The 144179-nt window shown below is 43.1% G+C and overlaps 3 protein-coding genes across 35 annotated transcripts; 2 read left to right on the top strand and 1 right to left on the bottom strand.

Annotated features, from left to right (window-relative positions):
• Positions 1–14557: 14557 nt before the first annotated feature.
• tbc1d4 (TBC1 domain family, member 4) lies at positions 14558–62020 on the bottom strand. 8 transcript variants are annotated; one of them, XM_054746744.2, is made up of 24 exons: positions 61824–62020; positions 61289–61738; positions 51323–51451; positions 51012–51243; positions 50615–50862; positions 49951–50040; positions 47271–47375; positions 47061–47193; positions 46888–46979; positions 46632–46742; positions 41860–41991; positions 41301–41360; positions 38699–38916; positions 38110–38262; positions 33936–34096; positions 32107–32319; positions 31226–31387; positions 29396–29554; positions 28868–28968; positions 28623–28766; positions 25482–25641; positions 25232–25401; positions 15924–16100; positions 14558–15450 (listed from the first exon to the last, which is right to left on the bottom strand). In XM_054746744.2, exons 2-24 carry the CDS (start codon positions 61673–61675, stop codon positions 15220–15222), a joined length of 3768 nt encoding a protein of 1255 aa, XP_054602719.1. In that variant the 5' UTR covers positions 61676–61738; positions 61824–62020; the 3' UTR covers positions 14558–15219. The 8 variants fall into 8 exon arrangements, with proteins under 8 accessions (XP_054602719.1, XP_070400152.1, XP_054602721.1 ...); XM_070544051.1 differs by having other exon boundaries at positions 61808–61939; XM_054746746.2 differs by having other exon boundaries at positions 32107–32271; positions 61289–61907.
• A 9085-nt stretch (positions 62021–71105) lies between these two features.
• uchl3 (ubiquitin carboxyl-terminal esterase L3 (ubiquitin thiolesterase)) lies at positions 71106–77107 on the top strand. Its single transcript, XM_015966014.3, has 9 exons — positions 71106–71275; positions 71448–71459; positions 72410–72538; positions 75597–75753; positions 75888–75973; positions 76139–76186; positions 76273–76348; positions 76439–76497; positions 76682–77107. Exons 1-9 carry the CDS (start codon positions 71234–71236, stop codon positions 76763–76765), a joined length of 693 nt encoding a protein of 230 aa, XP_015821500.1. The 5' UTR covers positions 71106–71233; the 3' UTR covers positions 76766–77107.
• An 854-nt stretch (positions 77108–77961) lies between these two features.
• On the top strand, positions 77962–141561 carry lmo7a (LIM domain 7a). 26 transcript variants are annotated; one of them, XM_070544028.1, is made up of 35 exons: positions 77962–78352; positions 78554–78651; positions 90399–90469; positions 95108–95177; positions 104220–104326; positions 115381–115411; positions 115815–115928; positions 116843–117059; positions 117516–117765; positions 117954–118226; positions 118602–118916; positions 119184–119333; positions 121538–121567; positions 122096–122210; positions 122922–123061; positions 123406–124072; positions 124251–124505; positions 124613–124727; positions 125401–125562; positions 126647–126831; positions 126918–126981; positions 127173–127229; positions 127755–127835; positions 128431–128456; positions 129508–129615; positions 130101–130187; positions 132823–133172; positions 133346–133402; positions 134307–134362; positions 134444–134572; positions 134884–135070; positions 135254–135577; positions 140362–140470; positions 140765–140867; positions 140939–141561. In XM_070544028.1, exons 2-35 carry the CDS (start codon positions 78583–78585, stop codon positions 140959–140961), a joined length of 5097 nt encoding a protein of 1698 aa, XP_070400129.1. In that variant the 5' UTR covers positions 77962–78352; positions 78554–78582; the 3' UTR covers positions 140962–141561. The 26 variants fall into 26 exon arrangements, with proteins under 26 accessions (XP_070400129.1, XP_070400131.1, XP_070400133.1 ...); XM_070544030.1 differs by having other exon boundaries at positions 77962–78651; positions 119187–119333; XM_070544032.1 differs by having other exon boundaries at positions 77962–78651; positions 124616–124727.
• Positions 141562–144179: the final 2618 nt, after the last annotated feature.

Here is a 144179-nt window from a genome sequence, read left to right as displayed (position 1 = left end):
TACATGATCGAAGAATCGTTGAGATATATTAAGGAAAGGAATTAATGCTGTCTTAAAAAAATGAAGAAAAAAAAGCAGATGAGTGACGAATAGCTCTGAAACACAGGGTGTTGATTGTCTCCCCATTCACATTAGAGCCCACACAGACCATTAGATGTGAGCCCAGCTTGAACGAATTTGGAAATTATCTATTCAAGACAAACCTTGATTGGCATTTTAGCTAGCACTCTACTTTTCGCCAACGCAGTGCAGGTTGTTTTCTGTTTAGTGGCAGGAAGAAGTGGGGAGGTGAAGATGTGCGGGAGAGAGAGAGAGAGAGAGTGTGCAGTGTCTTGTTAAGAAGGATGGACAGGTGGGAGGACTGGCAGGGAAAATGAGGTCAGAAAAATAATATAAGAAGGGAGTGGTGCTGTTTGGAGAAACAATGAAGGTGGGAGGGAACGAAGCAGAGACATCTGGAACAAGGGGATGGATGGAGGAAGAGTCGAGCAAGGCTGGCATTAATGATGGGTGCGCCCGGGGCCACACAAGTGCAGCTGTCTCCACTCCCAACTCCAGCAATGTCAGATTGGTATAATGAAACACAGGAACAGCTGGGTGGCTTGGATGGAATGACAATAAACAAGGGAGATGGGAACTCTGTAAGACCAAATCCCATCATTCCTGCGTCAAACCTGTTGAGCTTCCTGAAAAAAGCCATGCAATGCCTAGCAAGACTGCACAGGTTTAATTCCTAGCAGCCTCTGCCTAGAACAAATCGTTGTGCTTTCATGGAGTTTCCAGAGGCTGGCGTCAGCGTGTCCAGAGTGCACTGAGTCACACAAGTTCCTCCCCTTTGTGCTGGTGTCCTTCGCGGCCTTGCGAAAACGTAAAATTCGAAAAACATGATGTCATGCTCTCCATATTAACATCCCGCCCAGTCCCTTATCAATACACCATACGCCCTGATCCTAGAAGGCTTGGACACAAAGTCAACCCAAAGGCTGGATGATCTCTTTATGCAATCTGCACTTTTGTTTGATGGACCTACAAGTGGGAGGACATCAAAGTGTCTGACTCACTCCATGTCTGCCTGACCACCCCCTTCCTCTCACCCAGCCAGCCCTTTAGTTGTGTCTTTCTCCTCCTCGTTTGCCTGTGTTTTTCTTATTCACTGCTGAGACGATGTGGGCCAGGCATGTCGCCACTGGATAATGTGATTAGAAAGAGGGCTGAGCAGAAAAATCACCTCTCTGATCATTTCGTTCACCTGGGACGTCGGTCACGTTTGTTGAGGATCCCCAGGTGGAAGTAAGAAACAAAATAAAAGCCTTAATGAGATCCTGGGATGTGTTATTTATGGTTCTTTTAACCTTGTTTTTTAAATGTGTCAGGATGTGTTGGGTTGATTTGTGTGAGAGTGTGTTGGGGGTGGGGGGGGGGGCGCTGTTTCTATTACAGCTTAAAGTGTGAGGACAGTACAAGCACGCAAATCTGTGATTCCCTCGTGTCAAAGTGTGTTCTTCAGGCCTCCAGAGGCTCAACAGATGTACAAAGCATTTGATTAGGTAAGCCAGGCGTTATTCCCCAGCATGTGCTGCAGCTGACCCTGGGGAGCTTTTCTTTTGAGTGTGTGTCCCAGACTGCTGCGGAAGAAGTGAGGAAGAGTGGCTCTCGTCAGGAAGGATACAAGGAAGGTTTAGACATGACAGGCATTTCATTAATCTCACAAATCCCCAGGCAGTTTTTGTGGACCTACCTGCTCTCAGAGGAGGGAACCAAAGGACTGGACTGGATTGGCTCTGGGAATGGGAAGAGTGTTGGTTCAGAGCTGCGTTTCTACTGTGCCTTCATTATTGCTCAATTTCCTCTGTCATTCCTGGATGTGGTCGTGTACCGTCAGCCCCCCTCTGGCAGCTACATCCATGACAGGTACAGGCAGGGAAAAAAATACACTCTGTAGGAAGCAAATCTGTCACCGTGCTAACTAAAACATGTCAGTGTGGAAGTGGCGTGTGTTTAAGAGCGCCCGCGCCTGTGCTGTGTGGTTAGATGATTGGAATTCAGGCTGTTACGGTGAAGTGTTTATTTCAGAGCTTCAGAGGAGGAAGAAACAACGAGAGAGCTTTGAAGGCGCTGGAGCAGCAGGCGTTTGAGCACAGCGGAGGCAGAGAAGAAAAGATGGGGAGAGAAATCAAGGCACAGCTGAACTATCTGGCACGGTCTGGATGTTCGTGTGTGTGTGCGTGTGCGTGTGTGTGTGTGTGTGTGTGTGTGTGTGTGTTCGTTCCTGTCCTCAGGGAAGCCACCTTCTCTCTCTGGACTAGATTGAGCCCACCTGAGCCACCCCCACCCCCACCCCCACCCCCCTTCCAGCTGTTTCTCCTCACTAACTACTTCCAAATCTTCTCCCAGTCTCCATCCTTCACAGTCAGTAGCTCCCAGACTCCGTCTACAACCACAAGCCCAAGCCCGCTGACACGTATCTATACTTCAGTTTGATGTTTGCTCCTTTGGCATAGCACTGTTATTGATTTCAACTATGATTATCCTTGCAGGAAAGCTAAAGTTGAGCTGCTAGAGCCATTCAATGACCTGTAATATTTCTGTTCTGATGGCTGTGGTCGTGTGTTTTCAACTGAATTGAATCCAGCTTTTAGAGTGCGCAGGATAAATTCCCTTATAAGGTAGGGGGACCTTTTTTAACCTCCTCCTCCACCGTCTCTACTCTAGTCTTTCACTCTTTCACTGCAACAAGCTCACTCTCCCATTTTAGCTGAGACTGTGGTCTATTGCACTAACACACACACACACACTATATATATATATATATATATATATATATATATATATATATATATGTCTACAGTCTAGCATCCTGCAGTGAAAATCTTTTCAGTTTAGGCGCTAATACGGTGTATTTATCGTCAGGTCAAAACAAGGCTTGGGTCGTTCTTTCACTGGATGATTTGACATCCGTTTTCATAAATTTACATGGATGGATTTCATTGCTCCAGTTTAAGCCCACGGGGGTAATGGAAGCTCAGTTTAAGGACTTCAGTTCAGCATTCAGTTCTTAAAGTCTCCTCTTCAAAATTGCTTCTACCGCAGCAATTTCCTAATGTTGTGATTCTCACACATATGGCAATAAAACCCTTCTGATTCTTTTTCTAAACTTGTTCAGCTCAGAATGTCCCATCTGTGGATGGATCAGCAGATTTTGGACAGCAGATGAGGTTAGATGAAGTCACTTCTGAAACTTAGAGCATCAGCACTGGTGTTCCTCAGGGGTGTGTACTTTCTCTCCTGATCTTCTTTGTCTACACCACATGTGTCAGACACAAGGCCCGTGGGCCAGATGTGGCCCACCACATCATTATATGTGGCCCGCGAGAGCTTCAAGCATCTTAAAATAGGTCTATGCTGCTTCAAAGCGCACATTGACTACAAACTACATTTCCCATAATGCATGGTGATTGTGTTCACAGTGTAGTGACCCGCCACTAGGTCGCAGTGTATCCACTTCCGTGTTTAATTAACACAACAAGTGAAAATAACTGTCCACACTTATTATCCCAAAATGTCCAGGAAGAGAGATTGATGCAGAAGGAAATGTTTCAACAAAGATGAAACATGTTGATGGTTCAAGGAGAAAACCCGGTATGTCTTCACAGTCATTAGCATCCATGCTACTAGCATCAGCGTCTGCAACGTAACCTCCTCTGCCTCAGACAAACTGAAAACACTCCTCTTACTAAGCGCCACATTTACTCAGCAAATAGCCAACTTTGAAGCCCAGAAATGTATTTAACAGCTCAATAATCTGTTTGCTGCTGACATAGAAAGCACACCGACCAACTTCCAGACCGATATGATTTAACTCCAGTTTAGTGACACGCTCAAGTCAGTATGACTCTGTGGCTGCTGCTGCTTTTATCCCCCTCCCCGACACAACTGCGTGGTCCAGATGCTCTCCATGTCCAGCAGCACAAACCTGTGTGAGCAACGGTTTCTCACTGATGAACTCCTTCCTCAGCTCAGATCCCAACCCCACAGATGCAGGTCTGGCTGGAACAGGTAAGCATCACAGGAAATCAGAGTGGAGAAAACTGGGATTGAATTATTTTGGGTCTATTAACTTTTTCTGCTCCAAAGCATGAAAGTTAATAGGTGAGATATTGCATTTTCATTTAAGAGAATTACTATTTTTTATTTATGTTGTTGGCCTGTGAAAATAAATTAAACCTACTTTAAAACAGGAAAGATTACAGATAGAAGAATATAAATAGAAATAAAATAGAAAATACCTTTATTGTCGCTCAGTGAGGAAAGTCTGGTGTCACAGCAGCAATAACATTCATTACAGGAGCAACAAAGGAGAGTAAAAAATAAAGAATAAACGAGAAAACATTAAATAGAAACACTTCAAAGATTCAAAAGATGAATAAGAAGAAATGCTGAATATATGCAGATTTTAAGGAATAAAATGTTTTTTCTAATTGAGACATAAGTAACGAATACCACTATGTGTGCTTTACTTAAAATGGACTTGCTTGTGTGTCATTTGGTTATTCCACATTCAGTGTTTCTGCAAAAATAAGTTTGTTTCCAAATGAAAAGGTTCAACCGTTCATATCTGTAGATAAAGAGAAATGTGCACATTTACCGTCACTTTTAAAAAATATTGAGTTTGACCCACGACTTTGTCCCAGTTTTTCATTTTGGCCCAGTGTGAATTTGAGTTCGACACCCCTGCTCTACACCAACAGAGCCAGCAGTTAAACTCATAAACTTTGCAGATGAAATCGCTGTTATTGTGCACAAAAGAAAGGATGAGTCTGTTTGAGAAGTTTGTTCAGCAGTGTTGACAGAATAACCCACTGTGGAGATGATGATGGACTTTAGGGGACATCTTGCTGATCCTTACCTCATTCAGCTGCTCTGGTGCAGTGTTCCACAGCCAGGATGAAAACCACATTGTTCCTCCTGAATCTGAGGTTCGACAATCTGCCGTGCCCTCCTCTCCAGAACTCCCTGAATAGACCTTACCAGGGAGGCTCAGGAGTGTGATCCCCTGTAGTTGTAACACATCTTTTTAAATAGGGGGACCACGGGACACTAACATGTTAAACGTTAAATGTTCATTGGATGTTCTACAGGGATGTTGCAACATTTGGGGGTCAAAATAAAAAATGTTGAACTGGTATTTTAGAATAACCAATGCATTATCTTCTGCGATTTTCACAGATTCAGTAAAGAAACACGAGCAAAATGTGTCTTTGTGAAAAGCTGATGTCATCAAACTCATGAATTAAATTCTTTACCAATTATTTAATTTTGTGTGATTTAACATCAGTTCTTCGTTTGAGTTGAGGAGCATTTTTGTAAAGGAATGATTTATAGAATTGAGATGAATGGTATATGGTCTGTATTTTTATAGAACCTTCTTAGAGTTTCTACAACCCCCCAAGGCGCTTTACAACACAATCAGTCATACACCCATTTGCACACTGGTGGGGATGAGCTATAATGTAGCCACAGCTGCCCTGGGGCGCACTGACAGAGGCAAGGCTGCAGAGCACAGGCTCCACCGGTTCCTCTGACCCCTACCACCAGGCAAGGCGGGTTAAGTGTTCTACCTTCTCAGCTAAAGAAGTTTGATTTGTCAAGATAATGTTGGAAAAAAGAGAGCGGATTTGAGCCCTACATGCTGCATCACTCTAGCTTTTGTTTAAAGTACACATTATCTGATTTCCAACTCTATAGAGCTCCGGACCCCACGTGACTCTCAGTTAGTGGACGCCATTTTGGCATGCAAAAAAGGTAAACAAACACGGATGTAACCATGAACATGAACGGGATCCGCTTGGATTTTACTTCGTCGGAGTTTACTTCACACTTTAAAACAGAAGAAATCGTTTTATATAGTCAGAAATTAAATAGACTAAACATCTCCGACCCTTACCGTGCCCCTGGGATACTTTTTAAAAACGCCAGAAGCTGTCGGAGCGGACTTCTTACCGGCACAACACCGGACCTGGCCGGGGGAACCCCTTGGGATTCCCCCGGCCGGAGGAGCTGGGGAGAAGGTCTGGGACTCTCGACTCTACTGCCCGCTCCGACGCCAGAAGCTGTCGGAGCGGGCTTCTTACCGGCACAACACCGGACCTGACCGGGGGACCCCTTGGGATTTACCCGGAGTAGCTGGCTCCTGCGGCTGGGGAGAGGGAAGTCACGCTACTGCCCCCGCAACCCGACTCCGGATACGCGGATGAAAATGGATGGATGGACGGACAAATAACAGATTTACACGTAAGTAGTCTCGGTGAGACAGATAATAGCAATCCAAAGTGCTTTTTATGTGTGATCTGACAATTGATCAACCATTGCTTAAAAATTAAATACAGCTTAGCCGGTTAATTGCTGTCATCATAAAACACGGAAACGGCAGCTGGCAGATCTCACGAGGCAACATTTTACGTGATGTTTACTTGCTGCTATGAGTAATATGACAGAAAAAGCCACGCCAAAATACGTTTAGGAAGCCTACTAAGAATCATAATAAAAGCATTTAAAATAAATACCATACACAGTTGAGGAAACGTTGGTTTAAGTACCTGATATGAAGTGGTCGCTGCATAAGCAAAAACTTTTACTCGCGGGATCCCACAGCTTCATTTTCGCCCGGTCACCAGCGCGTTTTATTATAATGATCCAACGTTTGCGGCGCTCCGGATCTTGGGGAATCCTGTAGATGACTCATTCCTTATGTCGTCCGCGTCTGTTCTGCATCCTGGGGCACAACAGGAATCTACCATATTTCTCGTTTGATTGAGTTTTCTGACAATAACAAATAGTCCAGATGCCGACTTCTGCATGCCAAGATGGCGCAGTTTCGATTTGAACTGTTGCATGCCGGGAGAAGTGATGTCAACTCCCGGAGCTCTATACCAGCCATCCCTCCTTACTCATACAGGGTTGGGTCATGGGGTCAACAGGTCCAGGAGGTAACCCCGGACTTCCCTCTCCCCAGAAACACTCTGCAGCTCTTCCTTTAGGATCCCAGGATGTTCCCAAACCTTACATGGTTCTACATTCTGTCCAGCAGGATCTGGGTCAGTCCCGAGTTCCTTTTCTGGTTTGACATGCCTAGAAAATCCTTCAGAGGATGCCCAACCCACTTCAGTGAACTTGTTTAAATGAAGATTGGATTGCAAAGCTTCTCAATTTTGCTTGTATCTGGAAGCAGTTGGAGGAGCCACCACCACCCACAAAACAAGCCAGTTTCAGAACAGACTCTTTCAGCTTTAAGTCTTTCAGCTGAACTCTACAGTTGGAACTAGAAGTCTGTAATCCCTAGCATGTCATTAGATGAGTTACCTGTCTGACAATCGGGGAATTTTCCACTGGAAGTTGCCCAGAATCGCCATTAAAACCAAAGCAACCCTCACAAATCCAGTGAGAGTGATGATGGGAAACAGAGAGGGAGGCAGCGATGGGTTGAGGAATGAAGATAGTGGAGATAGAGTGAAAAAACACACACAACACAAACAGAGCTGATAAGCCTTCAGCAGAGGAAGTGTTGTTCTGGGCCAATTCCCTTTGGAGACCCAGAGCCCCACTGTTCCTCTGCTGCAGGATGTGTCCTCATCTGGGAATATACAAGGAATGTGGGCCCTTTTGTTTAGTGCGTGATGGGCTCCTCGTTGGCGGTCATTTGAGTGTCGTACGTGTGACAAGCTCCAGGCCTGGCAGAAGCTGATCAGAGCAGCATCCCTCTCAGGGTAAGACCCTCCTAGGAAAACAATGACAAGCCTTACAGCTGCTGTCACTCATAAACCCTCCACAGCTCGTGAAGAACTCAGCAGGTTTCCTCTGGTTTTGTTTAGAAACGACAGACTTTTCAGATAAACTCTAACCACTATGGTCCAAGTGTGTTGATTCAAACCTTTAGATTGATTTTATTTCATATTTAAAGGAAAAGATTTTCAAACTCATTCATGCAAATACAAGATTACACCTTAAGGTATGACTGCCTTCATTAAAAACAGCCATGTTGGATTTTTTTTCCTATTTTATCTAGAAATTTACACTCAAGTTGCTTCAAAAGAATCTAGATGGATCTTTTAGTCCAGAACTTCAGTAATTTATGATAAAAACATTGTTTCAGACAGTTTCCTCCTTGAGACTATACGTCCACCTTTTGAAAAAAATGCGCATAAGAGAGAACGCCCAGTTATCCTCGTGCACGCTCAGTTTACAAGTAACTTCTGACCTTGCAGCACTTCTTCTAGTAATAATCTGAAATGTATTTATCCAAATAACATGACAAACTTTTGCTTATCTGTCAGGAGGCATCCTTACTAAATGCCCGAGCATCATGAGATACAAATCTGTTGTTTTTGTTTTTATTTATTCAAACTGGTGAATCCACACATCTTATCTGAACATGGCTGCCAACACAGATATCATTTAAGTCTGTTTCCTGCAGGATTATATAAATACAACTTATAAAGACAACAAACATTCTTGGAGAGCTAATATTTAAGCTCATATGATGTAATTGAGTATTTCAAGAGAAAAATACAAAAAAAAAAAAAAGTTAGGTGCAGCCAGATGTTTGCCCTGTGTGTCGGTGTAGATTCTCCATCATCCGGGTTATGGCAATCCCAACAGAGGAAGATATTTCACCTTTCATCCAGAAGGTTAAGACACCTGTTAAAGTCACTGACCCGCCTCTCCAACAGGTCAGTCCTTTAGGTTTTAATCACTTTGAAAATGATCAGTCACTTTGAGTTTAACATGCAGGCTGAACATGAAAATAGTCCCCTAAGCCTATCTGCTGCATTAGCTTCTGATAGAAAATAGATGGAAAAAGCTCCGTTTTGAAAAGCCTGACAGATCTACGTCACACTGTCACTTAGCATTCATGGACTCACCCATCTTGACTCACGGCAAAGAAGGTTGTTGTTGGTTTAGGGTCCAGGAAACAGCAGAGAACATTTCAGCTAGTAGAAGCTAACCCTTTTTTTTTTCTTCATTTCATTCAAAATAAAAACAAATAAAACATATAAACAATAAGAAATACATAACAAAAAATCAAATTTGAACAAAAAGGAGCAGAATGAAGAAAAACATCATAATTTCTGCTCTCTTTTCCAGTAAAATAATCAATTTATATATAATTACTATTTGTCAGACACACATACAGATTCATTTTAAACTTTTTCCTGTTCTACATTCCAGTGCGATCATGATCATTGATTTAATTTACATTTTAATAATTATTTAGTACACTCAATTTGGTACATTTTTTGAATATATTAAATGACAGTTTTTTTAAGTTCCCTTTTAAGGTTATTCCATAATTTAACACCATTTACAGATATATTCCACTCCTTAATTTTAGTTCTAAATCTAGGTTTTGTAAACACATCAGTTTCTTTCCGCGTGTAATTATTAGTTCTCTTTTCAAATATCCCCTGAATGTTTGTTGGCAGAGTACCTAATTTGGCTTTATACATGGTTTGTATGATTTTCCAGTCTTTTAAATCAAGAAATTTCAGTAATTTATATTTTAAAAAAAAAATGGGTTTGATGGATCTCTACAGCCACTATAATTGATGATTCTCAGAGCTCTTTTCTGTAAAATAAATAAGGGTTGTGTATAGTTTTTGTATGTTGCTCCCCAGATTTCTACACAGTAAGTCAAGTATGGAACAATCAGTGAATTGTACAATGCCAACAAACCAGAATTAGTCCGTAAAAACTTGACTCTATGTAATACTCCTAAGGATTTGGCAATTTTACCTTTTATGTAACTAATATGGGATTTCCACCTTTAGCATTAGCAACTCCACTGCACAGCAGAACTCCTCCACGCTTGTGTTATTTGTGAAGATAAAACATCAACGTTGCAGTCAGTGATAGAACTGTGTTGCTGTTAGCCAAATTAAGGTTAGATGTCCAACTATCAGGAAATAAGACGCTAAATCCTGTCGTCTGAAGCTACGCTCTCCTCTAGCTGAATCCTACAACCTCAAACAGGCGCACCTAAGCATGTTTCAAAAAAACTACTTTCAAGACAGTCATCCCTACTAGAGATCACTACAAAGGTAATATAAATATGAGTAGCATTGACCTTTAACAATGCCACCAAGTGGCCGGCTTGGACCACATCTCACAGGGTGTTAAAACCGCACAGAGGGAAGGGTCAAAACAGAACTGTAGGTTTTATAATGAGTAAACCGAAGATAACCTCCATGGTGTTCACTCGTAGCTCTACGACTGGCTCACCCTAAAGGCAAAACAACCAAACACATACAGCTGCCTCATCAAGAGGTAACAGACACGAGATGAAAATCAAGCAGACTGAGAAACTCACAATGTCTAACAAAGGAAAAGAATATGGAGATTGTTGGACTGACCGTGGTTAGCCGTCCAGTGGGAAGAGGCCATGATGGTTCACAATGCCTTGGATACTGGGACGTAATTTTGGGGGGGGACGGGTGGGACAAGTCCCCCCCACTTTTTCAAAAGGCAGTTTTGGTCCCCTGCACTTTTTTCCGTCCAAAAACAATATTACGCTCCATTAAATGGATTTGGTTGAGCACTAGGACCGAAACGGAAACCGGTTTCCTATTAGACCCGCCCAAAAGCTAATCTATTGGCTCTGCTGATACTTGCTAACGTATTATTGGCTGTTGCTGCTGTCACTCAAGTTGTAAACAGAACGTGCTCACGTTGTTTTGCTAGTTTGGAGCCGCTAGGGAACACCGGTACTGAGTCACATCGTCAACTAGACGCTGTGTAATATCAGAGCTCAGCTCAGCTTCCATTACATAACATTTGAATAAGTGTTCATTTGTGAGTCTTTGGTAGTTAGGCACAGCCAGGAGGCAGCATGTCAAGAAAACGAAAAGTGGATATAAGAGACTTCTTTCAAAGTCAAAACTTAAGTTGGAACATGTGACAGACCTGCATTAAGCTCAGACTCACCTCCTCCTTCACAAACATACTCAAAACTAACTTTTACAAACTCATCTCCTCCACATAACTGACTCCTCAGACACAATTTATTCGTATTATTATAATTATTTTTTTATTATTATTACTATTATCATCATAATTATTATTACTAGTAGTAGTAGTAGTAGAAGTGTAACTTCAAAACTTTTATCATTTAACTTTATTGTAAACTTATCTATTGCAATGTATATGTTCACATTAAAAAGCTCTGAAAAATGAACAGTATCATCATTGTCAACAGATTTTTTTAAGCTTAATGTCAAAGATGTACACTTTTCATTAGATTTATCTTATTTTTTCCATTTATTTTTTGTGTGTTGAAATGCAACAACTGTTTAAACACTTTTAAGGGAAAAAACATTTAATATGTTTTTATACACTCAAATGTTAGGGTGATGATCATGTGTAAAACATTAGTTCAGCATGTCCTCTAACACAGCAAATGAACAAACGGCCAGATCTCAGGAGGGACCGTTTATGTATAAATAATTTTTATACTTTTGACTAGGCCTGGGAATGTAACAAATTTTGCTGGATGATATTTTGTCCAACAAATTGTTGATGATAAACGATATCATTGTCAACATTATCTAGACCAAAATAACCACTAATATAATGTTAATATATCATAATAATGCAAGTACACCCTTTAAAATGCAACAAATAAACCTTCATTTAACATTGAAATGTCCAGAACCAGAACTACTAAATGAATAAAAATAACAAACAAAAATTAAATAAAAAAGGAATCTCACTCCCTGTTAGAAAATGTTGCACCAAAAACAATAAAAAAGACCCAAAACAATAAATACAATGGCCTATCCATTGTCAACAGCCAAAACTGCACTTCAATAATGATAATAGATAAAAATAATAATAGAGTTGTACATTTTTTAACTTTGATATATATATATACATATATATATATATATATATATATATATTGAGGATGGAAAAATTATTGAGATGAGCACGTGACGTAAAAAAGGGGTCTTTACATAACACCCCCCACCCCAAATCCGCACAAGCCTGCTGTGTCCCCCCCACTTCTGAAATCAAAATTTCGTCCCTGCTTGGATAACTTTTGGGAGTATTATGAACAACAGGCGTTTGGGATGACCTTGTAAGAGAAATTCTTACAGCTAATTGTCATTTATTAAAAAAGTGAAAAAGACCTGAGCTGCCTGAAGTGTGTTAGACCCTGTACACATGTAGACAGGCACCTCACAAAACCAAGATATTTTTCTACGTGAACATAAAGCCGGCCGCGCACGTGAGCAATCGACTGAATCCTTCGAGGGGGTAGTGGAAACAGTGGGCCTATCGTTTCATTTATGTTTCTGACACGCAGACAGGGGGCTGCATCTGAATACATCTTGGAATCATGTGAGCAGAGCACACACTTTGATTGGCCACTAGAATATTTCAGCTCAGCCAGCAGCTCATGTAGTGTGCACACGGCGAGTTTTTACCCCATGTGAGGCGGAAAATATCAAAGCGGTCAGATGTTCACTTCAGCGTCTCGTGAGGCGGAAAACTCAGTGAAAATTAGGCGCACACAGCGAGATATCTGCTGAGCAAACGGTCATTTGAGGCCGTTTGCTCTCGTGTGCGGCAGGCTTATGCGGCACACAAATAACAAACATGTGCAGACATCAGGCATGTAATTAAGACTCGTAATCACAAGATCAATTACTGCTCATGTAGAAGCCCACAGGCAAAGGACAGCGTTAAGGATGGTTATTGCCCGCCACCTCGATATTCCACGTCCACGGAATGTTTTCGGTCAAAGTTGCAAAGATTTCTGGAACTAATGCCACCTACAGGCTTGGCATGACTATGAACGTGCTTCACAATGCACTAGATTTTATTTATTACTTTTTTTTTCTGAAAACGGGGTGGTGTGGACCCAAGCCTTCTTCCTAGATGGGCGGGGGAGGACATTTGGATTTTACACAAACCCGGCTACACGTGTAGATGACCTTAGAGCAACCAGTTTAAAGCAGCACAGTATTCGGGCAGCCATGATGGATCTACAAAGTCAAGCATTTGATTCAATTTTATTAGAATTACGCTGGAAAGATACAGGTTTGAACATTTATGTTCAAGACAACAATTTTTATTTTCTTTATTATGACCAGTGTAGTTCTCTTAAAACACATTTTCTTAATCTGTTTACCTTTAACACAATTTTATGTGTACAGATACAAAAATTAGGAGAAATAAAACAAAGGCTAAATCCTACAACTGAAGTGCTGATTAGAGCTTAGTGGGCAGGAGGGATGTTGGGCTTGAGAAGAGCAAGGCAACACGTTACTCCACCATTTCCTTGCTTTTATGTAGCCCTCAAGTCTGAAAACAGTGATAGAAGCACTACTTAGTAGTCAGGAATCTAAGCACCCGGTGTGAAATAAAGACCCTGCACTGACCACATAAATGCCTGTCGTTTAACTCAGATCTATTAAAGCCATCTATAACTTTTGGCAAAAAAAAAGAAAGGGGAAAAAAAGCCTATTTCTATAAATGTAAAGTTTTTTGCTACCAATACTTGGTAGCACTTCAAGTTTAAAAAAGAGAAGAAGAAGCAGATGCTGAAGCAAAAAAGGTTTAAAATCATCCTTAACACATGACTGCATTTTTTTTTATAAATCTATAAACTCATTCAGTTTATGAAACAAGCACCTTTGGTTCGATTGTTTAGTACTAAGATGCACAAAACCACAAAGGAATATTTAGTTTAATGCATCACATGCATCACAATCAGCAGTTGGATGTTTTCGAACAGAAAATTTTTAATTTTTTTTACATAGCAGCCTATAAATCTGATCGGAATTAGCTGCACCAGGTGTCAAACGATGACGGTCTCATTTGAAAATAAAAGATTGTCACCAGGAGCAGAAATCCTGATAAACATTCACCTGTTTCGTGGTTTAAAACCTCCCTGATCTGGTTTTTATGGACTGGTCTCCCTATAATGAAAGGTGATGATGAGTCAGGTACGGAGGTGGGATGGAACAAAACTGAAGAGGGAGTCAGGGGCACTTTTTGAAGTCTGACCACACTGTCAGCCACTTCACAACAGTGTGTGTGTGTGTGTGTTTTACCTAATTTTAAGATGGACGCATATGCACTAGAAGGGCCAACCAAGGGCTCTTAAGTTCTTGTTTTTCTTCTCTTTCCATCTCCCTCAGTCACCTAAACACTCAAGGTTTCCTACAAACTGGAGATGTGAAAAGCAGCGCTGCATCATCTGAACAAATTCGTTTTTTTTCTCTCTCACTTCCATGAAACTAAAGAATGAGATGTTGCTGCTTCTTTCAAACCTGACAAAAGCAAAACTGCCACTAGGACTTTCCATGGAGAAAGCACTCTGATCGCTCCTCCACCGCGGTTCGGGTTATTCTGCGCCTCCTGGGGAGTGCGAGCTCTGCCTCAGAGTCTGAAGGTGGTGCTAAAAAAAAAAAGGAAAAAAATACTGTGCAGCCGGTCGCACAGGAAACTGAAGAGGCAGACAACCTCACATCCTGCCTGAGCTTTGGAAGAAACACTTCCTCCTTTAAAACAAAAAAACAGCAAGTGCACACATAAGGCTGCGATGACGGAAGATCAAAGTAAATGCAAACATGGAATTTTTGTGATGAAACAATGATCTATTACATTCATAAGCATTTCGAGTGTCATAAAAAAATCTATTAAAGTTGCCTGAGGCTGATTTGCATCCCAGATATGATTGAAAGGCTCCCACACACCGGTGATGGCTATGTGGGCCAGGCATCTTTCATTCATAATGTCCGTTTGGTGCTACTCATGTAGTAAATACATCAAGGCAGTGTTGCAAATGATTTTCACAGGAAAGCTATCTAGAAACCCTCGTACGATTAGTAAAAAAGATCTAAAACCTGAAGGATGAGGCTGATTCTGCCTTCAAACTTCATATCTGCAGTGAAACACATTAAACAAACAGCAGTTTTTTTTTCCTCCTGCACGATGGAAACACTTTAACAGAAACAATCCACCCACCAACCAACTAACAAATGTTTCCCGTACAGTCTGTTTGTCTCGGGACATTACGCGTTTACAAAATGATCACATTCCAGCACAGAAGTGCAGAGGAGCTCGGCAGGCTTCCACTCAGCGGTCTCCATTTGTCAGTCTCACCTGTGTGTCTAGCCATGTCGGAGGCAGCTCCCCCTCACACACACACAATTACCATCAGGGCTTCTTGGCTGCAGTTTTGGCTTTCCCGTTGGGTCCTGTTTTGATTTGGGTCATCTCCACATCTGTCAGGGCATCAGGGGGAAGGCACGAGCGCATGCGTTCTATGGTCCTCTGGTAAGATGCCCTCTCTTGCTCCAGGGAGCGAATCATGTGCTTCATTTTGCTCTCCCGGGAGAGGAAGGTCTCTACGCTCATCTCCAGTGACTGGATCTTCTGCCGTGCGGCCTGGAGGAGGAAGACGTTACACTTCAGTCAACAAAGAAGCCAAACAAGGACTAACACTGGACCAGGAGGGAAAACAGAAAGTTTCACTAAAACTTCAGAATACAAAACATCATCTACCAAACATTTTATTATATTGAATCCAGAATAAATTTTCTATAAATTATAATCCCCAAAAGTGGAAGTTGTATAAGTTTCCTCCATCAGATAAATAAGGAGTTCTCCTGGTATGAAGCACACCATGTCCTCGTTTACAGGTCCGCACAGAAAACATTCAGCTCTTTTGTCCCTTTACACATTTTTCTTATATACAACTTGTGTTTTAGTGCCATCTATAGGCAGCCTGAGACACACATTAGTAGGAACTAGTTTCCTCTGGATTCCAGAAATAGGTATTGCTTTAACAAAATTATACTTATTCTTATAAACAGATACAAAAATAATTAAAATGTGACTCGGCTCTTTCTGTTCCTTACCTGAAGTTTTTCCAGCAGCTCCATGTTCTGTTTCTTCAACTGTACGTTTGTTTTTTCTAATCTGTCGAGACGGTCAGAGTCGTCGGGTGGTGGTCCAGATTCCAGCATCTCATCCTGCAGGACGTGGTACTCCACCTCGTACGCATGCAGCTGCTTGGAGATGTCCATCTCCATCACCTGGAAAATAATATTTGTGACACAGTGTGTTTAATTAGATCTAACCCTGTTCCTGCCTGCTTCCAAGGTGCCATGCTTGCACAAATGGGAATTTCCTCTGGATGCATCCATTTAAGGGTAAAATGTTAAAGTAACACTAAATAGATTTTTAAACTTTAAGCTAGATCTTTAACATTGATGTCAGTGATTGTTGGGTTAGAAACGTGACCAGTTTCATATTTGACACCACTCTGCAGCCCTTTGCTGACTAGATACTGCACGTAACAGTTTTGTGGAGCGGGTAGATGTTTTCGGGGGCGTTCTTATACCTGCATTACGGCTGTTAGCTATTTTCTGTGCAGTTAGCTTTTTCGGTTTGCTGATCATCAATAAAAAGTACAAAAAGAATAAAAAGAAGTTTGTTTGTCTGCCTGCTAGGGCTGCACAATATATCGCTAATGTATCGTTATCGCGATATCAGCATGCACAATATGCATACTGCATTGAACTGATAAATATCGCAATAAATGGTCAGCTCAAATGTTTGCTACACGTAATGCATTCTGTCAATCAAACGGAAGCATGATGTTTTTTTTAACAAATCAAATAGAGCTCTTCACCCATTTGCCCAATTGAGTGATAGGTTAGATGCCCGCCCTCGAGGCGGACGGCACTTAGTTTTGATGGTTAGCAAACACCTGAGTTAGCTTTGTTCTGCTCTTTGTGCTGATTTTGCTTTTCCCAGGATCCACTGATTACCTTTTCTTGTTCATTTTCTTTTTTCCTTTCCCAACATGTTTTGCTTTTCTCATTTTTATGATTTTTTTGTAAATTTCTTAGTTCTTTGTTTTTGATTATTTTTGTTCCTGAGTTAAGTTTTGATTTATCGCAAGTAACATCGTCATCGCATTATTAATCACTGTTATAGCATATTGTGGGTTTTCCTAATATCGTGCAGCCCTACTGCCTGCATTATGGCAGAGCCTGGGAGTAAAAGTAAGAGAGTCACGTCTTTGGAGGTGAAGCAAAGAAACCCGGAGTAAACACTGGAGTGGCCTACACTAGTTTGAGGAACCTGAAAAAGGCTATGAAATCACGGGCTGATTGTGATCTGGCTTTGTTGCTCCTGGACTTGTAAGTAATAATATTTGTTCAACATTGTGGATCTTTTTAATTTCTGGCTTATTTAGTAAGACTTGACTCATGTTAGTTTTAGCTCATTGGTAGCACTAGCTACAGCAGACTGCTGCAGGGTTTTTTACGGTAGTTGTAATTCCTCTTTTAGCCAGTAGCGAGGAGAGGCAGAAAACTGCTCTGTGTTTCTTTAAGAAGAAAAATATATCATTTCTATAGCGCCTCTCAAGATAAAAATCACGAGGCGCTTCACAAAAACAAAAAATGTAAAAATATAAAAATAATTTAGAAAATGGTTAAAATATATTAAAAATGAGCAAAAAATAGGCAATTGTGATAAAAAAAATGTTAGGGGAGAGAGTGAACAGGAAAGAGGGAAATCAGTGGATCCTGAGGAAGGTGGAATAGGTGGGGAGAGCAGAATAAAGAGAGAGTGGTGAAGAAGGTCATACAAAAGCCAGCTTGAACAAATGAGTTTTCAGCTGCTTTTTAAAGGAGACCACTGAGTCCACTGTTCTATTTCGTCTAGTCTTAGCCCTTAAGCTAGCTGCTATTGGAAGGATGATCTCCGCATCAGCCAATCATGAAGAGCTTAAATGTACGCCCACCAATAGTGGGCCCCCTCGTGGTATATAACCGCAGTGACCCCACTGCTCACCTCCTTTTTCTCTTCATGCCAAGCTTGAGAGCTTTATTAAAGAGCAAATATTATCTCAAAAGAGCAAATTATCCGAAGACGACTTACCAGCCATGTCCAGCGACACCAGACCCTGCCCGACCTGCCAGACGGGCTCCATTTCCAGCGGCGACCTGCACGCTAAGTGTGAGGTCTGTCTCGGGGCTCACCACGCTGGCCTGGCCTTGACCCTGCAGGCCTCGTGCCCGTTCTGTGCCGCTCTGCCCGTGGCGGAGAAGATTCGCCGGGTCGAGTACTTCACTCCCGCCGCCGACGAAGAATTTCCGGTGGCTGACTCCTACCCGCTGGACAAGGCTTTGGTTTTCTTCGACGCCGGTCAGGAGCCGGCTGGCTTCAACCGGCTGGATGACGTCACTGACAGCGAAAACTACGATGAGGCGGCGTCCCTCCTAGACATAACGGAGGTCGACGAGCTTCGCTCAGCGGGTCCTTCTGCCCCAGTGGCTTCTCGCTCCTCCCTGCCAGCAGTAAGAGCACTGCTCCAGGAGCTGCCCGCCATCATTTCTGCGTCAGTAGCCCGCAAGGGGCTAGCTGTGCCAGAACCGGCCCTGCCTGAAGCGGATGATTTGGCGGGAATTTTCGGGGCAACTCAGACACGCTGTCCAGACCCTGTCTGGCCGCGCTTCCCCGCTGCTATGAGCTGCTGGTCTGCCGCCTTCTCCGAGCCTGCCAAGCTCAAGGCGCCAGTCTCCACATATGCGCCCATCACCAAGGTCGAGGGGTTTTCCGACCAAGGCTGGCCGTCCGTTCCTCCACTAGAGCCGGATTTGGCCTCGCTGTTCGGCGCCAAGAACCACCTCGCTGGCCCGCGAGCTGTTCCCGCTTCAAAACATGACCAGCTGCTGACGCGGCTCACCGACCGCGCACATCAGTGTGCCTTTCAGACCGGCGCTGCAGGGAATAACATCGCCCTTCTTGCCTTCGGCGTCTCCAAGATGATGGAGGAGTTGGAAGCTCCCGAGGAGTCGAAAGCCGTCATAACTAAGACTGCTGATGCCATCCTCAATCTGTGTGCTGCTGTGCTCACCGGTTCTGCTCGCATCGCTGCCTGGCAGACCCTCATCCAGCGAGCGATCTGGCTGAAGGCCCTGCCCTCCATTCCGGAACATCTGCAAAGGGAGATGCTGGATGGCCCCATCACCACCGATGTTCTGTTTGGTCCCCATCTTAGGGGCGTCATTGAGAGGGCTCAGAAGACGGCCGAACTATCGGCTACGGTGCGAGACCTGGTCCACCCTCGGTCAGCCTCGCACTCCGGCCGTTCAGCCAGAGGATGGGACGAACGGCGCGGAAGCTTCAGACGTCCAGCTGCACCGCCCGCTCCACGAAGCCGGCCTCCCGCTTCGGCTCCACATCAGCGGGACCAGCGAGATGGCGGACAACGGTTCCGGCGGGGCCAGCAGACGCCGTCTTGGCAGTCCCAGGTGCAGGAGCCTCGCCGAAAGCAGCCACGGAAGTGACTCTTTGGGGAGAATGTGTGTGTTACTGATTGTTCTGATGTTGTTGGTTTTGAAATAAAACCCAAAAAACGTCACTCAAAGAGCTCAATCCTACAGTCCTCCGCAGAATCCTCTGCCGAGTTTTCACACATGTTCCCCACACCAAGCACTGCTTCACGCACACATGTTCCTGCAGGTAGTCATAATACACGGCCAGCCGTAAGGGTGCGCTCCATTTGCGCTCTGGCCCCAGCATCCGGCCAGGCCCAACTCGTCCCGCTCTCCCCACGCCGTTGGGTGGGGCGGGATGTCATGTCGCTGTCTCGACCACGCGCGGCGGCACAGTGCGCGGCTCCATCCGCTAGCACTCTGTCGCCCCCGTGCACAGGCCCGGCTCCCACTCGTCCTTCACTCTCGGACTCCACGCTCCGCGGTGTGGACCAGCCTGTTCCAGCTGTTTCGCACTTGCCCTTTCGAGCGCAGCCCTCCATGGGTCGCCCCCAGTTCTCTGGTACGGGCGACGGCGGTAAGGGCGCATGCACAACCCTCAGACGTTGTTCACGTGACCGCGCACACGCGTCCATTGTCGGAACGCGCGCACGAGTGGCGCCGCCTTTGCATCATGAGCAAATGGATTTCGGACACCATTCATTGCGGTCACACACTTCATTTTCAGGCCACTCCACCTCCCTTCAACGGGATCGTGGAGACGACGTTCACATCGCAAGTACAGTCTCAGGCGCTAGAGCTGGAGCTGCGGGAACTTCTGTCCAAAGACGCTATTTCCCGAGTCCCTCGCGGACAAGAACTCTCGGGTTTCTACTCCCGCTACTTCGTAGTACCGAAGAAGTCGGGAGGAATGAGGCCGATTCTCGACCTGTCCCTGTTCAACTGCTCCATAGCAGTAATGCATTTCCGCATGTTAACGATGAGACAAGTCCTGGAATATGTGCGCCCCGGGGATTGGTTCACGTCAATCGACCTGAAAGACGCATACTTCCACATACCAGTAGTTCCAAACCACCGGAAGTTTCTGCGTTTTTCGTTCAAGGGAGTTCAATATCAGTTCAATCGCCTCCCTTTCGGCTACTCGCTAGCCCCGCGCACTTTCTCCAAATGTCTGGAGACCGCGCTGCAGCCACTGCGCACGGAGGGAATGAGGGTCTTATTTTACCTGGACGATCTTCTCCTGTGCGCTCGGTCCGAGGACGAGGCGTCACAGCAAACCAGGAGGTTGACAGAGCATCTGTCAACCCTAGGGTTTTCTATAAACTGGGAAAAGAGCTCCATCCTTCCATCCCAGTCGATTGTGTATCTCGGGGTGGAGTTGGACGCCTCCCTAATGAGAGCACGTTTGTCGCCTGCAAGAGCGGCAGATCTCTCCACGGTGATCTCCCGTGTTCAACCCCGCAAGATCGTGAGAGCCCGGTTAGTCATGAAACTCCTGGGCATGATGTCCGCAGCCCATTCAGTAGTGCCGCTAGGTTTGCTGCGCACAAGGCGCTTGCAACGCTGGTTCGTCCGCCTCCGGGTACACCCAATACGTCAGAAGAGACGTATGTTGAGGATTCCCCCTTCAGTGGGCGGGGACCTCGCTCACTGGGGGAACCCCTGCATCCTCTCACGCGGGGTTCCCATCGGACGTCCTGCGTCACACGTATCTGTGTTTACGGATGCGTCACTGTCGGGGTGGGGGGGCACGTGCTTGTCCCACACGGTGGCAGATCGCTGGCCCTCCCACACGCACGAGCACATAAATGTGTTGGAGCTTATGACAGTGAGGAATGTGATCAGACACTTCGCTGCCCTTCTCGAGGGCCATCATGTCGAAGTTCACACAGACAACCGGGTAGCGGCAGCCTACATAAATCGCCAAGGGGGAGTTCGATCCCTCCCACTGTTGCGTGCCGCCACAGATTTACTGTGTTGGACACATGTCCACCTGCTGTCCATCAGAGCCATCTACATTCCGGGGGTACTGAATGTAGCGGCAGACATCCTGTCGAGAGGGGGACCCCGCGACTCCGACTGGCGTCTACATCCTGCACTGATATCACAGATCTGGATCAGGTTCGGGGAACTGTCTGTGGATCTGTTCGCGGCTCGCGAAAACGCTCAGTGTCGCCTGTGGTTTTCCCTGAGTCCCCGGGACGGACCCCCGCTCGGGGCGGACGCCTTCTCACACCAGCCCTGGCCTCAAACGCTCCTTTACGCGTTTCCACCAGTCCCTCTGATTCCCCGTCTCCTGGACCGAATTCGGTCGGAACAGCTCTCGGTGATTCTGGTGGCTCCCAGGCGCGTGTCCGCGTCATGGTTTCCGGACCTGCAAGCGCTAGTGTCCGGCTCCCCGTGGAGGGCGGACGCCCTTCTCCAGGCGGATGGGATAATCAAACATCCTCCGGAAATAGGCCAACGGCTGTGTGTCTGGCCGCTGAGCGGTCACGCTTAGAGGCTTCTGGGCTGCCGCATGATGTGGTGGCCACGATTCAGAGTGCGCGGGCGCCCTCTACCATTGCCTCTTACGCTGCTAAATGGGCAGCTTTCCAGAACTGGTGCGCAGAACGGAATGTTCAAGCGCTCTCCTGCCAGCTGGCGGATGTTCTATCGTTTTTGCAGATACTGATGGACAGGGGCCTCGCATTCAGCATTGTTAAGACATATGCTGCAGCTATCTCATCATGTCATCAGGGTTTTGGAGATAGATCTGTTTTCAATCATCCCCTCACAAAACGTTTTCTAAAAGGTGTCAGAAGGAACAGACCTGTGTCCCGCCCGCTTTTTCCCCAATGGGATCTAACGGTGGTTCTGCACGGCTTATCTGAAGCTCCATTTGAACCCTTGGACCAGGTCTCACTCAAGTTCCTGTCGCTTAAAACTGCATTGCTGCTGGCGCTAGCATCAGTTAAGAGAGTGAGTGACCTAACCGCCCTCTCAGTGGCTCCCGCATGCCTCAGGATCCGGGAGGATGGCGGGTCTGCTGTTTTATGCCCCAACCCAGCCTTTGTGCCCAAAAGCATTAATGCTTCCTTCAAATCCAGGTCAATTTCATTGGCTGGACTTTTTCCTCCTCCCCATAATTCTGAGGAGGAGGCGGCTTCTCACCTTCTCTGCCCGGTGCGCGCGCTTGCACGATATGTGTCACGCACTTCAGGGATTCGTCGCTCACAAAACCTGTTTGTGCACTACAGGGAGTCTTCCCTTGGTCAGGCGCTGTCGGCCCAGCGCCTTTCACGCTGGCTGTGTGACGCCATTTCCCTCGCTTACACATCATCAGGGCGGGATCCCCCTGAGGCACTCAGGGCTCACTCGGCCAGAGGAATTTCCTCTTCGATGGCGCTCCTCAGTGGTGTGTCAATGGAAGACATTTGTCAGGCTGCTTCATGGGCTTCACCCTGTTCCTTTACTCGTTATTATTTACGAGATGTGTCTTCAGGTTCCATCACTCGTTCAGTGCTTGGACCCCAGCAGGCTAAATGAATGCTTATGGCACCTCATTGGCCTTGCTGAGATGGATTTTATCCTCTTGTGGATGATGTTTTTTAGTGGGGGCCCCTCTCTTATCGTGCCTGCCTCAGTCTTTAGGCCTGGTCTGAGGCTGAACGTCCCCCACTAGAGGAGATTTGATTGGGTGTGTCCATTGGTTGTGTTAACCAGTGGGGCGTAAACCCATCCAGCTGCGCCTTATTCCAATAGCAGCTAGCTTAAGGGCTAAGACTAGACGAAATAGAACGTTGGTTACGTATTGTAACCCCAGATTCTATGAGTCTAGTCGCAGCCCTTAAGCCACTGGCCCCACTGGTTATGATGGGAATAAGAGCCATTGGAGGTGAGCAGTGGGGTCACTGCGGTTATATACCATGAGGGGGCCCACTATTGGTGGGCGTACATTTAAGCTCTTCATGATTGGCTGATGCGGAGATCATCCTTCCAATAGCAGCTAGCTTAAGGGCTGCGACTAGACTCATAGAATCTGGGGTTACAATACGTAACCAACGATCTCAGGCTCAGGGGGAGAGAGTTCCAGAGTCTGGGGGCCACAGCAGCAAATGATCTGTCACCTTTGGTCTTTAGCCTGGTGCTGCACAACCAGTAGGCTTTGATCACTGGACCTCAGGGACCTGCTGGGGGTGTAGGGACTAAGAAGATCACCAATGTAAGATGGTGCTTGTTCATGTAAGGCCCTATAGACCAGAACCAGGATCTTGAAATGAACCCTGAAGTTGACTGGCAGCCAATGAAGCTGGAGGAGAAGTGGAGTGATGTGGGTGTGTTTGGAGGACTTGGTCAGAAGCCGAGCACAGGCGTTCAGAACCACCTGTAGACGGTTCAGGGAGGTTTTACTCAGACACGTGAAAAGAGAGTTACAGTAGTCTAAACGTGAGGAGATGAAGGTGTGGATAACTGTCTCAAGTTCAGAGCGGGACAGAATGGGACTCAGCTTGGCAATGCTCCTGAGATGGAAGAAGGAAGAGCGAACAAGAGAACTGACATGAGAATCCAGGGTGAGAGCTGGGTCAAAGGTTACGCCAAGATTCCTGATGGAGGGTTTGGTGTGAGAGGCAAGCTGACCAAGAGAGTCTCTGACTTTGGGAACCAGCTTGTCTGGGGCACAGATGAGGATCTCAGTCTTCTCTTCATTCAGCTGTAGAAAGCTCCCAGCCATCCAGGTTTTGATAGAGTCTAAGCAGGTGTGTAACAGCTGCAGCTTAGACATCTCATGGGGCTTAAAGGAGAAGTACAGTTGGATGTCCTCTGCATAAAGATGGTAGGAGATTCCTTTGAAGGAGCTCAGGATGTGCTGAAGAGGAAGCAGATAGAGGAGGAAGAGTAGAGGCCCCAGCACAAAACCTTGTGGGACACCATGGGTAAGGGAGGTGGTGGAGGACCTAAACTTAAGACGGCTACAGAAAGGGAGCGCTCAGAAAGATAAGAGGAGAACCATTCCAGAGCAGTTCCTGATAGACCTACCCAGTCTCTCAGCCTCTCCAGTAGCAGGTGATGGTCAACAGTGTCAAAGGCTGCAGTCAGGTCCAGCAGGACCAGAACAGAACAGTCCCCTGCATCACTGTGAGCCAGAAGGTCATTAGAGACCCTAAGAAGAGCTGTTTCAGTAGAATGAGCTCTATGAAAACCTGACTGGAAGCAATCATAGATGTTATGTTCATCAAGAGCGGCTGTGAGTTGTTTAGCCACAAAGAGCAAACTAGTCACCCCATACCAGAGTATTACTCCACTCACACTTCCTGTTTAAAAAATGCAACAAATGCTGTTGCCTGGCAGACCGAGAAGGCGGAGCCACTAACAAATACACACACACAGGCTTACAACAACATTGTGACATCATATGGTACCAGCTAACGTCCTAGGGTACCTCTTAGCCAATAGCAATGGCAGATTTAAATTCAAATGCAGTGCAGTTTTTACCTGACAATGGCACTTCCCTTCCCTGACAGTTTTAGGCAGAAAATAAAATTTTTTTACAAAAATGCACTTAAGTGCTAAACTATTGACTACACGTGTCTGCAGCACGATTAGACACACATTTATATAGTTCATCAGAAGAAATAGATGATTTGGGGGTGACTTGCTCTTTAAGTTGCAATCTAGATTTTCGCTTTCCTTCAAAACAGTCCTATTGTTACCATTTTTGAGCAAACACATGGGGGCTTATCCGGGATCTAATCCTGGGACCAGTCACAATAATAAAATCTTGTTTTCTGCATTTTAGTATGTTTTGATGCACATGTAAACACTCCTACCTAGTCTGTGTAAAGGTACTTCTGTAGGAACCTGCTTCCAATGCAAAAAGAAAGTTACAGACTGTTGGTTTACTCATTAACTCTGCACACATCATCACACCTATTAACCTGCAGCAAATGTACCTTTGCAATAGTCTGCTCCATCTGTGCTTGTGTGAGAGTGGGAAGTGTTGTTTTCAAATAGTCCACAATACTCTCAAAGCCGTCACACTCCACTATCTCACCCTCATGACTGCTCAGCAGACAGAGAGCCACTTTAAAGATCACCTCAGTTCCCTGCACAAGCACGAAATCTGACAAAGGAAGAAAAAAAATTAGAAACATGCATTTAATTCATTCAGAGGAACAAACACATTTTGGTGAATATTCATACCAAAGATACGGGACACAAATCCGAGCGGGAACTGTGAGGCAAAGAGAGTGAGGAACCATGGCGCGGCGTAAAGGCTCGGGCAGATCTCGTGCTCTTCAAAGTGAGTGTATAAGTCACGGTGGTAGTCGTGCAGCAGCCTGGAGAGTTGGTACATCTGAATCTGGGACATTAAAGACAGATAACAAAAACTCAGGCTGAAACATGCCGAGCCAAAATAAACTGGAATATCTGGATCTGGGAAAAAAGGACATGATATCTAAAAACAATCTAAGAAGCTGACAAATGAAGATTTATCCAAAAACAGAGCTCCTAATGTACTAGGGGAGTGGTTTTAGACGCTTGTCCAGGCAAGCATCGAGGCACTTTACAAGCTGTGCTAACAACTCATGCAGCAAAGAGCGGAGAAGTCAGAAAGGAGAAGCAGAAGTTAGCTCGGGCTAAAATTAGACTGCCTGTTTTTACAATTTCCTTACTAAGAAGTCAGGTCATACCTGAGCCTCCTCCTGAAGAGCAACGAAAACACATGAAACCTCTGATGCTTAACCAGAAATGCCGAGAAGGGGAGAGAACCTGGAGGCTCGGCTAAACTCTTACCTGATGAAGATTAAACATTACCACCCTGCTGATGCTTGAACCCCGGTGAGGTCAGCTGATGTTTAACTGAAACTAACAGAGCAGGTGTGGTTTGACTGAGAGGTGGAGACACACATAAAACCCACTGAAGGAACCCTGTAGCAGGAAGAGAACTGCTCTAAAGGTTCATATGAACTCAGCTTCAAATGGACTAAAGTTATCTGCAGGTGGGGAAAAAACATGTAATGTCACTGACATTTTCTCTTTAGGTGTTCAAAGATAATAACAGTTATTTTACACAAATGAAGGTAGAAATAAGGAAAAAAAAACTCACCGACTCTAATGAAAACTATAACGTTTTAGGTGGTTTCACTATAAAAATAAGGAATATAATAATAATCTTTTCTTGTTTTTAACAATCTGATAAAATTTAAACCCAAACTGTGGGGAATTTTCATATTTGTGAACAAGTTTCTCATTTTAAAACAATTAATAATGATAAAGCATTCACGGGCATCAGTGAGCACCAGTTTGTTGATTAGTTGTGATTTACTAAACAACAGGCATCTTTATTATTTTCTAAAAGAAAGGATTATATTAATGTTTTTCATTATTATTATGATAACCTCCCATCTATTAACAGAAAGTCATAATTATATTATTATGTCAAATGTGTGCAAAATTGCATTTTATTTCCCCACAGCATAATGTGTATTTGTTTGGGATGTCCGATATTATCGATCTGCCATTAATATCAGTCAATATCGATATTAAAATGCAATATTGGAAAATATTGGTATTCGTTTTTCAACTTTTACATACCATACACATATTACACAAACTCTTCAGCTACTTCTCTTCTCTCTAAAATTCTCAAAATATGACAGATCTGAGGTAAAAATTTTGAGATATTTCAGTTTATTTGGCACATTTTGTGAAGTAGAAATGAGCCTTGTGTGGTGAGCGTACGCTGTCCTCACAGCACGTAGCTACGTGTAGCCAAACAGCTAACAAACGACTAAAACAAAAACAAGAATCTTCATTCAAGCTAGCTTTTCTTATCGGCAGTTTTTTTAATAAATATTTTATCACCTTAACTGCAATATATAAAATGAAATACATATCTAACTAATACACACACCTTAGTGTCACGTTTAGGGAGAATGAGATTCAGCTGAAACCAAATGCCTCTTGTCCTTTTACCAATTTAAATTGAGGTAGTTGTCATTTTGCACAGAAAATGTTTAAAATGTAGGCATGCATGATATGAGATATTAGTAATCTAAAATGTAGGGCTGCCACAAACAATTGTTTTAATAATCGACTAATAATCAATTTTTTTGGCGATTAATCGACTAATCCTGTCTTGAATAAAGTATAGCTTATTACAGCAGAACGCAGCTGCTCTAATAGACCCATCATTAGCTTCTAATTAGACGTGTGATCTGCTTGATTGTCTCTTTGAAACCTTGATCACCAACGATAGACAGGGGTCTCATGTCCGTCACTAACAAGTTCAAAACTGCCTCGGTCAGAACGTTTTCTTGTCAAAGTGTGTATGTTTTTGGTTTTGTAACAAACTCGTCCATTGAAGAGGAGTGCTTTTAGAACACTGTAACATAGCAGGATACAAGAAATAATTAGCGATTGTAACGTTAGAGCAAATATGCGACATACGTGTGCTAAAGGAAATCATCACTACTGTTGTTGCTCGCTATTGATATTAGTAACTCCCTGATGATGTTAGCTGCTAACGAGAGATAATTAGCTTCTAGAGGCGACTGTCCCCTTCGTTCTTCACCTTCACATGCTTTCCTTTAAGGCATTCATGCATCAGTGTTGTGCTCCCATGAAAGGAGAGTTCCACTTTGCAGATTTCATACTGTCCAAGCTTCTCTTTGACTGTAACTTTGTAAAATGCTCCCGAACGTTTGAGCTACGTTGCCGGTTCACCATCATGTTTTGTTTGTCCGGTTTTGCAATGGCTGACCCAGATGGTCACTTCTACAAATGTGCCTAAAGCAGCAGAAGGTGCCACAGCAGGCGTGACTGAAAAAAATATGTTTCATAGAATAAACAATGACATCGACAATTTGTTTGTCGACGTCATTGCAACTAATCGGCAGCACTATTAAAATGCTTTTGTTTTTCTGTTTTATGAGAGGAGGACAGCGTATGTCAGTATCAGTTTATACCGATAACAGAAATTAGGACTCAGACAATATCGGTGTATCGGATATTGGTAAAAAGCCAATATCAAGCATCCCTAGTTTTTGTTCTGGTGGATTTTAGAGAAAGATCACTCTGACTGGAAGCTGCAACTATGATCTGTTCCAATTACATATTTACTTGAAACTGGACACCTGAAATCTTGTTTTGCTTGCACCCAAACTAGCTGTTAGCTCTTTCTCTTTCACCAAACTGAGGCCATTCAGGAACAGGAGAGGTGGAAAAGAATTTAAATTTTACACAGAAACACACTTCAAAATGGCCAGAACATCAGTTTATCCACAGTGCCTAATTAAGAAACCTTCTGTGTGTTTCATTAAATTCCATTCATGCGCCGACCTGCAGAGAGACCATGTCGGGCCTGTACTGCCGCCTGATGCCGAGGTCGTACATCAGGAACTTCAACGTGTCAAAAGCCTGTTCTTCACTCATGTGGAGCAGCAGAATTCCAGCCACAAAGCTGACACCCTGGCAGTAGCCAACCTGAGAGAGGGGGAGAGAGAGTGAGTGCACATTATGTATTGATCAAAACAGAGAGGCCTTGCAGTAATCCACTGAGATTAAAGCAAAGAGGATTACAGTACCTCTGTATCCAGCAGAGAGTAGGCCTTCAGGAGGTTGTAGAGGGACAGCTGACCTGCTCCAAGCTGAGCTGAGAAGTACTGGTGGGTGGGGAAGGTCCGGCCTGAAGACGGAGACACGTTTAGATGCTTTCACCATGAAATAAAACAGATGCACTGGAAAAAAAAATGCACTAACTAAACTATTACAAGGATTTTACTCTTATCGTGTTTGTTATAAATCTGTAAATTAAATCCTGAAAGCAGGACAATAATAAGTGTTGGAAATGTTGCCCCATGCTCCACATTTCCTCATGTTTACAGTCTGTTCTGGAAACATTTACTACCAGAACACTCAAGAGACAAGAAAACCTACCCTGCTGATAAAAACATTGCTGGTCACCACATTAATCCTATAAATTTGTGAAAATATCTGGGAATTCAGCTTAAAAGGTAACTTTCATTCGCTGTTTAAATTTAGCTTCTGTTTAAATAATTAAAACCAGCCAAAGGAATCAGGACACTGTTTCTGTAAGAGTGAGACGTGAGAACCTAGATCCACTAGGATGGCATGCTGCTGCGCCGTGAGCTGCTTTAGCAGGTCTTGGTAGGGGGTGTCGGGGGCTTGCTGCCGTTGAGGAAGCCTGTGCTGCAGCCGGTGCTGGTGGGAAAGGAACAACCACACCTCCCCACGTCTGCTTTTGGGAACTCCTGCACACAAAGATCAACAGCTCATCAAAAAGACATCCAACATACACTTTTAAAAAAGATTTTCCATTTGTTGCATGCATGTTTTTTGAGGGGTTTGTGGCAGAAAATCCCCACATGCATGAGAAGAACGTGCAAACACTCTGCTTCCGGTCAGTAACAAGATGGCGCCTGTGCTTGGCTTAGCCTCAGTCACCGGCCACTTTTTCAAACTGTTCCCCACTAACCTCCTCTTTTCCACCTTGCTCCTGTCTGCGATCCTCTTCAGTAGTGTCCCTGCTACCATCTCCTATGATCGCCAGAGTCTTTTGTCCTTCCGTTCATTCACGATCGCCCAAGATGCATCGAGGACGTACCTCCCTGTTTGTTTATCTGAGTGGCGCACTGCCCCGGAGCCAAACAACGGTCCCAACCTGCGCGCCTCCAGCGATGCTTATCCGGTCCCGGGAACACGTCGGAGGAAAAGAGGTAAACGAGCAGGAATCCAGGTGAGAATAAGACTTCTCTTAAAGTGTGGTTTATCTACTAAACATCGGCGTGATCTTCTAGCTTCTTGTCCTTCGTTTGGCGACTTGAGCGCCACTTCCACATTCCCGCCAGGCCGCGTTGTGGCGAGGTTCATCCGTCCAAGTTTTTTAATGTCGGTTTATCCTCATTCCTCCGTGGTTTCTCCTCCTGTTCCCTCCATAAGTGGTTTTTATAAACACTGTGGATCTAACCCTGCTAATTTATGTCCACTAACTCCAGCTGTCTCTGTAGTTTCTGATTCCTCCTCCTCACTCAGCATGGCTCTATTAAATACCCGCTCTGTTAACAATAAGTCCTTCCTGCTCAATGATCTAATTCTGTCTAAAAACCTGGATTTTCTGTTTCTGACTGAAGTTTGGCAGCAAACATCTGATTATTCTGGTCTGATTGAACTCTGCCTGAGTGGTTTTTCTTTTCTTAGCCAGCCCCGGGGTTCTGGCCGTGGTGGAGGCCTAGCTGTTGTGTTCAGAGACCATCTTCCATGTAGCTCTACAACCTCTGGTCATGCAAATTCCCAGGCAGCCCAGTGCTGCTGCAAAATGCACATAAACTTATTTTGAACTAACATTTCTTATAATTTACCAGTTTTGAATATTTAATACTTGGTCAGTTTACTAATTTTGTGATTAACTTTAATTAGAGTTTTACACTGAGCAGTACACACAATTAGGATTTAACAGCTGGATTAAACTCGGTGTTCAAAAACTCATTCGGTTTCAGACGTTTTGTGCATTAACTGATGTTATGAGATTTTATCATGAAAACGAAGTGGAAAACGTTTAGATATCGACCATGAAAATCATCCCAAAATACTAGCAGCACAAGTCGGCCACCAGCTGACCATGCCGGTCAACCTCTACTAGCAATAGCAACATGAGATCTTTGGTAGCAGCATCTTCTAGTAGTGCCCTAAACATTTGTGCAGTCAGAAGAGATTCTTTCTTATTTACTTTTGGTACTTTTGCCAAAGATGATGCATTTCTCAATTTATGTTCTCCTTTCTTATCTGCATCTTTGCAATAAACCTTTGTTTACATGTGGAAAATGGGTGCAATGGGCCATGGAAGAGTACAAATATTATTTTTGATACTCCTATCAAGACCTAAGGTATGAGTGTGGGTCCTCGTTGGTGTGGACGAGTCTCACCTTGGCAGAGTGCACGGTAGATTTCCTCCTTGTCCTGTGGGTTTGTTGTCCTGCCCGGAGCCGTGAGTTTTTTCTCCCACAATGCCTGAGCTTCCTGGGAGCACTGGCACACTTCCTGATAGTTGAGTTTCACTTTGCGGATGTGGAGCTCATCCCGACTTGCTTCATGGCAATCATACGAAAAGCAGAAGAAAACAGCACGGTGAAAATCTTTGCTGTCCTCGTTTCCACTTTCATAAATCAAAGTGTACATTTGTAAAAGACCTCATTTGATCCCCGTGAACCTTTAATCTGGACTCACTAATCAGAAACCTGCCATGTAAACACGCAACACAAATAATCCCACCTTACTGCGCCAAAGTTATGAAGAGGCTACATGGACATGAGGAGGAGACACGGAAGGATAAAAGAAAGACAAACGCCATGAAGGACGATCATCCCTGAACATGCAAACCAAAAGGAAGCTGAGTGAACGACTAACAACCAGCCACCAGAAGTCATGCAAAACCTCCATCTTGATCCCAAAGGCTACGTTTGACTTGGCTTACCTTCTTTAGAAAACAGTTATTCACAGTAAAGTCCTCAGACCAGCAGTGCGGTCACAGTTTCAAACAAAAGAAGAGAGACGTGTTGGTTTTTAAGTTGGAATAAAAGTAAAAGACACTTCCCAAAGCAGTTTTTCTACATTTCGGTTGTTTTTACTATATAATAAACATTGTTTCTGTTTTACTGGTCTGAGTTGTAAAAATTTTCATTATTAAGTTGAACATTTTTTAATCTACACACAATTTTCTAAGATAGAGTAACACTCTCAACCTGAAAAAAAAACTCTGTTATAGACACGAGGGAAGAGAAGTGCCCGTAACCTGATTTAAACTCACCTTCTAGTCTCTGATTCTCCTTTTCCATGCGCAGCAGAAGAATCTGCTGGTGGATGGCGGTCTTCCACAGAGCCCGGTAGTCCGCCGCTGTCCTATTAGGCCTCTTATCGGACGGTTGGTCGTGCATTGGGGACAGAAGACGCCTTAAATGGTCCAAACCTGGTTCTGAGGGATGGGGAGACAGAGGCAGCAGCTCTGTGGTGTCAGAGTGGTCTGCAACAAGAGCATGCACAAATAATAATTGGAAGAATAATGTTAAACAACACAACAGAGTGTGCAGCTTTTCCTTTAAATTATGGCATTTTTATTCTGCACTCTGCTCCCAGCGGTAATTAGCACCTGTTTTAGGAAAGAAAAGCACAAATACACCAAATTGCCTATAACAGTACATGACATTAGGAACTCTCTGCCAGCAAAACACACGTCATTACTGGGAGCATGAAACTTAATCAGAGCTGGATGGTTTAGTAAAAAATTTGTAATAATTAAAAAAAAAAATTCTTTCTCTTTATTTTCTCGCCATCTTTAAAGTAGCATTGTGAAAGGGGCGGGTGGAGCGGAGTGGAGTGGAGCTGATGCTAGTGTGTAAGTGGCATAAGTCTCTGGGTGACCCCATATTAGACGCCGTTGGCGCTAACACATTAGCGTCAGTTTGGTCTCTTATGGTGCCTTCCGGGACCGGAATTTGGTTTCACACACAGGTCAGATTTGCGTTTTCGGTGCCAAGACGACACTTTTTCTCAGACCTTCTCCCCAGCGGTCAGACTGGGACCGAGGCGACACCACGGACTGATTGGCTGGCTGAAATTATGCCTACCGCCTCCGATCTGCGAGAATAATGAGCCAGCGGGGGGGTTCCCACATGCGCGATTCATTTTCCTGCTGGATACTTTTGCATAAACATCAGTCTGTAGCACGGAGCAGCTGTTCCAGAGCAGCTGATCAGTGTGGGAATGGGAGAAGGAAATAGCTGTGTGTGTGTGTGTGTGTGTGTGTGTGTGTGTGTGTGTGTGTGTGCGTGTGTGTGTGTGTGTGTGTGTGTGTGTGTGTGTGTGTGTGTGTGTGTGTGTGTGTGTGTGTGTGTGTGTGTGTGTGTGTGTGTGTGTGTGTGTGTTCTCTGCATCGGTGCTTGCCCCGGCGAGCAGACAGCTGCTCAGGGCAGAAATCAGTGTGTGTGCGTGGCACAAGATTATGAGGACACACACAGTAAATTAATAAAATAATGTGGTTCCGAGTCTCCAAAAGAAACACAGCTCATGCCCGCCTTTGTTAAAAACACCCAGAAAGCTCCTAAAGGCCAAAGGTCACTTTGATACATCTAAGTCAGGGGTGTCCACAACTTTTCAAGACAGGGGACAAAATCATTAAGATAAAATGTGATTTTATTTTACTAAAAAATTGTTTTATTTGTGCTGTTCAAAAAAAGGCCTAATATATATATTTGTAAAAATCTGAACATAAATATTTTTAAAAGTGTTGATCTACATCAGCAGCCTGCTGGAGTGAGAAAATCCCACCAATAGAAATGCCAATGGGCCAGACAAAATGTCTCAGAATTTGGACATGTCTTGCTGGGAAGACGGGGGAATCCTTTGGTCAAGTTGACCTTTTCGGTGCCGCTCATCTGTATGAACAATATATCAACACGTGTAAAACAGTTCGAGGTTTTTTAAATAAAATTAAATTCCATGACAGTGTCTTCAGATAAGTTAAACAGACTTGTTTCCAAAACAAGCATGGAAAATTAGCTCCAGCTAAGCTGTTTGCTTATAAAAAACTCCACATAGCGCATAATTTCCAGAAGTATTAGAAGAGAAGTGTTGCCACACCTGTGTGCTGCATGGATGTAGATGGCTTGTTCATGGGTGACGCCACCCTCAGGAAGATCTTCTGTCTCCAGGAGACCCTGCGCGGGGTCTGAGGAAGACCTCCACTCAGCGAGTCATTGCTGCAGCTAGACAGGGTCCGTTTCCTGCCTTCTCCATTATTGCTACAAGAGAAGACAGCTGAATCAGAGACACCCGATGAACGAGTCAGGTATCCTGTTACACCAAGCCTCTTTGAGCAGCCATTTGTAAAGGCAGCCACCCCTTCAACACACACAGCAGAGGAAACCTCACACAACTGAAGGATTTACGACAAAGGGTGAATTCATGGGGACAAAAAAAGCTGATTTCCAGCATTTGTGTTAATAAAGCAGAAGTTAGTGGTAGAGTAACCATCAGCTGAGGGATGGCTGTCACTTCTGGCAAGGAGGTTTGCTGTTTGTGTACAAAAAAATCCAGAAAAGTAACTGGTTCATAAAACATTTAATACCTTAATTATTTAACATGTCAGAAAATCCATAAGCTAAAATTTTATCTACATTAGTTTTCAACAAATTCATTCTAAAGAAAACCATCCTGTGTAATAACAGATTTTATATTTGTTATAAACAGAACCATGACATTATTTAATGAAAGAAAAATAACAATTCAGGTAGATTTTAAAATAGAATGTTTTAAACAGATTGTTTTATTTTAATCATTTGAAGTGTTCATGTGGAAGGGACTAAATGGAAAATTAATGTCTTATTGCAGATAGTTATTTGAACAACCTCAGTTTGGGGAAACATAGATTAGTTCTGAGTCAGGCCAATTACAAAGACTTTCTGTCTGATCAGCGTCAGCCTGACGAAGTTTGCAGCCGCAAACGAAACGTTGCAGGTAAATAAAACCTTTCTGTGTTTTAAAAAGAACTAAAAGATGGAATTAGAATTTCAACACGGCAAGAACACACCAAAGATTTCTGTCTGACTTTTATCTCAAATGTTTAATAGCAGTTTGTGCAAATATTAAAGGCACAATCCAGAATTTTCCCACTTTCAGGAATTATGAATGATTTTCTAGAAATCCATAAGAGTCTTATCCTGTATTGTGAGATGTGGCAAAACATTTTTTTTTTGCTAAGCCCATAGAGCTCCATGCAAATTCAATCAACCGCCATCCAGCATTAGCCAATAGCGTTGGACATCCGCTAACGTACAGCTGTCAGTCACACAGCAAGTGCTTGAGGACATACCTGGACAGTAAGTATTTAGAAAACACATTTACAGTATGAATAAACAACACAATGTGAGAACAAATGTAAAACCATGTATTTTAGCTCTATTGGCCAGCTAGAGGTGTGCGTTCGTGAACGATGGGCGTTGCTTTCAGACAAAAATATCAGTCGTGACAACGGTTGAAGGTGCAATACATTTGTTAGCCTCTAGATGGTGACGTCAGATAGACAATACTCCAGATTATAGCTTTAATTAATAAACTTCTACACCTTCATCATTTATACAGAATGACAGACATTAGCTATGGTGCTAGCATCTTTAGCACTTCAGGCTGAAAAATAATGAAAGTTAAAATTAAGAGTAGATGTTACTTTTGAAATACAGCTGTGATTTTAAAATAATCACAGTCAGAATAAAATAAACAATATAAGCAATAAAGTTTCCATAAACTTCTGGGGAACGTTTGATACTTCAGGAGTTTCTTCATCTAGTAACAAATATCTTTCCTGTGCTTCTTAGGCCCTGTCCACACGTAGCCGGGGATCTGCCAAAACGTAGATATTTTTCTACGTTTTGGCCTGTCATCCATACGAAAACGGATCTTTTTCACACGAAAACGGATCTTTTTAAAAACTCCGGCCAAAGTGAAGATCTGCGTTTTCTCGGTTTTGGGTGTCTGCGTGTGGACAGACAAAACCGGAGTTTTAAGGTCCGCAACGTCACTTTCCGTGACAAAAAATGCTGACATCACGTGTGCGACCTGTGTTTACACTAGCCGACATCGTGGATGCCCTCAGAGCTGCGCTCGCTTTATCTATTGTCCAAGCGCTTTTTGCTTGTTTGTTTTTGCAAGCGGAATTACTGCTCCTTGCGGAAGACCACAGACGAAGGACGAGGTTAAGAACGGGGGAAGTACTGCCGCCTACAGGCCTGGCATGTCCTTAACAATGTATTTATCCGGGTACGTGTGGACAGTTTTTTTTAAACGAGGTGGTGTGGATGCAAGTTTTTGGAGGGGCGGATATTCGTTTTTCAAAAAAAAAAAATATGGCTACGTGTGAACTAGGCCTTAGTGGTGCTGCAAGCTGTTTACAGCAAGAACAAGCAGGCTGAGATCAAGCATCAACTTAAAGAGACAATATGTAGTTTTTAACATTAATTTCTGGAAAAATCCATCAAAATGTTGTTGAAAATGAGTTCAGTGATGCCCAGTTGTTGAAAAATATTGGCAGCTTTGTAACATCTAACCATAAAAATCAGGTCTAAAATGCATGGGAGCAGGTCTAAGTCTCAGGGCGACACCATATTAGATGCCATGCTTCCTTCTACGGGAGCCCTTGAGGACAAAATGCATTTACTGATTCGTAACAAACTGTTATAAAACTTTTGTCATTCTTAAATGTTGTTGTTTTACACATTTACCTCTTCACTTGTTGCCAGTGATGAAAGGGAGTCTGATGTGCTCATTATTTTGCTAAAGTTTGCACTCCCCAGGGCTTTTTGACCCTAATGGGCATCCGTTAGTAAGGTCTTAACACAAAAATACTGCTTGATTGCAACGATTTAGGTATCTACTGCCCCCTATCGCCAGGGAAATTACACACTGTCACTTTAAATACCCACAGGTGAAATAAACTGGATACAACATGTCATTTGAAAACGATTAGCAGTAAGAGATCTCAATTTGAGGTTAATGCACCAAACAGAATCACATGTTGTAAGATGCATTTATTCTAAGTAAATTTGACTAAATGGAAATATTATATTCAAATTATAAATGCCTAATCTAAAAGAAGTGGTGCAACACAAGAAGATAAACAGCAAAGACGTTTTTGCAATGATCACTTTTAGCTCATCAAACAAATGACAGATAGACGTGGACTAAATTGTTGGAACACTTCAGTCAATGAAAGAAAAACCCACAATGGTCACAGAAATAACTTGAATCTGACAAAAGTAATAATAAATATAAAAAATTATGACATTTAACCAATGAAAGTCAGACATTGCTTTTCAACCTTGCTTCAACAGAATTATTTAAAAAAATAAACTCTGAAACTGGAACTGGGACCTGGGCTAAAAGGAAAGGTAACAGCAGTTTTATTCACATCTGTAGAAATAAAAACAATTTTTCTCTAAATAGATCAGTTGAACGCCCACCCAGCCTGATCATTTGGGCACAAAGAAACAGGAAGTGACCCTGGATTTAGATAAATGTCATCGACTATCTTTTACAGCTGCTCTAGTCACACAACTTCCCCACTTTTTCTAATTCCTCTTTAAACATCAGATTTAAATAAACGTTTTTCGATCATTTAAAGTCCTTATTACCATGCAGTCCAACTAAGGGGATGGGCTGCAGTCAGAGTAAAGAGGAGCAATCACCCACAATGCATCAGTGCATCTCATTCATAATGGAACGGTTAACCTTTAGCATCTGCCACCTCGAAGCCCAGATGTCGCACGCCTCGGATCGTCTTGCTTTTGTAAAAAGGTTCTACCTGCAGGTCTCTGTGGGTGGGCTTTGCAGCAAAGTTTAAGCACAAACATCACAAAACTGAAGATGCTGTGAAAAGCCTTCCTGAACGCATCATAAATGAAAAAGTCAGGAAAAAATTATAAGAATCAAATGTAGTTAAAAAAATCAAGGAGTTTGCCATGCTTTAAATTCCCATGCAAAGTCCAAGAAGCAAAGGCCGTATCAGCATCCCCTCTGGCTCGGAGCCAAGCAGGAAGCCGGGGGCTGCAAAGCTAACGGATAAAAACAAAAAAAAAAGGCTGGAAATTGTTTATTTATAAAGAAAATGCTTCTGAGGATTGACAGGAAAGAGAAGCTGGGTGTTAGAAGAGAGCCAACATGTTTAACGGCCGCTGCCATCAGACCCCGCCACACATTTTCTCACTGAAGCTTAAATCTGTGAAAGGGGGGGGGGGGGTGCATCTGAATGGCCCCCTCTCACCTCTTGGGACTCCCACCGTCTCCCAGTGAGCTCAGTGAGCCCAGCGAGCCTTGGTAAAAGCTTTTCAGGAAAGTGGGAGCAGAGAAGGAGGAGGGGAGGCTGAAGGAGGACTCGCTCTCCGAAACACTGCGTGTCCTTGAAACAGCCACGGGACTGGGCGGGCCACACATGTAATGCCCACAAATAAAAACAAAGCGTTACGCAATGGACAAAAAGTTTCTGATGGGAACACACACACACACACACACAAAAATAACAGGAATTCATGAGGGATCAAAACAGGAAAACTTGTGATGCTATTGTTTTAGGACAGCGGAGCAGGAGGTGAAGGGATTTGGGACTGATCAAGGTGCTGCAAATAGATTACATTGTCTGCACGAATCAAAAGGTCAACTAAATATTTAGTTAGCGTTAACGTGATTGGGAGAAATGCACAGTTAGCGTCAAGCTTATCTTCAACAAATACAGAAAAGACTAATTCAATCAAATGAGCCCCTGCAACTCCTGCAGAATTTGCTGATGCACAAAATATAGGAAAAGAATTTCACAAAAACACCGCGACTGACTGTCTCCAGTTCAGAAGCCATACCTGGTCTGCAGCAGCTCCGGGTTCACCGACTGCTGTCTGCGGAGAGGAGCCTGTTTGGTCTGACTGATCGGCTGGCTCTCGAAGGAGATGCGTTTCCTCACCGGCGGGTGGCTGAAGGTGTGAGCGCGCCGGCGGAAGTGCTGTCCAGATTCCAGGTCCTCGTCAGGAAAGGCAGGGGGAGAACCTGGAGGGGAGTGACCAGGAGACTCCTCATCCTGCTGAGGAAAAGAGGAAGACATCAGCCGATTCATTAAATAAAACACCCGTTTATGACATTTCAACTGAAACAGGAAACGCCCGTGAAGCCTTTAAAAGTTAAACAGCCTCACCTAAGTAATCAAATCCCGGGTAAGACTCTCCAGGCTCAACGTTTGAATTCAGAGTACTAAACTCAGTTCCTCATGCCTGCTGCAACTCCCACATCTATTGTATTCTAATGGACAAAGCCCTATGACTCTGAGTATCACACACTATTGGTGGGGAGGTCTTTACTGATACGACACAGCATGAAAAACCCTCCAATCTCAACTCATAATGCCTCCAGAGACCTCCCTCTTTAACTTCTGTCACGACTCGGGCCATGCTGGGACATTTGTGCTGCTTGTTTCTATCAAAACTGCTACAAGATTTAAAGCCAATGACTGCAAGCATCTAAATATGTTTGCCAACTAACACGTTGTGAGTTTTAGGGAACTCTACAAAAGTAGATCTGAAACGGTCCGGTGACACATGCGGTGCAGCAGGCAACTGGAAATCCTGAGTGGGGTTTCCTGCCTGCTTGGACATCACATCCTGACAGAATCCCCACAAGGCCGCTCATGAATGTGTTCACAATGAAAACAACTCGATCAGGGGCCTCATTTACTGAACTTTGCTTAGAATCATTACTAAACTCTACAGAAGGTCAGCAAAATGAATTAACTCATTTTCCGTAAGTTTAACTCTGCGTTCGTAACGCCTGCTATCCAAATCACACCCTCCCTAGAAATGTGCGTAGCTGATTTTGGATCGTGTCCCGCCTCCTTTGTGCCACAAATGGTCAATGCAAAGCACTTTATGAATACTCTACATTTAAAGAGCAAGTCACCCCTTACAAGAAGCGTACTTCACTCCCACTTCATGTTTGAAAAATGCAACAAATGCTGTTGCCTAGCAGACCGAGAGGGTGGAGCCACTAACAAATACACACACTCACGACATTGTGACATCATAATGTACCAGTTTACATCATAGCATGCCTCTTAGCCAATAGCGGTGGCAGATTTAAATTCAAATGTAGTGAAGAGTTTTTACCTGACAACGGCACAACATTGACAGTTTCAGGCAGAAAATTTAAATTTTACCTAAAATGCACTAAAGTGCAAAACTATTGACTACACGTGTCTGCAGCATGATTAGACATGCATTTATATAGTTTATCAGAAAAAAATTGTTGATTTGGGGGTGACTTGCTCTTTAAATTAGCCGGCTGATTTGATGGGTAACCATGGCAACAGAGGTTGAAATCGGGGCGCTTGTGAATGACATAGACACGGAAAAGGTTTTATTGGCTCATAGCGACACTGCTCTGTTCTAGCGGTGGGCTGTTGAACGGCTGCATTATGAAACTCTGGGATCGCTGAGATATTCCAAATCTGATTGGAACGTGAGATGAAATGTTTTGTTTAACCCAAAGAAGCAGGAAATAACATGCACATTTCATTGATTCAAACAAATACCAGCCTGCTGTTCAGCTAATTCCTGCTGGAATGAGTCTTACTCCACCCACACTTCCTGTTTGAAAAATGCACCACAAGGAGGCGTGGCCAGGTGGACTGAGAAAGCAGCGCTGAAGCAGTGACTAACAGCATAACCTGAAGAGGACACATATTTGATTTTTTTTATTTTACAAAAGTTGCACTAAAATGCCAAAATAATGACTATGCATGTCTACAGTACTATTAGACCCTCACTTATACAATTTATCAGCCAGAAAATGATGATTTAGGGGTGACTAGCTCTTTAAGGAAACCCGACAGGCGCGCCGGTGCCTGGTTTGCTGCAGTGAAAAGTTTAATTTACAGTTTGGGTCTCCATAAATTCATCATTTAATCATCTCACCGTCTGCGTTGCGTTGTCATGCATACTTTTTAGACCACGTTTTGTGCCTCAGAAAGTTTTATGAACGAGTCTCCCGGTTTTAAAAAATGTAACAGAAAGGGATTGGGACTTTTTCAAGGCTGTGTGGTGGAGATAAGCGCTGCATCTATAACAATGTGCTCTTTGGTAGATCACTGCCAGGGTTCACCTTCACAGATCTATAGTTTGGTTTCACTAAAGCAGCCGCTTGACTCCAAAAGCAGCTGCAAACAATCAGACTTACTAAAAATACATCATGAGGACTTGTATAACTTTAACAATTGAAAATAGCCAAACAGATCTTGTATTTCATCTCTTGGCCACGTAAACAATGAGCTCCTCTGGCTTCAGCAACACTGATCAGAGTCAAAGCCTCTCCTGCTCTGGGCAGAGCTGCAGCCTGACGGCAGAAAGTGAGAATTCCCAGAGTCCCACTCGACTGAAGTTCCGTGAAGCCTCGTGTTTCCCTCTCAAGGACACTTACTCTTTCAAAGCTGCTGATGCTTCCCATGCTTCCCAAGCGACCACGAACTCGGCTGGCGCCCTGGTGACACATTTGATGGAACATGTGAAACATCAAATATTTAAATAAAGGCAGATAAATGTTTTCTCTGGGAATAAAACGGCATAAAATGAAGATGAAAAAGAGAAAAATTGGCTAAAAACAGGACAGATGTTTCCAGACTTGAAAAGCATCCATGGTGCCATTGTTCATCTAAGTCTCTGAAATGATAACAGATGGCAGCAGAGACCTCTGATTGCCTGGATCCATCCACCGTGGACTTATTCTGCCGTCTCACCGGCAGATATGGGTCACTCCCAATCCCCCGGAAGACCGTGACACAGAAACAGCAACCAAAACAACCAGACCGGGAGGCAAAAAGCCGCTCAGCATGGTGGCTACATTCAATCAGCGGAGGGGAAATAAGAGACAGGAGCAGCAGCGGGAGAAACCAATAGGAGAAACTAAATATTTCCAATAATATTATTAAAAAAAACAAAGCAGGAGTCTATTGTGTAACATGTTGTGAGCTCAGACCCACCCTTGCAAAGATGTTTTCCAGAGAGCTGGTGAGCGATGTGCGAGCTTTGTTCTTGAGAATGTCAAGTTTGAAGCGACTGCCTGTGGCTGTTCCGTCTCCGGCTGCTGCTGCTGTGGAGCTGTTGGCTGAGGGCTGACAGACAGAAAAGACTCATCAGGCGTTAATAAAACCGCAACAATGGTCACATTAAAGCCTAAATGTAGTAAACCAAGAGGCAGGTGGTCTTTTAAGGGTATTTTTTACACAGTTGATCCTAAAAACCAGGCTTCAGTAGAACTCTTGAAAGTCCCTGGTCCTTTCTGGAAAAACACTGCAGCCCAGAACATTTGGTTCTGTGAAATGCTTCATAATGCATTTCTCCTTTGCCCATTTATGCACTAATGCATCAAGCAACACTCTATCATTAACACACTGAGGGGTGCAGTGGGATGAGTTTGGTCATCCACTAACAGAAACAAGGAAACAGCAAAATAAGAAGCAAGCAGGGAGTGGAAGGGGTCAGGTGGGATGTTGAAACACACAGATACGGGCTAAAACGACATTTTTACATAATTTTCTTGAAAATCCTCGGAAAAGACTAGAATATGATGAAAGATTATTTAAATAATTATTTCTATTCCTAGAAAAGTAGCACAAAATGAATTTGAACTTATTGTTCCAATAAAACATTTGAGACTTTTTTCTGTTAGATTATTAAAATTACTTATGCATAAACGTTGAAGCCAATAGCCACTGCTATTCTACTTGCAGTTCTGTTAAGTAATTATTTTTTTTATGCAGCAGCTTTAAAAATACATGCTAATTAGAGATGCGCCAAAAGGTTTGTTGGTCATAGACACGATTCCTAAAGCCAAACACTGGCACAATACAGAAGGGTGGTTTTTATCCGAGTTTGGAGTGTTTATAAAGGTAGCAGAGACCAACATGGCTGCAAATGCGAGTTGTGCATAATATGTGCCCTTTAAGAATTCAACATGTAGAAATGTGTTGGCCCAACATCGAGTAGTAATAAGTGTGCTGCCTGCTGAATGTGACGTGTAGCTAATCAGATAGAGAGGTGGCAGAAAAACGATGCAATCTTCCTTGTCCACCATGTTTGTTTATTTTTAAGTCACATTTGATCTTAAAAAGATGTGTAGTTTTTACCTATTTTTTATATCTCTGGAAATTTCCACCAGAACGTTGTTGAAAATGAATAAGATGATGTCCAGTTGTTGAAAAATATTAGCGGCTTTGTAACATATAATCATAAAAATCAGGTCTAAAGTACAAAGCAGCAGGTCTAGCACCTTTTAGGGACGCCATATTAGACGCCATGTTTCCTTCTGGCTCGATCGGGGTCCTACGCCTGTTGATGACATCACACTAGATCAGTGGTCGGCAATCCGCGGCTCTTTCATCCATCTGATGCGGCTCTCTGTGCTTGTAAAATAATGAGTAAAATTTTTTTTTCTGAAATCAATTTTTGTTTTGTATGCCAATTCTAAATGTCATCTTTTCAAATCTAAACAAAAATGATAAAGACCTGAAATGACAGGTCACCTGCTTGTGCGTAATCAAATGTCTCTATAGGCACTTTCTGAGCTGAAGAGGATATGAGATTCTGGACTTTTCCTCAGGCAGGCTCATGGATTCATCACCACAATGGAGACAGAAACAAGTGCTACTCAGCCAAAGTTTCATAATCAGGGAACATTTTCGAAGTGACCGGTCTCTCTGAGAGACAGGGTTTGGGAAACATTCGCTTCAGCGAGAGGAGCCTCCCCGCATGCGCTCTGGTTCGCCAGTGACCGGCCTGTGCGCTGACAGCGACCAGCCTTGAGCAGTGTCCAATACGCAGATGTTCTGATGGGAACCTTTTCTTGATTGATGTAGCTACCTCCGTGATGTGCATGACGATTAAAATGTCAGCGCATCTGCAGCCTTGAAGTTTCTCCGTCAAAATAAAGGATAAAATAGGGGAAATATCCGGTCAACGTAAACCCTGCCATTTAACTATTAAGCCTTCTTGTGAAGATTGTTGCAAAGAGAAACGTTAGACTTGACTAACACCAGAGCCATGAGCACTGCGCTGTTCTCTCCGTCACCGTAAATGAGGGGCAAAAATGAATTTATCTGACCCTTTTCTTTCCTTTTCAACGTTGTTTAATGTAAACTTTTGTACACAGTTTAATTACAACAATCCAACGAGACAGAGCCTGGATTTGTATTCTCAACGGTTAAAACATGTTTAAAAAGGAGACGTGTGACCCGTCAAAAAGGAGACCCCTGCTCAAGCCTGGATGCTGTGGCTCCCAGTGTTTTCTTTACTGTGGGAAACGGGTAATAACGGCTCTTTGATGGGAAAAGGTCGCCAACCCCGGCACTAGATGATTGGCTGGACGTACGACTTACGGAAATTACATTACAACGTTCAAAAATATTTAGGCAGTGAGAAACACTAATTTAATAACAAAACTGCTAAACTCTTCAAAAATGTGAAAGAACAGAATCGAAAAAGAGCTGCAATACAATTTTGGCTGAGTGGTATTGCCGTAGTATGACGACGATGGACCGTTTGTGGAGTCACGCAGAGGTTGCGTGCTTTCTGCTCCACAGGTAACATTTACTGTACTGTTTTTGTAAACCAGCGACACACAAGCCATTAAGGTTGGGCGATGGGACGAATGAATCGCCCTCCGGCGATGGGCTGAGCCATTACTGTTGTTTTTTTACAGAAGGCGATTTGTTTATTTATTTATTTGTTTGTTATTGACGAATATTTTATGTTTATGTTTATTCATTTAGCAGACGCTTTTATCCAAAGCGACATACATTGTATAACCTGTAGGGCACGTTGTGATCTGTGGGGTAAACCGGAGTACCAGGAGGAAACCCACGCATGCATGGGGAGAACATGCAACTCCACGCAGAAAGGCCGCAGCCGAGTTTCGAACCTGCAACCTTCGTGCTGCGAGGCAACAGTGCTAACCACTGCGCCACCATGCAGCCCACCATTTTACACGCTACACACAGAGAACATCGCGGAGGTATCATTCAAGAAAAGATCTCCATCAGAGCATCTGAGCCTTTTCTCACCTCCTCCGCCTCTGGCTGCTGACAGTGCACGCTGAGGAGGGGTTTGGAGCGCGTCTGCGACGCACTCGACATCGTGCACTACAGTGCGGCGTTGAGCGGAAAGTGGAAACCCTTCTATCTTTCAGTCTGGAAGACATCTGCTTATTTCATTTGGAGAAATATTTCCTGATTCAAAACTCTCGTCGTTATTCAGCACCTGCTTCGGGTGTGTCAGCAGAGCACGGATCCATCCAGAAGATTATTTAAACATCCGTGAGTCTGTCTGAGGCAAAAGTCTGGAAGCTCATAACCTCTTCAGCAAGCTCCCTAGAGACATTTGATTACACACAAGCTGCAGGTGACCAGGTCAGGTTTACGCGGCGCAGGAGGGATGTGCGTTCGTGCTGCAGCAGGTGAAATGTTCCTAATTTAAGTGAAATTACTTAATTGCATTGTTCGTGTTACTGGGTCATTCCGATCAGCTTGGTTGGACTAAATATGAATTAAAATGAATGGAAATTTAACAAATGACTATTCATACAGGGTATCTGCAGGTTTAAAGGAGCCAAACTTAAGACTTTTTAAAACCTTTTTTAAGGCCACTTTGACAAAATTTAAGCAATTTTGTAAAATTACATTTAAGCTATAACTTCCAGCCATTGCCTGGAGCCAGTGCTAACCACGTTGCGAACATGGGATTAGCCATCCAGTTACCATTAAACTTGCACTTCCCCATGTCGCAAGCTCCCGCTAGCTTAACCAGCTAATGTGCTCATTTAAAAACAGCCCCCTTTCACAACCAACTGAATGTGTACGGTTCCGCTTACGCCAACATCATACACTAAAAATGCTGAACACTAACTAGAAATTCACGAAATTTTTATAGAAATAAAAGAATCTTGTTTATTGGGTCTTTGGTTATTTAAGACCTTCGGAAACACTATTTAAGGATTACTTGTCATTTTTAAGGATTTTTAAGGCCTTAAATTTGGAAAAGCGAATTTAAGACTTTTTAAGGATACCCTGTCATAATTTAAAAAATGAAAGTGACGGGGATAAATGGATCATGTGACCTCTGGCAGCGAGCTGCCTCCTCAGAGTGCGTCCCAACGTAGCAGCGATTCGTTCCATCCCCTACTTATAAAAGAAAGAACCCCAGAAGTTTTTGTTCAGAAAGAAACATTTTGCTTAAATAAAATACCACAACAGTGGGCACCAGAGGGAAACAAAGGCGAGGCTTCTTTAACCGTGTTTAATACGGGCCGTTTATACGTCACTCTACCAAACTACAAATACAAAATTAAACAAAAAATAATAATATTCATTTCTCTTCCAGCAAACATATGTGCTGCGCTTGTCTAAATAAAAAAATCTATGTTTTGGGCTTCTTCTGTGTTCACAAATCAGTGCGTGCGTCACGACGTCACATGCACAAACAAATCGTCCATCGTCTTTTTTTGGACTGACGTTTGGTGGTGGTAAAAATTATACAAATCACCCAACCCTACTAGCCATAACAGGTCTTCCATGTGGGCATTTTCAATTCTAGAATTATGATTTTTTAGTTAACCAGAATTTAAAAAAATGAGGTGAATAAATGGGAAACTCAGAGTATTTTGTGTGAAACGAAAATAAACAGATACTCCTGCATATATTTCAAAGAGAAAATAGCTTTGAGGACTCAGATTTTCACATCTGCAGATGAACGCTTGTACCTGCGGGGCCTCTCCGACATGAAGGTGGGACTTTTGTTTGGCTTCACAAAGCTGTCTCAGCTGGAGAATCGCCAACTCATTCTCTTCTTGGTCTGATCCAGGCTTCAGTTTCTGCAGAAAGATACCCACAAACACCTCAAAACCAACATCAGCCTCAAAGTAAATGCAGCACTTCAAAGAAAAACTGAGCCATTATTAGTGATAAATCCCTAAACACTGTGAATGTGTTGCAACTGCAGCAGAAAGTGAACCAAACCTGAACTCGCTCAAAAATCTCCGCCTGCTCGTTGTCGGTCAGCTGGGAGAGGTATTTTTGGATGGCCAGCTTTGCTCGAGGTGGGTAGAGACCTGGAAACAGAAACAGACTTTGCATCAGTGTTTTTATAAATTAAAGACACGGAGAGGTGTTGGGGGTGTGGCGTCGTTCACCTTCAATCCTCTCACAGAGCTTGTGCAGGTCATGCATGGGGCAGGCTTCGCACAGCTGTACCGGGGTCTTGTTGCTCTGTAAGGCTGCTGCGGTAGAGAAGGCCTGCTTCAGCGTCAGCATCACTTCATCAACCTGACAAACACAAGTAGCCAAAACTCGGCATCATTTGAACCAGAGTCTGAATTCACAGCATCACTTGTGCAGCTCACCAAGGACTCGCTGGCACACTGGAAAACATAGCACACATAATGGCTGGGGCCGGTTTCTGATTGGTCCCTGCAGATGAATCCAAAATGGTCCGTCTGCCTAGTACCCTGTGGATGGAAGAAAAAAGTGAGCTGAGAGATTGGGAAAGATCAATGTTTCATTACATTTTCATTCAGTTGGCGGCAGAGGGGAACAATCTAGAAGTTTCAGTAATTTATTTAGAGAAACTTGGAAATGCTTTGATGTAAGAAAAATCTCCTTTTTAACATTTGAAGGCACAACTCTCCTTGAATAAAGACATGAAGTCATTTTCTCTGACACCGTAGATTCTTATTTTTGTTCGAAGAATGAACAACCTAACCAGAGAGCCTCAGACTTGCCTCTCCCCAGCCACTTGGGCCAGCTCCTATGGGGGAATCGCCAAAAGACATGCGGCGCTTACACATTAGCGTCGGCACGGGCCCATACGGTACCGAACAGTTCCGGAATTTGGTTTCACACACAGGTCCGATTCGCCTTTTCGGTGCCGAGGCGACTCTTTTTCTCAGACTTTCTCCCCAGCGGTCAGACTGGGACCGAGGCAACACCACGGACGGAATGGCCGGCTGAAATGATGCCTACCACCTCCGATCTGCGAGAAGAAGGAGCCGGCGGGGGAGGTTCCCGCATGCGCCATTCATTTTGATGCTGGATGCTGTTGCGTAAACATCTGTCTGTAGCACGGTGTGTGTGTGTGTGTGTGTGTGTGTGTGTGTGTGTGTGTGTGTGTGTGTGTGTGTGTGTGTGTGTGTGTGTGTGTGTGTGTGTGTGTGTGTGTGGCACACGGTCATGAGGACACACACAGCAAATTAATAAAATAATGTGGTTCAGAGTCTCCCAAAGCAACACAGCTCACGTCAGCCTTTTGTTTACCTTATGGAGCAGACTTTCCCGTGCGTATTAAGCGCTGCCCACAGGCTCGGGTATTTCCGCATTCTTGAGAAGTCCCTCGGATTTATATGTGAACACTACACCGCCCGTACCAGCCCAAACTCACGTCATCCAGCCCGACCAAACCCCGGCCGTGCCGATGCTAATGTGTAAGCGCCTATTGTCCCTCCAGCGTGTCCTGGGTCTTCCTTTAAGTCTCTTCTTGGTTGAACGTGCCCAGAAAACCTTCCTAGGGCGACGTCCAGGAGGCACCCTAATCAGATGCCCAAGCCACCTTAACTGGCAACTTTCGATGTTGAGGAGCAGCGGGTCTACTTAAAGCCCCTCCCGGAAGACAGAGCTTCTCACCCTATCTCTAAGGAAGACAGACAACCTACAGAGAAACCTCATTTTGGCCGCTGCATCCACAATCTCGTTCTTTTGGTCCCTACCCAAAGCTCCTGATCATAGGTGAGGGTAGGAACGTAGATCGACCGGTAGATCGAGAGTTTTGCCTTACGGCTCTGCTTTCTCTTCACCACGACAGACGAGTACAAGGCCTGCATCACTGCAGACGCAGCACAAATCCGCCTATTAATCTCATGAGATACTTAAACTCATCCACTTGAGGCAGGACCTCATCCCTGACCTAGAGAAGGCATTCTACACTTTTCAGATTCAAGACCATGGTCTCAGATTTAGAGGAGCTGATTATCATCCCAGCTGCTTCACACTCGGCTCCAAACCACTCCAGCGAAAGCTGGAGATCACTGTCTGATGAAGCCAAATGCACAGATTTATGAAAAATAAAAACCACAAAGAAGACATCATGAAGACTTGCTACTGGGTGTCTTGCAAGGAATGACAGAAGCCACGGACCTGAAAGAGAGATTTGGCCTTTTTTTTCTTACAAACCGTGTTTTTGTTGTTTGTTTTTTTCAAACTCAGATTGCTACATTCTCCTTTAGCTCAGTTGTTGATTACACTGTTATTTTTCTGTCTTTCTTACACAATTGCTTTAAATCAAAAATATTTTCCATTTTTATTCCCATTTTTTAAATAAATAATCTAATCTAAAAGACAAACATTTATGCAGAGTTGTACATTTCAATAGACTTAAAGGTTAAAGATGGAACACGATCCATAGCGACATCTAGTGTGTGGAGGCTGTAGCTGCAACAATAAAACCAGGTTTCCAGCCGTCGGGACACCAGTAAATGCTGATTAGTGAAATGTTTTATTTGGGTCCATCTGTTGTAGGCGTCACCTAAAATCACTCTGGTTTAGATCTTTTATGGTCGTTCCTCTTCTGAGAAGTACAACGACATCTTCTGGGCTCAGAAGCAGCTGCTTGAGTCACCGAGTCCTCCATTTTCCACAGTGCCAGTCTTGCTGGCAACCTGCAACAGTGCCATCTATTGGCTGGTAGATGTAAACATAAACCCAGTTCGGTGCCCGTCAAAATAAATATTGCATTTTTTTAAATTAAAATATAGCTTTTAAATTAAATGACCTTCATTCTGCACATCTCTTAACGCCCCGTGGAGGTATTATTATTTTTTTAAATATAGCTTTTTATTAAATAGCATGATATTGAACCTTTAATAAAATCCAAGATTACCATGTTACCGATAAGGATGCATCTGTCTATCAGTTTAAAGATGAAGCATAAAAACCCTGCTGTATCCAAGACAATCTGGGACAAAATTCCTCTCAGCTTATTTTAGGGTTACAGGATTTTGGTATAAAAACAGAAAGTATAAATAACGCTACCTGACAGCAGGACGAGATGTCTTTGAAGTTCTTCTCCAGTACCACTGTTTTACTGTCGGGACTTATGAGGTTTACTTCAAAACGTCCAACCTGTGAAACACAAACCATCAGATCAGACACGCCTCATTCAAACAGAGGCACTTTTGTTTCTCATATTGAGCATTTTAAGGCAATTGGCTGCTCATCGACAGGCATTATACATCCATACACTATAAATCAAGGCCGGTTATTCTGCGTCAGTGAGTTTTCCCATAATCGACCGCTGCATGGAGTTTCATATTGAGCGTTGTGCTCTAGTTTTTAAAATTAGCCTCATGAGGAAAAGGGCAGTGAGTGTGAGGAATGGCAGCTGGCTCACGCTGCAGCCTGCATGTCTTCAATTAAGAAGAAGCCGTGGGCTTTTCCAGAAGACAGGAAAGCTTTAGGTCTGAGATTTAACGCAGGAGCTGCAGCTTTCTTAGGAAAATCAGCGGCAGGTTTGGGCTTTAACTAGCAGCCACGTGCACGTAGAAATGATTTGCAGCAGAGAGAAGCTGAGCAGCATAAATGCTCGAGACTGCTGCTGCATCAATCTCACTGGAAAAAACCCAGATATTCATATTCCACTGCATGCATGGGTTAAATATTATGGGTTGTATTGGTCTGATTCCTGCGTGTCCTCTACCTGGAACAGCATGGTGCGGTTCTTGTCTGAGTCCGACGGCTGGACGTTGTTTGGTGCGCTGGCATGTCTGCGGCGTGTGGCGGGACCCATGATGCCTCCTTCCCCTGGCTTCCTCTGCAGGCTTCCCGCCAGGCTGCTGCAGCGTGTACGGAACGTCTGGGGCTCCTCAAATCCAGAGTCTTCCAGGATGCACTCCGGGAAGGATCCTCGCAGGCTGCTCTGACTGGTACTGCCGGATGAACATTTACCTGCAAAAAGAAATACAAATTTAACCAAGTTACAAAGTTTAAACTGGTTATGTGTCATTTTCTGTACGTGAAAAAGGACTTTCAGTTATTTGAGTTATATGCCTCTAATTAATTTCTTTTTTGAGCTCCTGATAGATTTTTATCTCCACCTTTGTTTGTGTTTTCCACCTCGGGGGGTTCTGGTTCCTCTGTATCCTCATTCACAGCAGAAGACAGAGGATCTCCTTCTCCCCCCATGAGAAACTCCACAGAAGTGTTCTCAGCCGACCCCCGCTGACCGTTGAGGAGTCGCAGGCGCTTACGCTCAGTTTCGTGCTCACGAAACTTATCCACGCAGTCATCAATGAGGGTGGACGAAGCTTTCTTGTGGCCAACTGTCACCTGAAAACCAAACAAAATGTGTTTAAAAAAACACAACTTACATAAAAAAAAACTTCTATTTTGAAATTCTGATACCTGCCTTGCCACAATAAAGTACTTCAAACTTCTGGGAGTTGTAGAAGGCCTCGTCTGTTTCCTGTCTGGGCTTGGCATCGTCCTTCAGAGCGGATTTGGACACATGACGAATACTAGAGATCACCTCAGGGACCTGTGAGCCAAGTGGAAGGAATAAGTGCGACAAAAGTTTACTAAAAAGGAATTTTAGGCAAAGAAAAGCAACAAAGAGTTTTAAAAAAAGCCGACTGTCGCAGAATAAAACCACATAATCCCCCTTCTGTGCATGCTGTAGTTGATTTGATGTGGTGGCCATCTTTATCTGAGTTGATTCCAACAATTAATCCCACAGATTTAAGCAAACATCTCACACAGTGTGTTGAGGATTACTCTTAGCTACTTACACACCAAATCTCAGGTTAAGAAATGTAAATCTGACTGAGTTCTGGCTACTGTTATGTTTGCTCGTGTTAATGATCTCGGTTTGAGTTCAATCAAAGCACATATCAGCTATAAAAGGACTTTCAGACATCCGTTTTTGATGGTTTAATTCTAATCTGTCCTGTGGTTTGTGAGACATTTTCCAGGAAAAAAATATGTGACAGAATCAGGGAAAGTATACCATCACCAGAACAGCTGCTAACGTTTTGTCACCAACTGACAAAACGTTATCGGGAGAAAAATCATCACTTTATGGGACTGAAGAGAAAACCAGAAGAGGACTGGAACAAATCAGAGGCTTGAAGGTGTGTATGTTTGTGTTGGCCTTTACACGGTTTGAGTTTGCGCTAACACAAGCTGATGTGTACCTTGGCAACATATAAAACAACATAAAAAGACAGAGTAAATATGAACTAAAAGGACATGAATTATTTACAATACCTAAGCATAGAATATTTATAAAGGAGCGCTGTGTCTCTGTATATGGATTTAAAATACTGAATAAGCTAGGTAATGTAATCAAGGATGCAAAAACAATATTTACTTTTAAAAAACTAATTAAAATTAAATACTGGAATCATATACGTGCAATTCAATTATATAAAAAATAATAAAAAATAAAGCGTAATAAAGAGATGTGTGTAGGAATATTCATGTGTGTGTGTATACAAATATGTATGTATGTATGTGTTTGTGTATATGTAGTGGATACGTGTGTATGTCTATATGGATATGTATAGATGAAGTATGTGCAAGCATATGGGCATGTGATGCACTTTAATGTATATATGTATGAATAGGTTTATGTGCAAAAATCCTTTTGCTTTTTGAATTATTATTACTATTAATTTTTTTCTTTCTTCTTTACAAATTGAACTCAAGTTAGCTAACCAGTCAAGCAATCACTTTGTATAGGCTAATTTATAATTATTGTTATTTCACTGTAAAAATGTCATTTTAGTTTAAAAGAGGCAGATAACGTAAGTTTTCTTCTTTCTGTTCCCTTTTCATTTTCTTGGTTTGAGAAACCTCAATTTATTTGTTAGTATTGTTTTTTTCTATTTTAATAATAAATGAAATAAATTTAAAAATAAATGAATAAAAATACATGCATCCAGAAAAAAAAACACACACACACACACACACACAAGCAAAAAGGAAAAATGCTAATCGTTCCATGAGAAATCAAGAAGCACAATCTGCAACGATCCTCACAACCAAAATAACAAAAAAACAAAGAATAAAAACACTTTCGCAGCTAACAGCCACCAAGCTCCACCCGCCGAGGTGCAGCTTTCAGTCAGACGCTGCGTTTAAGACAACAACATGTGGCTTCATCCACTGATACCAGTTATTACAACAGATGAGGGCAGCATAGGAATTCCTGAGCAGCAATATTTAGGATCCACACAGAAGGGAAGAGTTAGAAAACACATCAGGAAATAGACCAGAATAACAGGATGCAACAACAGAAGAAAACAGGAAGTGGTTTAAATTAAACATCCCAACAAAAATCAGACCAAATCCTGATAATTCCTGATTTAGATTACAGTCACACATTTCTCCCAGTGGTTCAGACAGTTGTCTGTAGACTCTTCAGACCAGAGAGGTGGTGCTACTCAGAAATCTCCTCACAAGAACTCTGACCACTTTTCCAGCTGTTTTCATGACCTGTTTTATAGGAATACTTGAAGACTTTCACACAATCGTTTAAGAGCTTGTTTCGAGGGAGAAACTAGTTTCTATAAATGTAGATCACCGGGGTGAAAACACCTGCAGCGCTTAAAATCAAGCTGGTGTAGCCTTTGTGGGAAGAGACACGGCCCAGCGCTGGCGGAGCATTGAGATAACACTAGATCAAGGTGATTCAGGGGCCTTGATGTCTGACAATCACAGCTGTCTGTTGGGTCAACACATACAGAAAAACTCTGCTTCATGCAGCAACAACTCCATCATTTCTTATTAACATAAAATCGTTGTGGTTTAAAACTGGGAGGGTGATCTGTGTTCCTTTCATTTGTCGTGAATGCAGCTTAAATCCAGTAAAAGTGCAAACTCCTTAGAAAGAATCAGGTAAAGGCAAACAAACAGAAAATAGAGGAAAGGTGAAGGTTTTATTTTTCTTCGACATGTAAAGCTGCACTTCAAGCTGTTTGAACTCTCACCCACGACTGCAGGGATTTATCAAACAATAACAGCAACGCTGGGTGTGAACCAGCTCCGTCTCCACAAACGCCCGCTTTGGCATTTAGGAGGAAGTAAACACAAAGATCGTCTTCTTTCAGCTCGGCCTTTCTCCCTTCAGTAGGCCTTAAATCACACTTAGTGGCCTCCTCTAAGAACAACAGTCCAACGCTGGGTTCAGCTCTTCCTCTTGGAAAATCATCTTCAAATGTATTCTACTTAGGAATTCATCTTTTTCCTGAAGAATAATAAGTTCAACCCCAAACCTAATCTTTTAAAAGAATTAATTTGTATTTAATTCTCTAATAATCAAAACCTTAAAGTGCAAAGATGGCTTGTTTCCATTTACATTAAGCATGACTGCAGGTTTAAGACAAACCGGGCTGCTGATTTCATCAACCTTCTTGTGTCAACATTAAACACGATGGCCCTCATGCCAACGCATCAGGAGGTAAAACTGCATGCCAGCATGTGAGGATGAGTGCAAAGTGGTGCAGCTTTTTATTATTTTATGCATGTAAGGTAATTATATCAAATTTGGAAACGACAAAAACAAAATAGTTTGCTTTTTTCCTACAGCTAACTGTAAAATCATGCAAATACATTGTGCTAAAAGTTGACAAATGAGCTACATTTGCTGTTGAGCGGGGAAAATAATTCAAACATTATGAATTATACAAACTGCTTCCTGTGATTTATGAAAGCATGTTTCAGCACGATAAGATCAACCCACTAACGTTACGCTTCTCCAGTGAGACGCTGATAAGGAGGAAAAGTCTGCACCCGTTTTAGCTTCACGGCTCAGATACATTTCAGTCCACATCACCCTGCTCAGACTTGGCTCAAGAGTTGTGTTCCTGTGTCACTGCATGATAAACGGCTCCTGCAGGACGACAGAGGGTCTGTTTTTACACATCAGCTCTAAAGCTGAGCCTGCTTTATGCTCCGAACAAGGCTGAATGATGGAGTTAAAGTTCTGCTGTCTGAGCTGGAAGTCACAGGACTGAGCTGGAGCACATCTGTGAAATCAGGGAGAAACACGTGCAGCTTCGTTTTAACACCATGAGGTGTGGAAGCGTCCACAGCTGTCTGTTCGGTCTGTAAAGGGATCAGTGGCAGCCTTGTGGGGCGATGCAAGGAAGGAAGGAAGGAAGGAAGTTGTTTTGATGCCAAAAAGGTGCCAACATATTAGTGAAAATGGCTCAAGTTTCCACTGTGGACATATTTAAAGTCACACCAGAAGCTCAAAACAAAAAGAGAAGGATAATCAAGTTCAGAATAAAATTTTCTGGCAAATTTCCTTTTTTTTAGGATCTAAATGAATGTTCATAACTGCGGCGTTGAGTCCCTCGCTCAGACGGCTGGTTTGTTTGAGTCTAACTGGTGTTGAAAATGTTTTCACAGACATTTGAGCCAGTGTGATATGTTTTAAAGTGTGTTTCTCTCTCTCTCTCTTTTTTTTTTTTGGTAGCATCAGTGTTTAAAAATAAGAGTGGATGTCCAACAGGACTGATGGGCTAGTCTGGGCTTGGCCAAGACCAGAGAAGTTTGCTGCCAGCTTAAAACCTCCACAATCTCATAAATGTCATAGAAAACATTATTTAATAAACCTTCCCAGGTGATATTAACTATTTTAATGACCATGTGATGCAAAAAACAATGTTTGTGTAAATTATGTTTGCATGAGCTGCTCGGAAGACTAGAAATCATCAAAACGGTTGGTTTCTGGCTGCACTTGGACCAGCTGTTAGGCTATTAGTATCCTTTGTTTATCCATATAAGCTGCTCAGAGAGCCATCTACAGTAAATCAGATGGTAATCATTATTTATGATGTATACACACTTCAAAATGGTGGAGCTTTCCCTTTCAACCACACCTAATTTGTGTTGGTTCACGGCAGCTTTAAAGACTCAAACTAAATGAGGTAGAATTTCAAGTAAAGGAGGCCAAACCTGATTTAAAAACACCAGATTTTCTATGTGACCAACCATGATGACACAGCTTTTCTCAGCATTGACTACAAATGACTTTTTCTGAGAGCAACTAACTGATCCAGATCTTCATTTAACTGATCTTTAAAACATCCAAAGAGCATTTTAATATATTTTTTGTGTTTAACCTTTAACATCATTTTGATCCATGCCAGGCCTCCTCACACAATGCATCCCTGTCATGTCCTCAGCTAAGAATAGATTTGCAAACACGGCTGTCGGCTAAAATCCTGAAGCTGCATTCATTATTTCTTTAGTTTTCAACAATACAACGCCCATCAACAAAGGCTTCAACAGTTTTATGTGACAACAGAACAACCCAAACGTTCCACATGGCTTTCATGTGTTCCTAGCAGCCAAACCAGTTATTGTTGCGTAATAACACTGACTGAGGTATGTTCAAGAAGCCTCTCAAACTGTTAAAAACACCCAAACTTCAGCTGAGAGGCCAGAAATGCTGTTTCCTCTGAGTAACAGACTGTGTGTGAGATGGAAACATGATCCAGCACTCTAGCTAAAAACAAAAACGTGAGCAGATCTGTTTGTGAACATTATTTGTGACGGTTTCCTGTATCACTGGTGCAACTAGAAAAGCACCAGCTAGTGTGAAGCGTCAGATCGGGTTGCAGGCAGAGGAGAATCACGCTTGAACTGCCTCAAATTTCCACACAACCCTCATCTACGAAAACAAAACATGCATGAATGTCACGTTTTTACAGCCATGGCACCATCAGCACCACTGGGGTGAGCTCTTGAGCTCCGGGCCTTTAAACAGAAAGTGAGCCTCAACGTTCAAACGCCGACTTTCACGTTCCTGGTTTTCTGGCCGTTTACCACATCTCAGATTGTTACTCAAGAATGGCTGAGCAGAAAATAAAATGTGCTGACTCGATGCCTGTCCAGCTGTTGTCACAAGAGACATGAACCTGGGCAGTTCCAATCAATGCAACTTCAGATAACACGGGCAAAAGAAAACATGCCACCGAGATCAGAACATCAGCAGTCGTTCTAACAGATCACTCGATGTTGGGCGTGTCTGGTGTTTTGACCAATCTGGCTGGTTTGCACATGTTCCAACGACTCAATTTTTCATCAACTTGAAATGAATGTATAACAGCTAAATTTCACCTTAGATGGAGTTTATTCAGTTATTATCTGCAACCAAAAGGAGGGTGATGATGTTTTTGCGTCTGTCTGTGGATTTCTCTAGTTGAAAACACCTCATGATCCTTTAACTCTGCGATTTTCATTGATATTTGATATAATCATAGCTGAGAGTCATTCATACCGCTAAGTGCCATCAGATCGCACAAGATCATACAATATTTTACAAAACTCCCATTCCACCACATCCCAGAGTTGTTCTATCAGGTTGAGATCTGGTGACTGTGGGGGCCGTTGTAGTACAGTGAACTCTTTGTCATGTTCAAGAAACCAGTTTGAAATGATTGGAGCTTTATAACATGGTGCATTATCCTGCTGGAAGTAGCCATCAGAGGATGGGCACATAGTGGCCATGAAGGGATAGACATGGTCAGAAACAATGCTCAGGTAGCCCGTGCCATTTAAACGATGCCCAGTTGGCACTAAGGGGCCTAAAGTGTGCCAAGAAAACATCCCCACACCATTAAACCACCACCACCAGCCTGCACAGTGGTAACAAGGCATGATGGATCCATGTTCTCATTCTGTTTATGCCAAACTCTGACTCTACCATTGGAATGTCTCAACAGAAATCGAGACTCATCAGACCAGGCGACATTTTTCCAGTCTTCAACTGTCTAATTTTGGTGAGCTCGTGCGACTTGTAGCCTTTTTTTCCTATTTGTAGTGGAGATGAGTGGTACCCGGTGGGGTCTTCTGCATTTGTAGCCCATCCGCCTCAAGGTTGTGCATGTTGTGGCTTCACAAATGCTTTGCTGCATTCCTCGGTTGTAACGAGTGGTTATTTCCGTCAAAGTTGCTCTTCTGTCAGCTTGAATCAGTCGGCCCATTCTCCTCTGACCTCTAGCATCAACAAGGCATTTTCACCCACAGGACTGCAGCCTACTGGATGTTTTTCCCTTTTCACACTATTCTTTGTAAACCGTAGAAATGGTTGTGTGAAAATTCCAGTAACTGAGCAGATTGTGAAACACTCAGACCGGCCCGTCTGGCACCAACAACCACGCCACGCTCAAAATGGCTTAAATCACCTTTCTCTCCCATTCTGACATTTAGTTTGGAGTTCAGGAGATTGCCTTGACCAGGACCACACGAGGCCTGGGCGATAAATCGATTTAATGAATTAAATCGAATTTTTTGTTGTGGGCGATTAAAAAAAGTAAATCAAATTTTTATGTAATAGCAACTTTTTGGCCCCCAGAGCTTCTGTAGAGTTAGTTTCACATAACCGCGACAACAACGTCACAGCACGCACATGAAACAGCAACAGCAAGCGACTCTATGGGCACCGGTGAGAGTGGGAAGTTTGTTCCTAAGAAAAGAATGAAATCATCCGTTGTTTGGAATTGGTTTGGGTTTGCTGCGACGGACAAGGAGCGTGGCACTTTTATACCAAGAGGGTGTTCATGCACTTAATATTCATCTCAGAAATGAGGGTTACATTTGTCTTGCTTGTGAATAAATAAAAAGCAAAATTGGCTTTAGGGTGCTTTACATTCGTACTTATTGCTATTCTTAATAATTGAAGGGGAGAGAGAATCGGAAAAAATCGTAAATCGAATTTTTAAAAATTTAATCGGAGATTTTGTTTCTAGGCCGTATCGCCCAGCCCTAGACCAAACCCCTAAATGCATTGAAGCAACTGCCACGTGATTGGTTGATTAGATAATTGCATCAAGGAGAAGTTGAACAGGTGTTCCAATAATCCTTTAGGTTAGTGTATATATAAACATTTTGTCATTACTTTAACTGCAAGTCATTGCTAACATGAAAAACCTCAGAAACCTAGTTTACTTTAAATATTTTTAAAATACTTTATATGTTTACACACATGATAAATAGGTTAATATGTGAAGTAATATACATTTAGTATTATGAGATGCTCCATAAATCGGTAAGTGATCAGAACTGGCCCAAGTCTAAACATAGAAATCAGATTTTTATATATATATATATATATATATATATATATATATATATATATATATATATATATATATATATATATATACATACATATACATATATAAATGGAAACCGCGTTCCCTCGCCCAGACGTGGGTCACCGGGGCCGCCCTCTGGAGCCAGGCCTGGAGGTGGGGCACGTTGGCGAGTGCCTAGTCGCCGGGCTTTCACCCATGGAGCAGGGGTGGACATACAGTACTAGTTGCCCCCATCTTGGTGCCTGTACGTTGGGGTTTACCCCAGTGAATGAGAGGGTAGCCTCCCTCTGCCTACGTATGGGGGGACGGGTTCTGACTATGGTCTGTGCTTATGCACCAAACTACAGTTCAGACTACCCACCCTTTTTGGAGACCTTGGAGGGGGTGCTGGAAAGCGCTCCTTCCGGTGACTGCCTCATTCTGCTGGGGGACTTTAACGCTCACGTGGGCAACAACAGTGAGACCTGGAGAGGTGTGGTTGGGAGGAACGGCCCCCTGATCTGAATTCGAGTGGTGTTTTGTTATTGGACTTCTGTGCCAGTCATGGATTGTCCATAATGAACACCATGTTCAGACTTAAAGGTCTTGGAACCAGGATACCTTAGGCCGCAGCTCGATGATCGACTTTGTTGTTGTTTCATCTGACCTGCGGCCGCATGTCTTGGACACTCGGGTGAAGAGGGGGCGGAGCTCTCAACTGACCACTACCTGGTGGTGAGTTGGCTCAGATGGTGGGGGAGGATGCCAGTCAGACCAGGCAGGCCCAAACGTATCACAAGGGTCTGCTGGGAACGTCTGGCAGAGTCTCATGTCGGAAGGAGCTTCAATTCCCACCTCCGACAGAATTAACAAAATGTTCCAGGGGAGGCGGGGGACATTGAGTCTGAATGGACCCTGTTCCGTGCCTCCATTGTTGAGGCGGCCGAGCGGAGCTGTGGTCGCAGGATCGTCTGTGCCTGTCGTGGTGGCAACCCCCGAACCCGCTGGTGGACACCGGCGGTTAGGGATGCTGTCAAGCTGAAGAAAGAGTCCTATCAGGTCTTTTTGGCCTGTGGACTCGGGTGGTCACCGAGGCAAAAACCCGGGCATGGGAGGAGTTCGGTGAGACCATGGAGCAAGACTTCCGTACGGCTTTGAGGAGATTCTGGTCCACCATCCGGCTCCTCACGGGGGAAAGCAGAGCGCTACCAACACTATCTATAGTGGGGACGGTGTGCTGCTGTACTGACCTCTACTGAGGACATTGTGGATCGGTGGGCAGAATACTTCGAAGACCTCCTCAATCGCACTGTGATCTTCAGCTTTCGCTGGAGCGGTTCGCAGCCGAGTGTGAAGCAGCTGGAATGAGAATCAGCTCCTCTAAATCTGAGACCATGGTCTTGATTCGGAAAAGGGTAGAATGCCTTCTCCGGGTCAGGGATGAGGTCCTGCCCCAAGTGGAGGAGTTTAAGTATCTCAGGGTCTTGTTCACGAGTGAGGGAAAACTGGAGCGTGAGATCGATAGGCGGATTGGTGCTGCGTCTGCAGTGATGCGGGCGTTGTACCGGTCTGTTGTGGTGAAGAGAGAGCTGAGTCAGAAGGCGAAGCTCTTCATTTACCGGTCGATCTACGTTCCTACCATCACCTATTATCATGAGCTTTAGGTAGTGACCGAAAGAACGAGATTGCGGATACAAGTGGCCAAAATGAGTTATCTCCGAAGAGTAGCTGGGCTCCCCCTTAGAGATAGGGTGAGAAGCTCGGTCATCCGGGAGGGGCTCAGAGTAGACACGCTGCTCCTCCACATCGAGATGAGCCAGTTGAGGTGGCTCGGGCATCTGGTCAGAATGCCTCCTGGACGCCTCCCTGTTGAGGTTTTCCAGGCACGTCCAACCAGGAGGAGACCTAAAGGTAGACCCGGGACACGGTGGAGGGACTATGTCTTTCACCTGGCCAGGGAATATTTTGGGATTCCCCCGGAGGAGCTGGCCCAAGTGGCTGGGGAGAGGGAACTCTGGGCCTCTCGCCTTAGGCTACTGCCCCCGCGACCTGACTCCGGATAAGCGGATGAAAATTGATTATTTTATTTTTTTGGAAATGTTGTTGAAAACACCACTGGGGTGAGGGTGGGTTTCGGTTGCTTATTAAATTCTTATAGCTAAATCGTAATGGGAAAAAAAATCTGTATCTGCAGGTTAGAAATTGGTATTGGCCTTCTAAATCTGAATTGGTGTTTTTTATTTTTTTAAGTTTGGTGGAAGTTTCCTCTTGAACCTCCTGCCTCCTACCTTGTTAGGGTTGCAGGCCTTGAACACGTGACAGGACATCTCAGACTCCGGGTTGTCCGGCTGGCCCCGCAGCAGGTAGGCGAAGTAACTCAGATCGTTGCTGTTGTGGATGAAGCGAGAGATGAGCTGCGCTTTGTGCTCGAAGATAAAAACCGATGAGTTGCTGCTGTTGGACGGGACGCAGCGGACGAAGGGGGGATGCAGCAGCAGTTGAACTTCTCTGGGCTGCATGACGGGGCCGCCGTCGCCCCTCTCGCTCCTCCGGCGGATCTCGGCCACCAGCCACGGCAGCATGGGGAGAGTAGTCCGCCTGTCCAGCGAACTCCAGCCGATATAAGTCAGGACGAAGCGCCTGTCGGACCTCTCTCTCTCATCCCGACTCTCCATGTTGCTCCAGCTGAGCCCCAAACGCGTTCACTACTTGTCAGAAAGACTATCCCCGATCATTCCCTGCAGCACAGGCCACTTGGTTTAGTTTGCAACAGTTTCCATGATCAGATTTAAAGCAACGAGGCTTACATGCACATGTCCTCACCCTACTCCTTCCGCCTGGCTCCCAGCTCCAGCCCTGCTGCAATAACAGGTGAGCACTCCCTGCACAGAAGGCTTCAGTCCCGACGTGCCTGCTACAACGTGGCTCTGGATGGTTCCTGTGTAAACACAAGTCGCACTGAGAAATCGGGGTTTCCTGACGTGCTGAACGTCGCTCCAAAAAGCGCGCAGGGCGGCGCGTTCACGCCGTCCCGCTTCTAAAATTACACGGAAGCTTCAACCAGCACAGTTTTAATCTCCTTTGAATATAATACTGATGCTTGTCCTGAGAAGAGCAGTTGCCTTGCTTCAGATCCTTTCTTCCAAAACGCCTTGGAGGCGGAGCGGCTGACAGCGCGGAGCTCCGCCTCCTCCAAAATCCAGCAGCTGATAAATGGAAAGTGTGTGGGAACAATCTCCAGCCTCTGGAGTAATGCTGTTTCTTGCTTCTGTCTTATATTGTCTGTTAGAGGCTCGTGAATAAGGCAGCAATCTGTTATAGCAGCTTGTGCTGATTTATAGTATCAGAGCTGTTCTAGGGAACTTCATATTCCTAGAACTCCTCTTGTCCCAAAATAGAACCTTTGCCATATATAACCTCGTCTCTGAGGCTGTGGTGGTCGGAGGGACCTCCACAGGGCAGCTGATTATACTACAAACAACTGAAATTGTCTGGACTTTTATCACAGATTTGGGATTTGCAGCTTGGCATTTAAATTGCATAGATTTTATTGAGATGATTATGAATGGTAAATGGCCTGTATTTGATAAAGCGCCTTCTAGAGTCCAGGAACCCCCCAAGGCACATTACAACACTATCAGTCATTCACACACACACATTCACACCTTGGTGAGGATGAGCTACAATGTAGCTACAGCTGCCCTGGGGCGCTCTGACAGAGCACTGACGCCTCCGGTCCCTCTGACCACCACCAGCAGGCAAGGGGGGGTTAAAGTGTCTTGCCCAAGGACACAACTTATGAAAACGAAAGTGAAAAAAGTAGGGCTGCACAATATATTCAGAATATGTTGTCATTAAATGTTTTTAAATTAATGTGTGCAGTATCCATTTAGCAGAGGACTGCTTTTATTCCAGTGGGTGCAATCTGATGGAGTCCTGCAGGACAATCGAACAACCAGTTTAGATGATGGTTGAATGGCTAAAATACAAGCAAAAGCACATTTATTCTGTGTTATTGTGCAAACTTTGTATTAACAGAATGCATTCACATGCATAGTTTTTTTTCACATTGCAAAGCAATCCCATGTAACCAATAATCAATATTCATGGTCTGCAGCCATGAATGGCATGCAGCATGAAGGGCATGCAATCATGGTTCTTGCTTGTGTGCATGTGGAGTGGAGCAATCCAGCAATATATCTGTAAGTAACTGCTAATATATTTACTATAATGGCATTACTTGTTTTGGTCCCAACATGCTGGTATAACTAATATATTTTGCATTAAATAGTTTTTGTTTCATTTGGGTTCATTAAACGAGAACAGCACAAAAGACATACATGTAAGGCAATGCAGCCATTGTTTTGTACAGATGTTTTGTTGCCAGAGGCTAATTTACGAACCCTGTCCTTGTTTTGGACTTTTAGAGACAATCAAACAACAATATTCATAGCAGTTAACACAGCACACACACACACACACACACACACACACACACACACACACACACACACACACACACACACACACACATACACACACACACACACACACACACACACACATAGATAATAGACATCAGCGTTCACAAGTTTGTTTTTGTTTCAACCATTTTTTTCACCTGAGAGTTAAATGTAAAATTTCTGATAGTAGATTGTTCCAGATCTGAGGTCCTCTAAATGAGAACAAGGATTGACCAAATGATGTTTTGGATTTTGGTGGATTGCAGTCTTCTTTGGCTTCTCCTTGTAGCTCCTGTGCTGTTGGCTTTTACATTCAGTCTTCTCACCAGCTCTGGGACAAGGTCATTTAGACATTTGAATGTCAGTTTTGTAACGCAGAAGTTTATAAAGGTTTTAAAACTCAGGAGATTGCACTTCTCCTGTATTTTGGTGCCTAGTCATTGCTTTTTGGTCGAGGAATTTTAGGGCTTGTTTGTATAGAAACATGGCAGGTTGTGAGGATTGCTGTAAAGACTCGATGCAATTTGCTGGGTTCCTTATATAGGAAACTTTTTTCTGATTGGCTTTATGAACTGAATTGTATTGGAATGTTTATTATGTGAAGCGCCTTGAGACGACTCTTGTCGTGATTTGTCGCTGTATAAATAAACTTGAATTGAATTGAAAAGCAGGCACAGCTGGGCAGCTTTTACAGGCAAACATGGCCTTACGAGACGGAAGCAGTTGAGGTTGGTCCTAATGGTTCTGGACACTTTCCTGACGTGGGACTCAAATTTATGATGCAAATCCAAAATAACACCCAGATATTTAAACCCATCCACTTGTTGGGTTTCTTTGTGGTCATTGAAGACAGTGAAGTTGTCCGAAGTCTTCCATTTGATCATAAAACACATTGAGGCAGTTTTGCAGTTCAGGGTCAAAAGGTTATTCTTGAACCAGCGAGACACCCCCACCATCTGCTCATTCAGTAAGTTTGCAGCCTGTTAGGGAGTTTTTGTGGTTAAATAGATGACTGCATCATCAGCACACATTTGGCACAGGACACCTTTACAACTGTTGGGTAAGTCATTGATGTATGGACAAAAGAGTGAATGACCTAGGATGGAACCTTGTGGAACTCCTATTGTACAGTTTTTAATGCATGATTTAATTCCATTAACTTTGACACACTGTTCTCTGTGTTTTAGATATGATTTCAATGATTTCATGAATCTATCAACTTTTCCAATGTGGAGTCAAACCTCATCAGATATCAAAGATTTTCATGAAACTCTAAACCAGTCTATAGCTGTCTGTAAAAATTAAACTTTTTCAGATCTAAGGAAACTGCTTCGACTACATTACTTTGTCTAAAGATCTTTTAATGTTTTCGGTGAGGTAGGAGGTAGCCAGTTTAGTTGCGTAACCTGCTACCCAAACAGTTCTGGGCAAAGTAGCTGATTGTTGCCCAGAAAACCGATTAGCTGCTCTGCTGCTGATTTTTCAATAACTTTGGATGTGGCCAGTAACATAGTGGTTGGTCTGTAGTAACTGACTTGGTCAGGGTCGCCAGCTTTCAGAATAGGAGTTATGAGTCCTTTTTTGAAGTTGTCTGGAAATTCCCCTTTCGTAAATAAGTTTATAAGTTGGGTTATTTACTAGAGCACTGTGTTTCTTTATGAGTTTTTGTCCATGCCAAAAATATCTCTTTGCTTTTGAGTTGTTTTAGTTGGTTGATGATGTCCTGGGTTTCACTCGCATCAGTTTTGCTGAGAGTAAAAAGATCTGCTGACTCAGTGGCCGGGATCTCCATGAGGTTTGAAATTAGATGCCGACTCCTCTACTGAAATAATGAAGTAGATTTTTAGAGCATTTGCCATTGTCGTCGAGTCAGTTATGTTTCCGTGAATGTTCAGTCGAGTCAGTTGATTGCCACAAACTTCATTGACGGCCTTTTATTTTTGTGGGTTTTATTCTAAATGATAAAAACATGAACTTGGTTAATGGGTAAAATGCAGTTCTAGGCCTTTCATTAGGAAAGTTTCTTTGGAAAATGACATAACGTTTGTTTATTTCCCATTCCGCCTTTGCCCTCCAAGCTGTCTTAACTGACATATCCTTTCTCCAGAAATTTGTGCAACCCACTATTTTTTTTATTTTCGTACACTGAAAACCAACTCAGTTCCCAAATGAAGTCATTACGAAACTTAGTTACATGAGAGAAGAGGATATTTATACATCAGCTTCCTGCTGTGGGGTCTAATAAAAATAGCCTCCCATCCATCCATCCATTTTCTGAACCCGCTTTGTCCACGCAGGGTCGCGGGGTGGCTGGTGCCTATCTCCAGCGGTCAACGGGCAATCAGGCGGGGTACACCCTGGACAGAGAGCCAGTCCATCGCAGGGCAACACAGAGACACATAGGACAAACAATCATGCACACACACCCACACACTCACACCTAAGGACAATTTAGACAGACCAATCAACCAGTCATGTTTTTGGACTGTGGGAGGAAGCCCGAGTACCCGGAGAGAACCCACGCATGCACAGGGAGAACATGCAAACTCCATGCAGAAAGATCCCAGGCTGGGAAGCGAACCCAGGACCTTCTTGCTGCAAGGCAACAGCTCTAACCACTGCACCACTGCGCAGCCAAAATAGCCTCCTGTTTAGCTAATTAGGGGCGATTTTGTTCCATTTTGCTTTTAGATATTTACAGGATTAAGAGTGAAGTAATAGCTAGAGTTCTGTGTTATTCCATGAAAACTCAAACCAGTTAGATTTTAGCAATGTTTTTATTTGATTTCAACATTCAAACTGGAACATTCAAGCTAGAAGTGTAGAGAGCAATGTATGATTCTATCATAGGCCATGGCATCTGCATTTTCTTTTTTATTGTTTGTTTCTTGAATTGTTTTTCTTTTTATAAACTTTTTACTTACATTTTATCATCAAAACTGATGAAACCTTTCAGATCAGAGGTGAAACATCTTTTAGGAACAAGGAAGAAAGTCCACTTGTCTCCTATCCAAGCACTCGGGATCATAAAATTAATGTGAGTTCTGTATAAAAGGCATGAAAAGCTCACTTATTTAGGTTACTGTCTCTTCACTAGCCATCTTAAACTTGCAACAGAAATGTGGTGTTTTTTTTACTTGTTTTGAGCCCAATTTTGATTTGAAAGGGGAATTTAATGCACAGAAATTCCAACAAACGTACCAGAATTCCACCAATAACTATTTCATAGATCTTTTAGAGTGAGGATGCGCTGCACAACCTTAAACTCATGGATACTCTAGAATTACAATTCAAAAATGCATTGAGTCATTGTATTTTTCTCCTTCCTGTCCTCATGTAACCCCTGGAAAACTACAAGCTGAGAGTTGACATTTATAACAAGTTACATTGGTATTTTGAGACAGTCGCAGCAGACAAACACACACGAGTCAAGCTGTGTGTAGGGTTAATAACTGTGACCACTCACACTTAGGTGTGCTCACAGTTTATAATCACCATCATCTCCTCCAGGAGTTGAAAGAGAAGGACAAAAGTAAATATCAGAACTAAGACAAATAAATTAGAAAATAAATCACAATCCTGATAAATCATCTTTGATCAATCTGTCCAGAGCAATATTCAGCAAAACGGGAAGTGAGCTGAAAGATCAGCAAGTGTCTGGACCAACTCATGTAAATCTGTTGTCACACCCTGAAGCAGAGCAGTGTGACTTTTAACGACCAGAACAAAAAGAATAAACGTGTGCAAAGTGAACATAATGTTCTGCAGAGCGCCATGATCTCTTGTGACTCCAGACCTCTGAAGTCTGTTCAGATGATAAACAGAAGAGTTAATGAAAGAGACACATTACAATAAGGAGGACAACAAAGAAGGTCTGATGCACACGAGACATTGGATCTGAATCTATCCAGCCGTCTGCCCTTGATGATGTGTCAGAATCTGCCAGCAGTATGAAGATTATTAGCTTGGTTATCAGGATTGCAGTCCAAACTCATTAGTGGAAGCATGTCCATTGCAGAACCCAGTGGGCCTGCAATCAACACCGCCCAGTCACAGGTTATCCAATTATTTCTATTAACTGTCATGTTACAGTAAACAAAAACAAGTTTCATTTGTGCTAAGCATGACAAATGAAAATAAAAACAACTGCTTGGGAAATCACAACATCAGCTGCTAAAGTGTGGATTTTCTTTGTCTCAGTTAGCTGCAACTGACGTTTACCACTTGAGGGTACACTGACACATCGCACGTCTAAATATAAAATGTTTGCTAATAAAGAACTGTTAAAAAAGCTTTAGAACGACTGTTCGAGTACCTCTAGAACGGGGTGTCAAACTCATTTTAGCTCAGGGGCCACATTGAGAAAAATCTAGTCCCAAGTGGGCTGGACCGGTAAATTAAAAACAACTTCAGATTGTTTTCTTTGTTTTAATACAATCGATATAAAACAAGGCTGGAGCCTGAGGACAGTGTATCCAAAATAGTACAACACCTGAAGTGTACTTGAAAATTTGAGAAAATAAATAAATAAAACATTCCTTAGTGATTCAAAGAGCTTACAGATCACATGGCTAGATCAGTTTCATGCAGCACTTAAGGTATATTTGACTCATTTTACTTTACATCTTTTAGCTTTCAGCAGCACATCAATATCAGAAGTCACATCCTGAGTGGCAGCCAACTTCAAGTTCTTGTGTGAGCCTTGAGAGCAGCTTTATTTTATTTATACTCATTACAGAGAAAACTTGCTCACAAAGATAAGTTTATTTTCACTCTACATTGTAAAGTATGAAAATAAAGTTTACACAACCATCTCGCGGGCCGTATAACCTGTATGCGGGCCGGATATTTGACACCCCTGCTCTAGAAGGACACATCACACTGCACTGGCATTATCTCATAATAATCCATCCATCCATCCTCTTCTGCTTAGCCAGAGTTGGGCCGTGGGGCAGCAGCCTAAGCAGGGAGGCCCAGACTTCCTTCTCCCCAGCCACTTGGACCAGCTCCTCTGGAAGAATCCAAAAGTGTTCCCTGGTCATTCGAGAGACATAGTCCCTCCAGCGTGTTCTGGATCTTCCTTTTAGTCTCCTCGCGGTTGGAAAACCTCACCAAGGAAACGTCCAAAATGCATCCTTACCAGGTGCTCGAACCATCTCAACTGGCTCCTCATGATGTGGAGGAGCAGCAGATCTACTCCAAGCCCCTCCCGAATGACCGAGCTTCTCATCCTATCTCTAAGGGAGAGCCCAGCCCCCCTGCGGGGAAAATTCATTTTGGCCGCTTGTATCCGCGATCTTGTTTTTCAGTCACTATAAGCTCCTGACCATAGGTGAGGGAAGGAACGTAGATCGACCGGTTAATCGAGAGCTTCGCCTTACGGCTCAGCTCTCTTTACCACGACAGACCGGTACAACGCCCACATCACTGCACCAATCCGCCTGTCGATCTCACGCTCCAGTTTTCCCTCACTCGTGAACAAGACCTGAAGATACTTAAACTCCTCCACTTGAAGCGGGACCTTATCGCTGACCTGGAGAAGGCATTCTACCATTGTTCGACTCAAGACCGTGGCCTCAGATTTAGAGGAGCTGATTCTCATCCCTGCTGCTTCACACTGATGTGAACCGCTCCAGCAAAAGCCTGAGATCACATTCTGATGAAGCCAGGACATCAACTGCAAAAAGCAGAGACCCGATCCTCAGGCCACCAAAACGGATCCCCTCAACACCTTGGCTGTGCCTAGAAATCCTGTCCATAAAAGTTATGAACAGAATTGGTAAAAAGGGCAGCCTTGGCGGAGCCAAACTCTCACCGTGAACAAGCCTGACTTACAGCTGGGAATGTGGGCCAAGCTCTGACACCGGTCATACAGGGACCTAACAGCCCGTATCAGAGAGCCTGGTACCCCATACTCCCGGAGTATCCCCCACAGGGCCCCCCGAGGGATGAATGCATTCTCGAAACCCACAAAACACATGTAGATTGATTGGGCAAACTTCCACACATCCTTCAGGACCCCTCTAAGAGTATAGAGCTGGTCCAGTGTTCCACAGCTAGGAGGAAAGCACTGTTCCTTCTGAATCCGTGGTTAGACAATCTGACAGAACGTCCTGTCCAGAACCCCCGAATAGACCTACCTTATCAGGGAGGTGCAGAAGTTTGATTCCAATAATAATACTTATTATTGTTGTTGTTTTCCAGTTGTCATGTTGTGAGGTAAGTGTCTAACCCACGACACACAGAATCAGTTCACAGACGAGGGTGAGAGTTCAAACAATAATTTATTAAGGGAGAAACTAAAGGAGCAGCATAAAAGTGGCTGAGTTCTTCTGACTGGGATCAGGTGCAGGAGTCTGCAGACAAAGGGAGTTTAGGTCCAGCTCGAAAATACAACAGAGGGTTTTTGTGGGTTTTAGAGGACTTACAGTCTTGAGGCGTAATGACTCAAGAGAGGGAAGGTGGTCCGGTCTGGGTGGAAGAAGCTTACTGGGAGTAGGTAGGAGGTTGAGGGAGCTGAGCATGAAGATAGTTCAGATCCAGGTGGGTCTTGGTGGGCTGCTGGAGGTGGGTTGGCCAGGGACGGGCTGAAAAACGAGCAGTAAGTAGAGGTAATCCAGAGTTCAGTCGGTCAGAGATGGGAGTGGAGGGTTGTCTGGAAAAATTGTAAAAGGTGATCAAGCATGCAAAAATCCAAAACCAAACTCAAAGAAATTCTCAAAGACTAAAATACTCAAATGCAAAAATTCTCAAGGAGGCCGTTAGGAGGTACCCAGGTAGAGTAATCATCCAGTGAAATGATGGCGTCTCTTAGCTGCTTAAATACCCCCTGGCCGGCTGATGAGCTGATGATCTGCAGAGAATGGCAGGAGAAAATGCGGACCGTGTCAGCAGTAGTAGTACCATTATTTTTAGTATTATTACGGTTACACATAAAATATAAGTTTTATTTGGTTCATTTTTTAAATATGCATCAAATTAAGTGACCCACAATTGTTTGATGGAAATAGAATTGTTTCTGGATTTCTCCAGCATCACAGCGACATGTGAAAAAGTCTAAAGCCAGAAAATTAATGTTATATAATTTAATTTGAATGAGAAATCATTAAAATTAAGTTTTAATTGAACCTATAAATTTATTTACATCGATTTCATTGTAATAGTGGGAAAAAATTGTTTTTGGCACTATTGTAACGCTTTGCCACAATTTACCACAACCCTATTAAACACACAACAGCGCCCTCATCTGGCAGTATTTTTGTAGCGCTCACAAAATATTTTCTAGTTAAAAATTTTGTTTACTTTCAGTTAAAATGACAAACATCGTTATTATTGCTTTACTTTAATAACCAAATTATTCAATGGCAAAAAAAGAGCAGAACCAGATATATTTTTCATTTTTCTTAATTTATCTGTTCTATTTTCTTTTCGCCACGCCCATAAACCTGGAATGGTCCACTCAGGGTCATGAAGAGGGGATTTCATTGAAAAATAGTTTGTTCAAAAAAACTTTCATACTCTTGATTGACATTAAAATAACAAGTATGACATGGCCTCCAAATAGTGGAAGCATTCCACATAGAAAATCAGTTATGTCATGAATAACGTGCGTTTAAAAGCAGTTGAAGGAGTTAAAACGCTCCTGCGCGTTTCCACCGAGTCTCTGAGTCCTTAACGGGCACGGAAGCGAACCCATCTGTCAAATAGATTTTAATAAATCTGACTCAAACGCTCGTTTGGCCGAAACAAAACACAAAACGGTACTTAACCATGGACTCTCCACGCTGGCTGCCTTTGGAGTCAAACCCAGAAGTACGTAGCATCGTTTCTTCCCGCCTACATTATTTTGTTTAAGTCATTCATTCGTCGGGATGCTAATGTGTTGTTAGCATAGAGAACAAAAGCTAGCTTCCGTCTGTTGTGGCTGTTTTAATATTAAATTATTATCTTCAGTAACTTTTTCTTTTGTGTCTTGTTACTTCAGGTCATGACTAAGGTACGTGCTTCATTTTGAGTGGATTGAACTGTGGTGAGGTGTGAGTCCATTAGCATTGATGCTGTAAAGAGTTTTTCTTACTGTAACAGATTAACATGAAACTAAAGCAACAAAACGCTTATATTAATAATCCTGTAAAAATGTAATGAAATGCAGCTGTAATTCTTAGTGCAGCATATTAATTTATAGTTGCTTTTAGCTTTTGTTGGATTTTAATCTAAATTTATATCATATGTTTGACCCACAGTAAAGCTGTTCAACCAGTAGAGCTAAAATATCTGCTATGATCTGATGTTACTTCCTCCTGTACACAAACTAGGTTGGCAAACCATCATCAACATTTACTTTTATTCAACACAATCGTTTAGTATGATTTTGGTTTTAATGTTGGTTTCCTCTAATAGGATTTTTTATTTATTAATATTTTTTCATGTTGTTACTTTTAGAATTGGGTCTTTGTGTTTTTAAAATCATTATATATAATAAAAACTGTGTTCGAATTTTACCAATATGCACACGCCTTAGTGTTACGCAGTGTCCTTCATTTTAACACCATCCCTGGTCTTAACAAAACGGGGGCTCGTCTGGGATTTGGACCCGGGTTCTCTTGCGTTTGTGAGAATTAGCAATCATAATTCCATAATATACCTGATTCTAACAGCAGCTTTTGGTGAAATAAATTTAAAGCTGAGTAAATGACCTTTTTAAATCAGCTGATTAACCTTATATACAGGTATAAACTAATATTTTAGAAATTAGGTTTTGTTCATGCACAGATGGATTCAGCATCCAAAAGCTGAGCTACAAATTAGATAATGTTATTTAATAAACATATATTGGCTACATACAGTTTAAATATTGGACATTTGAAGAAGTTGTAAACATCTTCGTGTGGAGCAGTTGTTTGTAGTTAGTCAGAATTAACTCTTTTTACTTAAAACTCAATCTAGTTTGTGAGCTGTTTGGGTCTGAGACCAACCTGGCAGTTTGGGGATGTGTATGGACTGGATCCAGAGCTTCTCAGCTTGGTACCAAGACCCGTGTGTGCAGTGCTGCTCCTCTTCCCGGTCACAGAGAAGGCATGTATCATTGTTGTCATTGGCTTTGTCCATTAAATAAACCCAATGAATGTGTTCACCCTGGATTTTCATTGCAGTTCTCTTGTTCACTCTTCCTTCTTCTAAGCTGAGTCTCATTCTGTCCTGCTCGGAACTTAAGATTGTTACCTCCTCACGCTTAGACTACTGCAACTCACTTTTCACCTGTCTGAACAAAACCTCCCTGAACTGTCTGCAGGTGGTTCAGAAGGCCTGTGCTCGACTTCTGACCAAATCATCAAAGTACGCCCACATCACCCGCTACTCCTCCAGCTCCACTGACTGCCATTCAACATCAGGGTTCTTTTCAAGATCCTGGTTCTGGTTTTTAGGACCTTACATGGACAAGCACCACCATACGGTGGTGATCTGCTTACACTAGGGGTGGGAATTGATAAGTTTTTATCAATATCAGTTGCATTGTGGATTCAATCTATCAATCCAATTCCTCATCAGTCAACTAAAGTAGTTCAATTGGTGGCAAAAAACTAATTGCACACGGCCTCCTGCATTGTAGCTGTCAGTTTATTTATGATAAATAATAAACTGTACGTGTATCGGTTAGAAAGATCTTTCCAAATGTTCTCCTTTATGCTCCTTGTGAAGGCAGTCATCTTCTTATTCGGTGTTGTGTTGCTGTAGCTTTTGCAGAGTGGGAGAAATCTCACCACAGATCAGATTTTAGTCTCTGGAGTCTGCCAGTGTGGACTTGTATATATGTATGTATGTAATATATATATATATATATATATATATATATATATATATATATATATATATATATATATATATATATATATATATATATATTAGTGCTGTGAAAAATAACGCGCTGATTTAGTTAATGTGAAATGTTTAATGCATAAAAAAATTTACGTCATGCAGTTTTTTTTTTAATTTTACGAAATCCGACACCTCAAACTCTTGAGCGGCTCTGAAGGAGGGGGCAGCATTGCGCTATGCTGGTGTCTGACCTGCTGCTGGAAATGATTAGAAGCAGCAGCAGCAGAAAAGAGAAGGAGAGGAAAAGCTTGCTAGCATGGACAATGCTGTCCGTGGAGCGCTGTCTAGATCGGTACAAAGCAGAGCCCAAAATGGATATTGGACACTGTCCATTACAGTGGTGGTTGAAGAGAGAAGAAGCACATTCCAGACTGGCACCTGTTGCATGCAAGTACCTGTCAACCCCTGCAACCACAGTGCCTTGTGAGAGATTATTTTCACTCTCAGGTCACGTCGTCGGTGCGCTCCAGGCAGCTGCGTTCAGCGCATGGTCCATTCTCAAAGTGGTGCAACCAGAAAACTTATTAACCCACGATCGTTCATGTCCGCACATGTTCTCTACTTTCTGTCTTATTTATGCCTGAAGCGCTCTGCTACTGCGGAGCTCATCACCTGTGCTGCAGTGATTTCACCTCACTGATGCAGCATCAAAACGCGCTCTCCGCTTTGTGGTCAGGAGATCCCTTTGATCAGCGCAAAAGTAACATGAGGTGAAAAAGTAATAATCCAGGCAGCAGATTTTCTGGAGAGTTTAGAGGAGATGCAGGAAGATGAGAGACAGACAGGTCAGGAAATAGTTAAATAAAAACAAAACAAAGTGTTGAAAAGTAAAATGTAGGTAGATTTATCTCCACTACACGTTTTTACCTGTATAAAACAATAAGTTACACACATGTAATATGTATACATCTGATATAATTCAGATCACCTTCAAAACTCAGTCACACACCCAGGGCCGTTTCAAGGCATTCTGGGGGCCAAGGCAAAACAGAACATCCCCACTATAGCTGGGCTCCCCAGAAGCCTCTGTGTAATCCAAACCCTGTCTAGGAGTGTTAATTATACAGTGTTTGTAAAAAACCCTCAGACATTACTGACATGTTCTAATATTATCAGATGGAAAAAGCAAATTATCAGACATGCTGTCTCATCTGCTTCTTTTCTAAACTTGCAAAAAGTAACAAAACCATTTGAAAGCCACTATTTGTGGATTCTCTGGAAGTTTCCATGGAGTGTGTGACAACTTATTTTTTCATTGAGAAATATAAAGTTGGAAAAAAGTGTAAGAGCAGCCAGGCTAATGATCAGAAAAATTGCGATTAATCACAATTGATTATAAAAATAATTGTTGTGATTTAGTTACCTGCTGTATTAACAGGAGAGGACATACAAACATCACTGCTGCTGCTGTGTTTAAATTCAGTAGTCCAGAGCGGATCAAAACTCGCCACTAACTCTAAGTTATTGTGTATTTTGTGCCCAAATGCTTTTTCCTTCCCTTGATGAACTATCTACTATGCAATTATTGCAAGTTACCCAGTTAACTTTTCTTGTAAAGCATAACCAAACTTTAGAGTCTTTGTGCCGCTTAGACACCATGTTTCCTGCTTCCGTAAGCTACGCAACCTGCGCGGTGACGTCATTTGCGCGGACTGGAATTGATAAGAGGAATCATTTTCAATAGTGGTGAACAATTCATAGGGATTGAAACTATCAGAACCGGTTCTCAACAAGAATCGTTTTTTTGATTCCCAACCCTACCCTACACCCCCAGCAGGTCCCTGAGGTCCAGTGACCAAAGCCTATTGGTTGTGCAGCACCAGGCTAAAGGCCAAAGGTGACAGATCATTTGCTGCTGTGGCCCCCAGACTCTGGAACTCTCTCCCCCTGAGCATGAGATCAGTGGACTCGGTGGACTCCTTTAAAAAGCAGCTGAAGACTCACTTGTTCAAGCTGGCTTTGGTGTGACCTTCATCCCCACCCTGTTTTTATTCTGCTCTTTCTACCAACTCTGCCTTTCTGAGGATCCACTGATTTCCCTCTTTCCCTTTCCTTACATTTTTTATCACAATTTTTTTTTCTCATTTTAACCATATTTAACCATTTAAAAACCTTTTTTATATTTTGAATTATTTTGTTCTTGTGAAGTGCCTCATGATTTATCTTGAAGCACTATATAAAGGATAATTTCCTTTCTTGGCAACGCAGAGGTGTTGAATGTTATTAAACAAGGTTTTATTGTCCGTTTACTTCTCAGTATGAAGCATTTAAGCAAGAAGAGGAGGAGAGACTCAAAGGCCAGGGACAAGAAGTCTCCCCTGATGTCTACTTTGTCAAGCAAACCATTGGGAATGCTTGTGGAACGATAGGATTAATTCATGCAGTGGCAAACAACCAGAAATACCTGGAATTTGGTGAGTACCAAAACAAGAACAAGCAAATATCTACAAAGACCTCATTTTACCCATCAGCCATGTTTGTAGCGAGAGAGTGGTTATTCTATAATCAGAATCATAAAGTTACTGAGTCAGTTATTCTTACTCCCCAGAGCCCAACTCTCCTCTTCAGAAGTTCCTCGAACAAACATCCAAAATGACACCTGAAGAAAGAGCTGTGTTCCTGGAGAAAGATGAGGTGAGACGGCCAGGATGGTGGAGACGGGGCACTCCGAATACAGAGAAAGATGTCTCAAAGAAAGCTGGCGTATTACGATGCTCTAGATTATATTTATATTTGCCCATGAAATGGGAATGCATTTGTACAGTAGCAGCTGTAGAAAGAACTGTTTCTCTTCTGCAGAGTATACGCGTCACACATGAATCCAGCGCACAGGAGGGACAAACTGAGGTTTGTAATTTTACATATTTAAAGTCAAATATTAACATTTTAATGTCTTAAATCTTAAAAGTTGTGTTTTTTTATTATCGGTACAGGCTCCAAGTTTAGATGAAAAAGTGAATCTGCATTTTATAGCTTTTGTGAATGTTGGAGGACAGTTATATGAGCTGGGTGAGTTTTACCATCAGAACTTGTGTCAAATTCAAGCAAACGTTGTTAAAACGCCTGATTTATGATGTGTTTTTGTACTTTTATACCAAGATGGACGGAAACCTTTCCCGGTTGCTCATGGGAAAACTACAGAAGATTCTTTCCTTGAGGTATAACAGGTTAATAATTATGGTTTGTTAAGTTATCCAATTAAACTGACCGGAGTTTAATAAAAAAAAATCTCAATCTCAATACCACCAAATTCAACAATTTTCTCAAACAGTCAAATTAGTTTGTTTAGGAGGCTGAAACGGCGTCTTGGAGTGGAACTAAAGGGAGTTATTTGTTTTCCAGGATGCTGTGGAGGTTTGTAAGATCTTCATGGCCCGTGATCCTCAGGAGGTTCGCTTCACCATCATTGCCCTCTCCAAAGATTAATTCTGAGGAAACAAATTCAGTCCATGAAAGCAAAAACATGACTGCCAAACATTCTTAAGTGCTGATTATTCTGTAATTCTGCTTGAAATGTCAGAACACCAGAGATGGTATTTAAATGAGTTGAAGTGAAAGTGTTCATCAATTGTAAAGCCAATAGAAACTTGACATCACAGTGTGTTTGGTTACGTTCTGTGTTACAATCCATCACATTACTCTCACTGGATTGTTGATGGTCTGATCTGTTCATTTAAGGCTTTAATGTCACAATATCCAGTGAAGGTGCCTACTTTTTTTGTGATGATTACAAAATCTGTCAAATAAAAGGCGTGTTTATTAAACACATCTCTTGTGGATCATTCTCTATTTTCTAATCGTGCATCTTGTTCAGACTTATACGGAAGACAGTTGAAGCTAAGTCAAAATAATACAGATTTAACTTGGTGATGACTGGGAAATCAGGGTGTGACTTGTCTCCCTTTTAGGATTTAACAAGGAGGCACTTAGATGCTCCCTAATATCCCCCTCAGCTGTGATCTGTTCCACACAAAGGAGAAACACCAAATGATCATGTAGGGTGTTTGTAGCTCACAGGTCAGAGAAAGACTTGGTTTGGGTTTTAATAACACAATGATTTGGACAGATTGATGCTGGAAGGGCAATCTGAATATAAATATATTGATAACCAGTTGGATCATTGCCACCTTAAATCTATTTTCACCCCTGACCCCTGATGGGCTTTTTACATGGTCATGCATAACAGGGTTAATAAAATAACACAAGTAAAGTGAGTCACTGATAGCCTTAATTCTGTTGTAATAAATTATTTAAATTTCTGATTTTGTTCTGCTTTTATCCCCTGAACTTGAGTTTTCTTTAACATTGTTTTTATCTCCATTGGTTCTTTTTTTTTTCTCAAAATAAATAATTTTCTGATAAAACATAACGAATGTAAAATTTTTACCGAATCTCTGAATCATAATATATAATTGAAGAAAACCAACATCATCACAAGAGGAGTCGGGCTCAGTCAGGTTATAATTCATAAACATTTATTTGTTGAGTTATAGTTTGTTGTGAAGCTGAATGATGCATTTTACTTTGAAAGGGGAGGAAACAAGTAAAAAAAAAAGTTTAGATTTGTGCATTTCCGTATTTGTCCATTGGGTAGCGCTGCAGAGACGTTCTTCCTCCGAAAGTTATCTCAGGTGTTCCTAACTTTGTTTCAGCGAGGAAACCTTTTCTGTGTTTGGAGTCCTGAAATTCACGTTGTAGGATCCTAAACCTTTACTCGAAAGGACGTACTTTAGTTAAAAATGTTAAATTTAGTTAGACAGTTGCGCACCCACCTGCTCACGTAGCCAAGGAGAGGATTATCCGTAAACCAGAAATCAAGGCTTTGTTTTCACCTGAAAACCTCGGAAGGATCGGTATTTGGCCCCCTGGATGTATCCCACCAACCCCTGGTCCCTCACTCTGGAGCGTTAAACCCAGAAACGGCTGCTCTTTCTCATTTTTACGCGTGGGTAAAATCTGCCTGAAGGTGGATCAGACCGAACTAAGCCACAGGTGTGTCGGATGAAACAACAGGTAGGCTACAGCTGGGAAGTGATGCAAACGGAATTCATTAGTCTACTGTTCACCTTGCATTCACTCAATCATGAGGAGAACAATAGGAGGCATTTCTGACGAATGAGAGGTGTGATACATGCTCCCAGCCTTGGAGTTGACGCGTTTTAAGTGCGGTTGCTATTGTTGCATCTTTTATTACCACCGGCCCACTGGGAGCAGAGCAGGTCCAGAACTGGGGGATACTGGTGATGGAGTGGCGTGAGCAGTCCTCTGTCAGCTGTGAAGAAGCCTACTTTGAGGCGCAGAGATGGATTGAGGTGAGTTCAAACTTTTCTTACACTCCCCAACAGACACAAAACCTCTTAAATGTAGTTTTTGTGAGTGGATGAATTAACATCTGGTACTTGTATTTTTTTGTAAGTTGATAAATTGTTGAAATTTGCTCCTATGAGAGCATATTTCCTCGCGAGAGATCTGTTATGGATGGCTTTCCCTTCTAAATATGTTACCTTTTGACCTCATCATGTCTTACTTAGAAAGCTCCAAATTAACCTAAGTACACTCCCTTATCTCTTCAGAGTACAGGCACATTGCTTTAATCTCATTCATCATTGTGTCTTTTGTCAGATCCTGTCAAGACCGGCTCATTGGTTCTTATTTATGTTTCTGGAGCTTTGTTCCTCCAGTTTCAGGCAGGCAGATAGACACAAAATAACTAACGCTACACGTCTGAGCTCTGTGTTCGCTACAAAAGCAGATCAAAACACTTTAGCTTCACTGTTCCTTCCGTTTGGACAGACTTTCGTTGAGGGGCTTATGGGAGTTTGGATTGTACAACTAAAGCAAGAGAAAAGTCGATCTGATTCGCTGGTGTGACGCTATCAGGCTTTCCTGTGTCTCAGTTCCTTAAGAGTAGGACATTGAACCTTTGCAGACGATGTGGTGCTGTTTCTTTAAAGGCACAATGTGTTAGCCTGGCAAGCCAGACTACATAAATAAACATTATTTAGACTGGCAATGCTCCATTGATGGCTCTTGTTGTGGGGCAGGGTAAACCGTTTATTTATTTTGTTTATTTATTGTTTTCAAACAATCTCCGCATGCTACAGGACAGTGAGCAATGTGACGTACTCACCACAACGGATGTCGGTAAATGTGGAAGTCCACTGTTAAAGAAGGCAAAAATACATACATTTTCTGAATAAAGGACTGAAATACATCTTCTCCTGATTCTAATAAAGCCTAATTCCAAATAGTTCAAAATTGATAGAAAAGCCGTTTCAAACAAGCTGTCACCATCTTGTTCCACTCCGTTGCATCATCCCGCCCACAAGACGAATAGAGGCCCCTGAATGGCCCACAAAGCAGATAGAGTGCTGTGATTGGCTAGCCAGAATGCTGCTAGGGGCTTGCGGAGGTTCCAGTGGAGCGTTCTTAGACCAAAGCAAGAATTTGGTCTGGTTCACTAGGCTAATTCTGAGTAGTTTTTATTATTAATCTTTGGAAATTAGGGTTGTCACGGTAACCGGTATAGCGGTAAACCCCGGTAAAAAAGTTGACAGTAAAAATAACCGTCCAGTTTTTAAAAAACTATATTATCTCGGTGGGTTTACCGTGGCCGCGGTTTCGGCGCGATGACCCTTACCAGCCACCGTCGCTTCAGCTGAAGTTCCCGCGGCGCGCACACGCACTTTTTAATTTGCAACGGCACCAAAACGTTGAAGCTGAAATAATGGCCGAAGGAGGAGACGGCAGCGCCCAGGACATCCATCAGCCCCCAAAGAAGACTAAATCGGAAGTATGGACATATTTTGGATTTCTGAAAAATGCTGAGGGACAGCTAATAGAAGACTGCTATCCCGTTTGCAGAACGTGCAGGAAACAAGTGTCTGCAAAAGGCAGCAACACTTCGAATCTAATGGCACATCTGCGTGACCATCCCCCACGTCCCTACAGCCAGTGCAAGGTAAGTTAACATTAGCATTTTAGCTTAAATGCATGACGTGAGGACTTTTGGTTGAGGGAGAATGCAACGAGTCACTATATACTGCAGCCGCAGCGTCCTCTGCCAGCATTTAAACCGTGTCACGGACACCCTGTTGCTGGATGAAGCATCGTATTTGTTGATGATGAAGAGAAATATACAATTAGTTCCTTGTCATTGATTTGTTTACTTATTCAATGCCATTTATACTTGAACATTTGGATTTGATTACATAGTGTAGTAGTTATTTTAGTAATTTGTTTAAAGTGGCTATTTGTTTTAAATACATATTTTTTTAAGGTTGACTTGTACAGTGCTCAAGTCAAGTGTGGACTGTTTTAGATTTTCATTTTGATAATGAAGAAAACAAGTATATGAGAAAACAAGTGGTGTTTCTTTGATTTGTTTACATATTGTTTATGTTTTGAATGTTTGGATTTGTATAATTTAAACCTGCACTGACTACTGTAACATGTTCCAGAAAAATAAGCTATTTGTTCCTTTACTTGTGAAAAGTTGCACTTTTGCTAAGGCTTTGTGTTATTTTAGGTTTAATAAACACTGTTAAACCTTTTCAGAACTATTTCAGTTTGTGTAGAACAGGACTATCAATGCTTTCTGAACATATGCAACACCGTTTAAAAAATACCGCGATAATACCGAAAACCGTGATAATTTTGGTCACAATAACCGTGAGGTTAAATTTTCATACCGTGACAACCCTATTGGAAATATTCATTGAAATGTTGTTGAAAATGAATTAAATGATACCCAATTGTTGAAAAGTGTCAGCGGCATGAACATGTAAGCGAGTTAGTACCTGCTAGCCATGAAAGCTGCGACTGCTAGGCAACTAACCAACCATAGATAACTGCTTTTGATCTAAAAATAGCATTTTAGATATCAGCCCGATAGCTACAATTAGGCCTAGTCCACACATAGCCGGGGGTTTTAAAAACGAATATCCGCCCCTCCAAAAACTTGCATCCACACCACCTCGTTTTAAAAAAAACTCTGTCCACACGTACCCGGATAAATACGTTGTTAAGGACATGCCAGACCTGTAGGCAGCAGTACTTCCCCCGTTCTTAACCTCGTCCTTCGTCTGTGGTCTTCCGCAAGGAGCGGTAATTCCGCTTGCAAAAACAAACAAGCAAAAAGCGCTTGGACAATTGATAAAGCGAGCACAGCTCTGAGGGCATCCATGCTGTCGGCTAGTGTAAACACAGGTCGCACACGTGATGTCAGCATTTTTTTGTCACGGAAAGTGACGTTGCGGACCTTAAAACTCCGGTTTTGTCTGTCCACACGCAGACACCCAAAACGGAGAAAACGCAGATTTTCACTTTAGCCGGAGTTTTTCAAAAGATCCGTTTTCGTGTGAAAAAACTCTGTTTTTGTGTGGATGACAGGCCAAAACGTAGAAAAATATCTACGTTTTACAATCCCCGGATACGTGTGGACAGGGCCTTAGTTGACTTACATTTAAACTGGTAATTTGCCCCTGAAGTAGCTGCTGGCTCCGGATCCATCCTTTCAAAAATACCGCTCTGTATTCTGGGAACTATTTGACTGAGAGAAGGTAACAAGACACCTCCCATGTATTCTTGGTCAGTTAGCTAAACAGCAGATAAACTGAGGCAGACACCCTGGTGGTATATGAACACCCCTTGGCGACCTCTGATGACGTATCTCCTAGGCAACCGGGGCGGGACCAAGGCATCAAGGCAAGGTTTATTGGCACTGAGAAACACCCTAAGTCTCTGGGTGACGCCATATTAGACACCATGTTTCCTTCTACCGGAGCCCGTGAGGATAAAATGCATTTACTGATTTGTAACAAACGGTTCCAAAACTTTCACCATTCATAAACGTTGTTATCACATTTATCGCTTCACTCATTGCCAGTGATGAAAGGCAGTCTGATGTGCTTGTCGTTTTGCTGGAGGTTGTGTTCCCAAGGATTTTTTACCCTAATGACCATCAAACTCAAACACAAAAATATGCATCGTCACTTTAAGCCATGACCTTCAATCTCCTCTAAGATCGTTCATAGATGAGTGTGAAGCACTAGATTCAGCTCCTCCAGACCCAAGACCATGGTTCTTGACCCTAAAACAGTGGAATGCCCCATTGGATATATGTTTTGCTGCAAATAAAGAAGTTGAAGAATGTTGGTGACTTGTTCCGGAGAAACAATTGGTTGATGCAAGAGTTGGACTGGAGGATCGAGGGTGTTGCTTCAGTCTCCTCGGTAAAGATGGAGCTGAAAGGCAAAGCTCCTAATTTACTGGTTCATCTATGTTCCACTCCTCACCCATGGTTATGGGATTAGGAGGATCATGGTTGTGAGAACAAGATCCTAGAATACGAGCAGATCTCTGGCCTGGCTCAGAGGTTTAGTTGGAGCCTCTGCTCCTCCTCAGTTTGCTAAGATGTTGTGTGCATCCCATTTGGATGGATGGGATCATTTGAAGTTTTACAATTGGTACTAATCAAAAATATTCAAACTCTTACATTTAGTGACAAATTCTCAAAGGCAGCAGATGAAGTACAACTGGATCATTCAGTAACTCTTATTGCAAAAGGAAACAACAATAAGCATAAGTTATTTAATGAGTCAGTAGAACAAAAAAATCATAGTTCCAAAATAAATAAAACCATCTAACCCCATTATTATTTATGTTCTAACATGTTATGTTAGTTATTTCATCTTTTTTAATTACTGGGACAATTTTGCCCCTTGTCTTGCAAATTCTCCTCACAGCACGGAGCCGCTCCACGGCCATAACTAAACAAATATTGTTCTGATTTCATGAGGGGTGAATCTGAATGCCTTCGACATGACATCAGCGTCTCTCGCATTTGCACACTGGCCCATTGTGATGGTTTGGATTGCAGACTGGGGTGGGGGCATGACCCAGGAGCATGGAATAAAAACGATGCAAGGTGAAGGTAAAGACCATGAAGCTCTTGCATTAAAATCTGTGAAATGAGGGCTGACACCGAGAAATGAACTGAACAGTAATAAATCCTGCCCTGGCGGCACAAGCAGAACGGTTTTCCCTGACAGAGAAAGTCTTGTGGCTATTGGTTATTGCTTTTGAATGATTAACAAGCTGCTTGGCTTTAAACAGAGGCATGTGTGCGTGGCGAGGTCGGCGGTGGTGTTAAAAACGAGACTAAATGGTCTGGAGCCTGTCACATGGACACATTCCAGCATTAGCTGCCATGGCTGTGAACATGGCCCCCACAGAACTGGCTGGCTGTCAGCACAGGCCACGCTGTCCTACAACCACAAGGCCTCCTGGAATAATAGAAGCTCTTGTTAATTCAATAGAAAGCCTTCAAGTGTAACAGCTATGACAGTCTAGAGCAAGCGGGGGTTTTTGTACAACCTAAAGGTCAGTAGATCAAGTGTATGGCTGCTGTAAAGATAGCTGCAGACAATAGCTGCTCCAATAAGGGCCGACCCTAAAGGTCATCGTCTCATCTTTACCACCAACTAGTGCTACATCTTTGTTTTAACACTTTTCTGTTCAGTCAATCATTCCTTAACGTCAATCCTCTTTTGGCAAAATGACCCGCTGGATGGATTTTAATGAAACTGTCAGGAATTAATCATTTGGAGTTTGTCCAAATCATGATGTCTGCAGTTTATATCAACATTAAAGAATAAAAACACGACTATAACTCAATACAAATATGAACCTAATAAGAGCCACTTATAGCACATGCTGAGTGCTAATAGATTGCAGGAGAGCTACTATAATTGATCAAAACATTATTTTTAAAGTTTAACCCAAAAACACCTACAGTGAAAGGAAAAAGTAGTTCTGTTATTTTTGTAATGTGACCAGGATGTTATTTTTAAGGAAAACAATAGAAGTTAAATTATGTTGAATGAGATCAGAAAAACAAACATCCTGCAGGAGAACTATTCGTGGTACTGCATAGCTTCATCCAATTCCCTGTTTGACTCGTAAGTGAAACTCTTCAGCTAGCTCTGGAAGACTATTTTGTGATGGAGCACTGATCTTTAGGGTAAATAAAACAGCAAAAGTGTTGCAGCTCTTAGTTTGCATCTTAGAAATGATTCTGGTTCCAGATAATCGCAGATAGAACATTTTGTGACTGCTTCATGGTCTGTGATTCAGTCTTGCGGAGCTGGAATATTTTTGCTGGAAGATTTGATAAAATCCCCCAAACAGGAACTGAATGACTCAGTGAAAAATGCATTAAAAAGCTGTTCGACTCGCCAATGGGGCAGTTACTAACCATGCAGACTCAGAGTTTCCTTAGGACTGTTGTGCTTTTGTCTTTTCCTTTTTGTCCTTCAGGGTTGGAGTGCACAAAAAGTTCCATGCAACCTATTTTTTGTTTCACAACAGGACTGAATATTGCATTTTCTCTAAGAGCCTACAGATCTTGCCAAGGTACCATCTAATCTATCTTTAAACAGGGTTGTAGTTTGATATTTTGATCTGGTTTAGGGTCTCGTAGTGACTTGTGCATGCTTTTATCGCTGTGTGATAGCATCTGCTTCAGATAAATACATAGCGTTACAAAAGGTGACCATAAAATATGCATTTCCAATAAAACGCATAAGAAGTTATATGAGCATTCCAAATATGGGCCCTCCATATTTATTGATGTTTAGTTTTAATAAAACACTAAATTAGAATATAATTTATTCGCCTCTGTTCTTCACGTTCATCACTTGCACTAATGTTCATATTAACTCCTAATTCCTTGAACAAGAGAAATAAGATGCCTGGTTTTAAATTAGGTGTCTAATTGTTTCTGTTGCCATCCATTAAACAGAGTGGAAAACTAGAAATCCCGGAACGTTCCGTGAATTACTTTAAAAACTGCTGATAAAAACAACAGAGCTTCTGGCTGGAGAGATCTGCATGATGCTTTAAACCACCCAGAGACCTAGCTTCTGTATTGACCCATCTAAAGGGATTGTTGGTCGCCCTGCTCTGAATCTTCACACTGTTTTGATAGAAAGCAGCTAAAACCAAAGCCACAGGCATCCAGAACCTGAAACAGGCCTTTGCATAAGCTGCTCACTTTAAATTTACAAATTGGCACAGCGTTGTTATTCCAACATGTAGGTATTTTTCTTGAATCAGAACCCTGAAATATTTGGATAATATTCCCTCTGGTGGCCCATACCTCAGTCTGCTGCAGGAAGGAAGGATGAAGAGTTTCTGAAAGGGTCCGTGCCTCAAAGGCAGAAAACTCAACGTCCCTGCACGAATAAACAATAACTGGACTCATCTGATGATTTATGCGTCATCCAGTCACCATTCATGGTTCATGGCAATAATAATGAAATGATACTCTTTCATAATTCATGATAAACTCTTGGGAAACTCTTTACTAAATATTGGAACATGCTTTCAACACTTCAGCTGTTGCATTCTTTCGGGGGAGTGGATGTGGTTTTTGTAAGAAGCTGTTTTTGAAATTTTGCTCCTGCTTTTTAATCTCTCTGTTAAAGCAGAGCTGCAGTGTGTTCCAGATCAGAGCTGCGATCCAACACGTCGAGTTCAACAACAGGCTTGACCCCTAAACACGCTGACGTTGGAGGACAGTAGTTTACTGTTACAGAACGTCCAGCTTGCTGTCAGGGAGAGGTCCCACGCTTCTTCTGAATTCTCGTTTTAATTGTCCCGTGGAATCTGATTGGCTGATGGAGCTTCGATAGAAAAACGTGTGAGAGGAAAACAGATGAAAGTGACATGAAAAGGGAGACTAGTGTGTAATCTGTGTGCTGGTTCCACTTGTGCATTTGAAGTGACTCTGCTTCTGCATCTGTAGAACAGCAGGGGTCAGGATTTCATACGGCAAACACGGTGCCAGGCTGATTTCCCTGCACCAGGATGTTGTGTTGTTTTTTAGTAAACATGTGTTTGTGTTTACTCGTGCAGCCTTGTGCACGTCTCTCTGTGTTCCTGTGTTGCGTTGCTGAGATCTGGTTTTGTTCAAATTATCGTCAATGAAAAAGGTGCCGGCCAAGATCCTGGTATGTTTTGGAAACAAAACAAATATTTCCCACAAGCTAGATCCCATTAATACAAATACAGAAGGAGTCGAGAGGAAGAGGCGTGTGAGAACTGTTAATCGTGTTCATCTATTGCTGCACAGTCTAATTCTGTTGGAATGACGAGTATGCGAGGTCATCTCGTGTTACCCAGGGTGTGTGCAGAGGTGTAGCACAATTTGCTTTAAATAATAACAGTGGCATTCACTCACTCACTCACTCGCTGTAATTATTCTGGTTTCTCCTGTCCTGATGCCCTGTACTTATCTTGCATTTACCTCAGCTTTTGTCAATGATTGCTTTGAACTACAAAAATTGGACCGAAGTCTCAGAAACGAGGCCCATCTGGTCATTTTTGGGCCATTCCCATCTGTACCTGGTCGGCCCAGCCCGGATAGCATAGCTTGCTTGGAAGGTGTGAATTTGCAGTGGGTGTGTTGGCCCTGGTCAGTCTGAAGCAGACCACCTTAGAAAGAGGGCTGAAAAACAGTCTCGTTGCACCCAGAAAAAAGGCAGGCCACCAATATGTAAGAGCAAGCCTCTGATTGGTGGGTAGAATCAGCCCACATGGGCTTAAGGCATGCTTATTTAATTATCATTCATTATCATGCTGATTACCTAGAAGCTGAAAATGTCTCTGACTGCATTCCTTGCATACATAAGCAAGGATGTGTGGAATCAACCGGGCCAGGCTGGGGCCGACTGGAGCTATCCGGGCAGGGCCGACCAGGTACAGATGGGAATGGCCCATTAGATTGACGAAACCTGTTTGACTTGCTTCTTACTTTGTGCCTGAGCGTGTGTATGTGTGTTTTTGTCCATGCCAACCGTCACACACTCTTACAGTAGAATATTTGAATCTTCTCGTTTCTCCTTTGAGGAACACTAATCACTCACCATCTTTCATCCCAGACTTACAACCAATGTGGTGAAATTTTGAAATTGGCTATTTGCCTGATCTCACGCATCTTGTGTGATTAGTTAGCGCATCACATACCAACACATCAAATGGTCGCACAGAATCTGTAAAAACCACTAAGAGCTATTTGTGTGTTTGGTGAAGTACGCTAGCTGTGATGGCCATACTGAAGGATAAAAACATCTTTCTTACCCGTTCCACATATAATTTCTGATCATTTTGTTTTGGTTTGTAAAAATGATCATTGGCTTAAAGCAGGGGTGTCAAACTCATTTTAGCTCAGGGGCCACATTGAGGGAAATCTAGTCCCAAGTGGGCCGGACCGGTAAATTAAAAACAACTTCAGATTGTTTTCTTTGTTTTAATACAATCCATATAAAACAAGGCTGGAGCCTGATGACAGTGTAGTACAAGTACAACACCTGAAGTGTACTTGAAAATTTGAAAAAAATAAAATAAAAAAATCAATAAATAAATAAACATTCCTTAGTGATTCAAAGAGCTTACAGATAACATGGCTAGATCAGTTTCATGCAGCACTTAAAGTATATTTGACTCATTTTACTTAACATCTTTTAGCTTTCACCAGCACATCAATATCAGAAGTCACATCCTGAGTGGCAGCCAACTTCAGGATGTGATTCAAGTTCTTGTGTGGGCCTTGAGTGCAGCTTTGTCTTATTTATACTCATTACAGAGAAAACGTGCTCACAAAGATAAGTTTATTTTAACTCTACATTGTAAAGTATGAAAATAAAGTTTACACAACCATCTCGTGGGCCAGATTTAACCTGCTTGCGGGCCGGATCCTGCCCGCGGGCTGAATATTTGACACCCCTGGCTTAAAGGGATACTAAGCAGTTTTGCTTGCTTTCAGCAACCTCTAGTGTCCGCTATTAATTAGATGTGGTCAAAGCAAAAGTGAAACTCAACGTCTTTTTAACACCTTAATCTAACAGCAGAAATGTCTCATCAGCCTTCATTAGTGTCTACAGGAGTGGTTCATCACTAAATCAAACAAACGTTTATAACATGCTGGAAGCAGACTGCAGTGCCAGATTTGTCAGCTATTTTTTTTCTAAGTCCAACAGATGGCGGCCTGTCACTCTGAAGTTGCAAGTGCCGAATTCTGGCCACAGAGGGTGGTGGGGGTCTGAACACGAACCCTCTGGCGAACTCTGGTGTTCAGAGAAGGTAGCTGCAACAACATGATTAATTTTCCAGCCGTCAGGTGTTAGTTCACTGCTGACAGCCAGCACAATGTCCAGAGACAAATTGTACAGGGTAATGACAAAATTTTACTAATAAGTTTGTTTTACAACAATATTTACTGTTTGAACATCAAATGTGTTCAGAATCAGCTGCTTGGCTTGTCAAGTCCGCCATTTTACACAGTCCCAGCCTCACCTTGCTGAGTGGACCTTTTAGCGCAACGGAACCCAGTGTCGTGCCTGTCAAAATAAAATGTTTATGAACTTTTTTTAAACATAGATTTTAAAGGAAAAACTATACATTCATTCTGCACACCTCTAAAAGCCCAGGGGAGGCATTATTTACAAAAAAATATAAAGCTTTTTATTTAAAATGTTCCATATTCAACCTTTAACTCTATAAAGGGTCATTTTAGCACACAGTAGCTCAAGAAAATGATTTAAAAATATGAAGAAGGTGCAAAGTATCCCTTTAAACAAATGTAGCGAGAGTCATTTCACATTAAAGCAGAAATCTGGAGTTTTTTGTCAGAGAGCATCAAATAAAGTATTGCACCTTTAGCCCCTCTCCCTACTTCTGTGATTACAGCTGGAAGCAACGTATCTCAATCATTAGCATGCACCTTTAGCCGGTCAACAGAGCTAAAACAATTATTATTCTCATTTTATGCTGTTTATTATTTATTTATCAATATATCTTTAGATCTATATCTATGTGATTTACCTCTGTGCTTAAGCAGATGTCTGAGCAGTTCAAATGGCATGGGGCTTTCTGGGATGGGGGGACTGGCCTAACACTTAACATACTGGCTATGTTATATCATAGAAAGGTAAGACGATCACTGTAATGCATTTCTAAATAAATTGTACATAATTCTTGAAAGGGGAAGCCTCCAGTTACTGCTTTAATGTAAAATGGCTTCAAATCGGCGCTAAAATTCACAGAAGGGTTTTGAAGCTTTGCTAAATGCTTCAACATGACCTGTTTGCCTTGTGGTTGCTGGATCTGTACTGTGGCATAATAAAAGTGTACATATCTAAGTAGAAACAATAAGTATGCCTCCACAACAACAAGTTTTGTCCTGCAGAAATATGTGACATTAGTGGTCACATTATTTGTCAAAGAGATAAAGGTGCCCTTTTGTTTTTATATCCTAATAAATATGATTAGATCAAGTAATGCATTTAAAGGATTCTGCCGAACTGGATTGTTTATCTGTGCTGGAATTTGCGGCCTTAGTTTCTACTTGGCTTCACATCTGAAAGAGAAACACTCTAACAAAACAGAGCAAGCTTGGTTTAGGTGTGGCCAAGAGCAGGATTCTTACTCCTGATGAAAACCATCCAGTTTCATAACAAAGCAACAGGCTGATTTAACTGTTTAATTTGTGGATGAACACATGAAGCTTCAGATAAAGTAATAGAATGTTGTCATGTCTTTGCTGAGGCTGCGCGTCATGCATGCAGCACATGTGTTTGCTTACATAACAGCTCTTGGAGTTCCTGCTGCAGTGGTTTGAGATCATGGGAAAAGCATGAGGCTGTGCTGCAGCAGTCCTCAAGATGCTCCATGTGGCTTATGCAGTTTTTAACACGGCTCTTTGATTTTACCAGCAGCTTTTAACAGTGAAGTGAGAAAACTCCCAACTCCACATGGGAGCTCTTCAGGAATACCTGAGGAACTGTTGCCCTGCAGAAACTGTGTAGGAAATGCCTCCAACTTCCTCTGCTACTGTTGTCAACATCCTACCTTTATTCTCCAAACCTCCCCACCCATCGTCACACGCAGCCTGCCTCCCCTCCCCTCCCCTCTCCTCCCCTCCTCACCCAAACCCTGCATTCTTGCCGTTTTCCTCACTGTTCTTGTTATTGTTCTTTTCTTTTTTTTTTCCTTCCAGGCTGTCACTGAGCAAAAATTTGGGAACAACGACTTCCGATCAGCGCTGGAAAATGGAATTCGGTTGTGTGAGTAAGTACTCCGGTTTTCCCTGGCACCTCTTCTAGGCCGCTCATTCATAAGATATCCCTTCACTCTCTCCTCCGCGTCTGCACTCAATCGTAAGTGTTGCTGATGTTTCCCAGGCAGACCCCATGCCAGGTTTGTTTGTTAGCCACACAAGCTGAGCCTGTTTCCAGACAGCCCAACAGGGACTGCTTTTTGTTGTTGTTGGATGTTATCATTATCAGAGTTTCTCTTGTTAGCAAAGTTTGAGCTATTTCAAGAGTTGTCTGCTGCACAGATGTTCTAGATCAGTAGATTGGGAAGATAGCCATCCTTGTTTTAATGAGAAGCCATGTAGTGAATTAAAACCTCCCGTTTTAACCACAGTGAAGTCTCTCAGCGTGCTGTTTCCTTATTTACCCAGTGGCATCAGGAGTTTGGAACATTTTCTTAAGCATCGAATCACAAAATGCCCTCACGAGTTGCAAAATGAGTGGCTTTTCTCGTTTGTTTTCTCATGTTTTTGGGTAAAGTGCCGGATGGATGTAGGGATGTGATGTGCACGTATCAGCAGGAGGCTGTAATTAGCAGCAGAGTCTCCTGAAGCTTTTATCGACATCCATTCAAAGAAGAGGCTCTTGACTTTGCTGATTCGAGCCTGACTCCGTGGGTTTGTCTGATCTCTGAGACCAACACAGTCGCTTTCCTTCGGTGAGCCGCTCATGTTTTCTCAGCATGAGGAAGAGGAAGACCGATGAAAGCACCTTTACCTAGAAATTCTGCCCCATTGTGTTGAGATCTCACTATTTTCTGCTTGGAATGGAAAGTCTAGTGTCGGTCACACACATTACTTCAGCTGTGTGTGTGTGCGTGTGTGTTTGTGTGTGTGTGTGTGTTCTCATCTATTGTTTCACTGTTAAGTGAATAATACGAACCCCAGTGCCCTTCCCTTTCTTTCGCTACATCTATAGTCAGCCTATCCCTTCCTCCTACAGTCTTAACAAATCGTTTCTCCTCATGTTGTTTGGTTTTCTTTAAACAGGTGCTTTAGTTACGCTTTTCTATCACTTTGAATAACAGATGAGTATTTTTCTCTCTCACAATTTCAAAGCCAGCCACATATGTGGTGCTTCGGCTTACTTTATGTATTTAAGAGATTCGACCTGCAGTTGCTGCATTTATTGGCTAAATGGATTTCAAGGACAATGTTCTGATTTGACTGTTGCTGATGATTAGAAAGAGACTCAGAGGTTTGTTTTTCTTTACAGCCTGTAGAACAACTTTTTAGGCTATGAACTGCTGATTAAGAATGGATGATATGGTCTTAGTCATTTATCGTTAAGTCACCTGGGATTTATCATGACAACAATATGATGTCTGGAACAAAAAACATTTTAAATCTTATTTCTGATTACAATCGGTCACTCTGAACATGAAAATTGTCTCCTACACCTATCTCCTTCAATAGCGTCTGATAGAAAGTAGACGGTGAAATTAGAAAATCCTCTCAGATCTACTACATCACACTGTGAGTTAGCATTCATGGACTCTGCAATCTTTACTCACGATGGGGAAGGCTGTTGTTTTAATATCCGGGAACAGCAGTGGACGTCTCTGCTAGTTTAAGCTAACTGTTAGCATTAGCAACTGCACCGCACGGCAGAACTCCTTGAAACTTGTGTTATTTGTGGAGATAAAACATCAGCGTTGCAAGACAGTGGTAGAGTCACACTGCTGTCAACAGGACAGGACGAGATGTCCAAATATCAGCAAATAAGGCTCCAAATCCTGTTGTCTGAAGCTCTGCAGTGATGTGGGCAACATTTAGGTCTGAGAAATGGTGCACCCGTATATTTTTCTCCCTCCTACAATGACTTACAAAGGGTCAATTTCCACTAGAGACCACTGCAAATGTATTAATTCATTCACTGCCATTGATGACAAAAGTCGTCATTTTAAATCCAACCGTTCACCGCCAATCCATTTTTTTACTGTGTGGGCATCAGAACGAGCCCCCGCACTGTGAGAACAAACATCTCAGCTCTAAAGTCGATCTTCATCCGCATACGTCACACGTCACATGATCAGAAAATCCATGTGTTAGGAGATTTTTTGGGCCGCTGCTGTAAAAAAAAGTGAGGCACGAACCGGAAAAGCTTCTGCCGATCACAATTTGACAACGGATCATGAAAGAATGGATAACGCTCGAAACACGCAGATTCTTCCTGATGTAAGAGGTGAGTCTCCGCTTTCTCCATAGCAACTTCAGACCCATCTCTAAACTTCCGTTCATCTCCAAGATCTTGGAAAAGGTTGTGGCTAAACAACTCACAGCTGCTCTTGATGAACATAACATCTATGATAGCTTCCAGTAAGGTTTTCGTAGAGCTCATTCTTCTGAAACAGCTCTTCTTAGGGTCTCTAATGACCTTCTCACTCACAGTGATGAAGGTGACTGTTCTGTTCTGGTCCTGCTGGACCTGACTGCAGCCTTTGACACTGTTGACCATCACCTGCTACTGGAGAGGCTGAGAGACTGGGTAGGCCTATCAGGAACTGATCTGGGGTGGTTCTCCTCTTATCTTTCTGAGCGCTCATTTTCTGTGGCCGTCTCCAAGTTTAGGTCCTCCACCACCTCCCTTACCCATGGTGTCCCACAAGGTTCTGTGCTGGGGCCTCTGCTCTTCCTCCTCTATCTGCTTCCTCTTCAGCACATCCTGAGCTCCTCCCTGCTTAGACTCTATCAAAACCTGGATGGCTGGGAGCTTTCTTCAGCTGAATGAAGAGAAGACTGAGATCTTCATCTGTGCCCCAGACAAGCTGGTTCCCAAAGTCAGAGACTCTCTTGGTCAGCTTGCTTCTCACACCAAACCTTCCGTCAGGAATCTTGGCGTGACCTTTGACCCAGCTCTCACCCTGGATTCTCATGTCAGTTCTCTTGTTCGCTCTTCCTTCTTCCATCTCAGGAACATTGCTAAGCTGAGTCCCATTCTGTCCCGCTCTGAACTTGAGACAGTTGTCCACTCCTTCATCTCCTCACGCTTAGACTATTGTAACTCTCTTTTCACGTGTCTGAGCAGAACCTCCCTGAACCGTCTACAGGTGGTTCAGAATGCCTGTGCTCGGCTTCTGACCAAGTCCTCCAAACACACCCACATCACCCTGCTTCTCCTCCAGCTTCAATGGCTGCCAGTCAACTTCAGGGTTCATTTCAAGATCCTGGTTCTGGTCTATAGGGCCTTACATGGACAAGCACCATCTTACATTGGTGATCTTCTTAGTCCCCACACCCCCAGCAGGTCCCTGAGGTCCAGTGATCAAAGCCTACTGGTTGTGCAGCACCAGGCTAAAGACCAAAGGTGACAGATCATTTGCTGCTGTGGCCCCCAGACTCTGGAACTCTCTCCCCCTGAGCCTGAGATCAGTGGACTCAGTGGTCTCCTTCAAAAAGCAGCTGAAGACTCACTTGTTCAAGCTGGCTATTGTATGACCTTCTTCACCACTCTCTCTTTATTTTGCTCTCCCCACCTATTCCACCTTCCTCAGGATCCATTGATTTCCTTCTTTTGTGTTCACTTTCTCCCTTTAACAATTTTTTAAAAATCACAAATTGCCTATTTTTGCTCATTTTAAATATATGTTTCAACATTTTCTAAATGCTTTTTTATATTTTTACATTTTTTGTTTTTGTGAAGCGCCTCGTGATTTTTATCTTGAGAGGCGCTATAGAAATGACATTTTCTTCTTCTTCTTTGTTTTGGTTGTTTTGGCATCTACATCATCGTAGCGCGCAACGTTCTGTCACTCTTAAAAAACAGTGAAAATGCTGAAAAACGATGGCAGCAAAGGGCTTTTCTTTCAGTGAACGAGTTAAGAGTCAACCACTCCTTTAAAATTCATCATCACCTCTGTGGTTTTAGTGCATGCAGTCATAAACCTCACGAACACAAATATGACTCTGAATACAACAAACAACAACAAACTTATAAAATATTCAAATTTGCTAAATTAATTACTTTTCAGAAGTGAAAGTCAAATCCCACATACTGTATTCACTATACTTGTGGTCCTATTGCCGCTATATTACCCTTTTGTTTTCCATTTAAAAGGAACATCAAGTAGTCTACTTATGAGTTCACTAAAATACAAGCATAAATTATATTTGGAGTTAGACTTGATCATATATTTAACCACCATCAAGATGTATCATTAGCAATAGTGTTGCCCATCTCTGCTCCTGTTTGAACAAAACACTTCAGATGAACTTCCTCCTTTTTCCTCATGTTTTTTGCGCATAATCTCTCCTTCTGATTTCCCTTTCAGACTCCTTTGATTTCCACCCAAAACAATCCATCGGTCTCATCTGTTACTGTTTCCAGGGTTGAAGCGTGGTTGGCCTGGTTTGTTTGAGGTTGTTTCAGTAGTTTAGAGCACGCTTAGCAGAAAGCCCACTTTGTTTACATGGTGTTGCAGTACTGGTGATTTGCTAAACTGAAGCCAGGTGGCCACCATTAAACCAAGTCATAAACGCACAACACCAAGAAGACTTTTCAGCAGGACTCGCTCATTCTTTCACAGTTAGACTAGCAGAGCCACTGGCTGAGAGTTCTCACTTACCCTCTTGTTCGCCCATGATGTTCTCCGTCTCTTTCTTTCCTTTTGCAGACTGATCAACAAGATCAAACCTGGTACCATCAGAAGGGTCAACAGGCTTCCTACACCTATTGCTGGACTGGTAAGTCTGCTTCTTTAGATCATTTAAGAAGAAGAAGAAGAAAATATCATTTCTATTGCGCCTCTCATGATTAGAAATCACGAGGCGCTTCACAAAAACAAAAAATGTACAAATATAAAAAATAATTTACAAAATGATTACAAATATATTTAAAATGAGCAAAAAATAGACAATTGTGATTAAAAAATGTATAGAAAGAGATAGAGTGAATAGGAAAGAGGGAAATCAGTGGATCCTGAGGAAGGTGGAATAGGTGGGGAGAGCAGAACAAGGAGAGGGTGGTGAAGGTCACACCAAAGCCAGCTTGAACAGGCGAGTTTTGAGCTGCTTTTTAAAGGAGTCCACTGATCTCAGGCTCAGGGGGAGAGAGTTCCAGAGTCTGTGGGCCACAGCAGCAAATGATCTGTCACCTTTGGTCTTCAGCCTGGTGTGCTGCACAACCAGTAGGGTTTGGTCACTGGACCTCAGGGACCTGCTGGGGGTGTAGGGCCCTAAATAAGGAGTATTTTCATCCAACACATCAGAGAGAGCTTCTGTTATTCCATATTTTTATGTTTTTATGGTATTGCTTACGCAGATATATGGATGGAGGGATATGGATGGATAGAACTTTATTGTCTGTACCCCAAAGGGTCACAGAAATGTCCCTTTTGACACAGCTCATAATACAAATAAAAACAGACCGTAGAAACAATATACTACAATATAAACCACCTGCACTTTGTTCAGATACTGCTGAGGGTATAAAATATTCCTTGTATACATTCTTCCAGGCCAATGGGGCTTTATACCACCTGCCTTAACGGTTAAGAAGGTATACAATAAGTAATTCAAAGTGAGAACAGATTCAATGAGCGATCTGTAAACCAGCATTAAAATCTAGATTGCTAATGTGAAAGGCTCTGAGTTCCCTTCGTAAATAGAGGCACGGCTGTACTTTCTTGTATACAGCACCTTCACAAACGGGTATCAATTTCTATGCTAGGGTATCTTCAGGTTTGAACCTGCTCCACCAGCTGACCCTCGATACTATAGGTGGCTGGAACAGCAGTGATGGAGCCCATCCTTTGGGCTCTTTAGTTTCTGAGATTTAGCTCATTTTTAGAAAATTTTGTATAGACAGAAAAACAAAGGGGGATAGACCACATCCCTGAGGGAACCGTGCATTGAAGAGATGTGTGAATTTTTACTCTTGAGAATAAGCAGCATAAGGTGCAGCAGCTGAGCTGACTGGTGACAGGTAGCTGCCAGGGAAGAGTTCATCTGGGGACCTTTGCTCGCTTTATATCTGCCCACATCGATACATTTAGTCAGAATCAGAAAGCCTTTAATGCTACTGTTGGTGAGTTCAGTCAGACTAGATGGTGGGTTTGACAAAACGGATCAAAAGAAACAAGAAAAAAGTAGATATAACAATAGTTACATATGAATAAATCCTGGTTGCAGTCATGTGTAAATAGCTTTAAAACAGCAGCAGTAATCTTATTCAGATTATGGTGGATCCGTTACACTGATGATTGAGATTGTTGCCCTCGTGGCCGTTGAGTTTCTTTATTTTTTGTCCTAATTGATGTGGATAAGAAGCTGTCCTTCAGTCTGCTTGTTCTTGATTTTAGGGTTTTCTACCACCTACTGGTGGTGATGGGGTGGGAGGGGTCTTTGATGTTTTTGGCTCTGCTGAGGTAGTGCGAGGTGGGGAGATCTTCCAGGAAGTGCAGAAATCAACCTTTTTGCATGAGTTATCTTCAAAACTTTATTATTTAGAAATGTACGTAATTATAATAGCTTTCAGACTTTTCAATAAAATCTGTCTTTTGGTAAATGAAATAATTTGCTGACAGACGCCAACAGATAATGGTAACGTTTGAAACAAAGGTCCTGTGTGATTGGATAGTTCTCTGAGTGTAAGTTGGTGATGACATTTGGCCATAAACAAACCAAATCTTTTGCTCATATCTGGACAAATAACCCAGCTTTAACCCATTTTTATGTACAAGTGTCAATTAGTTGTTGTGGCCATATTGGATCAAATATCAATCAATCAACCAGTCCAAAAATAACTAATGTCTGTGAGTTGCTAGATCATGATAAAATATTCTAACAGACAGAAACACACCGATTAAGACATTATTGAACAAAATAATTCATTCTGACACAATATTTAGATATTTAGCAAAGAATTATGACACAAATGGGGCTCAGTCTCTTTACTAGGACAGCAGTAGTTCAGGAGGTAGACCAAGTTGTCCAGTAATCGGTTGCAGGTTCGATTCCGACTCTAACCAGAGATTGCTGCTGTTGTGTCTTTGGGCAAGACTCTTAGCTCACTTTGCCTGCTGGTGGTGGTCAGTGTGCCCCAGGGCAGCTGTGGCTACATCGCAGCTCATTACTACCAGCGTGTGAATGTGTGGATGACTGATTGTCTTGTAAAGCGCCTTGGGGGGTTGTAGAAGCCTAAGAAGGCTCTCTACAAAAACAGGTCATTTACCATTTACATCTTTAGACCTGGCACTTTCTCTAAATTTGAGGCTTTGGGCCACCATGACTCTCTGGAGGTAGATGTTTTGGGAGTGTCTGCAAACAAGTTCTTGGGAAGTAGAGGTTAGAAAACCTACCTATCACCCATCCCTCACAAAGCTCTCTTGTGGGAGTAATTGAGTCAAGCTGTAGGGGGAATTATAGACAACTCTGAACCAAACAGTCTGGCTTTGTGTGTGTGCGTGCGCGCGTGTGCGCGTGCGCACACACATTGGTAAGCACTAGGGGTTGTATCGACTAGTCGACTTCACTGTTCTGTAGTGACTTTTTATGCTTTTCATAGACTAGTCGCTGTCACGTGATAATGACCGACAAGATGCAGTCCTCGGAAAAGACCAGGTGCAACGCGCTGTGCCGTCGGTATCTGACGCCCGCCGTAAAATGGACATTTGACGGAATTGTGACCTTTACGCTCTTGCAAATTAACCTTCCCATCACCCCATCCTAACCTTAACCAGCGTGCACATGCAAAGTTCTGATCAATGACCAGCTCCAGACATCTGCGTCCTGAGCACGGCCACAGTAACATTATCAAATTAGGTGTTGCCTCCTCAAAAACAAATTTAACATGCGATCGTTCATGTCGGCTCGTATCCTTTTGTGTTTTCTGTCTTTTATTTGTGCCTGATGCGTTTCACTGCTGTGGAGCAGAGCACATCACCTGTTTTGTCCTCCGGTGACGCACCACACCGGTGCGGCTGGTGCATACTCCGTTGTTTTTGCAGTTGGCAGATCTTTTAGAACTGCAGTTCAAAGGTAACTCATAAGGTGAATATATATGAACCCAGGTAGCAGTTTTTCTTTAGGAGTGAGAGGAGATGCAGGAAGATAATAAACAGACAGGACAGAAAAATAGTCAGATAAAAACAAGTTAGTTTTTGTACCTGCTGGTTGCAACAAACAGACACCATTGAAGTTAATCAGAAGTGAGGAACAGAAAATAAAATAATTATTTTAATGTTTAGAGCAGCAGGATCTCTGAGAGGCTGCAGGCGCATCAGTGAGTTTGCGGCCGCTGCGCAGGGGGAGGGGGGGAGAGGGCTGAAGCAGAAACTACCGTTGTTAAAAGAAATGTGTTTAACTTTGAAAATGTGGGCGATATTTTAATTGTCAAAAACTCCAGCGAACCAACCGACCCCCCCCCCCCCCACACACACACACACACACACCCCACCCGCCGCTTCAGGTGTATGATGTCATCAACGGCAAGTCGAAGTCGACTCGATTTTCATTACTTGACTGTCAACTTTAAAAAAAATTAAGTCATGCAACCCCTACTATAAACAGGCCATGCCGTCACATCTGTATCATGACAAATCGAATTTCCTGCCATCTGCTTGGCGTTCGAGTAACGGGCAAGCACCTGCTGTGGTCATGGATATTACCCTCATCAGAAGCGCTTGTGTGGTATTTTCGAGACTTGGACACAGACCTGAAACCACCTGATCATAAACGCTCCTGCCAATGTGAAGGCTTCTGGTTGGCCCGGGGCGATCGGGTACTGCCGACCACATGGTGTGAGGCGGAAAGTTCTCCCAGCAAGCATTACTCACTCTGCTGTGAGAAAGGCTTCCCTCCCAAACAAGTCAAACAAACCAGTCTCCCTTCTCTATAAACCTCCATGAATGTATTCCATAAGGACGTGTTTGAAGTTTAGCCATGTTTTATTGCTTATTAGGGTCTTCCTGTGTTGGAGGCCAGTAAGAGTTGTGGGAGAAAATGGAAAATGTTCCGTCTCTGTTGGTAAATCCAGAAAAAGCAGGAAACATTAGAGCCTCATGTCGCTGCTGCTGTCAGTTTGTGATCTCTGCTGAATGAAAGGCTCTTTGCAGTAAAGCCTCAATAAATCTCACATCTAAACATTTTCTGCCTCTGTTGTTGTTCTAGTTGAGCCGTCTGAAGGATTCTAAATGCTCCAAATTGATACCAGCTTCTAGCTTTGGCAGAGTGAAAACCCTGCAGAGGGATGTGAATATTTAGCAGCACCGGCTCCTGACTTGGGTCTACTCTTTGGTTTCATTTGGTCCAAGGAAACGTTTTCTCGTGTCAGCACACTCCTGTGCCTGTATGCAGAGCACTCTTTGTGCGAGCTGTGGGTTTGGATCGGGGCAGCCTATTTGGGAGCCTGGTTCTCCTTTTAGCGGTGCTGGGCAGGTCCAGCCTCCATTGGCCTCTGCCCATCATAAACACACAGTAATTGGTATGGTTGCAGCACGTTCCAGTACCAGGGGGAGGAGACAAACGGGCAGTTTCAGAGCCCCTAAGGGTGTCTTTACTCATCAAAATGTCTGTGTAATCATCTGAGCAACGACAGGCATTCGACCATGTCTTGTTACTCTGTTTATGTTGTTTGGGTGCGTGTTATGACTGGATACGACATTTGGAACACTAAGGCCCTTTTATCCGGCCTGTTTGAGGACAGGCACCATTTCAAATATTCCATTTTGTTTTGGTCTTATTGTCAGGCAATTTGAAATGGATTCCGACATTTTAATAACCCTCCCACTGTCTTTATGGGTGTGACCCCGCGAGGAAAGTTGACCATTGAGCAGGATTGATGGTTTGTCCCTTGAGGTCCATGTGGCAGGGGTGAGGTGGTGCTCACTCCTCACCCCTGCCACATGGACCCAAGGGATAAACCATCAATCCTGCTCAGTGGTCAACTTTCCTGGCGGGGTCACACCCATTAGGACAGTGGGAGGGTTAATTTGCAGCTTTTTCATTTTTTAAATCCTTTTCTTGAGCCAGTGTGTGCTGAAATGACCCCTATCGCCTTCTATGGCCAGAATACAGCATTTGCAACTTCAGAGTGCCGGTCCGGTCTAGTGAATGTAAAAGTGAGCTGACATACCTGGTGCTGCAGCACGTTTCCTGCATGTTTTAGATTATGAACACAGCAGATTTGTTAAGTTTAGTGATGAATCACTCCTGTAGACACTAATGAATCCTGGGGAGACATTTTAGCAGTTAGATTAAGGTGTTAAAAAGACAAACGCACAGCGAGGAGATAAGTTTTGCTTTCAGTTCTACTAAACTGATGCTAGGGGGTGCTAAAAGCAAGCGAAAACTGCATAGCCTCCCTTTGCCTGCTAAGTTGAACATATTTAAGGAAATGTGACATCAGTTCAAACTTAAAACAATTTTATTTTACCTCAAACATAATAAGAGGAAAATCTTTCTGTTTCTTGGTGTGAAGTGATTAAGTCAGGGTCCATAAGTCTGCAGGAGGGGATTAGGTGTTGGATGGGTGCAGCATATTTAGCAGGATTATGTTCAAGCACGAGTCAGCATTACATTCCTTTAACATTATTATCTCGGCGTGCGGTGGGACTGACTGTAAGAAAGATCTTTAATTCTCTTTATATGTAACTGTTATTCTGGTTTAATGCTTTAATTCTCTTTATGAGCGTCTCCTGGATGCCCAGCCCCAACCTGGGAGGTCCTTTTGGAACAAAATATTAACAAACATATGAATAAGTGGTTTGTAAAGCATGTGTAAGATTTAAAAGAATTGGATTAGGTCCTTAAATTCAAATTATTAAAAAAAAAAAAGGAATTGTGCCATTTGTTTTTATTAATGTTTAATGCCACCAATGCATTTTTTAAAAAGTTGTCCTAGCCTCATTGGCTAGATGTTAATAAACAGGAACCCCACTAATCCACCATCAGTAAACACAACAGTGTGTCCACAAATACCAATAAAGACTCGAAAGGTTGCCTTCTGTCCTTTGAACTAAATTATGTCTTTTTAAGGTGCACTATGGGGACGTGGATGTAACATTGCATTAATGCACTAAATGCACTTTTCCCCATCTTAGCAGCTTCCTAATCTGCAGTATAGACGACTAGCACAATCTGTTGTTTGTTTCAACAAGATAATCCCAATTTCTATTCAACCCATGTTGCAAATGGGTGACTGATATGTTGACCAATTATTTTTAAACTGGATTATAAGTGTTCCTTTGGGAATTTCTAAACACTATTTTTTAGCTTAGCTAGTAGCTCATCAGTACCATTCAGTATAAACTCTATTTCTCTAAACGGAGTCTGTTCCAGAAGCAATCTACATCTATGAGGAAGACGTTAAAACAACAATGACCAGGTGTTACCAGAACTGAAACACATTTTTAATGTTTGTCATTTTTTAAAATATGACAAAAGCTTCAGATCGCTGACCAGCTTAAATCCTTCTCACTGTAGCTCCAAACTAAAATGTAGCTTTTAAAATTAGAGATACACATCTCAGATTTCATCAAACAAACACATGCGCGCGCGCACACACACACACGCACACGCGCACACGCACACGCACACACACACACACACACACACACACACACACACACACACACAGGTTCGTATTTCCACCTCTATTAGGACCTTGTATTGACTTCCATTCATTTTAGTAACTGCATTTATGCCTAACCTTAACCTTTACCAGTGTAATCTTAAACATAACTGTAACAAAAACGTCATTCACACATTACCGCCAAATCTAGCCCCAAAGCCTATAAAAAGGTGATCTGCCATATTAGGACCAGGCTTTGGTCCTCTCAAGGCTCACTGGTCTCCAGAAGGTTGGTGAATATGCCAGAAAAGGTCCCAAATAGAATAGTTAAACAAGTACACACACACACTGATCTTCATGACATTTTATTAGGAGACTGGATGGAATAATCCTCACAAACATTTGTATTCCTGCAAGTCTCTTCTTCTCTCTGCACAGACACTAAGAAATGTAAAACATATTTTCATGATATTATCTCAAGATAAGGAAATTATCTCCTTATTGCTAAACGCCGGCACACACATTGGTTAATTTGCGATATCACAAGAAGGCAAAGCGGGTTTTCTAACAAGGAATTGTTTATGAGTAGATTTATTTTCTGATAACTAGAAGTGATTTCTAAATCACAAAACAGAAGGGTTACTTCTTTATCGGAGGTCATGTTTCCTACTGAAGACGTCACGCTGAGGAACCTTCAGCAAACACACGCAACACTTGATACTAAATGATGGGATTAGTTGTAACACAGCATTCATTCATTTTCACACCCTGCTTTACCTGTTATGAAAGCAACGCAAATCTTATCTTGATAGGTTGTCATTCTCAAGAAAATAAGACTAGTTTCAATCCAGCATTGTTGAAACAATCGACTAATGATCTGGGGGGGGGGATTTAATCAAAATGGGAACAGGCCTGCAGGTTGTCTGGTTCTCTGTTAGGTTAAGACCATCGATATCTCCTTAAACACATTTTATATTGATTGTTTATTTGCAGTGAACTTAATTTCAATAGAAATGACTGATATTTCAGGCCTTTAACAATAAAAATTGGATCAGACAACTTGAAGGAGGGTGGTCATGTTGTACTTCCTTGGTAATCGGGCTGTGGTTAGAACAGTTAGGCGAAGTATCTTGTGCTGTATTTGTGCACATGGTGTGTCCTAACTCGAGTTGTGTTATTAGTATAGATGATTAATTAAAATTAGCATGTGTGCATTTATCTTATCTGAATCAGTCCCTGCAGATGCAAAAATCGGACATTTTTACCAGTTATTCCACAAAAAAAGAGCAAATGCACGGGGAGTGATGCTAATAGTTGCACATAAGTGGTGGTAGGGTCTGATCCATGGCAGTGTTGAGAGGTCAGCTCCCTCTTTTTGCTAATAAGCATGTGTGTCATACAAATATAGAACCAGCTACCACTTAATTATTGCAGCACATGGTGAAACCATGTGCAGTCCCAATGCAAAGTGCAGATTTACTCCTACTGGAGAAATCATAACACTGAAAAGAAATGATACTTTTGTGGTTGATTGGTTTTTATCGTGCGTCCATTTCTAGAGCAACGTGCACACACGCATGTCCGGTGCGGCTCGCGCTCACAAACACAAGCTTTACGCATGATTCATGCGGCGTAGGAAGAAAAGCTGTCCCTCCACTCCCAAGTTCTCCAACAGCTTCGGGGAAATATTTGTTAGTTTGTGTCACCTGACCTCATGTTTCATAGCAACTAAACGTGTCCAAAATACTCTGCCGCCCCTCAGATTCCACAGGTATTCTCTAGTGAAGGGCTTGGCTGGGTAGGAGGAGGCAGTTTCAGGGTGTGAGAAGGAGAAGGCAGGCAGGCAGGCGGTGTGCTGTTGGGCTGCTGTGTGCGTCACTCCTGCACTTGCACGGCCGGTTGGGTGGGACTTGTCCACAGCTCTGATGTCATTCTTCCTGTTTTGGTTTTGTCTCCACCCCAACCCAGCCCACAGGTGGCTCTCCTTCTGTCACTCAGCTCCTGTCAGACAGTCCTCCCTCCTTTCCTCCCCCTCTGTTTCACATGTGTCACTTCTTATTTGCCACACACATGCTCCTCCCTGTCCGTCCTGTTCCCTGGTGACATGAACTTTGAAAGCAGTCAGTTGTAAGCTTTTCCCAGTCAGAGTTTCCGAGTGATTATTCTTTGCCTCTGAAAGGTGGCCAGCCATCATCCCTGCTTTGTTCTCTGTGCAGGATAACCTAAACGTCTTCCTCAAAGCCTGCGGGAAGCTCGGACTAAAAGAGGCTCAGCTCTTTCACCCAGGAGATCTTCAAGACTTGTCCACAAGAGTAACGGTCAAGTAAGTTTTAACGCTGTGATCCCTGTAAAAAGTCAGCAGGATAACCTTGACACCCTTCCTTCTTACATGCAGACCTGAGGTCCTCTTTATGAGATAAAATCAAAGTAAAGGGACTAAAACGTCATAAAACTTCTACATACAGTGTTATGGAGTGCATGTGTTCTCATGTGAGATGTGATTCAGGCTTTATTTATTAAAGGTCAGGGCTATTTTCAGTGTGCATGCCCTCCTCTCTTCGTGTCAGTGTGCAGAGGACAATGTGTTACTTTGAAATATAACGAGTAAGTAGGTGGTAGTAAAAGATGAACCCTTATGCGTGCAAGTTATTAGTTTTGCAGAACCAAATGTGTGATGTTGGAGTAAACAGAATGCCTGCCTGAGTCAATAATGATACTCGCATTTCAGTCTGTTTTTGTTTCAGTTGCATACCAGTCAGAGGCATGTTGAACAACCTGTTTAGTTTTCTACCCATTTGCATTCTGCCGCTTTTTGCTGTGCAGAATTACGAAAACGGATTTAAGTATTGCTTGATAAATTCTATTAGATGTAAATGAACCAGGCATAACGGATGTGGTCAGAGTATGACGCTTTTACACGTTCCTTTAGCTAAACATGATCACATTTAGTTCCTGCCAAATCTTCGGTATTCCTTTGTGTTGTTAACACAACTTCTCTGCATTTTTCCCACGATCCACCCTACCGTCAGTCACTCTTCGCCAGCTCTGATAATAGTGCCGAAACCAGATTTGTCACAAACTGCTCAAGATGAACTGTATGTAGACTGGAATACGGCCTCTGAATAAACAAATCTGCCTGCCTTTTATCAGGACGCACCCTCATCCCACATCTGCCTTCAGATATCTGTCACTAAATGTCTCGTTCAGGCCAATAAACGTAAAGATAATCCCTTTTGATGGACTGTGTGTTTGCAGACGCTTCCTCTCGTGTCGAACCTGTTCTCAGGATATTGGTTGTAAATGATGACAGTTAGGGTAGAAAAGTGTATTTATTTATTTTCACCTGAAACTCAGTCATATATTACCAGCTGGACGGGTAACATGCAAACATGTATTTTGAATATGGCTGCAGGGCTGCCACCAGGTTCATCTACATTTGGGGGTTGGTCAGTGAGGCCCTATTTTTAGCATCTGGAGTCACTTCCACAAGCTGGACTGATTGGAATGGTATTAGAGTCCTCTCAGGAGTTCTTCTCCTTATGGAGTACACCTTAAAGTTGGATTTGAATTTGGAATATGTTCATTGTTCTCGCTGGATGCTGATATTCTTGGTCTTTGTTGCAGCCCAGCTTCAGTTTTTGTCACTAAAACAGTTCACACGCAGAGTTGCATGGATATAAAACCCCAAGCAAGGTCGTCGACTTGCAGCTTTATAGCAGTGGAGCTTATCAGGAGCCCAGGCAAATGAGGTCTGAAAGAGAGAAAGTTGTCTATCAGCTGGTGTTTACTTGAACCCAGTCCGACAGGTGCTTCGCTCTGCTCCACTGTTCTGTTTCTACCGCGGTGTGGGTGTTTTTCTGTTTGATCTTCACTTTGCTTTGTGTAAAGAACGTGTTTAAGGCTGCCGCCTGTCTTTAAGCTTTTAACCTTTGCTGTCATCTCAGTTTGTCTTGTACACAGTCTTTCACTTTCTGAGGGCATCACTTTTCCCAGCATTCCTTTCTTTTCTGGAACAACAGCTGAAAACAGAAACGTCACGAAAGGTTGAATCTTTAGGTTGGTTCATGAGGTAGCAGAAAAACTGACATCCTTTGATGATCCAATCTTTGGGTTAATTTCTTGGCAAAAACAGCTGGAAGACCTCATCTGTTTTCATTGTTCCAGGGTCAAGATGTGGACAAAACGTTAAAGGCTTTCAGATGTCATGTGTGGAGTACTTCTGTTCTCTGGCTTCTCATTGACCAAACAACGTCTCAGCTAAAGAATGGGATAACATATTAAATTTTGGGTCTACAAACCAATCCATGAGTATTCCAGGGAAACTCTAATCGTTTTTTAACTCCTTGGTCATGTGTTCCTTAAATCGAATGTTTTGCGATCTGAATCTTGAGTCAGATGTTCACTGAGCATGTGCTCAGAGCACAGTTCAGTTCACGCTGAAATGTTACGACGACCATAAATGCTTATTGAGTGTCCGTGCCTGACCTTTGAGACGGGGAAGGTGTTGTCGTTTTGCCCTAGCCACCGCTTACGGTGCTATGTTGCCTCTTATTGTGAAACATCTGCTCTGATAAGGCTTTATCGCCCTTGAACTTATTCAGTATCAAAGTTGTAATAAAGCACATCTATGGTGATAAAAATGGGTGGACCACAGAGTGAAACATTACCATGAGCAGCAAATCGTTTCCACCTTTGGTAAAAATGCTAACCACACTGGATATTTCATAGGAAACGATGATCCACAGCTATTTGGAACAGCCCCAGCCAGTTTCTAACAGCTGCCCGTGCAAGCGACGGTTCAGTTGAATGAGATGAGTCAATATAAATATTCAATCACTTCCTTTAGACCCATATATGTGTAATGAATGTTCACCTACAGGATCTACATGTCAAACTTGTCTTAAGTTTTTTTGTTCTAAAAGTTGGCTGGTTCTTTAAACTCCGATATCGTATGAGTCACAGTTGCTTCATAAAAAGCTTTTAAACTGAAGCTACTGAGGATTTCTGTTGCTCAGCTTATTTTATGTTTATTTATTTGGCAGACGCTTTTATCCAAAGCGACTTACAGTTGTGATTCGTGGGGGAAACCGGAGTACCCGGAGGAAACCCATGCATGCATGGGGAGAACACGCAACTCCACGCAGAAAGGCCGCAGCCTTCGTGCTGCGAGGCAACAGTGCTAACAACTGCGCCACCATGCAGCCACAATAGCTCATTTTATCACCGTGCTGTAAGTCAGAGATCTGCACCTTCTCCCACGAGGTAATAAAGGCCTTGTTCTTGGAAATTTACGTAGCTCTGAACATTGGAGGAATATTACTGAGGGGATTTGGTAACGCGAGTTAACGGCATCTCCTTTCAACTCAACTATTTTATAGAAGTTCAAACGTTTCGTTTCGCTTTCAGCTCAGTCATGACATCATTTTTATTAAAGTCTGTTTCTTTTGAAATCTTAAACAGCAGTCGAGCTAACCTCATCATTACCTAATTAAAATAATGGTAATTACTAGGATATACAAGTTTGCTTTGCCCTTACGAATAATGTTTTCCACTAAAGGCAAAATAATCAGTTAAAGGAGAAAATCTGACAACAAAAGTGTTTTCATGAGATAAAACTTCCTTACGACTCTTCTAAATAACAAAGGCTGCAATCAGAGCAGACTTGGCCTTCAACGTGTCACACTCTGATTCATGAGCATCTGACATTTGATTATCCTTAGATTGCAATTTTAATTGTGTTCTATGATGATGCTAATTACCGTTAGCAATGCAAGCTAATGCCAGCGTACTTCAAGGGATTAACTGGATTTAAACACTGTAGCAATGTGTTGGAACTGAATCTCTGAGACCCCACAGCTTGTACAAGGCAGCCATGTTGGATTTGAAGGTCAGAGTTGGTTGGAAATTTTCTGTCAGAATTCAGACTTCTGTGGCACACTTGAATGGAAAATAGTGACAGAATAAATTTAGTGGTTTTTAAAAACGCGGTTGCAAGGTAAATCATTCTTTGGCTTTCTAAACGTGTGCTTGGTGATGATTTTTAACCAGCATCCTGGTCAGAAATAGGTTATTGAAAGTGGGATGAAAATATGGACAGATAAGGCCGTATCATAACCTTTGTAGCACTTTTGTCATGCGGTGTGACATCCCGCAGCTTTATAACCAAAATAATTATATTGTAATTCTACCTGACCAATTCTAACACTGAGTTGTACTTGCATTGAATCTAGAAATGGCATGCATCCACCTTGACTGTGTTCCAATTCAAAGTTGGAAAATGGTGCTCAGCGATCAGGCTAACCACTTTAAATAATTCAAGCAGGTAACGGGGTATTCCCCTGTGTTTTATTCACTCAGTTAAACTAGCTACATGTTCACTGAAAGAGCTCATACAAAATTACGTATTGGTGATTTTGTAGATTAGAATTAGAAGTGGATGAAAAGATTTGCACATATTGATGTGCAGCCATATTGGATTTTGGTGAGAAATGGATGACTTTTGGAGTACAAACAGGGAAGAGTTCAGTTTGTTCCTTGAAAACAACAACAGTTGCGTGTTAGTGTGAACTAAGATAAGTTTTATCTTATTCGACCCAAAACAAAAACACATAATGAAGGTTTAACTGTTTCACTGACCCATAATTCCCTAAATCAGTCATGGACTAACTTAGTTTGTCAAACTATTGGTTGTTACAGACTTATGTTATTTTTATATACTTCTGCAACAGCTCTACTTTTATGAAGTCTATTTATGATGTTTATAATCAAATATTTCTTTTTTTTATTTTAAGTAGATTAAAGATTAAATTCCCATTAGTTGTCACACACTGGTGAAATTTTTTCTTCACATTTGACCAGTCCCCTTGGTGAGCGGTGAGCTGCAGACACGGCGGCGCTCGGGAACCGTTTGGTGGTTTAACCTCCCAATCCAACATCTTAATGCTGAGTGTCAAGCAGGGAGACACTGGGTCCCATTGTAATGTCATTGGTATGGATTTGAACCCACAATGTCCTAGTCTCAAGATGGACACTCCACCACTAGGCCATTAGTGTTTATCAGCATAACAATCTGAAATGGGCCCATGGGGCTGCATGGTGGCGCAGTGGTTAGCACTGTTGCCTCGCAGCACGAAGGTTGCAGGTTCGAAACTCGGCTGCTGTCTTTCTGCGTGGAGTTTTGTGTTCTCCCCATGCATGCGTGGTTTCCTCCGGGTACTCCGGTTTCCCCCACAGAACACAACATGCCCTATAGGTTATAAATTGTAAGTCGCTTTGGATAAAAGCATCTGCTAAATAAATAAACATAAACAAACACAAATGTTTTCCCCTTGCCCCTTAAAGGTTGAACAAACATCTGTGCACATTTTGCTCTTCGTGCTTCTTTTATTTTTGTATTTGTTTAAACCCAGGCCTTTTATGTGTAGCGATAGGGGTTTCCTCAGTAGTGTTTCTATCCCTTTAGCTTGAGTAAAGACCTTTTGAATGTTTGTCCACTTTCTGCCAGGAAATGACAAAACAAATCCCCCACGGAGAGGTTCAAAGTCCCATTCTTTTTCACCATTTGATTAAGCAAATTATTGACAAGCACCGACTGCTTTCCAAACCAAAAAAGGCAACCACACAAGATGGGCAGGCCCAGACAATGCATTCTTCTTCAAATAATGCAGAAGATAAAATGGTGTAATTGGATTGTGCAACGACGTCTCTGGCTGCAGACCAAAGCAAATCTTTGAACTATGTGAAGGTGTGTGTTGTTTACTCATGGATTCAGTCAGTCAGTGGTTGGAATTTGTTCATTGCAGATGTAAAATTGCACCTAATTATGTATTTTTTTAAGTAGATTGAATAGTTATTAAAATAAGTGTTTATTAGTGTGCACCACTAGTCCAAAATGCAAAGTTCACATACACATGTACACACTCAGTATTGAGGGTGTGGTTCATTTAGTTGGCACTCTGCTCTCTGGTTTCATAGTTTTATTTATACATGGTGCTGCCATCACCTTCTGTGTTGTGTGATTGTGAAACCATACAGGCGGTGATGCTAACCCCGCCGTAAAGTTTCCACACCATTTAGCTGTAAAAAGCCAACAACAAGGGTGATGTTTGTGCCGTGTAGCAGAGCGGAGGGAGAAATGCCAGCCTCACTCGGCTCCTTCCTCACAGAGGCTGCTGTGTCACAGCGATGACACGACCGTGTCCAGCACCGTCTCCGCCACAGCTGATTCCTTTTATTCAAACCAACTTTTTGTTGTTGTTGCACTCTGTGTTCTCTTGAATCCCAGCCGCTTTATGACTGTAACAAACACAAGTGAACTCTGATCATGTGGTGTGATGGATTGTGACAGACTTCATTGCAAAGGTATGCGTCTGAATGTACATCCATTCGTTTAAGGATTTGACGGTTTGTTTTGGTGAGTTTTTCTATATTTTTTGTAATGTTGTGTTGAAGGTTTGCAGGATTTGCTGTAAATCTTAGTCTCCTTCTACCTCTGTTACTGCAGATAAGAACTTTTGAGATTATTAGGTTTTTTTTTACATTTTTGATGGAATAAATTGTTGCTCCTTCATGTAAAATCAAAGCCAGTTTGATCAAATGTGATTTTCTTTGCTTTAGCAGTTTTATTTCATACATTTACCCTGACTGTGCAGCTAAGTGGCCCTTATGTGACCCCAATGTGTTTTAGAGAAGGATACCTTTGGAGCTGATAAAATTGATGAGGTCTTATTCTTTAACCTCGTCCATATTGGGGTGTAAACATCTGGGTAATCATGTGAAGACTCAGGTGAGGGCTTCAAAGGAACAGCCTGAAGGAAAGATGAGGTCATTTTCTGGATTTGTTAGCCTGAACTGTTGTCAGATCTTTGTCTCCTATTGTCTAATCGGCCATTATCAGCAGTGTCCCCTATTACCCCCCAGAAAAAACACCTCCTTTGACGCCAGAGTTTTAACGGTCAAATTATTCTGAGAAATAATCCTTTGGTTTAGTTTTGAAGTAGACATCATGCATATTCTCATGCAGGGGCGATAGGATCACCCAGAGAGCTGCCCAGCCATGTAAGATGAATATCACAGATTTATACTTTTTAACAAAATTTAATTCCCAAATTTGTCAAAGAAAAGCTATTTTTTAAATAAATACCAAACTATGTTTTACGGATTCTACTTTTAGCATAGAATAATCCAGGTTGGAAGAGTCTAGGTGTTGTAGGAGCAGATTAAAGATGCTCAACGGAGTGGTAAAATAGTCTGGAATTGCCCTTTTCTAATCAGAAACCAGAAATAGGAATCAATGTAAGCTTCTTCAGAGAGGCTAACCAATAAACTTTGGCAAGAACATAACATCATTGTTGGATTTAATTTGGGATTATGATTATCATGAAACCTCAGAAAAACATTCCTTAAATAGCAAGACATTTGTTTATCTTGCATGCTTCTGCAGTTCGGAGGACTTCCATTGCCTTGACCAATCAAAATGCTGGAATGAATGTGGTGCAGCAGACAACAGGCATGAGTGTAACAGCATTGCTGCCATATTGGATGTGTTCCTCACTCTTCAAACCCAACTGTTGTCAACACAGAGTGAGCAAACATGCCAGTTTTTTTGTGCAGCCTAAGGTTGCAACAATCGGCGCACTTTTGAAAACAGATCACATGGGACTTTTATAGGCTACCTGGATTTTATATTTAAATGTTGTTATGCAATTATGTTTATATTTTAACGATCATAACACACAACATGTCTGATTTAGTGAAAAGGCGTAATAAAGTGTATTTTTGTTGGGTGAACACCTTCCTCTGTGGAAAATAATACACTGGGGGTGAATGGAGACCCATCTAAGATGGCGACCGGCCACTACAAAAGGTCCAATAGACAGTGCCAATCTACGGGGCATCTGTTTGTCTGTGCAGCAGTCAGCCAGCCAATCAATGACGATCTCTTTTGCATTGGGGCTGTACTTTATTTATTTATTTTATTTTTTTGTTATAACAAAGCCATATTTTACTTGTGTTTTAAAAAAGCACATGCAGTAAAAATATTGATTTTAGGGGTCCTCAGTCACCCCAAAAAGGGGGACAGACACCCATGTTGTCATCTTGTTCAGTCGTTAGAGTAACATCTAATTTTAGCACATCTGTCCAGAGGCTCCCGAGACATTTTGCTAACAATCCACACTTTTTTCTTTTGTTTTTTACCTGTTTTCTGATTGCAAAATTCAAATACCAATTATAGTCCTTTCATCCTTGCTACCCTGTGAGATTGATTACCGAGCTTCAGAGTGCGAGTTGGAAACATCTGTACAGAAATCGGCCTCCAGTGAAGATTAGTCAGTGACTTTCCTGAATCATATGAAAACTCAGCTGATTCCAGCAGGTCCTGAGGCACCAGAGGTTTTTAAAAACGACCATTTTAGTCTCCTTTTCCATTCTTCAGAGCATCGATGCTCTGTTATTCTTCACAAACAGCTTATTTCTGTTTGGACTGAGCTAATCTCTGCAGCTGTGCTTAAAACCACACGCTGTGTTTTCCTTTCTTTCCCTCCTTCCTTGCTTTATTGAGCCCAAATGTAATGGAAACGTTCACTTTAATTTTTACTGAATGTAAATTACCGTGTTAGGAAGGTTTGGTGTGAGGTGGTCCAGGAAAAGCTGAAATCTGAAAAAAGGGGTAAAATCAAATAAAAAATCAGGAGTGTGGTCTGTTACATGCTGTTAAGTGTGCCTATTTCAGTAGTCAGTTGTTGAAATAAGGTGTAATCTGACTAATTATACTATCGTCATGATGTGTGCTTCAAGAATTTGCTGGTGATTGTGTCCATTCTTTTCTTCTGACAACAAAGCGTCTCTATGCAATAACGTGACCCCAGGGCTGGCCTGATCTCAACACAGAGGAGAATCAAAGCAAATGTTCCTGAACTTTCTGTGCAAACATCCCTGGTAGGCGTTTGGACACCTGTGATCTCAGTGAAGAGGAGCAGGAACCATTTTCTTCTGAGTCTAAATCTTAAATCTCTTATGCTACATACAGTGGGGCAAAAAAGTATTTAGTCAGCCACCGATTGTGCAAGTTCTCCCACTTAAAATGATGACAGAGGTCAGTAATTTACATCATAGGTACACTTCAACTGTGAGAGACAGAATATGAAAAAAAATCCACGAATTCACATGGCAGAATTTTTAAAGAATTTATTTGTAAATCAGGGTGGAAAATAAGTATTTGGTCAATAACAACAATTCAACTCAATCCTTTGTAACATAACCTTTGTTGGCAATAACAGAGGTCAAACGATTACTATAGGTCTTTACCAGGTTTGCACACACAGTAGCTGGTATTTTGGCCCATTCCTCCATGCAGATCTTCTTGAGAGCAGTGATGTTTTGGGGCTGTCGCCGAGCAACATGGACTTTCAACTCCCTCCACAGATTTTCTATGGGGTTGAGGTCTGGAGTCTGGCTAGGCCACTCCAGGACTTTCAAATGCTTCTTACGGAGCCACTCCTTTGTTGCCCGGGCGGTGTGTTTGGGATCATTGTCGTGTTGGAAGACCCAGCCACGTTTCATCTTCAAAGCTCTCACTGATGGAAGGAGGTTTTGGCTCAGAATCTCATGATATATGGCCCCATTCATTCTGTCCTTAACACGGATCAGTCGTCCTGTCTCCTTAGCAGAAAAACAGCCCCAAAGCATGATGTTCCCACCCCCATGCTTCACAGTAGGTATGGTGTTCTTGGGATGCAACTCAGTATTCTTCTTCCTCCAAACACGACAAGTTGAGTTTATACCAAAAAGTTCTACTTTGGTTTCATCTGACCACATGACATTCTCCCAATCCTCTGCTGTATCATCCATGTGCTCTCTGGCAAACTTCAGACGGGCCTGGACATGCACTGGCTTCAGCAGCGGAACACATCTGGCACTGCAGGATTTGATTCCCTGCCGCTGTAGTGTGTTACTGATGGTGACCTTTGTTACTGTGGTCCCAGCTCTCTGCAGGTCATTCACCAGGTCCCCCCGTGTGGTTCTGGGATTCTTGCTCACCCTTCTCATGATCATTTAGACCCCACAGGATGAGATCTTGCGTGGAGCCCCAGATCGAGGGAGATTATCAGTGGTCTTGTATGTCTTCCATTTTCTGATAATTGCTCCCACAGTTGATTTTTTCACACCAAGCTGCTTGCCTATTGTAGATTCACTCTTCCCAGTCTGGTGCAGGTCTACAATTCTTGTCCTGGTGTCCTTCGAACGCTCTTTGGTCTTGGCCATAGTGGAGTTTGGAGTCTGACTGTTTGAGGCTGTGGACAGGTGTCTTTTATACAGATAATGAGTTCAAACAGGTGCCATTAATACAGGTAACGAGTGGAGGACAGAAAAGCTTCTTAAAGAAGACGTTACAGGTCTGTGAGAGCCAGAGATTTTCCTTGTTTGAAGTGACCAAATACTTATTTTTCACCCTGATTTACAAATAAATTCTTTAAAAATCCTGCCATGTGAATTCATGGATTTTTTTTCACATTCTGTCTCTCACAGTTGAAGTGTACCTATGATGTAAATTACTGACCTCTGTCATCATTTTAAGTGGGAGAACTTGCACAATCGGTGGCTGACTAAATACTTTTTTGCCCCACTGTGTGTGTGTGTGTATATATATATATATATATATATATATATATACTTATATATATATATATACTTGTAGCTTTAGTTTAGCTGTGGATGTGAGATTTCGGTCGTAATTTATGTGAACACTTGTAAAAGCCTTAAAGTTTGAACTTGGTGATGATGACTAATGCTCAAACGATTATTCTGTCAGAGACTTTACGAGTTGTTATCAGGCTTTATTTCTCACATCGCCTGAACTCTGAGTTCTCACAAGTGAAGGAAGGTGCTGCTATTGTGTTACATCACTATGGCAGGAATGTGTAGGATGCATGAGGTATAAACCAGGTAGTAAATCTCATTTCTGACACCGGTACATCTATTATAGCCCTTCATCCTTCTGCGCTGACATCTGTAAACACACAGTAGCCATGTTTGTTGGAGTGCACAGAAGGTGAGGGTCAGATCAGGATGTTTAGTTGACGTTTTTGTATCTGGAAGGTGAATTTTGACCTCTGGCGAATGGGTTAAGGTTAGGGTGGGTTGTGTCACCAGTGGAAATTACAACACGAAACATCTCATGACCCAAGTTCATACATCTAGTTAGAATATTTTTTTTGTGTGTGTGTGTGTGGCTGGCAGGCAGTAGTCTGGATTTTGCTCTCAGTTTCCAGCTCTTTCACTGTCCCACACATAAAGCTCCACCAACAACACCCTCTGTTCCTGTTTGGTTGTTTTCTCTCATACTCAAACACTGATTTTCTCATCTTTTCCTCGCAGGCATCAGGAGACCAACAGGAGGCTGAAAAATGTGAGTGTTTTGTGAGTTTACTAGAAGTCGTCTAGAAAAAGAATCACTAAAATATTCAAATCTAAACTCCTGTGTTTGTTTATTTAGGCTAAAAAAGATACACTTTTTGTTTGCATTAAAGCAGAGCTCAAACCTTTTATTTATTTATTTAATTGTTTATTCTTTGCTTTGGTACATTATATTTACAGTACCTGTCCCACCTGTTGATGCGTGCAGACACAGCAGCTGTGTTTTCTAGATAAGGCTGATCCAGCAGATTTCCAATATCATAGCCGTTGCTTGCTTTTGGTGCAGCAGGTCACTCAGGATCAAGGGATGATTCTACCATTTTAATGTGTGCTTCTGTGTAAATAATTTTCTTGTTGAATTGTGTTTATTAAACTGTTCCCTGTTTCATTTCCAGGTTTTAATCACCATTTTCTGGCTTGGTAGACGGGCTCAGTTTGATCGTCTCTATAATGGGCCTTACCTGAATTTGAAGGCGTTTGAGGGATTATTGGGCACAGCGCTGTACAAGGTGATTACTGTTTAAGGTGTCCTATCCATATGTTTTGGCACATATTCAAGTCCTCTTTTACACTCTATGCACACGAGCTTCTGAATCCCCCCGGTATGTGGATTATGTGTAGAGGAGGGACTGCAGAAAGATCGAGGGGCTGCAGCACGCTGGCCTCCAAAACATAAGTTGTCACAAATGACCCGATCCCTAACTCGGCTATTTTAATCTTGTTTACTGCAGTCTGCATAGCTCTCGTGTTAAAATAGCTGCTGCTTTTCTTGAGAGAAGAACCCCCTCCAAGCATGTGCCAGTGTTGAACTTGGCGCTTTGTGTTCATGTTGATTTAAAGGTTTGGGTGCCAGTCCTCTGTAATTGAACTGACTTCAGGGATTGTCAGTAATAGCAGTTGGTTGGAGCTCATTTTGTATGTTTGAGCCACGTTAATCCAAGTTCAGTGGCTCGGGGTTTAGGTTGGCTTTAATTTGTGGACTTGTATTGTCTGGTGGGATTGTGCAGATTACAGAACTGAGATTTGTTTTCTTTTTTAAGTGGCTGACACGTTTTGGCTTGTTTGATGCCATTCTGTTCAGGGTGGCTCTGAGGTTCTCTGGTCTGTCCAAAGGCGATATTTTCTCATGGTGAAAACAGTCATTAAGGGTGTGATGGCACCAGGGTGTTTGTTTTTGAAGAGGAGAAAAAATAATGAGTGTATTCCTAGTGAATGTCACCATGCATCACCTCGTATGGCCCTTATAGGAATGTAACAGAGGCTGCAAGGGTTAGAAAACCAATTTCACACACACACACACACACACACACACACACACACACACACACACACACACACACACACACACACACACACACACACACACACAAACTAGTACCTTCTAACCTAAATGTGTGACTAGTCTGTGTTTCTGTCTGGAAAGGCTCTGCAAGAATCAGACGGCCAGAAGGGCAACAGCATCAGAGACAGTGGGTTTGGGGATAGTTGGTGCTCAGAGAGAGAGGAGCTTCACCATCTGAGAGGAGGAGGTGGAGAAAGTGGAGGACACAGGAGAGACGACTCCCTGGACAGCTTGGACTCCGTGGGCTCCCGACCCCACAGCATCTCCTCCGACACCACTCTGAAAGGCAGCAGTGAGGGTATGGTAGAACGTGTAGACATGAGCACATTAACTCCTGTCTTCTGTGTGTTTTATGAGTATCTTTGATCCAGCTGATCTAGTATTTGTGCCTCCTGGAAAGGAAAGTCAAGTTGCCATCTAGTGGTGTGCTTTTGCAATTAAATCATCAGTCAAAAGAAATTTTTCTCCAACCTGAAATCAAGAAAAACTAAATCAATAAAGGCTGGAGTGATCCCGAGGTGTAGTTTTATGGAGGACAGCCCTTTAGTCTGTAACGGGTGAGAAATTCCACACCCAACCGCAGCAGCTTGTAAATGAAGAGGCCTCTGTTCTGCACCCTGCGCCCCTTGGTTACTTCTCCATAGTCTCACACACACAAACCCGTGTTTGTGTTCTTTCCATGTGCATCTGTTGTCCTCTCTCACCTTTTTCCATCTCACAAACATTTGCGTTCCTCTCCTCTTTGCTGGTCCAGGTTGTTGTAGCGACACCAAAGCAGACTCCATCTTCAAGATGGCTAACAACCAAAACAACATCAGCTACCGCCGGTCGCTCGTCATCACGCCTAAAGCCAGCACGCAGTTTAACCAGTTCCTGCCTTCAAAGGACAAACCTTCAGGCTATGTTCCCGCTCCGCTGAGGAAGAAACGGGCTGAGCGCAGCGAGGACAGCCGACGCAGCCTCTCCACCCTCAGTTACGCAGAGAATGAAGGCCCGCTCACCAGGTACACCAACCAGTCCTGAACAGTCTGTCATGTTATTAAAAACTTCTGGCTCTTCCTCCTTGTCGGAAGTTTACATGGTGGCTGTTTTTGCATTCCTGCTCTCATCACTGTGTTGTTTGTGAACGGTTCGTGGTGTTTGTGTTTCGTTTTTGCTGTGGAACGATTTCCACTCGCTGCCTCGGCCACAGTCACAGTACCCAGAGTGCCGTTCCAGCAGCTCACTACCAGTGGGGCTACGATTGTGGAAGTGACAGCGACTCAGACGCAGATCGACCCGATCCTGATCTCGTTCTAGACGATCTGGCGAGCAGACGCTTCCACAGCCTCTCCCCGGCTCCTCCCACCAACTTCGCCATGCCCATCAGTCCCTCGGCAGGTGCAGGGGTGGCTTGGGTTAAACCTGGGTCCAAGGTCTCTGTCTCTCCCAGAGTTGCCCCTCAACAGAACATGACCTTCGACAGGTCAGAGATTGGATCGATGCCTTGTGATTTGCTTATCTGATGAGAGCTTCTTACCCTTGGTTTGCATGGTTACTGCAACCATGAACGAGATTGTTGTTCGTTTTGGCCCTTAACATTGCTTCAACCACTTTGATTTTTTTGTTTTTTGTTCAATTCATTCAGCGATTTGAACTGCGGTGCATCCATATTCGCCTCTGCGATTTGAGTCGTCAAATCAGCTTTCTTCTTTGCGCTTGCTTTGGTTTGCTAATCCTTGCATCATCTGATTTGAGGTTGTTGTGCTCAACACAAATGCTTCATTTTCTGTGTGTCTTGTGAGCATCTCAGCTATTAAAATAATCATTTTGACACTTGTTGGCTGTCTCTCTTGAGCAGCAGAAGCTGGAAAACTCAGTCCCCCATGCACAGTTCTGTGAAGGTGGACCACCACCGAGCCGTGAACACGGACAGCCTGTTCAGGGACATGTATGATGATGACTCTGAGGAGGACGATGATGAGGTGGGCTATGCTGATCCAGTGCAAGATGACCTCTATGCTCGCAAGATAGGGGTCAACCCCCAACCTGTGAGCAGCGTGTCCTACAACAAGTTTTTACCAAAGTTTTGGACTCCTGAGGAAGACGACCACATACAGAAGATCAAACTGGGCTCTCAGAGGAGACCCTGGTACAAGAAGATGCAGGGTTTCAGGTGTGTGAGGGGATTCGGATGCTGCATGTCCGGGACCTACCCATACACGCATCACTGCATTTTCTTTTCTCACTTACTTTCATTCATTTTTCCCAAATAATTGCATGCAATTAAAACCAAACATCTTCAATTCTGTGGTACACTGGTTTCTTCTGTGCTGTCTAAATTCCTCCCACTTATGTTTCTTTCTCTTTTCCAACAACTGCATTCCCTCTCCTCTGTGTGGCTCCATCCCTTTCCCTTCACCTGTCCCGCTCTTCTCGGCAGTAGCCGCCAGAAGTCCGGCTCTTCGTCAGACGACTCGGAGTGTGACATCAGCCCCTGGCTCTCCTCAGCCCCCTCTCCTCACGGCCCACCTCCCTCTCACGCCCACACACACGAGGCCTCGGCTCAGACCACCCTTGTTGATGGGAAAAGGTCGATACAGCTGCACGACTGTGATGATGCAGGATTGTTTTGAAGCATCAATGTTAGACAAAGCTGACGATTTGCCCCATAAAGGGCTGAAATTCTGACAAGCTACTAATAAACGACACTGCTGAGTTACTGATGTTGATTTAACATGCTTTAACAAGAAACGTGCTTGCTTTGGTCAGAAAAAGGCTGTTTCTCTGTAGTATTCTAGTTTACTTGCAGCCATTTTTTGACTTTATAGCAGCTTTATTTCATTGCAGTGTTCATTTAATCTGAAGTCTGATTTGAGTCAAAAATCCTAACAATAGCTGCTTTTTTGTACCTTTTTCTCCTCTTCTTGCTCTGTGATCTAGTTCACATGCATGCACTCATCACTTCTGTCCTTTTCTCTCCCTTTGCTCACCCTGCAGTCCTCATGTCCAACCACACACACTCCCACAGCTCCCAAAGTTACAGTCCCCGTTCCTAGAAACCCCTGCGGTGGTGTTTGCCCCTGTGGACCCCAGCTCAGGTCCCAAACTGGTTAAATGTGAAAAGTGGCCCCTCCTGGGGCGCCAAGACCCCAGAGAGCCTCCAGATCCCATTGACTATGAAAGTCTTCACCCCGACTTGGAGAACGACGACATGTTTGCCAGGAGAACCTTGTCATTTCAGTCCAACACGGACCTGGCTATGATGAAGACTCAGCTGAGTGCTAAACGCCGGCTCTACACGTCTGAGCCGCAGCTCAACATCATCACCCAGCAGCATCGCCATGGAGTCAGTGAGGAAATAGATTATCCAGACATCGAGGAGGACGACGTTGTTTGTCGTAAAGAGAAAATTCAACAAGCTTTAGAGCAACGTGCACCATCAGGAGCTCCAGACAACTACACCCCCATGCACGTCCCAGAGCCGTGGGCGCTCCCCCCCGCGCTCAAAGCCAGACTTGTCTGCCCCCCAAGTCCTCTGAATCAGAAAACCGCAACGGCTAACCAGAGTCAGGCTAAGAAGGAGGCGTGTCCTAAAACAGATGACATGCTGATTCGGAAACTTGGAGTTTTTTCTGATCAGAGCCAACCTTCAGCTGCTCGCATGTCTCCATCGGTACCATCATCCTGTAGCAAAGAGGACCTGCAGAAGTGGCAGGCCATCAGAGAAGCCAGCCGCTTAAGATACAAGAAGAGGCTCATGTTGGAGAGGCTAGCGGCTCTCAAGTTGTAGAAGGAGCTAGCTTTTAGCTGTTAGCTTCTCCTTTTATTATGTACCATTAAAATATTCCCTGTTTGATGTTGAATCCTCACAGTTAGAGCTGGAAATTTCACCTGCTTAAGTTCTTTTTTTTTTTGGAAATAGTCTCTTTGGTGTTTCATAAACCAGAAAATGAAATGTGGGGAAATTTTACATAATCTGAGTAATCGGTGGTGTATCTTACATCATATATGCATGGTTTGAACTATCCGATTGTTCAATAAACCTCTGTGTAGTTGGATTTGTGGACATAAACCGCGCACAGACCAAATGATTTGCTGTTTTCCTGCAAAACTGAGTTTGTGTATGATTTTAAATTTGAAAAAAAAATCTGCTTAATAAATACAAATATGAGCAACTTGGTGACTTTGCAGTGGATAAAATTAGTCTGTCTTTGTTATTCCCTCAGAAAAAATACTTCACACTGAAGTGTCAGATCTGACCTCCTCAGCAGGAGGAACGATCCAAGTCCAACACCTTTATTGTCCGGACTGAAGCGAGTTGTCATGCCAACGTCAGACACTACAGAAATTCCCCACAGATCTGAAAATAAGCGTGACTCCATAGAGATCAGTGCACGAGTAAAGTGTTTAAAAACGGACACAAGGCAACCATTTAACCCGAGTCAAGCTCATCTGGAGCTACTTCACTCCCAGATGTGTAAAGTCAGGTTTCCAGTGACGACATGTTGGAGTTTCCAGAAAGGCAGCATTGTTTAGGGTCCTGCACACCTCCCCCAGCTAAATGTCTAGGTATAGAAATGGGATGCAGCTATGTGAGCGTACCACACACACACACACACACACACACGTGCTTAAAGAAGACGACAGGCCAAATCATGTACACTGGCTGTGACGGAGCTGTTACAAAAGCCTGTAATTGATCTCAAGCTCTAGACCAGAGCTATGTTGTCGAATTAAAAGGTAAAAAGAGCAGAAATGTGACTTTATTGTCTGTGATTGTCTCCGGTTCCATAGAGAGCTCCAAACACAGGAGAGTATGGATGGGTGAGTTGATGCTGGCTCTCAGGAATGTGGACATTGGTTCTGGCCTTCCAGTCGCATCCTGCTGCCTCCTGCTTTTGTTCTGCTGTTCTCACTCTAGCTGACACGCAACACTGACTATTGTGTGGCACTGGGCCAAGGTCAAGGGTCAGGGGGATGGAAAAAAAACCCAAAGGATTCATACAGTAGCCATAAATTGCAGCGTGTCCAATGAGCAGATTTTCTCCATCAGTGAGACTTTTGCATGATCATGGAGGGAGAACAGCAGCGTGTCACTAACCTATTATATATGTTTTTCAGCTGACCTGTGTGCTGTGTATACAAACTAACTTGTTATAACATAAACTTATTAATGTGGTGCATGCTTATCTGGAATGGTTTCATCAATAATATTGGACTTTTTAACGTTTCCCTCCTGTGTGACGTTTCCCAACACCTGCTAGATTTGTCGTCTAAGCGGTTTTGAATATTAAACCCGTATTTTTTATTTTTTTTTTTTTTGCACTTGTTTCACATTTTTCCTTCTCTCAGGAGTAAATCAACATCCGATATCCTGGAGGATGCCCCAGTTCTCCATCAGAATCGCTTTGAGGAGCTTCAGAAGTATCGTGAGCAGATTAAACGCAGTGAGGATCGCTGGCAGGATGTGAGTATTATCCGATTTCTGAACTATTTACAGAAACAAAAGGCTATGCAGAAATACAAATACAGCTGAAGTGAGGTGAGGCATGAGATGTGTGCAGCAGACGGCTGCAGGGAGAAAATGAAGCGCTCTAGATTGAAAACAGAGATGCAGGAACTAGTTGGTGCAGTGCTGCCCTCTGGCTATTGTCTGTCTTGTGCAAATTTCCTAAATTGGCTCAAGTTCAGATGAAATCATGTCCTTAAATAAGAGGATGTCAGACAAAGGGCAGAATAACTGCAACTGATTAAAAGAAAATAAAAGCTTTCTGCATATAAAGTCATCTCACATAAAAGTTTGTCCATCTTAAACACTTAAATATCTGCCTAAATAAGACTGTAAGTAATAATGCATGACTTATTTCCACATATGCATGATGCATATACTAGTTGTTATACCTAGCAGGTGTCTGATTGATGTCATTACAAGAAGAAAAAGTTTTAAATCAGCATTTAGGTCACTCAGTCCCCAATGCACAGGGAGGAGCTTAAGGCTCACAAATAGAACACCTTCAAATGTAGTCCTCTCTCCCTTTCTCCCCCGGTCTTGCTTTCTCCTTAACTTCTCTCCCCTCAATTGCACACTTAGCGATGCAGGACACTCAGTCTGCTTTATCTAGCTTAACTGTTTAAGATGTGATGCATGAGGTGACCTGAGGTTTACTCTTCTTTGCAGGACCTGAGCAAATGGAAAAACAGACGCCGGAGTGTGAACTCTGATATAGTGAAGAAGAAAGAAGAAAGAGAGAAGATTGAGCAGATTACATACGGCGCAGACAGAGGGTCCAAGTCCTTCAAGGATGTGCAAGAGGAGAGGTGAGGTGAAGCGCACCTGGATCAGGTGGCTCAGGTGCTGTGAGGATGATGGGGGTTTTGATGCTGCATACTGACTTTTTCCCTCTTGTGCACATTTTGTACCCTCGGAGGGGAAAACTTTGCTAAGGTCATAAAAGAAAATGCTTGTATGATAATTAGTGCATTTTTAAACAGAACCCCATCATTGGGTGGGTGAGGAGATGGTATTATTTGAATGTGTAGTTGGAAAAGAATCTCTTTCTGTGTTCAGATTTCAGCCATCTTCATTCATCTTCAGTTTTTGGGTTACCCGCCTCTGATGCAGCCCAACTTATTTTGCCCTCATTTCTTGTCTCAATCCACAGAGAAAATAAAGGAAGGAGCAGCATCGGCAGCCGTCTGGGATCGCTCTCTTTCTTAGGTGACAGCGAGGAAGTATTTGATGCACCTGTTGTTTCCTTATTCACCAGAAACCGCCTTCCTAGGAGCTCCACTATTGACACTCCTTACCACTCCTCTGAGTACTCTCGGAGAGCTGAAGAACCCCCTCCTGCCTCCCTGCCTACTCTTAGAGCTGCCTCCCCTCCCACTGCACAGGAAGCAGAAGCTGTGGACAGTCCTGCAGCCAGCAGCCCCACCATCATCACTCCTATCAACCACATCTCCGTCACCAAATCCAGCCCTCCAGCAGATGCACCAGAACACAAGAGTCAAGCCAAAGAACACGCCATCAAAACAGAGGAGGCCACAAGTGTCGTCTCCTCTTCTAGCTCCACGCAGGAGGAGCCTGAGCCCGAGCCTTTGTTGTTGGGCGCACAGACTAAGGTGGAGGCCCCCTCCTCTGGTTCTCTGCAGAAAAAACCACCACAGTTCAGCTCAATGGAGCCCAAACCTCCTGGGGTGTCTCAGGTTTCCGCCTCCCTCCCCAGGAGCTACCAGATATCGAATGGCGCCCGTCTAACCTCGGTTGTCACACCGAGGCCCTTTGGGAGCCAGTCCTCCCGTATCGCCTCTCTTCCCAGAGCCTACACGGTGAGTACTGCAGTGATTTATTACAGCAATGCAGCACGAGAGGACAGGAACCTCTTTTAGTGTAGAGTCAGAGCTGCGGTATTTCTTATCCACCAGATTTTCTCCTTGTTGTTGAGAAGCACCAGTACTGTTCAAGTTCCTCCAACAAGCTGTTTGACACATGATGTTCATTCTGCAGGTGGATGACACCAGCAAGCGTGTCAACGGAAATGTAGACGTTTCTAAGAAGGCCTCGGTACCGAGCCGGTATCAGCAGTTCATGACTTCTGAGGACGAGGCTCTGTCCAGCTCAGCACACAGCAGTGAAGAAGAAGAGGAGGAAGAGAAGACCAAATCAGAAAGCTCCACCTCAAATCCGAGCGTCTCATCTGCTTCGTCTGACGTGAAGACTGAAGCTCCTGTCAGCTCTGCTCCAGCCAAAGAAACTAGCAAGGTATTTTGTAGTGGTTGTGAAGGAGTCCAGCCATGTCTGGGGCTCAGTTATTTGTCCCAGCGTCAGGATGGAAGCACATGCTCTCCTCACCTGTGTTTTGTTCCTAGAAGAACTTTTGTGACATGCGTATTAGCCTCAACCAGAAGCCCAACAGCAGCAGAGACTTTGGTTTTCATGCAGCCTGGGACTCAACAGGCGCTCGGGTCACCTCCATTCAACCAGGTACTAACACAACTTACCTTCAGACTCAACTCATGCAGAGATGTTTGCATTTTACTAAAGCGAGTCAACAACGATCATGCATTCGTTTGGTCTGCAGGGTGATATTGATGACCAGTACTCTGGATCTGGTTTATCTCCCATTTAAATGCAGCTTGTTGGTTGTCAGCAGGCTTTCGAGTCCGTTGCAGTGATGATGCCAGACCTATGTAGGACAGCATCAATCTGGGTCAGATCTGCTGGGCCTGAGCCTCTCCTACTGAGATTCTCCTACTGCACCACACACAAGGCTGTGTGTTTTAGTAATACTGATAATGTCTCATACCAGCTTCACACGGCTGTGTTTTAGTCATTTGCATGAAATTTTATCCAGGTTTCATGTAGTTTTATGCTTTTGTGAAAGCAAACGATGCTAATTTATCACAAATTCTGTAAGTAGGCCATCATGGTCAGCTGCCTTACTTAAGCGAGTCTCTAAAATATAATGCTGAACAGAAAACATTAAACATGAAAACAAACAAGATGAACTGGGAGAAAAAATATCAAAGAAGCCATCAAATATTGCAGAAATAATTACATTTTCTTATTTTTCTATTTAATTAGAAAATACAAAAGTTCTGACGGTAATGTGAGTAAATGCTCCTTTGCTGACCCCTGACCTTTATGTTCTTTTAAGGTAGCCCGGCTGAGATGTGCCAGCTTCAGGTGGGGGATGAGGTGCTAATGGTGAACGGGCACAAGGTGGCAGAAATGAGCTACACAGCCTGGAAGTCCTGCATGGAGGAGGCTTTGCAGGAGGGCAGCCTGGTCATGGATGTCCGGCGTCATGGCCAGAACAGTGAGTCATCTGTACACCGTGTGTGTGTGTGTGTGTGTGTGTGTGTGTGTGTGTGTGTGTGTGTGTGTGTGTGTGTGTGTGTGTGTGTGTGTGTGTGTGTGTGTGTGTGTGTGTGTGCGCGCGCGCGCTGCTGCATACCTGTGTGTTTATTGAAAGTGAATGAAATGTTTAAGGGTAACATTCCTGCACTGACAATGCTGCTTAAGCTCTGTGCATTACTAAACAGTTGTGGCATCCTAAATTGGTCCGTAAACTATTGTGAAGTCATCCATGAATGATCTCATGACAGCTGAGTGATGGATTTGTCCTTACTGGCCTGGCAAGGGGATGACCGGTGTTGTTCTGACCTCTCTCTCTCTCTCTGTCTCTGTCTCTGTCTCTGTCTCTGTCTCTCTCTCTCTCTGTCTCTGTCTCTGTCTCTCTCTCTCTCTCTCTCTCTGTCTCTGTCTCTCTCTCTCTCTCTGTCTCTCTCTGTCTCTGTCTCTCTCTTTCTCTGTCTCTGTCTCTGTCTCTGTCTCTCTCTCTCTCTCTCTCTCTCTCTGTCTCTCTCTCTCTCTCTGTCTCTCTCTCTCTCTGTCTCTCTCTCTCTCTGTCTCTGTCTCTGTCCCTCTCTCTCTCTCTCTCTGTCTCTGTCTCTCTGTGTGTGTGTGCGCGTGCGCGCATATGGGGGTGGGGGGGGAGGGGGGATTGATTTCCTCTTGTGCTTTCTTTTTGTTTTCACTGGTCATTTTTTAAATTTGCTGGTTTTACCTTATTTTTCATTTCTTGGAGAGCTAACCTGCTCAGGTCCATGTTGTTCAGTGTTTCCTTAGAAAGTGAAGGCACAGTCGGGGCTTATCTGGACTCCTTAACAGCTTAGGAAGGTCTAGAGGTTTTGGGTTTACGAAGCTTTTAACGGGCTGCATGGCTGGGGAAGGTTTCTCTGTCACCCCTGCTGCTCTCTACAATAACACCTTGGCACCCCCACCCCTTGCTTAGTGTGTGGAAGTATTGGGGCTGACATAAACATTCACAAAACATGCATTTATGTGCAATTGCACAATCTTTTTTTTCTGTTGTTGCCTGTTGCATTGACTGCATGCAGACTGGGACAGAGATCAGCCTTCCCTGCCATTTAAAAGCCATAAGACCATCAATCTGACCAGTACGGATCATCCGATACTTCTAGGTACCCCTGAAACGAAGACCGTCAGTTCCAGCCTGGACTTCACCTCACTCAGTTTCACAGAAACTGGACCAGCCAAGGATGCTCCCACTCCTCTACTGGTGGTAAGGTCCTTTTTATTATTGTTCCAGTATTATCACTGGTTAGAGGACTGTTTAATGAGTTTACACCCTGTGACGTTTCTCTGCAGGATGTGGCTTCAAACAGAGTTAATGGCAATCTCCAAGAGGAATCAGTGACCATGAGGAACAAAGGTAAAGAGCAGACAGAAAGGTCAGATTATTTCTGGTCAGTTTGTTGACTGGGACACAAGGTATGTAAGAAATGAATCCTCCTGATGGTAGTAAGCATAGAGGTGACTGTTGCTGTTACTTATGTTGATGTGGTGATAAAAGAATCCTTTCTCTTGTCTTATTTGATCTTGTTTTTCCATTTTCTCATGTAGAATCAGAACCAATGTCTTTGAAAAACTTAAAACGGAGGTCAGAGTTTTTTGAGCAAGGTAAAAAAGAAAGAGTGATGGGTTGTGGGTGGCTCTGACTTGTGTGTACTCTGGTGGCTGGTTTCTATGTGCTCTTTTCTGTGTTTCTCAGTAGGAGCTGCATGTTTCCTTGTTATTTACAGCTTTGTGTTCCATTCAGTTGGTTGCAAGTTGTCAGAATTCCTCTCTAGGTCCATTTGTCTTTGTTTTTTGTCTTGTTCGGTTCTGGTGGTTTGTTTGTTTGTTTATTAAGATCCCCATTAGCTGCTGACATACAGCCGCTATTCTTCCTGGGGTCGCATCTCATACAGTCATTACATTTGATATATATGCATATATTGTGCACATCATTCATACATGACCATACACACACACACACACACACACACACACACACACACACACACACACACACACACACACACACACACACACACACACAACTAATTTCAACATAATATTGCAGTGTAGAAAAAGCACTGTTCAATTCTCAAAAGCCTAAGTGGTGAAGCTTGACCCATGTGATGTCCCCCTTCCCTCCCTCAGGCGACTCAGGGTCCAGTGTCAGTGCACTGGTCTTCCTCTGTGGTAAACGGGGTTATGTTCGCAGTGACCTTCTCACCTCTGGTAAAACCTGGGATTCTGACATGCTGCCGAATCTAAATCAATCTAGTTATCTGAAAACAAACATTTAAAAAAAAATCTGGTCTGACGCAGAGTGACATTATTCCAGTTTACCAGCTGCAAAAGCAAAGCGTCTGAATCCTCCTGCTTTTGCGGTGATATTGAATGAAGCTTGACACACTTTTCTCTTTGCTGAAGCTAAAGGCTTACCTGGGGGTGGATGCACCAGAGCCCCTGTTTCAGACTGGCTGCTCCATGCTCGTGTCATTACTGCATGCATGCGTCTGATTTCAGCTCAATCTTGTTTTCACAATCAAATGTGTGGATTCCCCTCTAAGAGGGATTGGGATTACATCGGCCGTAAATGTCAACATGTTTATAATCTAGTATGGAGAGAATCAATAACTCCTGAAGGAAGTTTTGTCATGAAGCTTGCAGAAAACATCAGTTACTGTTACGATTTGACACTTAATTAAAAAAATGATTCATCAACTGACTTGAGGTTACGTTAATGTTTATATAGTCTGTAGCTCTGGGGCAAACGTGTGGAGTTCTTCTTGTGCATACCTCAGGTACTGACTGGATGTTTCTTTCCCAGGAGGATCAGAGTCCACGGTGCCAGATGTGAGTACAGACAAGTCACTCTTGTCTTTCGAACATTTGCCTCTTTACCATGACAACATGATGTAATCATTACAACACCCAGACCCAACGATTTAGCTCTCACAGAGGTCATAGCTGATTGAAAGCATGTTTTTCAAAATTTAAGATTAAATAAAGCTTTAAAAACGATGCACCATCCCAGCGTTTGCTCCTGTCTTTGCATGTGTTTCACGAGGTTAAAGGGACATTTCAGATAGTTTGAAGTGTTAATATGATGCCGGTGTAAAGGTTTATCAATAAGGCTGAATGAACAGTTTAAATGCGCAGCATATGTTGTTTTATTTTTAGGTCTGCTTTTCTGAGGCTTTATTTTTAATTAAATCCAGAGTACAGGAGTAGACTGACATACTCCTCGGCTGATTTTTTTTAATTTTTACATATAGACATCGGCTGATATACCTCTTCAGTAAAGCTGATTTAATGCCAGGCACATCCCCAGGCAGCTCGGTGCTGCTGCAGAATTTAAACATATATTTATGTTCCTGAATAAATAATTAATAAATTAATTTCAACAAAAATTTCTTTTTATTTAGCCAGGTTTTTTTTTTTAATATTTAATATTTGGTCAGTTTGTTTGATCACTTTTAGGAAGATATCTAATTTAAGAGTTTGTTAAATTCAATGTTCAAAAACGGATTCGGCTTCAGAAATTGTGTGTATCAACTGATATTTGTGACATTTAGCATGCAAGTAAGGTGGAAAAGTCTAGATGAGGCCCTGAAAATCTGCAGCACATATCGGTCATTTGCTGACCATGACCTCTGCATATCGGTATTGGCGACAGAAAAACTAATAATCCACTTCAATCCAGTCTAATTGTCTTTGTTGCTTGCCCTCAGAGCTCAGCATCAGGATTGAGATATTTATCATGCATCCTTGTTTTTATATGCGGCCTTTCTGATGAGTCAGTAATATTAAGACCTGACTGAAATAATCTGCAGGTTTTGTTTGTTGCTGCAGGAAATGTACAAACTGAGCTATGCAACTGATTTTATCGTATTCTCCCACCCAGATACCTGTTCCTGTCATCACTCCATCCTCCAGCCGCTGGTCTTGGGACCCAGAAGAAGAGCGCAGAAGACAAGAGAAGTGGCAAAAGGAACAAGAGCGCCTCCTACAGGTAGTAAGAAAGCAGGTTGTTTCTAAACATCTTGCATTGCACTCAGTTCGCTGTTTGTACGTCTTTGTTAATTTATCAGTGACTAAAGATTCACTATGGAGACTTTTCAGCAAATCAGAGAAGAGTTCAGTCATCTCAAGTCTCACGTCCAGTATGAATAATACTTGGTTTGTGAAACTTGGATTTTATTTCTGGATTCAGATCAAAGTTAGCTCTGCAGAGCGCTGATGCATCAAGCTTTTATTTATTTTTTGTCCTGAATAAACAAGATGTCTCTCTGGCAACATAAACAGTTTGTTTCAGAATAATACGTTCACATGTAGTTGGTTCCAAACAATACAGGTAAAATCCACAAAGCTTTAAAGTTATTAAGTGTTTCATCTTAGAGAAAAAATGTGTAACTTAGATGCATTTTTGTCTGATTAAACAATGGACGGCACCGTGTGCATCGAGCAAAGTGACATTTAACGTGCATCCACTCTCAGGAAAAATACAGGCGTGACCAGGAGAAGCTGCAGGAGGAGTGGCTCAAGGCTCAGCAGGAGATATCAACCAGCGTGGGCCAACAAGAGGTAATGAAAGTATTTAAATGGGCTGTAGACAGGGGCGGATTTAGCAGTTTGGGGGCCCAAGGCGAACACAGACATGGGGCCCCTTCCACTAAATTTTCGACAATCTTACCTTTAACTGGATTTGCGAAACTCACCCCTCTTCTGACATGAGTTATTTTCCCTTTTTATTAGTCCTCCTCTTTTTTCCTGTCTTTCTTTCCCTTTGAGTGCCTTATTTGCTCTGCTTTCTTCTTCCTGTCAGTGCTCCTGTGTTTTGTTTTTTTTCCATTTTGGTCTATGTTTTCCTCCCTTGAAACATTTTCCATTGTCTTTCCTTTCTGCTTCCTATTGATGTTTACATCGAGAAACGACGTCACTTTCAGAAGTGAAAATAAAAGCTTTTATGAAGCAAGCTGCTTCTTTCTCTTATTGGAGCCACTAGGATAACTCCATTTCATGCTTTATGTTTTGACAATCGCTTTGAGTTTGTTACGAATGCTGCCACCTCTCGTCTTCTTCTTATTTGTGGTCTTATGGCACTTGGCAAACAACAATTTGGTGCATTACCGCCACCAACTGGATTGGAGTGGAATGACTACCAATCCCTTCCTGTTTGTGCATCACAGTCTTAATAACCTAGCCTAGTGAACTAGACCAAATTCTTGCTTTGCAAAGAATGGTCTAGGCATGCTCCATTGGAACCTCCACAGCTCCTGCCAGGACTCTGGCTAGCCAATCACAGCTCTCTAGAGGGGTTTCAAACACATAAAGAGCTGTGATTGGTCCATAATGGTGGCCCAATCATAGTGCTCTATCTACTTAGTGAACAAATCACAGCGCTTTATCCGCTTTGTGGACCAATCAGGTCACTCTATATGTCTGGTGGGTGGGATGATGCAACAGAGTGAAACAAGAGTATGTCACATTCATTGTCCAGTGGAATGCGGAGATCATTTGAAAGACAACGGTAGAACCCGCCCCACAACCGAGAGCCGTCAATGGAGCGTTGCCAGACTAAATAATATATTTATTTAGTCTGGCTTGCCAGGCTATTAATAACCCTCTTATGACCATAATTATAACAGTTTTTTAATCTTATGGCTGTAAAATTGTAATAAAAAGTGCAAAGTGTGTGTAACTCCTCCTTTTTTCAGAACAACCTCAGCTTTTAGTGTATGGTTTGTATTTAGAATTTATTTCTATTACAGCCTTTAAAAAATCAGCTTAAAAGTGAAAAAAGCAAAAAACGGATTTGAATTTTTTACATTTATTACTGAACAGGAACTTCAAAATTACTGGGCAAACAATTTAAACTTTGAACTGTAATGCATCTATTCTTAAAAAAAATGTGAACTTTGGTATCATTTTTAGCTGTTTTTAAGACTATTTATTTTTGTAAACTTTCAGACGTTTTTATTTGATGTGGTAGTCCTTGAAGCAGTTTCTCTCCAGCTGCAGGCAGAGTCCTGCACACCTCACACTGCCATGGGGTGCTTCTCTTGCACACCGTGCACTGCTATACCAAAAGCTTTTGTTTTAGCAAAAATAATTATTTATTGTAAAAAGATAAATAATGCTGGAATGAAGCTGAATCTTACAATTACCAAATAGTTGAGGGTTGTTCAAATAAAAAAATAAAGACTGAACAAACGGTCATACCCTGGTTCACTGGAGATCTGTCCTTCTTCGTGGTCACCGTCTTCAGATATAAGCCTTCTGGGACACCTAGTAGATCGTGTTGATTTTCTTTGAGGCATTTCCATAATTTCATGCTGGTTTTTATGCTGATTAGCTTCCCCGTTCAGTTATACGCTTTCACCGCGGTGCTGCGCTCCGTTTCAATCAGGCTGTACAGCAGGATTTCCCCTCGTAGCGATATTTTCCCTAACTCTGATTGCTTCATGCTATAGATCGTTGGAAAGCTGCTGTTATGTACTTTTAGGAACCGTTGGAATTATTTGGATCTGATCAGCCGTTCAAAAGTTATAAAACAAAGCATTTTGGATGACAAACTCAGCACATCTCTGAATCTGTGTTGTGACTCGTTGCGCTCAAGACAGGGAATCCCGGTGGCTACCGTAATGTATTGTATATGCACGAAAAGCCCCATTTTTAATCTTTTCAGCACTTTTAGAATTTTAATGATATCTTGAACGGTTCAGGAATTATGGTAATGAGAAGTGCGCATGTTCAATCCTGTCTGCGGTGACAGGCTGGTAATAAGAATATTGTGGCATTAACAGAGGGGTGCCGGCGGTCAGGGCTATGGGGCCCCCAACACAAGGGGGCCCCAGGCGGCCGCCGACCTATGCCTAATGGTAAAACCGCCTCTGGCTGTAGATATGGTCCTTATGCCTGAAATCTTGTCTGAAAAATACAAAAAAGTGGAACTTAGTTGTGACTCATTATGACCCAGATTCATCCAGATGTATCCAAAGAGCTTTGATGAATTTAAATCGTATAATTATACAGTGATTATGTTGCCATGCAATCTTGATTGTGACTTTTTTAAAGCAGGGCTTTATCAGGTAAAAACTGAGATTTATGTGTAGATTTAAGGAGTTTTCTATTTGGCTAATGTTCCTCCTAGATGTTGGCAAAGTGGAGCTGCTCAATCACATCATGCTACCTCTTTTCTGTTCACCTTCCTCACTAGCAGCCAGGGAGTCTCCAGGTGAACAGCCACAGTATCCGCCCACGCTCGCCCCCATCTTCAGCTCACCGGCCCACACCTCTGTGGGAGGAAGAAGAGCAAAAAGGGAAGTTGGAGGAGGAGCGTCAAAGGCAGGAGCAGGAGAGGAGAAAGAGGGAAGAGGAGGAGCGAGAGCTGCAGCGACTCCAGGAGGAAAGAAGGAGGAAAGAGATGCAGGAGGAAGAGGAAAGGATGAGAAAAGAGGAGGAGGAGTTGAGATGGCAAAGGAGGAGAGAGGAAGAGAGGGAGGAGGAGAGGAGGCGACAGGAAGCTGTTGAGCAGCAGCGAAGAGCGAGATTCCTGGAGCAGCAGTGGTCAGTAGAGCCTCTGCTCCTCCTGTACACACACGTGTGACCATCATACTGATAATCACACACTTAACAGGCTTTACTGCTTACATTAACATGAGTGCCACTAATACATCTGAATGTGCTTTAACCTCCTGCTCTAACCGGCCCACCTGTGTTCACTCTGCTCTGCAACAAAGGTCTGGCACCTCCCACGGCTTCGATAGCGTTCAGCATCCTCTGTCCTTTACAGACAGGTCAGTGCATGAGAGGACAGACATGTTTGTCTAAATGCAGTCACTACCAGTGTTACCTCATCATATGAGTCACCTGTTCCTGCATCATGCGTGTTTGTCTCATAATCTAACATCAGCACCTGGCCGTGAACATGTTTAATGCATAACCCGTCAGAAAATGAGTTATTTGGAGCCATTCTGAAGTGTGTTTCTAAAGTGAACCATTGCTAATTGCTTCCTGATTGGCCTCAGTTTGGAGAAATGGAGTTTGCATCTGACAGGACTGATGAGCTAACAGCTAGTTCGACCTTACCTCAACACCTCCAGTCTCTTGTTTGATATAACTGTTTGTGTATCTTATCCTAGATACATTTACACTGATTTACAGGGTTACTTACAAGCATACACATCAGAGGGCACCATCTAGAGGCAGAGAAATGCATTGCAACTTCTGCGTTCCATGATTACGACTGGAAGCAGCTCCTCTCATTCATGAGCACGCACCTAGGTGGCCAGCAGAGTGAAGGAGTTTATTATTTCTATTGAAATAGCACAAGATGGATGGTAGAAGTTTGTAAATTCTTCGCATGAAGTGTTTTTGCAAGATCCTCTGTTCTTGGTTGTGTTCGGACCTATCCCAGTCCTGTAGAACTCAATTTCACCAAACAAAGCCTTTTCAGCTGTTTACACAGGATATGAAAGTAAATATGTGTCATTTTACACAGAAACACTTTTCAAAATAGCTACAATTAAATCCCTTTAATGTATATTAATAGATTTGTATGAGAATTTCCTCTGTAGGCTCAATAATGGGTTTCATACAGAAAAATACATGCAGTCATTTTAGCTGTGATTAAATGAATGTTTGCCTTGTGCCTTTCATGACTTTATAAGCTTTTTGTTGGTATGTTTGTTTCTTTATTAGGGCGAGATCCCAGTCATCTCCTCAGCTCGATGAAGAGGACAAACCTCAGCAGGGAGGTCAGTGTTCTTGATTTAGTGTCCAGTACTGTCTTCCTGTTGTTGCACATACTCCACGCTCCAGGCTGTGCCCTGCTGTAGGTGCACACGAGCAGCCAGAGGGTGCGACTCAGTGGTTGCAGAGGGAGAAGCTGAGGATTGCACGTGACAGACAGGCTCAAAGTCTGAGGATTGTTATGGAGTGGGAGATGAGAAATGAGTCAAAGCGAGGTGGGCTTCGCCTCCGAAGACACTCTGCTTTTTAATCTGGATCCCTGATGATCAGCAGATCAGACTGTCATTTCACTAAATCAAAATGTGCAGCCGCTTGACTTGGAGCTGACCAACCAAAAAAGAAACAAATCAGCCGTCTCTCTGTGAAACAAACAATTCCCCAGTGATTGCAGCGAGCTTCCTCTTGGATCAATGAATGATTTGATTTTAGTTTGGGTTGCCCAAACGCTACAATTGTTTTTTCTTCTCGATGCGGTTCCTTTTATTCTTACTTAGAGCCGTTATTCTGATTCTCCCCTCTGTGGAAGCAGTGACAGGGGCTGGAGTCACAGAGAAGAAGGCCCAGCTGCCCTCCTCACAGGCTGAGGCGGATCGGCAGCAGATCCTCAACGAGATGAAGAAGAAGACGCCGCTGCTTACAGACGGTAGCTGGATCCGCCAGCGCTCCGCCAGCACGGTGAACAGTAAGGACAGCGACGTGCCACCAATGCGCAGGTAAATGACCCCCATCTCTGAAGTGGTGTGTTGGTTAACTTGACTACTAATATTCTGGGTGTAAAAACTAAACCATTCAACACTCCAGCTACCAAACTGACACCCGCAGATTTGGGCAGGTGGGAAGCCGGACGGTTTGAATACTCTGACTAACAATCCAACGTGGGTGTGGGTGCTTTGCAGAGGTGAATCTCTCGACAACCTAGATGCTTCCTCCAACTCCTGGCACTCGTCGTCTCGGACCCCCAGGAGCAGCTCTTTTGCCCAGAACTACTCTCGACCTCAGTCAGCTCTCTATAGCAACACTTCCTTTTACACGGGCGGGTCAGGAGCCCCGCGGCCCGTCTCCTCCACTCTTCCCTCCTCCCATTCCACAGGCTCCCTCCGAGGTTGGACAGGAACCAACTCGTCCCCTTGGTCCCAGCCAAGCCCCTCCCTCTCTACTCCACCCCCCATCACCTCTCCGGACCCCATAAGCGAGGCAGGTGCTCCTCAGCAGCAGAGCAGGTAAAAGGAACTAAACAGCTTTTGCTTAAGCCTCCTAACAAGCTGCTAATAACCAGCTGGGTTGTAAAGGGCTTCTTAGATCTCTGTGTGATGTTTTTATTTCTGTGTGCATGTTTGTCCAGAGAATTTCCTTCTCATGGATCAAAGGATGGAGTTTTATTATTTTAACTTGTAATGTTTAATGTAAATTTTAAGGTTTGACTAGCAATATTGTCTTGACCTTAAATGACCTTTAGGTGCGTCCTGCGCTCATTTCAGATCCGGTTCTCCTGCACAGCATATGTTAGTGATCAGTGTGTGATCAGCTCCAGAGTCTGATTCTTGATCTGCTGTTGATGGTTTTACGTGTGTGTGTGTGTGTGTGTGTGTGTGTGTGTGTGTGTGTGTGTGTGTGTGTGTGTGTGTGAGATAGATATAATCCGTCAAAAGATAAATGATCAAAGCAATGCATTGAGCTGCCTATGAACTTTCTCTGGTTTCAGTTACATTTGTAAAAGCATTTTCAAATGTCATTTATAAACAGTCAGCTGCTGGTGTTTGTAGATCCTAGTCATTATAGAGCGTTCAAAAGCAACAACTGTTGCCCAGAACTCTTGACATGAATACGTAGACTCCCCATTGGGTGCTGGAGAGCGTTCCCACCATTTTGGATGGGTTCCTTACTCTTCAAACCCAACTAGAGTCGATGCAGAGTGAGCAGCTGTTCCTGTTTTTTATGCAGCCTGCGGTTGCAACAACCGGCGCACTATTGAAAACAGATCATGTGGGATTACTATTGACTTCTCTAGCCTACCTGTTGGGATATTATATTTTGATTTATTTTTGCTTAACCCTCCCACTGTCCTGAATGCTGTGACCCCGTGAGGAAAATTGGCCGTTGAGCAGGTTGGGTCCATGTGGCAGGGGTGAGGAGTGAGCAACACCTCACCCCTGCCAGGTGGACCTCAAGGGATAAACCATCAATCCTGCTCAATGGTCAACTTTCCTCGCGGGGTCACTCATAAAGATAGTGGGAGAGTTAATTACATCCATCCATCCATCCATTTTCATCCGCTTATCCCGAGTCGGGTCGTGGGGGCAGTAGCCTAAGGCGAGAGGCCCAGACTTCCCTCTCCCCAGCCACTTGGGCCAGCTCCTCTGGGGGAATCCCAAGGTGTTCCCTGGCCAGGTGAGAGACATAGTCCCTCCACCGTGTCCTGGGTCTGCCTTTAGGTCTCCTTTCGGTTGGACGTGCCCGGAAAACCTCACCAGGGAGGCGTCCAGGAGGCATCCTGACCAGATGCCAGAGCCACCTCAACTGGCTCCTCTCGATGTGGAGGAGCAGCGGGTCTACTCCGAGCCCCTCCCGGATGACCAAGCTTCTCACTCTATCTCTAAGGGAGAGCCCAGCCACTCCAGAGAAAACTCATTTCGGCCGCTTGTATCTGCGATCTCGTTCTTTCGGTCACTACCCAAAGTTGTTGACCATAGGTGAGGGTAGGAACGTAGATCGACCGGTAAATCGAGAGCTTTTCCTTCTGACTGAGCTCTCTCTTCACCACGACAGACTGGTACAACGCCCGCATCACTGCAGATGCAGCACCAATCCGCCTACCGATCTCACGCTCCAGTTTTCCCTCACTCGTGAACAAGACCCTGAGATACTTAAACTCCTCCACTTGGGGCAGGACCTCATCCCTGACCCGAAGGCATTCTACCCTTTTCTGAATCAAGACCATGGTCTCAGATTTAGAGGAGCTGATTCTCATCCCAGCTGCTTCACACTCGGCTGTCAACCGCTCCAGCGAAAGCTGAAGATCATGTTCTGATGAAGCCAACAGGACCACATCATCTGCAAAAAGCAGAGACCTGATCCTCAGGCCACCAAAACAGATGCCCTCCACACCTTGACTGCGCCTAGAAATCCTGTCCACAAAAGTTATGAACAGAATCTGTGACAAAGGGTAGCCTTGGTGGAGTCCAACTCTCACTGGGAGCGAGGCCGACTTACTGCTGGCAATGCCGACCAAGCTCTGACACCGGTCATACAGGGACCTAACAGTCCAAATCAGAGGGCCTGGTACCCCATACTCCCGGAGTACCCCCCACAGGGCCCCCCGAGGGACGCGGTCAAACACCTTCTCCAAATCTACAAAACACATGTAGACTAGTTGGGCAAATTCCCACGCACCCTCCATGATCCCCTAAGGGTATAGAGCTGGTGCAGTGTTCCACAACCAGGATGAAAACCACATTGGTCCTCCTGAATCTGAGGTTCAACAATCCAACGGACCCTCCTCTCCAGAACCCCTGAATAGACCTTACCAGGAAGGCTCAGGAGTGTGATCCCCCTGTAGATGGAACACACCCTGTGGTCCCCCTTTTTAAATAAGGGGACCACCACCCCGGTCTGCTAGTCCAGTGGGACTGCCCCCGATATCCACGCGAAATTTCAGAGCCGCGTCAGCCAACACAGCCCCACAACATCCAGAGCCTTATGGAACTCCGGGTGGATCTCATCCAGCCCTGGAGCCTTGCCACAGAGGAGCTTTTTAACCACCTCAGTGACCTCAGCACCAGAGATTTGAGAAGCCATCCCAAAGTCCCCAGACTCTGCTGCCTCACTGGAAGATGTGACGGTGGGATTGAGGAGGTCTTCGAAGTATTCTGCCCACCGATCCACAACGTCCTGAGTAGAGGTCAGCAGCACACCGTCCCCACTATAGATAGTGTTGGTAGCGCACTCCTTTCCTCCCCTGAGGCGCCGGATGGTGGACCAGAATCTCCTCAAAGCTGTACAGAAGTCTTGCTCCATGGTCTCACCGAATTCCTCCCATGCCCGGGTTTTTGCCTTGGCGACCACCTGAGCCGCGTTCCTCTTGGACTGCCGGTACCCATCAGCTGCCTCTGGAGTCCCACAAGCCAAAAAGAGCTGATAGGACTCTTTCTTCAGCTTGACAGCATCCCTAACCTGGTTCTACCTTTACCTCTACCATAGTAACCCCAGCGGGTTCAGGGGTTGCCACCACGACAGGCACTGACAATCCTGCGACCACAGCTCCGGTCGGCCGCCTCAATAATGGAGGCACGGAACAGGGTCCATTCAGACTCGTTGTCCCCTGGCTCCCCCGGAACATTTCGGAAATTCTGTCGGAGGTGGGAATTGAATCTCCTTCTGACAGGAGACTCTGCCAGACGTTCCCAGCAGACCCTTGTGATACGTTTGGGCCTGCCTGGTCTGACTGGCATCCTCCCCCACCATCTGAGCCAACTCACCACCAGGTAGTGGTCAGTTGACAGCTCCGCCCCTCTCTTCACCCGAGTGCCCAAGACATGCGGCCGCAGGTCAGATGAAACAACAACAAAGTCGATCATCAAGCTGCGGCCTAAGGTATCCTGGTTCCAAGAGCACATATGGACACCTTTATGTCTGAACATGGTGTTCATTATGGACAATCCATGGCTGGCACAGAAGTCCAATAACAAAACACCACTCGAATTCAGATCAGGGGGGCCGTTCCTCCCAACCACACCTCTCCAGGTCTCACTGTTGTTGCCCACGTGAGCGTTCAAGTCCCCCAGCAGAACGAGGGAGTCACCAGAAGGAGCGCTTTCCAGCACCCCCTCCAAGGTCTTCAAAAAGGGGGGGTAATCTTAACTGTAGTTTGGTGCATAAGCACAGACCACAGTCAGAACCCGTCCCCCCATACGTAGGCGGAGAGAGGCTACCCTCTCATTCACTGGGGTAAACCCCAACGTACAGGCACCAAGATGGGGGGCAACTAGTATGCCCACCCCTGCTCGGCGCCTCTCAGTGGGAGCAACTCCAGAGTGGTAGAAAGTCCAACCCCTCTCAAGGAAACCGGTTCCAGAGCCAGAGCCATGCGTTGAGGTGAGTCCGATTAAATCTAGTCGGAATCTCTCAACCTCACACACCAACTCAGGCACCTTCCCCACCAGAGAGGTGACATTCTATGTGCCAAGAGCCAGGCTTCTGTAGCCGAGGATCAGACCGCCGGGTTAATTACATCTATATTGTAATTATCGTGCCATTCTATGTGTCTGACTTTGTGAAAAAGCATAGTAAAATGTGTTTTTATCTGGGTATGCACCTTCCTCAGAAGAAATGAATGCACTGGGAGTAAATGGAGACCCGTCCAAGATGGCAGCCTGTTTTTATGCCAGCTCCAATAAACGGTGTCAATCCACAAGGTGTCTACGTATGTCTGCCCAGAGCCATATGTATTAAACAGACTGGTAATTATAATAAGACATCTGTTTGAAGAATAGATCTGTGTAGATAAACTCCCTCACTGTGATCCTCAATAGAACCTCGCATTAACTTGTTATTTTATTGTTCTTATAGTCTGTAATATTCAATATAAAATAATAATAATAATAATAAAATGTTATTTTGAGATGTTTTATCTGCAGGTACTCCTATCTAAATGACTTGAATTCCTATGGAGGACCAGAATCTTGGTCAGGAAATCCCTTCTCAGTTTAAAGCTCTTGCATGAAAGGCAGTGATTGTTAAGCAGTCCCGAAGCAACCTAGTCCTTTCATCATTTCTATGTTTTTGTGTTGATGTTGATCAGTGTTCACTATCACACCTTCCTGGAAGTTGCCTTGTGTTTATATAAAAGTGTCTGCACCAACATGAGCATAACAGGCTAGCAATTGTCACAGATATTAACTGGAAAAAGTCTGAGTTAAGTCTCTATGATCTGTGCATGCGCGCGGTCACACACGCACCGATCGCGTGTGCATAGCTGTCAATCACAGCTGTACGTTTTGTAATCCAGGTCAGTGAGTGGCAAGAAAATCTGTACGTTCTGTGACACCCCGCTGGGAAAGGGAGCGGCCATGATCATCGAGTCCCTCGGGCTCTGTTATCATTTGGGCTGTTTTAAGGTGAGAGTGGGCCGCCCGTCGGAGGCACCTGTAGGCTGATCCTCGGACACTAACCTGATCGACCCACCTTTCTTCTTCCTGTTCTGCTAACACGGGGAAGGCCTTGATTCCTTTGCAGCTACTCTGCTTAAAATGTTTCCTTCAGGTTGTGATCAGATCTCATGCATCCTGTCTGTTTTCCTTTTGCACAATCAAAAGGTTTTTGGTTTCTATCTTCATCACTCCTCCTGTGGACACTATGCACTTTACCCAGGTGTGTGTCTCTTTAACCCTCTTTTCTTTAAATCCACACAGTGTATCGACTGTAAGTGCGACCTCGGCGGTTCCAAAGCCGGGGCTGAAGTCAGAATACGAAACAAACAGCTCTACTGCAACTCTTGCTACGTGCGGTTCAAAAGTGAGTATCCAGCTGGGGGTGGGGGGTGGGGGGTGGGGGTGGAGTTTGATTTAACCGCTGCTGTCTTTTAGGTGGCCAGCCAACATCAATCTGACGTGAGCGTGCTCCAGCAGATTGACGAGGAGACCACTTGTGACAACAACCCATGAACTTTAAAGTGAACAGTGAAGCCATTGCAGATGACCATGATCCCTGGTTAGAGGCCTCTAAGGAACCCCATTTAACTCACTAATGAGGATTGTATTCGGTATTACAGGGTGTTAATGGAAAACTATTTCAAACATGTTATCTTCTTGTGTCTCTACAATGTGTCAAATACTAAAACTGCAAAAAAATGTGCAGGAGGTCTGCATTTTAAACATTTTAGCCAATAAACTACACAAAAACTAAAACCTCTGCCAGATTTCTGCGGAAAAATCTTTGTTTTCCATTTAGACCGATGCTTTAGTTACTGTGATAGGACCTTGCAGGAACTTGCTTTTCTTTTCCCTCGGAGTCTTGTGGTGTTAACACAACTTTAAATAAAACGTATTATTGTCATATCTATGGGGCTTTGCATTTGTAGCTGAGAAGTAAATACCATTTTTAGCTGAAACAACATATTTAAAAGACAAAACATCTGCTTGGACAGCATTTTTCATGGTAAGATTAGACGTAATACTGGACGAGATTGTAAATAAATGACTAAATGCTTCTCCTGCGTGTGTGTGTTATTGTCCCATCGTTTACGTTGCATAATTATATGTCTATGATGCAAAGCCTCTCCTGCCTCTGCTATCAGAAATCATTTCTCATCTTTTTTTTCCACTGTAGTGCCACAGTCATAATGAAAGGAATTTCAATGAGCTTTTGTGTTAAGGTTCAGAGGACCCGGCCTTCTTTGAGTCCTTCCAAGCCAATTTATCATGCATTTTTTATTTGATGTGCATGCATTACATTTGATTATCCTTTGATGGGATTTTTTTGGCCTAAAACATTCTGCCGTGTCATAGTTTTACAGACACTGATCGAATATTCGTATATGAGAGCATACACCTGATTGTTTAGTTTACAGCTCTCGGTTGCTTTTAAAACTGCTAGGTCAGAGGTAGTCCTTATTTCCCCGGTGGAAATGAGCTCGATTCCGGCAATATAAGTAAACGGAGCCGAGAAATGCTCAGTTTTGTATTCTGGAGGTAAAGCACAAGCAGCCCCTGCAGGCAAGCATCTCAGTTTCTTAGGTTCCTTTTTTGGATTTTTCTTGGCTCTCTTGTGGCATAAAGATTTTATATACAAAGCTTTGAGAAGAAAAATCAGGTACGGAGTCTGAAAAGAGCCAAGCGCAGTTTAAAGCCTCACAGATTAAATATGTCATGGCCAACTTTCAGCTTTTTACTGTGCAGACACATGGTAAGCCCTTGGATTGGCCTATTTCGTCCTTCTGAATATAACTTCTTGCTCTAGAGGACTTGTCTTCATGCACTCACGCCGTAAAGCAACATCAAGGAAAAATCCTACTCTTCAATTCACTCAATCTACTCAATGTCAACACCAAAGCTTCTCTAGAATGATCTTTTTTAGTCTAACTCGGACTGCCCTGAAGGGGGCAGTATAAGAATTTCATTTGACTTCAAAATAAAACCAGATGAAGTTGTCTTACCACACATACAGTTATAGTTATTTAATGCCATAATTAATCAAACTGCAGATTTTTATTCTAATTAAGGAAAAATAAAATGTGATGCCACCTTCTGTCTTCAGCTATTGTCTGCTTTTGAATTTACAAAGAGTCCAAACTTTTGATGCATCCTCCATCCATCCATCTTCTTCCGCTTATCCGGATTCAGGTTGCGGGGGCAGTCGAGAGGCCCAGACTTCCCTCTCCCCAGCCACTTGGTCCAGCTCTTCTGGGGGAATCCCAAGGCGTTCCCTGGCCAGGTGAGCGACATAGTCCCTCCAACGTGTCCTGGGTCTCCCTTTAGGCCTCCTCCCGGTTGGACGTGCCCGGGAAACCTCACCAAGGAGGCATCCAGGAGGCATCCTGACCAGATGCCCGAGCCACCTCAACTGGCTCCTCTCGATGCGGAGGAGCAGCGGGTCTACTCCGAGCCCCTCCCGAATGACCGAGCTTCTCACCCTATCTCTAAGGCAGAGCCCAGCCACTCTGCAGAGAAAACTCATTTCTGCCGCTTGTATCCGTGATCTCGTTCTTTCGGTCACTACACAAAGCTTATTGCTATAGGTGAGGGTAGGAACGTAGATCGACCGATAAATCGAGAGCTTTGCCTTCTGACTCAGTTCTCTTCACCACGACAGATCGGTACAACGCCCGCATCACTGCAGATGCTACCTGCTCTACAAAATCCAGACACCAACTTACCTGCAGTGTAACATGCTATAAATAGTCCTTTAATTGCACAAATTGTCTCCAAAGACCTGCTTTTAGACTTCATGTTGACGGTAAAATGGTGCCACCTACAGGGATTAAATTAGCTATTATTGGATTATTGGCTATTTTTTTAATGGAAACACAAATTGTGTCAGATGAGAAGGTGTTTGTTGATTCATGGCTAAACACACAAATTCTGTTTATGTATATAGCACCCAATCGCAAGTCATCTCAAGGCACTTTTTGAAATAAACAGTACAACTAAACCACCTCATCACTGCACAGAGATCAGTTCGTTATGCCAGTTAGAGTGTCCTACCCAGCAGATTTCAAGTTGGTGACTTGACAGCAATCCCCGTACTCACTGGCTGCCGGTTAACTTCAGGGTTCACTTGAAGATCCCGGTTCTGGTCTATAGGGCCTTACATGGACAAGCACCATCTTACATTGGTGATCTCAGTCCCTACACCCCCAGCAGGTCCCTGAGGTCCAGTGACCAAAGCCTACTGGTTGTGCAGCAACAGGCTAAAGACCAAAGGTGACAGATCCTTTGCTGCTGTGGCCCCCAGACTCTGGAACTGTCTCCCCCTGAACCTGAGATCAGTGACTCAGTTTTCTCCTTTAAAAAGCAGCAGAAATCTGTTGATTCAGTTGATTTTTCATCACTACCTTCTCTTCATTCTGCTCTTTCTACCGATTTCTGCCTTTCACAGGATCCACCGATTACCTTTTCTTATTCATTTTCTTTTTCCCTTCCTTCTCATTTTTAATCACGTTTTATTTTTCCCAATTTTTATGTTTTTCAATAATGTTTTTCCACATTTTTTAATTTATTTATTTTTGTTCTTGTGATGCACTTCACTATTTTTATCTTGAGAGGTGCTATATAAAAGATTCTTCTTCTACTAAGCAAGCATGTAGCGACAGTGGAGAGGAAAACTCCC

Source organism: Nothobranchius furzeri, chromosome 14, assembly GCF_043380555.1.
Source record: "Nothobranchius furzeri strain GRZ-AD chromosome 14, NfurGRZ-RIMD1, whole genome shotgun sequence".
Classification (NCBI taxonomy): Eukaryota; Metazoa; Chordata; class Actinopteri; order Cyprinodontiformes; family Nothobranchiidae; genus Nothobranchius; species Nothobranchius furzeri.
This window is presented reverse-complemented; position numbering and strand designations above follow the sequence as displayed.

Excerpts from the sequence above, each read along its gene's own strand:
- uchl3 (XM_015966014.3), top strand. The coding sequence starts at position 71,234 with ATGGACTCTCCACGCTGGCTGCCTTTGGAGTCAAACCCAGAA. Across the intron at positions 72,539-75,596 it reads TCTTCCCGGTCACAGAGAAG|TATGAAGCATTTAAGCAAGA; the intron begins GCATGTATCATT and ends TTTACTTCTCAG. Across the intron at positions 76,187-76,272 it reads CACAGGAGGGACAAACTGAG|GCTCCAAGTTTAGATGAAAA; the intron begins GTTTGTAATTTT and ends TTATCGGTACAG.
- tbc1d4 (XM_054746744.2), bottom strand. The coding sequence starts at position 61,675 with ATGGAGAGTCGGGATGAGAGAGAGAGGTCCGACAGGCGCTTCGTCCTG. Across the intron at positions 51,244-51,322 it reads AAGTACTTTATTGTGGCAAG|GTGACAGTTGGCCACAAGAA; the intron begins GCAGGTATCAGA and ends TTTGGTTTTCAG. Across the intron at positions 47,194-47,270 it reads AGTGTGCCAGCGAGTCCTTG|GTTGATGAAGTGATGCTGAC; the intron begins GTGAGCTGCACA and ends TGTGTTTGTCAG.
- lmo7a (XM_070544028.1), top strand. The coding sequence starts at position 78,583 with ATGGAGTGGCGTGAGCAGTCCTCTGTCAGCTGTGAAGAAGCCTACTTT. Across the intron at positions 127,230-127,754 it reads GTCAGAGTTTTTTGAGCAAG|GCGACTCAGGGTCCAGTGTC; the intron begins GTAAAAAAGAAA and ends TCCCTCCCTCAG. Across the intron at positions 135,578-140,361 it reads GCTCCTCAGCAGCAGAGCAG|GTCAGTGAGTGGCAAGAAAA; the intron begins GTAAAAGGAACT and ends TTTGTAATCCAG.